This window comes from Pleurodeles waltl, chromosome 2_1 (assembly GCF_031143425.1).
Source record: "Pleurodeles waltl isolate 20211129_DDA chromosome 2_1, aPleWal1.hap1.20221129, whole genome shotgun sequence".
NCBI classification, from domain to species: Eukaryota; Metazoa; Chordata; class Amphibia; order Caudata; family Salamandridae; genus Pleurodeles; species Pleurodeles waltl.
Genome location: NC_090438.1, coordinates 765,772,464 through 765,916,642, shown reverse-complemented (window position 1 = coordinate 765,916,642; position 144,179 = coordinate 765,772,464).

The window sequence follows — 144,179 nt, the reverse complement described above, 5'->3', positions numbered from 1 at the left end:
CCGTGAAATATAGAGCCTGACTTAGAGTTTGGCAGATGGGGTTACTCAGTCACAAATGTGATGGATATCCAGTATGCTGTATTACAAGACCATTATATCCTATGGACATGGACACGTAATACTGCGGATGGGATATCCTTCACATTTGTGATGGAGTAACCTGTCCGCCAAACTCTAAATCAGGCCCAAAGTTTTTTTGCCACTGTATCGTCTGCAATAAAAGCACCCAAATATGTCTTTGTGAACCAGGTCCAAGGGTCTTTTGTGAAGGTATCAATTAACTACTCTTCCACTACATTCCTATGCTCTGAGGCTCCTTCTTTTACCTTAAATCATTGCATGACTCCTGAAAGCTGAATGTCAAGAGGGTTAACAGCAGTGTTTAATTTGAACCAGTGGTGGCAGGTGAGACCCACCAGCACTCATTTTTCTTCATCAGACTTTGACTCTGAGCAGCAGCGGCTGTCGCAAATATCAAGGGGAGGGGTGGGCGTGGGGTTACGAGTGAAATAAAATAATAATTTTATTTTTTTTAAACGTATCTGTTACTGCTGCCGCCACCAGCCGCCTCAATACTCTTCCCTAAATGGTGTTGGTGTCCTAGCAGTCCCTGGGACACCAGCACAAGCTCTCCATGCAATCCTGGTGCTGCTCTTATGCTATGCATAGCATGACAGCAGCATCAGGATTGGTTGGAGCAGCTTGGTCTGTGCAGTTTCTCCAACCCAGCTGGGTTGGACAACCCTAAGTGCACACGTCAATTTGTCCGGCCTAAGATGGCTGGACAAACTGACATGCGCACTTAGTGCACTGACTCCACTCCTCCTCCTAGCCCCGCCCCTCAATGCACATTCTGGCTAAGCCAGCAGCTGAAAAATAAAACAATATTAAGATATTGTTTTATTTTTCAGGTGCTGGCGATGCTTCTTCACCACTGCAAAGAAGCCATCCCTGACCCTGAGCAAGAGAGAAGAAAACACAAATGGGGAAAGTAGAAGGAAGCTGTAGACGGAAAAACAGTGCTAAAGAGATAAAGCAGGAATTGGAATGAACCAGAAACTGTTAAAGAAAGAGGCCTGGGTGGAATCAAGACTACCCAGCATTGGTTTTTAACTCCATGGCCCAGTCAAGGGATTCTGAGCAAAACACTGGACCCCTGTGATTATTCTCTTACAAGTTAATCATTGCTTATTAGTCTACATATATTTCAAACAATACTTTATTTAGGGTGTCTAGGTTTGCTTAGTCTTTGCAAAATAACTCAATATTTTTCCATCTCCTAAAGAGGAACTGATGAGCTGGCCCTGTGGGATTTGTACTGACCTGCAAATTCCATGGAAAACTCTGCAGCAGCTGCAATAACCCTCAGAGCTAACTTACTGCAACTCAATCAAGTGCATGTGTGTCTTGTAAAACTAAGGGCCTGAGTTAGATGTTGGCGGTAACGGTCCTGCTATCGACTTTTCTACTGAAAACCCGCCTGCTGCTGTGATGGTCCAAAGGCCATATTAAGATGTTGGCAATCCAATAGTCAAAACACTGTATTAAACCGCTGACTCTGCCAAGAAAGACTGCCGGTGTTGGCGATGGGAGAGGGAAAAGTGGATGGCGGAGGGACCCCTTGCCTCCCTTCCCGCAGTGCAGATTTGGATGTGCCTTACCACCAATAAAAAAGTGGTGGCCCAACCTCTACTTCTGAGTTGGTGGATTGTGGGGTTAAGAGGGAAGAAAACTCACCTATTTTCCCATTCCACCTCTGTCTATGACTGGACAACACCTCTCGTCACTGCTGCCACTGTCCCACGTAGAAAAGACAACCCCCCCCCTTGTTGCCGGACTTGCAGGTAGGGACACCACATTGCCAGGGTACGTTGGCTGGGCACTACATGGGAAGTCAGAACCACTGCAGGCATATATTTGTCACAGTAATTTTTTTAAATCTCTTTTGACATCCATATGCTGGGGACACAAGTGGATCAGACATGGATGGTGACACAATGGTACAGAACACTTACTGCACAAATACACAACTGTAATTTTGGTATCGTTATTCATTGTCAAATGAATGCAAGCACCACAGTGACAGTACACTCACACTTGACGACGGTGTCCATGTGTGCACATTGCAAGGGGACCTGCACTGGAAGGTTTGTGCTGTCAGTTGTGTATGTGAGTCAGTACGTGTATGTGTGTGTGTGTGTGTGGATTGGCTGGTTGAGGTGGAGGGAGCTGGAGTGGGTGATGTGGTTGTGTCTGTATGTGGTTCAATTGCATGTGTGATCAATGTTGTTGTGTATGTTGTGTTGCCCTGTGAGACATTTACGTAAGCGTTGTTGCGTGGCGAACATTGCTGTGATGTGTGTAGTTGTGCTTGTGTATGAGTTTCTTTGTGTAACTGAGTTTGTACTTGTATTGGTTGTGGTTGTCATGTGGGGGTGCAGTGTCAATGGTGTGTGTGTGTTGTGTCATGCATGGATGTCAAAGTGCGTTTTCAGCATGTACGGGTTGTGTTGTGTTGGAATTGTAATGGATAATGGTGTATATGTGGTGTGTTGTGCAGTGTGTAGTGCAGGGAGACACCTATGGCTAAGGTGCAGTGAGTCATTGGGTCCCGCAGCCGTCTCCCTGTGTCAGCAATCCGTCGCCAGTCCTCGGCTTGCAGAGCTGTAACATCTAAATACGGCGGGCGGATCATCGTCAATGTGATGTCTTCTCAGTGCCGCCACCGATGCGGCTTGGCAGTAACACCGTCAAGATCTAAATCAGGCCCTAAATGTTTACATGTTATTAAATAATTTCAGGCTCATGCAATTCAGTCATAGGCCTTACAAGATTATTTTTTTCTAATTGACCTACGTTAGTTTTAAGAACCAGCTTGTTAATGAATAGTTGGTGTGCCCTTCCCCTTGGGTTTGTAAATTAATACCAGTTTGGTCTATGCATAAAACCTATACAGTTGCAAGCCTGTGTATGTATAGGTGTTACACCTCACGAGGAACAATGCGACCGTAGATGTCTGCCAAATTTTCATTTAGTATTGTGGAACCTTTCCCTCAAGTCTCGTGTTTTACGGTAGAGTATATGGAAAACTCCTTTTTTTATTAGAAAGTCCAGCCAACACTTCTGTACTCACTATTTGGGTGTCCTGTGGAGAAAGTTAACTTAAATGTATATAATATGTACAATTTAGGAGTTATTTTTGTTCACCCCTTTTCTGACATCATGTTTGACAACACAATGCACGTCAACAAAAACGTATTAAGTGTGGCTGTGACAATTTCGCTAACATTTCCATCCGCGTTTCCTGTGCCCTGGATCTGGATGCAATTTAGGTAATGTTCTGTGTTTTTGGTCTGCGTTCATCAGACTGGCACCAAAGGGAGTGCCATGAAAGTTATATAGAGAGAGACGAAAGTTATATAGAGAGAGGTAGTTTTTCTGCCAGGAGAGGAAAGTATTTGGCTTAGCACTTATAACCCTGCTCAACACTTTGCTAAAACTGGATCACCGTCAAACTTTTACTGTAAGAAAGTGAAATACAGATTTAGATAAAACATTAATGCAGTTTGGTGGTGCTAAGTCAAGGAGGCATGGTCTTTTAGGTTCAGATTTGGTTTAACGACCAAGTCTTTGTTTTTTTAAAGGAAAGGGGTTAGTTTAGGTATGAGGTGGACATCACAGACAGAGGCCTTGATTATGAGAGGGCTCGGAAAGGCGCCTGGAAAACATGGAATTATGAGGAAAACATGGAATTATGAGCAAAATTTAACAAACGCTTTTCAACTGGTAAATTTCGGTTTGACCCGGCAAAATTGGCAGGGAAAATATCGCAGGAGTGGGACAATCATAGCTGTTCTCAGATCCCTGAACAAACATGGGTTTGCACAAAGAATCAGAATTTACCGATCTCCCCGTAATTGAGCCATAGGGACAGATTATGAGCTTGGCGGATGGTATATTCCATCACGAAAATGATGGATGTCCTGTCAGCCGTGTTACAAGTTCTATTATATCCTATGGAACTTGTAAAACGGTGGATGGGATCTCCATCACAAAAGTAACGGAGTATCCCATCCACCAAGATCGTAATCAGGCCCATAGTGTTAGGCCTAATATGTGAAAGTATCTACCACTAGAGACAGATACAGGAAAGCTGGTTTCAAAGTGATGTCCTGGACAAGCAGAGTATAAAGGTTGGTTGATTGGTTGACAGGTCTTTGATGATCTGTAGGGGGAATGGGTTTCAATGGTTTAGAGTAACAGTTTTAAATTAGGTAGTTTGATGTATAAGCAGCTACTGGATGTATTTTTTTAAAAACAGGTTGTTTCCTTCCTCCTTCAACTAATATGATAGGGATCCATGGGTACAGTTTGAAATCAGAAGATACCTTGCACCCGCTATGATTTATCCTAGTTTGCTTGGAAATTCTGGCCCATGGGTTAGGAAGTTCGTCCAATAGTGTGGAAATCAGACAGCACTTTACGCAGTATCACTGAGAACATAGGAGTGAAAAATGTAGAGGATATTGATCTGTACTCTATGAGGCCTGCTAAATGCTGGTGCTACAGAGGCAGTGAGAGAAGCCAATAAATGGGTCAGATTATGTATTTCTCAATAAGACCTCTAATGCTCCTGCACTAAGACCAGGTCAGCTCATGATTCTCTGTGACTGAGTTGTCGGTACTTGGAAGGGCAGAGCCCGGATTATCCATAAAGTTGAGTGCCATCCATATGCAGGCAAAAGTGAAGATTTAGGTTACTATCAACAGCAACATGGATAGGGGACACAGCAGAAGAAGAAAAGGATAGGAAAACCTTAAGCGATCCTAAAAACGTACCTTTTTGCGTCTGGTGATGAAGGATTATCAGTTGTGTGGGAAGGAATGCAACCATTCTCATTCTATCCCTAAATTAAATCGTACAATTGCTAGCCTTTCTTCGTGGACTGCAGGATCAAAAGCAATGGATAGCTCAAGGAGAACACGTAGTGTACAAGAACTATTGTTGCAGAAGTTTGAGATAATGTGAGGATTAGCATCTTGTATCTAAAACAGTTTCATAATGGGGAATGGAACGGGGCGAAAAACTGTATAAGTCTAGATGGATTTGTTTTTAAAAGCAAATCTCTTCTCCAATATAGTCGAGCAAGAGGGTCATTGATGTTCCATCAGGATAGGAGTTGTTGCTCGTTGTGAAATGAGGAAGTGCAGGTGTGCTGGGTAACTGGTGTCCTTGATATACTGAAATGTAATTAAACCACTGAAAACTCCCTTCTAGGCTGTTCTTTACAGGTGTATTAATGACGAACCCGTTAAATAACGCACGTGGTGCTATTAACTCCACATTTTTAGTTCCCCACTTCAGAATGGGCATGACAAAGAAAACATAGAACACTTCCCTTATTCCAGACTATAAAACTAATACTGTGGTTTTCCTGCACACAAATTCTGTCAGGTATTATCTACCGAAATTTGTGCAGTCAAAAAAGTGTGGCAATTTGCTGATTGGTGATCCCAATTCAGGCACAAACTCCTACTTGCCCCTGAATTGGCTTCAACATTGTCCTTGGAATGAGGTGTTGAGTCCCTAGGTTGCTTTAGGCCAAGAATAAGTGAAAATCATTATTTCAGTAAAAGCTGGTTGGCATTTACAATGCAGTTGTGGGTCTTCCATGTTTTTATAAAGCTGGCAATTTTTAATTAATTTTGTTATATCGGCTGCAGTGGTTAAGATATAGGGCCAGATGTACGAACGTTTTGCGACTCGCAAATGGGTCGCAGCACTATTAGCGACAGTGCAACAAGCAAAATGGTATGTACAGCAGCCATTTGCAAATCCCAAATAGCGTTGCAACCCATTACCGAATCGCTAATGTCTGCAACTTGATTTTGCGAGTCGCAAATATGAAATCGCAATTTGCAACTCGCAAACCATATGTTCAAGGCAGTCGCAAATTGTGACTAGTCGCAAATAGGCCATTTTGCACAGCTAGATTAGCACTGATTCAGAACAGGTGGTAAGCAGATCCAAAGTATAAAAACAGAACCAGAAGGCATCAGGGTTTTCTACACTCTAGGTGATTGAATGGAGGAGGTGATTCCAGGCTGCCCAGCAGAGGAGGAGGAGGAGTAAGAGACAGGAGAGGATATACAGGACCAGGCAGACCATATTTGAACAAACAGAGGAGGAAATTTATGACAAATATAGACTGAACAGCAAAGTCATTTTAGAGCTCATAGAACTGCTCAATCCCCAGCTAGAAAGCCGTACCCTACGCAGCTGCTCTATCCCCACATATGTGCAAGTGCTGTGCTCACTACACCTCTTGGCCTCGGGTAGCTACCAGGGGGTGATAGCTGTTGCTGGTGGGGTGTCCCAAAGTGCCCTGTCACAGTTCTTCAGAAGGTTCATAGATCCCATACTTGCACACATGTCCAAATACATTTATCTTCCTAGGAATGCGGGGGAGATACACAACACCAAACTGAACTTCTATAGAATTGGCAACTTCCCACATGTATTACGGTGTGTGGATGGGACACATGTACCCATATGCCCACCCTCACATGTGGAGTATTTGATCCGCAAAGGGGAATGTACCCACTCTCTAAATATCCAGGTGGTATGTGATGCCCACAATATCATAACCGATATAGTGGCAAAATACCTATGGAGCAGACATGAAGCATATATCTTCAGGCACAGTGGAATACAGCAGCGCCTAGAACGTGGGGAGTTTGATGAAGGATATTTATTAGGTACTGTGTAGTAGCACACCAATGCCATGAATACGTGTCAGTGGATACTCATGTGAAACCATGCTCACAATTGTTTCTTCATTACGAAGGTGACAGTGCATATGCATTGAGGCCATGGATCCTTACCCCATACCTAACACCTGCAAATCAAAATAAGAGGCGCTACAACATTGCACATCGGTGCACCAGAGCCGTGATTGAAAGGACCTCCTGCCTGCTGAAATCCCATTTTCGATGCCTGCATAAAAGTGGAGGTGCACTCCAGTATGCCCCGGAGATTGCATGCAAGATTGTGGCTACATGTGCCATACTCCACAACATTGCAACCAGGCGTGGGCTACATCTCACCATTGATGAGGCGGGATCCGAGGATGAGGAGCAGGAGATACCCGCTACGACAGCCTGGGGAAGGTAGCATTGCGATGAAGGGCAGACGGCGACATGATCACATTGCAACCCATTACTTTGGCAGGTAAGTGACAACTGATACCGACCTCAAAAATGTCAAACACACATAGCCATGTTCTTGTTAACAACTATCCTTTAATGTCAGGATTGCATTATGTAAATAGGAATACAGTGGCATGCATCTTGCTATAGCCATCAAACAAAATGTGGTTACATCACCTAACAAATTCAAGCCATGTGCATGGAAATAAAGCAAAACTCTGTACATCACAGCCTTCTACGGCTACGACCACCATGGCCTGTGCCTGTCTGGCTCACAGATGTCTGGCAGGCACTGCTGCTCCGCAGGATGCGGACATCTGGAGCAGAAATGCTGCTCACGCTGGACGTCTCCTCACTGTCCTGAGGGGTGGCACCTGTGCCCCTTGCTGCCTGGGAAGTCTGTAGTAGGTCCACACCTGCAGTAATGCGGCCTAGTCCTCTGGCTGCATCTCCAGCAAGATGTCCCAATTCCACCAAAAGGGTGACTGTGCATCGTGACAGGCATGTGGTAGTCGTGGCTAGACGGCCAATGGACTGACTTAGACGGTCCATTCGTGCAGCAGTGCTGCGCTCCTGACGCCTTACATGGGCACGATCTGCCACCATTTTCCTGCATAGATCACTGATGGCAATGGTGAGGCTGACAATGTTGCCATTCATGGTGACCAGTTGTGTTTGCACATTCCCGAATCTCAGTGTTAGAGTGTGTTTTATCTGTTGTAGATTTCTGTTCATTAATCGTATATGCTTGTTTTGTAGGCATTGACTGGTGAGTAGGGATGTCTCCAGCCCCATGAAAAGCTGAGTACTGTTGTCCTTATCACCTGCATCACTTGCCACATGGCGCTTTCTTTGCCCACACACTGCAACTCTCAGTGGGTGGCTTTCAGCCATCTGTGAACTGGGAGGCATCTGTGCAATCTGATTGTCTGAATCTTGGTCCTCAATGGTTACAGGGTCAATACCAGCTGTGGTTTGGGGGTTGCACACCTCTGTGGCAATGCTGACTGCCTCCTCTGCCGCCATGTTGGCATCATCACCTCTCTCCACATGGGGGTCATCGGTGGATACCTGAGTGAGACCTATGGGACACAATGGATACCCTGTCAGTACCTATCATATGTTTGGTACAAGAAAGTTCTTTATCCATCACTATTTTGAGTACTGGACTATATTACCCATTATGCACTATACTTGTACTGGAAATATAAACATGGACTACTCAGAATGATGCATGCTTTTGTGAACTGAGGATGTCAGCACAGTAGCCTCACAAGTGTGAACATGTGATATGTGCTACTCACTTTTTGAGGTTCCTGGTGTTGAACTGTCCAGGTCCCCTATTCCCACGACAGCCTCCAGCTCCAGTGTGGTCTCCACTATACTTTCCATTGCTGTTGGTGGTGGTGCTGTGGATGGTCCCCCACCTGTTCCATGCACCTCCTTTAGCTGCTCTGCAACCTTTTCTTTTGTTCTGGACCTGAGGTCATACCACCTTTTGCGGATTTCATCAATGAGTGATGGCTGACTCCAAAGGCATTGATTTTGGCCTGTAGGTCCAGCCATATTTTCTTTTTTTCTGACTCAGATACAGTCATTGAAGCAGGCCCAAACAGGACCTCATGATGTGAGAAGCACTCCTCAGTGAGTTCCAACTCTTTTTCAGAGAACTGTAGCTTTCTCTTCCTCCCTGCTGTGTTTGCCTCCTTGGTTTGGTTAGCCATGGCTCCAATTGCCCCTCTCTGCTTGGTGAGCCTCTGCTGTGTATGCTCCTAGGCTCCTCCCACAGTCATGGAGGCCACTTCCTGGTTCAAAGGCCATTACCCAGCACCAGGAAATGAAATTGTTCTCTTTTTGCATCCCGGTTGCTAATTGTGACTCAATTGCAATTTGCGATTCTTAATCGCAAAATGCAAGACGGTTTTAATCGCAGGCGCAATTTTCTGAGTCTCTATTTGCGATTTCGCAAACTGCGATGCGAGCCGCCACCAAATCACTAAATTGGTGTTCCCTTCCTACGTACATACCGATTTGCGACTCGGTAATTGTGATTCGCATTGATTCGCAATTACGAATCGCAAATCTTGGTTTTCGTGCATCTGCCCCCTAGTGTTTAAGCATGTCTTTCTTTTATGGTAAAGAGATGTTATAAAATTAAGACATGAAACAACCATTCAGTATTGTTTCCATTGCTCTACAATCTAACCCTACATATTAAAAAACATTGGCAAAGCCAATATGTCTGCTATTTTGCTAATGGAAGTACTCTTTTATTGATTAGCAAGTTCCTATGTGTGGTTCTGTGAATGAGTTGGTGAATGAATGAGAGTATAGATGGATGATGGTGCATGATTGAATGAAAAGGAGTTGCTGAATCACCGAACATTAATGGATGAGTCAGTGCATTGACGGCTGTCTGGATGAATATATGAGTCAGATCATGAGGATTTTTCTGTTGTGCAAAAATAGTCTTGAATCTGCTGGAAAAATATTTTCACAGTACATTGCACATCAAAAAAAGTGTGGCCATGTTGTACATATGCAAAGTGGCAGCATATCAGTGTTCAAAGCTCAATAGCTCAAAATATTTACAGTTTTGGGAGAGAGGCTCAAATTACTTACTGGTAATTTTCATTACCTCGCTTAGGGGTCCTCATCATCCCAATCCTAACAAACTAAAGGTATGCTCCTCCTACAACAGCGATAGAATGCAAGTCCTTTTGTATTTTTATTACACTCCTCCTTTTTTAATAAAAACTCTTCACCCGCACCTCCTCCTGTTATGTTACCAAGCTATAGATACAAGTGCCACCAGGGAGGGAGGAAAGTAAGGGGATTGGGATCAGGAGGACCCTTAGTCGGGGTAATGAAGATCACTGTTAAGTAACAAGTTTATTACCCCCTCATGGGGTCCTCCTCGTCTCAGTCCTAACAAACTGAGGACATAAGAAGCTCACAAAAGACAAGATGGACCTGCAAGTCAAATGCAGAAAAAGGCTTTATTCGAAAACAGAAAACATACATCATTTTGTAGCAGTAGCCCTCTAAATCATTACAAACTGAAAGACAATAATGATGAAAAAAAACATTAGGAGGAACAAGCAGCTGCCTGGCAGATCTCCAAGAGGGACACAACCCCAGCCACCACACATGGAGTAGAAACTGCTCTAGTGGACGTATCCTGGAGATCAGATGGAAGAGACCCTCCCACTACCTCATAAGCATGGACAATGCCCTAATGGACCCAGTGAACAAGGGTTTGAGTTGAGACTTTCCTATCCTTTGCCACCGACCAACAAGCAATGAACAAAGAGTATGACAACCGAAAATGTTTTGTGCACTCAAGGTGAATCAGAAGGGCCCTCATGACATCTAAAGTAGAAGGGAACGCAAAGCAAGAAGAATTTTAAAAAATGGCAAAATGACCTCTGAGCCAAAGTGAAAAGAAGAAGACACTTTAGGAATGGACTTAGAATTTTGTCAAAGAATCAACGGGTTAGGAAAAAAATTAGATAGGGAAAAACAGCCAAGAGCACCCCTATCTCACCAAGATGCCCAGGAGAGGTAATAGCCACCAAAAAAGACTACTTTAGCTGACAACCATACCAACTCCTCCAATGGCTCAGAAGGGCACCTTACAATCCCCGGAGGACAACGGCTTGGCCCTAAGAAGGAACCTCATTTCTGACAGAGGGCCACTGCAGCCTGAAACTCTTAAGCAGCATGAAGAAAAATTGAGAAATAGTAGAAAACTAATCGGAAAAGGACATGAATGTCTTTATCACATCCCACTGAGCAGGAAGAGTACTAGGAGTCAGGCCCTTGAGGAACCCATCATGCAAAAAGTCAAAACTTTTAAAGAATCGATGACTGCAGGAATCTCAGATCAAGCCAAACACCACTTAGAAAAAGAAGCCCAGTGTTTCCTGCATGACCTAAGGGTAGACTACCTATGAGATGATTGAATCTCCAAAGCCACCTGGGAGGAACAATCCAGAGTCTCCAATCTTATGCGCTCAACAGTTAAGCTGTCAGATTCAACCTGAGAACCATCGGAAGAGACAGCCTTGGAAACTAAAGAGGAGAAGGTGTGCAAGGGAGATGAAAAACCCAACCCTTTGGCATAGCCAGAAGGAAAGGAAACCAATAATGTCTGGGCCAGTAAGGAGTAATGAGGATTACTGAACCTTTTCCCTCCTGACCTTCTGGACGACCTTCAGCAGGAGGGGAATTGGAGGAAAGGCATACAGCAACCCTGAGACCATGGGACTGTAAGGGCATCCACCACCCACACCATGGGAGATGGAATCTCATAACAAAACTCCGGGCACTGAGCATTCCCTGGGAGGCAAAAAGGTCCAGCCAAAGTTCCCTAAATATCTGGCATACAAGGCGGAAGAGAAGAAGGGACAGATGGTATGTCACGGAGGATGGAATGTTTCTGCTGAGACTGTCCGACCAAAAATTCAACTCCCCCTGAATGTAAACCGCAGTCAGACCCAGGACATTCTCCTCTGCCCAGAGACAAATCAGGACTCAATCTGATTGAGGGACCTGCTTTTCGTACCCCCTGCCTGCCCTAGTATGCCCTTGCAACCTGTTTATCAATCCTGACCACCTCATTTTTGGCTTTTAAGAAGCCCTGAAAGGCAATCAAGGCCCTCAAGACAGCCATCAGTTCCTTCCAATTCCATGACTGCTGACTTTCCCATAGAGACCAGGGAACACTCATATCCTTGTGATCCAACAACACTACCCAGCCACACATGTAGGCATCTGTCCTCAATAGAACAGAGGTTGGCTACTGGAAAGGAACCCCTTTCAAAAGATTGGCCCTACCGAACCACTAAGACATGGTTTGTACAATTGTATCTCAAATGGGAATCAACAGTTCATAGTTCTGTGAGCTGGGATCCCAATGGTGGAAGATGTGGTTCACAATTGGCTTTTGATGAAAATGTGCCCGTGGGACCACTGCTGTTGATGCTGCCAAGAAACCTTGCACCCATAACCAGCATCTTGCACAACTGTGTGAACATGTCAACAAATCCCTCACACCTGGCAGGAGAGAAATTGTCCTGTTCTCTGGGAGAAACGTTGCACCCACCTGAGTGTCCAGACAAGCACAGATGAAAGACTTTTCCTGAGAAGGAGTGAGATGTGACTTGGACAGTTTCACCAGAGGACCGAAATCCTGCAGGGTGACAGGACCAGGTCCACATCCTGGCGATCCTTGGAAAAAGAAGGAGCAGACAACAACCAATTGTCAAAATAAGGATACAAAACAACACCTTGCACATGCAGGAAAGCAACAAGTAGCACCAATACCTCTGTGAACACACATATAAATGTGGCCAACACCAAACAACAGGGCTTGAAATTGAAAATGAAGTCCATCAACTGCAAACCTCAGGAATTGATGGCTCTCCACATGAACAGGGACATGAAAATACACGTTCTGTAGATCCATTCTCACCACAAAATCCCCTTCCATGAGCAGGGGAATTATGGCCTGTAGAGACACCATCCATAGGTGTTCCAATAGGACAAGGTCATTCAAGTCCTTGAGATTCAAAATGGGGCAAAATGACCCATATGGTTTTGGCATCAAAAACAAAGTAGAGTAAAACTGCAAATCCTCCTGGCCTACTAGAACAATCTCCTACTTCTGAAGCAGCAACTGGACCCCTGACCTGAGCAACTAAAGCCTGCAAGGTCTTTTGGAGAAGGAGAAAGTCCGAGATGAGGACTGGGAATACGCCCTTAGCAAGGAATCTGATAACCATATCCCTTTATCAAAAGCACCCAGGAATCTGTAACCTTCTTTTTCCACTGAGGCAGAAACTGTTTGAGAGGAGGAAGGCTAGGATTTCCTATAAAAGGCAAACTCGACCACAGGCCTGCCCTTGAAAGGACCGACTCTCAGCTGACTAAAAAACTGTCCTCTTCTATCAAAAAAGCTTCTGATCCTTAACTTGTTTAAAGGGCTTCAGGATCTTCTTCTCCTCTGCTGCCTTCGTCACCACATCATTTAGTTCAGGACTAAATAACTTTAGACCAAAAAAGGAAGCTCATGAATCATGGACCTCTGAGTAGCCTCCAATTTCCATGATTTCAACAACAAGGATCTACACCAGGAAATGGAAGCTTCCACAGCTGTACTGGAGGCCCAAACACTGCCAAAAACAGAATCAGCTAAATGCTGTGACAAAATCTCTACACTGGCCAGAATAGCAGTAGGATCCTCCTGTGCCTGAAGACAGTCGAAGAGAGTGTGAAAATCTTTAAGGAGTGCTTGCGTAGTATAAGCAGCAATGTATTTGCCCAAATACCATAATTAGAGACAGCATACGCCCTTTTCAAGGCGGACTCACCCCCTCTTATCAACAGGATCAGAGAGAACAGCATCCTCCAAAGCCAAGGATGAGGAAGAAGACATGGTTGCCAGAATAGTATTCATCTTAGGCATCCAAAGAAACTGATCTTCAAACCCTTCCAATAAATCGTTTTTTTGTTAGAAAATGGGTAACAGCAGGCTTATCAATGTCTTTCCATTCCTTTTGGAGCAAGGTCTGAATGGCAACATGAAGGGGCAAAATATCTTTCAATGCTGTATTATATTGTGCCAGAAATTTCTCTTCCTCAACATCCAAGGGAGTGACCCTAAGAGGTCTCTAAAATGTGCCAAAACCTCTTTAAGCTGGTTCCCTGAATAGATCTGCCTTTGGAGACATCAGGCTCCTCTGCATCCTCATCCAAATACAGATGCGTAGCAGTGATTTTCTTCTCCTCAATGGCTATGTCAACAGTCTCTTTAATGAGGGCCTGTAAATTCCCTATGGAAATCTGTAAGAGCTCCTCAGAATCCCACTATGCCTGGGGCTGAGGATTGTTGCTTTTCTTCAGATGTTTTGAGATGTCACATACACTAGGAAGCCACAACACGCTAGTGTGCCATCCTGCTTCCTGTTTTATACAGTTACTAAGCAACCAGATCTCATCTTGCAAGATCTGGTAACTCGGTAACCTTGCAGGCCACTCCCACACACCTGCACAGAGAATGGGAGGGTCTCGGGAAGCCTTGTAACACAGCTTCCAAATGGCCCGGCAGAGAACACGGAAAACTGCTCCTTTCCTCACCTCAACACATGGGCAATGAGTGAAAACAATGGCAGGTGCATAACGCACTTTCACCCGCTAAGCAAATTGAAAGGCAGCAATGCATCCACAAGAGGCACAGCCACCTCCTACAGCAATGTGACGCATAAGTAAAAACTGACATTTCCACATACAACAAAATGTAACCAGGCACAAGAAAAACGCATTTGAATCCGTTTGCAGGAACGTGCATGCCGCTCGTGACACGAATAAAACAGGAGGAGGTGGGGGGTCGTTTTTATAAAATAAAAAAAAGGAGGGAAGTGTAGTAGAAATAAAGAAAGGATTTGAGGAAGGACTGAGGGGGTAATAACTAATTTCCAAAACTATTAGCAGGTCCAAGCTCTCCCTGCACCATCTTGTAGAATCACCTAACCTAAAGAGTGTGCTGTGTTTTTTCCTTTATGGAGATGCTCCTTTAGCCCATCATAGAGGAAATATTCAGTACTAGTACTTTGCTGATGACATTTATCCTTGCATAAGAATGAAAACAAATACATTATTTGACTAATCAGAATCTTGATCTATGTCGCAATTCCAGCGCTAAACAACATCACCATTAGTCCAATACTGTCTTCCGACAAAAACAGAGAACAGATGAAAGGCAAGCGGAACAAGGCCTATTGGCACTTGAAATGCATATTTGTGTATATTACAACAAGGCCATGAATGAAGTGCATAACTATTGATAAATTTACTGCGCCTGCTGCATAATCCACCAATTGCTGTATAATTTGCATATCTCAACAATATCATTGTGTTTCAGGCTCAATGGATAAAAAGTTGCTAAAAAATATATATATGGTGCTGCAGTGTGGCAGATCACTTGCAAAGGCTAACTGGTCTCCTTCCTGTTGGCGATTGCTCCTCTCAGGTATTAGATTGTTAATAACAAGGTGAAAAGTTTGCCCGTACTTTATGAACTTGTGGAACTCAATACGTTGTGAAATAATATCGTCAAAGAATGTACCACGCTAAGTTGCACAATTTGCTTTTTCTTAGGGTGTAAATTAGTCAATCCTGCTGCACTATTTGGTGCTCTTTGGTGCGTATTTACAGAGGCCTGGATTGTAAACTACATTAAGTCATGAAGAGCCCTTTATCCATCACTGGCTGAGAGACCTAGGAGAGGGCTCTGTTTCATTAGAGGAGTGTTCATTTTGCCCTGAAGAAAACCGAAAGAGAGAGAGAGAATAGTGTTGAGAAATACATAAATGCAAAGGATAAGGCAGTCTAAATATCAGTTTGGCAATTACACTCTATGGGAGGACAGAAACCAAGTCTGTTCGTTATGCTTTTCTCCAAGCAGTGTGGTCAACAGCATCTAACTATGCAGGGGTGTAACACAGGCCCTTGCTGCCCCTGTGACGCAGGGGGGGGGGGGGGGGGGCAACCCTTCAGGGGGCCCCTCAACCCTTCAAGAGGACCCCCTTCACCCTAGGCCAATGAATATCTCTGAGACATGGGAGACTTGGGTCCTTCATCACGTTCTACTGGGGCGCCGCCATTTTGTGTTAAGCCACTGAACTGATGTAGTGTGGGTAGTATTCTAGCAGCTAAAGGAGAGGTCCTGGCTAGGCATGCTTTCTGAGGGTGTTACATGGGCAAGGGGCCAGACATTATGTAGGTGAAGTATGGGTGGGACCCTCTGTGTGAGACAGGTGAGAGAGGTGTCAGCAGCTACTGCGTATAGCGCATCTGCTCCTATATGCCGAGCTCAGATTTTAGAGCTTCTTCTGGCTAGCAGCAGAAAGCTCCACAGGCATGCCATGCAGTTTGCTGCTCGCCTACCCCCTCTCTTATTCTTTCAATCAGCCTGAGTTCTCCGGCAGCTTCCTTTTGGGATGTCTTGGAGTTAGTGCGGAGGCATATCTCATAAATATATTTTAAATTGTAACCATTTTCAAGATGGAATCACCTCAGGTCTCTCAGTGGAAGAGCTGGAAAATGATTGTACGGCAAAGTATCGAAACCACCTCTGCTCCAGAGAATAAGCCATTCACGCATTACAAGGACTATTAAAAGAAAATGCGAATCTCAAACAATTTTATACATTCATCTTTCCAAATTTCAATTTACATAACTTATATCACCAAATCTTTATGAATTAGGCCCAAGAAGTCCATTCGGAATAAAATGCTAGATGCAAAAAAACTTGGATTAAACTTTCCAGCACGAATGAACGATTTCACTGAAGGCAGAGTGTCTGTTCCGCCACTGCCAATGTTGCTTGTGAATTTCTGAGGAGCTCTAAAGCGAGAAACACATCAACAGAAGAGGGGTGCAAACCGAAGTATGTTTATATCTTTCTTGCTGTCTCCTTCTTCAAATCTATGTGTGGCCGCATTATGAGGGCTGAGCAGTTCCCAGGAGTTTCATGGTAACATTGAATCTTGGCAGCAGGATGAAGAGTATTTTTTCTTTGTTTACAGAATGTCCTGCCGTTGATCTCCTTCAATGGAGCTTAATATTAAGAGTTTATGGGATATGGCTGAGCTGCAGTTATATAACCAATCATTAGCAAAGGAAATATGCCAGGCATTAGCAAGCTGGTGGAATGGTTACATTACTTTTTATTTTTATATGGCAAGCATATGCCACAAAAAGAACATGAAAAAAATGCCTCCACCTAAACGAGAAGGCCATATGGTTGCAATAAAACATTTTATTAAAAAAAAAAATTAATCATTGCATATAATTTTAATTTAAACGGTAGGGGTGGTTCCCAGCAGGGACATATACTTAAAATAGGTTTTGAAATCCTTTCCAGTTTTAATGCACATCACAGGAACATGTAGATGTTACAGCCATATACTTAAAATATGTTTCGAATACCTTTTCAGTTTTAATGCACATCAGAGGAACATGTAGCGCTTACAGCCACAAAGTGTGTGAATGGATAAGAGGGCAGATCCACTGCCCCACTCTGGATACTGTGGTAGGTGAAAGTAAAACGTGAATGACAGATGAAGAGAGCACTGGACGACAAGAGAGCCAAAACCCCTTATGAATGTATGTACATATGTGTGTATTTTTATTGATGATTTTTTTCATATTATATGAGGATGGGGAGACAGACAGCTTAATGTCTCTGAGCCACACCTAAAAATGTGGAAACGTATAATTAAAGTTATAGATTAACATTTTTGAATATCTGTGAAAGTGAATAAAATATTAAAGAAATGCAGAGAAAAATCAATCACCACGTCTTCAGTTATCTGCTTTCCTAAGAATAGTTTGTTAGAAACAGACCTGAACTATAAAGTTTGACCCAGAGGTGTAGGCCAAGGACAGTTGTTATAAGAGTTTATTTAACTATCATGTGACAGAAGGCTGCTTTGACTGGGGTGAGGAAGTTTAGAAGGCACGGTTATTCCACAATCTCATGCAAGTGTTTAGAATGTTTGTGGATTTACTAGAGTTTTATGACACAAGAGTTGAAGGACTTCTGTACTGGACAGGGTTAATGAATACGTTATGGTTCAGGTTTGTTTTGTAGCTATTAGAAGTGCACATGTAGGGTAGCAGAAATGTTAGCACTGTCCCTGACATCACAGTAATCATCTATAAGTGACCGTCAATGCATTTTCTTAATCAAAGCACTAATAGTTTTGTCCCAAAGTGGTGCACAGAAAAGCCATATTAATGTGCATTCACTGTAGGCCATTAGACAAAAGTGTTGTGGTATAGCCTTTAAACTTCATGTTTTATCAATTTATTTGTGTCTGTGTTATAGTTTGTGATGTTAATTAACTTGCAAAGTAGAAAAAGTTGTTCTGCGCCATAGTTACATGAATGGGTTAACACAGCTATTTCATTTTGAATTTACTGTAACGTGAACATTGACAAAGCTTATCAATGTTGAATTTATAATTTTGAAAGTTACATGTGTATTAATTGCATAAATTAATGTGTCATTTTAATTCACTTTGCTTAGCTTAAGTGAGGCCTGCAGGGCTCTGCTTCCTGAATGTGCAGAAAACATTTAGTCATGCTTGCTAAAGCAACTTTTCTTTCAGACATGTTCTCATGAGAATACTCACTTGGAAATAGATATTCTATTGTTTCACACATAGAGTCTGAGAAACCAAACATCAGCCCAGTACATTCAGGAACTGTGGAATGGACAATGTAAACAATTGTTTCAACCCAAACAGATGACCTAAGATGCATGCTTTTCACATGTCGATAGTGAGTATTGTCACTGATGTTGCACTCCATGTCACATGACCGACTTCCATTGGACAATTACACCTTTTACGTCATAGGGAGTGATGGATGGACGAATCATCTTGCACTATGAACTCCCCACTTGGACTTTGGTCAGAGAGAAATTATTCCACTCTTAACTGCTTACTGAACCCCGTGGACTCTGAGAGGTACAGTTCTCTCTACCCTTGCCCCTTTGAAATGCTTTGTTGCGACTTAGAGATTTTTCCCCGACCCAAGAAGGCTCTTGATCAAGCTTCTGAAATGCTCACACCTTCCCTTTTTACTTATTTTATGTCAGTCTTAGTCACGTTTCCCCAGATTTCCCTTTTCCAAGTTCTTGTTGTCCTTTTTGTGCTTTATGCTATTTTGCCCACATGTGCTTGACCTAGCGCATGTTAACATGGACTTGCCAATTCACAGGGTTACCCCTTGCCCAGGTTACTTATTTTTAGAATTTAAATTGCTAAATGGTTAACAGAATTAGGCAGTGTTTGCTTCCTCCCTTTCAAATTTTCTCATTGCTGTTATGCATAGCATTGATTAAGTGTTTAGTCTTTTGATGTTAGTTTGTTTGAACTCCTTTAGGAGATTTGGACAGCTTAAAATGATTCTGTACCTTTACAGTCTTGTCTTGAGAATTATCTATGTTGTCCTGAACCGTAATCCATAATAAACACTCTTGGACTTTATTTCAGCTTGGAGTTTTCTTTGTGTGGCTAAATGAGTCATATTGCAATTCTAAATTGATTGTTGTGAAGTTTTTGATGTCCTTGTCTCCACATCCTTATGCCGGGTGAAAAGATCTCTCAACCTTGTCCAAAGCATAATCCTGAGAAGGAATATGCTTCATCGTGTGCAGCAGTGGAAATTACAGGCTAAACTAAGATAAGGGATCAATCAATTGGACTATGAACTCAGCACACAGAAAAACAAACCAGGAGTTCTTTAGTCTACCTGAATAACACAACTGTATGAATGATCGATGGTTATCAATTCCTTAACACAGAGTGGAATTTAACTCAGCCCCACAGGTGTTTTATCCTCTCACCTCATGTTATTAGCTGTTTGATGTATGATTGTCTCTCTTATGGAGTGTTTGCAATGCAATGGATGAGTGTTTTACATCTCAAATGTACACTGAATCAGGGAGTGGATGAGGAGCCACGGCCAGAGCTACAGGCTTTGGTGCTGGGGAACTTGGTTCGAGTCTCAGCATCGGCTTAATGTCTTGTGATTCTGGGCGAATCACTAATCTTCTTGTCCCTAAAAATAAAAAAATGAATGTGATCTTGTGTACTATAACTGGTGCTCTTGTAAAGCGCTGCAATACCTTCAGGTTGAGTTCACGATATATAAAAATGAAAGCAAATCAATCACTCAATCAGTTCCTTATTTCATAAGTGAATTGTATAAAGAAACAACAGGTTTTTGCTTTGTTATGTTATTTCTGACTACTTTTTTTACATATTGTAGTAAGGATGCAAAATGCAAACCAGGCCAGTTGGCATTGCTTCTGCTTATTTCTTTTCATGGTAAATGTAAGAGATTGGGATTTTGTTGCAGAATACTTTATTAGTTGTCAGTATCATGACTGGAGGCAGACAGGTACATACAAAGACATATACTCAAGTAACTGACACAAAGTAAGGTAATAAGGATAGGTATTTAGTCGTAGGGAATCAGTTCCCCACCAGGAAATATATGTTATTCCAGGAATATTGGATGTCTTACCTTACTGGAAGAGCACACAATAAATAAGATAAAGTGTGATGAAGTTTGATCTGGTAAAAGCACTGCATAGGAATCCTAGTTGTTAAACATTTTGCATAGATACAAAAACCTTTCCTCAGTTGTATTAGAAAAAGAACATGCAATTAAATTATTTGTTCTGCCTTCATATTTAATAATTTCGAATGTACTCAATCACTTGACAGCATCTTGGCACTAAAAATACTAAAAAGTCAACTAACAGGATGAGGTAACATTTCTGTGGGACTGTCCAAGATTCAAAGTATGGCACAGACAAAGAAGTAGAGAATTCCAGGGCTGGGGACCAAGACACAAACAAGGAACTGTAAGCAGCCATAGAGTCTCTGATCCTAAGGTTCTTCCAGGAACATAAAGGGTGACAGGATTTCCCAGAAAATCAGGACCTGATATTTATAAGACCCCATGCACCATGTAGATTGTTTTGAAATGCACCCATTTCACTGCACGCTGCGAAAATGTGGGCATAGTGGTGCAGAGATTGCTGGATAGATGGAACTGAAGTCATTGAATTGTGATAACACATAGTCCCTTTAAACCGTAAAATGCATTGTAAAAGGAATGAATGGAAGCATTTTATGCCGCAGCTTCAGCTGTAGGATCCAGTAGCTCCCAGACCTTGTGTGCTCCAACATTAAAAACAAGATCTTCATCAAACAGAATGCTCGGGTTTTTAACAGAGAAGGCTGGCACATGCAGTGATCTTAGACGGTCAGACAAGCAGCTCCAGACCAACAAGAAATATAGTTGTTAGTTACAAGTACTTATGTTTTAATGGCATTCCTTTTTGGGAAGTTATCTGCCATCCAGTTCTTAATGGCACAGAAGCAATCACCCAGTTCTTTGATGGAGTTAGCTGCCTACATAGGTGTCTGCAGGGGGGAAGAGGGGTGCTTGCCACCTACTGGATTTAGGTACAGCTTGGTGTGCAGGGTCACAGTGCAGCGTAACACGGCCACCGTAGTGTTACACTGCCTGCATTAGTATGGCTGCGGCCCCTGCCAAAAAATTTCGGAACTCCGCAGACTGTGGAGGACGGGTCAAAGCAGGTGCCGCCCTGAAAAGATTTCTGCGGATGCCCATGGCTGCTTAGTGATCAAATCTGAATAGTATCATCTACAAGAGCAAATCCAAAGGACCATACTAATGTCCCCAGAGGCTGATCATGCTGCGTGAACAATATGAAAGAGCTGGGGCGATCTTGGTGTATCCCAAAATTCATGACTACTTCTGGCAACTTAAAATGGGTCGGGGACACCAGCTGAATTGATGTGAACAGGAAGGAATAGAACATTCCTAAGTGCGATCCCAGCAACCCTGCTTCATCTAGACAGCCTTCAATATATTACTGTACGTGGAGAAACGTAACAAAAAGTCTGCATCACCCACTTCATCCTTAATAGTTAGCAGTGCATCCAAGATGGCTACTACTACTGCCTCGGTACTCTGTCAAAGTCAACATACTGTCAGTGCTCAATCCAGGGGCCACTGGGAATCAGGTTTGTTGGTAATTTATTTTGGCAGATGTTTATCCATCACCTTAGAGGTAGCTTGAATGGTGCTAGGGGTCTTCTCAATCCAGGAGCCATTGAGCATCAGGTTTGTTGGTAATTCATTTTGGAAGATGTTTATCCAACACCTCAGAGGTAGCTCGAATGGGGCTGGTGGTCTTAGTACTTCAGTAGAGCTATGTCAGTCCAGGTTTCTTAGTCCGAGTGTAAAATTTAGGATGTAATAAAAGGTGAAATTGAACCTGCCTTTGCCTTATAAATTATGCTATTGAAATGTGTTCAGGGCATACTATTTTCCACAAATTTTATTTCTGTAATTTTTTATGACTAACGCTAAATAATGATGAAAGAAATTGAAACCACATTTGGAGGCTTAGTGGTGGGATCAGTCAGTGATGTGCAAGAGGGCAACATTTTGTAAATGGATGGTGAACAAAAAGAAATTTGAGAAAATAAAATCTTGGTTTTGAAATATTTTGCTTCTCTAATTTTTGATGTTTTTTCTAAACTAATGTGAGCTCTGTTTTTGCCGTATCAAAAAAATATTCGAAAACGGGCTAAAGATGAATTGATTAAAAAAATACAAGCATCCAGTTTTAAAGCACTTTCCACCGTACAGGAGTTTTTAATAAAAGTAGGAGTGCTAATTATTTTTTGCAATGTGTTGATTAGCAATTCAACGTTTTCAATAACATTTCTACATTTTATTTAGCAATTACAACTGTTAAAAAAAATCCAGAGTAACTTCTATTTTTCAGTTAAAAATGTTTATTTTTTTAAAAGCAGGATTTTTATCTTGGTTACCTTAGACCCCACGAATCAATACGTCTGAGTGAGTTTTCTCTCAACCAGACAACCATTTCCTTTAAGAGGTCCTGCCACAGCACCTGGGCCCATTTTATACTTTTTTATCCCGCATGTGCGTCATTTTTTGACGTAAAAGTGGCGCAAACGTGCAAAATACAATTGTATTTTGTAAGATTGCACCATTTTCAAGTCAAAAAGCGGGGCAAATGCGGTGCTAAAAAATGTATAAATATGGGCCATGGTTTGTAATAATAGACAGAGGCAGGAGCACCTTCTATTTCTTCCCCACAGTTTATTTGTGATGGTGCCAGTAAGATGAAGTAAAGGAAGGCATTAGGGTAGTGGTGTCAAGGGACAATGTGGTGTGAACTCATGTGTCAAAGGAGAAAGTCATGCGAACATCCATCAGTAGATAGAGGAGACATTCCAATTGCAAGAAGGAAAAATCAGGGACAAAAATAGAATGCAACGAAAAATACGGCAAAATGCATTACAAAGCATCCATTGCTTGTGAGTGCCTCCTTATCTAAGATTCAAACACGAATTGACATCACACATTAAAATGTTGCACCATATTAGATAGGGAATCTTAAAAAAGAGGTCTCTGGCAAGATCAAGTATTGGCAAAGGCAATCGATCTGGCCTTTCACATTGCTAGAGTACATCAAGTAATTACTAGATGTCCTTATTGAGTCAGAAGAAACAGTGAGAAGTCTTTAACAAGCCTGTAACCCTCTAAAACTTTACTAGATGACCCTCTTAACTCAGCAGGAACTCCTTAAAAAAGCTGAAATAGCGCATTTTGTTACTAAATGTCCCTCACAAGGAAGATGTAACTGCTTCAAATGTCTTTCACAAAGATGATAGGGTGTTTCTTCAATATAAAAATCTAGTCTTGTTTCATACACTAATAAATTGTGCCTGATGTCAATAGGATAAATAAATATGCCAATGGTGGTATTTGGTTATGAAACAATATTGCAACTTAAAATAAATGTCTTGATTACTTTAAATTAAAGATATTTGGTTAAGGGTCCTTGTGTGAGTATATATATATATATATATATATATATATATATATATATATATATATATATATATATGTGTGTATATGTATATAAAAAAAAATTTCATTAGAAAAACAAAGGTTTTTACATGCACAAAACCATATAAATTCAGCTATTATAGTCGGAGTTATTTCAAGTAACTATAACTCATGCCCTAAGGTAACTATAACTCACACCTTCATCATGCATAGTTTTTGCATCGATATTTTTACTGCAAATGTTACAGTGATATTTTCAATGATGTCATAGAAAATGTCATGAGTGATGTAATATCTGGGGTAATTAGCAGTGCAAGTTGAGGGCCCTTCAGTAGGAAAGGAAAGTGAAAAAACAAAGGAAATTCCACTGTGACTTAGTTGACTAGGAGAGTGGCCGTATACTAATGTTTGGGAGAAAATTTGACTTTCTGGATAAAAAAACAACAGGAACCTTCCGTATCTGGTACTGGAGTAGAAATATCAGAAGACTCTGGACAAGGGAAATCTATTAAACAAGTAATGGCCAGTGTGGCAAGTCAGGAGAAACAAGGGGATGGTGATACCAGTGAAAGCGATGTCTCTGTCCATTCAGACACAGTTGGAGTAAAAACCAACATTTTAATGGAATTCCAAGTCATGACCCTTGGAAGACTGGAAGCACAACCAGTCAGGGGATCACCAGCCCGAAGAGGTTGAGGAGAAAGGAGGAAACAGAAGAGATACAAGAGGAACAGACAATGCAGGAGGCTAGATGGGAATGCAGACAAGGGTTCAAACATCTACAAAATAATGGATCAGAAAACTGTGGTAAATCTTTTGAGCTTTGTTTTAAGTGACTCACAGTTTGAGGTACTTTTGTTAAGTCTCTCTTTCTGTCCAACATAATTTTTTGACTCTACACGGAGCCGCATATACCTGTTTCATTTCACTAGAAAATTGAAGTTCAAGAGATGGTTTGCTGCAAAGTCAATTTGTGACAAGCCCAGTGTAGAGGGGAATCCCTCTAACCTATGCATAAGTAAATCAGAGGTTTTGCAATTACTGAGTGTGTCAGAGGATAATGAAAGTAGCACTTCTGATCCTATCCTCAACTTAGTCATTGTGGATGTTAACTTTAACATGAGTTATCCCAGTGGTTTCAAGCCAAGTCTGTGTTCTTTCCCTCATGACCAATTATGTCATCCTGTGTTTGAAAGGGTCGTTATTAAAGAATTCAAAAAGTTGAGATACAAGGGGAGGTGGATGTGGTGTAACTTCTAACATAGACATCCGGAGACACTCAGGAAATTACAAGGGAATGAACAAATAGTCATCAAACAATTGGACAAAGGTGGCAATGAAGTGATCTTTCTGCTAGACTTGCACTTGCAGGAGGGTTACAGGCAAGTTAAGGATGCATTTAATTATGAAAATGTCTAACAGGGATTTGATGACAAGTCATTGATTCGTGTGACCAGAATCTGTTAGAATAGGAAGAGTATCAATTATTGAGCTGTGACATTTCCAAGATTCCCACTCTCTATTTCTTGGCCAAATTACACAAAACCTCTACCAAACCACCAGGTAAGCCAATCACATCTTCAAGGGGTAATCTGTTGGAAAACACATCTAGCTGTGTGGATTTCCTTTTAAGACTCTTTGTTGAATCCCTTCCATCTTATATCAGGGACACAGGAGACTTCTTACGCCTGATTGATGGTATTACGTGGGATGAACATTTTTACTTACGAGTCTAGATGTAAACAATCTATACACCTGTATACCCCATGATATGGGCATTCAAGCTAGCAGACCTTGTTCACTTTCCTATCTACTACATATGGAGATGATGTTAGACATGATGTGGGAAATCTTTACCAACAACTTTTTATCTTCGAGAAATGCATTTACCTTCAAACCCAGGGGGACTGCGATGGACACCTGTTTTGCCAAGAGCTATTCAGGTCTTTACCTTGGCTGGTGGGAGGAACAGGTGGTCAGTAACATCCATCACTTTGAGGATCATGTGGTCCTCTGGGTCAGGTATATTGACAACATCTTTTGTATCTGGAATGGCACAACAGAATCAGCTCAGGAGTTAGCAGTAATCCTCAATGATAATTCATTAAATTTGAGATTCACCAGTCACATGGATAAGGGCAGAATAACGTTTTTGGATTTAGAACTTATTGTACAATAGAATAAATTAGAGGGTAGTTTATTCAGAAAGAAGACAGCAAGAAACTGCCTTTTGCACGCAAACAGTAATCATCTGCATAATTTGATGCATAGTATTCTGATTAGGGAGTTAATACGAGCCAAAAGGAAGTGTAGTTATAAGGTGTCTTTCCAAAGGCAAGCAGAAATCATGATCAACTGGTTTCTTGAACAAGGATATTACAAATCATTTGTGAATAAAGTTCTTGCATAGGTCAGTAGGATTGGAAGGGAAGACTTATTAGTTACAAATAAGAGACATAAAACCGATTTACAACCCATTCGATTTTTCACCATATTCAACAATAGTGCATCTGAGCTGAGACAGATATTTCCCTAGTTCTGACATGTCCTTCAAAGAGATCTCATCCTAATGAGACATTAGGAGGACTAATTCATGTATAGGAGAGGCATTACATTCCAAGATTCACTAAGCCACAATATAGTAACACAACCATTAGCCGAACCCAAAATCCAAGGTTTTTATACTTGCGGCAATTGCATAGCCTGTAAGCATTGTGACATCAAGAAAATCAGGAGCTTTCCATCTGTTCCCCAGTCTTCCAAACGAGGAAGCACCTTACATAGAACTCTGATTATTGCATTTATGGACTGGGTTGTCTTTTTAATAAGTTTTGCATAGGCAGCACTATATATAGCAAAGAGTTCTCAAACACATGCAGGCTACTGTAAATGAAGATAAGCAGTATCCAGTCACCCGTCATCTTAAATGATAAGAATGTGAACTTTCTCAAGTTCACTGTCCTCAATAGAATACCACCGAGCAACAGAATTCTGGAACTTACATTAGAATCCAGATTCATTATTGGCTATTGCACTTTACATCTCTGTGGCCTCAACCTTGATGACGAACTGTCAGTACATTTGGATTGAAGTAACAAAGGAAGAATTCTTCCTTCCATTGACTTTACTCTCTTTTTGATTAAGCATAATTATGACTCAAGTTGCATGGAATGATTCTTTGCTTTTGAACAGTGAAGTGAACAGATGCTGACCGCTATATATTGTGTGCATTCATTTAATTTTACCCTCTACTGGAATCTTTACATACAATGAAGAAAATTACACTCATATTTAACAGTTTGAGAACTTTATGTTTTATGTTTTATTTTCACAGGTGAATAATGGACAGGGGTATGAGTAGCTGGCATGAAATGCAAAATAAGCTGATATATTTACAGGTCTTTCGTTGGCTGAATTACGGGGACATAAAATATATTTTTCAATTCATTTTCGGTGTATGTAAATGATAAGGTTGGGTTAGGGTTATGCCCACTAGGGCCGGATTCACATTGCCTCGTTGTAAGCTCCCTGTAGCTTTGAGGGATACCTGATTTATGGATATATACCAGATGACTTGAATTATTGCCAAGCCCCCTCACCCTCCTTTTTTTAGGTCATGCCCACTTGGGCTGTATTGACAGTGCTGACCCATGCTTTGGTAAGCCCACTGAGGTTTGGAAGGATAGTTGATATGAATGTGTTACAGCTGATGCATGTTTCAGATGTGTTTTCTGTGATGACGCAGCAAGGAATTTTATTGTATATCCATAGGACTTTATGAGGAAACACCTCATACTATATTGATATAAAAATGTACAAAACCATAGAAATTCACCTGTTATAGTTGGAGTTATCTGAAGTAACAATAACTCGTGCCTAAGGTAATTGTAACTCACGCCCATGCCAAGCATAGTTTTCTCATTAGTAACTTTATTGCAAATGTGGCAGTGATAATATCAATGATGCCATAGAAGATGTCATGAATGATGTAAGATGTGGGGTAATTAGCTGTGCACGGCAAGGGCGCGTGTTAAAGTTACCTCAGGGCACAAGTTGTAGTTACTTTAAATAACTCTGACTATAACAGCTGAATTTCTATGGTTTTGTGCAAGTAAATTCAATACCTAACTATAACACCCCTGTAATCTTAGTTTTTTCCAGTGAATTTCTATGCTTTTTTTTTATGCAGTGGGCGGGTTGGTCATAGGCATCTAACCCCAGGCCACGTACGGCTTTCAGCCATGCATGGCAGGGGTTGCCCACAGGTTCTGGCCTGCGACCAGGCCCTACAGCCAATCCTGCGTAGGCATCCAACCCCACGCCACGCAGGGCCTTTGGCCAAACAGATGAAGCTTCTAGGTCATGTTGCACATTTGCATACTCGTAGTAGTTAAAAGGGAGTTCGAAGTTCTCTGTTCTAAACAGGAGATAACAAGAAAAAACCCCACTCATCACAGTCACTACGCTGATGCATTCACCTCCATCAAGGATTTTAGATATTTTTTCAAGGTGGAACTTCAGAGAAAACACACTTGCTTTGCCCTGGCCAATATCTAGAAGTTAGGATGATTTGTACTTTGCGGAAGAGGAGGTTCAATTGGGGCACCTGCTTTATTTATATCTGCAAGTGCTTCCTGTTCAGGTTTAACTTCTGTGAAAATAAGAATTGGTACCAGAATGCATCCTCACCTGCTTATTTATCCAAGAAGAGACCACAGTTTTGTGTGAATTGCCTACCCAACTGGAGTACTTTCTACTAGCTCATTAGTAAGTGCTACCTCGTTGGGTAAATGTATAGTGTATATTCCACAGTACAGCTGTGTAAAAAGGATCCTGAGGTAATGTCTCCTGTGACTTTGAGTGTTTGTAATTTTGGCAATGTGATTGTTCCTCGAGCGTCTTCATACAGAAATCTGCAAAAACTTGAATTTTCGAGTAGACAAGACTACAAAGAGTTGAATCTCCACCAAACAAGGGTATTTCGTCTTAAGTATATTTAGTAAGTGCTTCATTATTTGGTGGAGACATGATCATATTCCTCTGCATCATGAACACATCTCCAGAATCAGTGGAAAAAGCACTGAGGGGACCTTTTAGTAAGCTGTCCATCATCCTGGAAAAAGGCAGGAAGAAGTTGCATACCACTAACTTATATAAGCGGGGCCAAACAGGCAGGGCTACTAGGTCCCTTTGCATACTCATAGTGGTTGAAAAGGGAGAACGTCGAGCTCTGATCTCAACAGGAGATGACCCACTTGTCAAGTCACTACATAACGTATTGCACTCAAAAGAGAACCAATGCAAACACATACATCAAGGATTCCAGATAACATTTCAAGGCAGAACTGCAGAGAAAAGACACTAGCTTTGACTTCGTCAATTGCAAAAAGTCTCCTGGGTGCGGTAGTGGGAGTCTGAATGCCCCCATGGTTGCTGGCGGCTTCCTGCCTCCAGTGGGAACTGGCATTGCTCATGCACACAGGGAGCAGCTAAAAATGCTGCTCCCTGCGTGGGGGAGTAACCCGTTCTTCTGTTTTACATTAAAAGTCCACTCCCAGTGAGCAGGAGCAGTTTTCCAGCTTCTGCCCGCTACGATCCGACTTACAGTTTGCTCTCGCTTGGCTGCCAAACTGCTATCTCCTGAGGGTAGACACTTCAAGAGATAGGGAAATGACCCTGGGGGTTGGCAGTCCCCAGCACCATTATTAGCTCCACAAGGTGGGGCTGTGCAGCCCCCTATTGATTGTGCACAAGCCCAGCCCTGGGGAGGTGGTGATCCTAGGGAGCTGAAAAACAGCCCGGGAGGGGCATGGCATGGCACCCTCCTACATTTCAGTTGGCCATTCCCTCAGGAGACGGAGGTCCGTGGGGCCAAATATGCACCCTCTCCCCTTTTCAGAAGTTGTGTGTCCCAAGGGGGTGGAGGTCCCTGGGGCACTTTTAGACACTGGAGGGGGTCTGTGCACCCCCTCTTTTTTGGGTGACAAGCCCCGGGGAGGTGGTGGTCCCAGGGGCCTTTAAGGCCTAAGAAGGGAAGGACACTCAGCCCGCCTAATAATTCTACATATAAACCCTGGGGAGGTGGTGGTCCCTGGGGCTCAAACTGACCACTAACTGTTACCAGGTGTCTCTCAAAAGTCAAATATAAAAGCAATGAAATTCTTACATGAAGCTCTAGTTCCATTAGTAATTACTAGGTGTCCCTCACAAGTCATATACACACACCCTGAAATTCAGGACGCTGAAGTTCCACAAGTCATTATTAGGTGTCCCTATTGAGTCAAATGCAAAAGCACTGAAATTCTTTCATGAACCAGTAGTTCCACTAGTTGTTACTAAGTGGCCCTCCCAGGTCAAATGCAAAAGCATTGAAATTGTTATATGAAGCTTCATTTCCACTAGTCATTTCTAGGTGTTCCTCACAAGATAAATCAAAAGCATTGATGTTCTTTCATAAAAATGAATTTCCACTAGTCGTTATTAGGTCCCTCTCACAAATCAAATACAAAAACATTGAGAGTCTTACATGAAGGTGCAGTTGCACAAGTCGTTACTAGGTGTTCCTCTCGAGTCAGATACAAAAGCATTGAAAACCTTAGATGAAGCTGCAGTTCCACTAGCCATTACTAGGTGTCCCTCACAAGTCAAATGGAAAAGCATTGAAATCCTTTCATGAAGCTTCAGTTCACTAGTCATTTTCATGTGTCCTTCACAAGTCAAATGCAAAAGCATTGAATCCAACTTGCAAGTCATATGTAATAACATTGAGATTTTTAACTGAAACTGCAGTTCCACTAGTTGTTACTAGGTATCCCTCACAAATCAAATGCAAAGGCATTGAAATTCTTTCAGGAAACTGCAGTTCCACAAGTCATAGTGTCTCACTCAAGTCAAATGCAAAAGCATTGAAATTCCTACATCATGCTGCAGTTCCACAAGTCATTACTAGGGGCCCGTTTTAGATGTTAGCAATAAAGGTCCCGCTGTTGTGTTTTTTACTAAAAACCCTTCGCTGCTGTGACAGTCCACCCGCCATATTTGGATGTTTTCGGTCCCATAGGCAAAGTCCACATTTGAACTGCCATCTCCGCTAAGAAACATTGCCCGCGCTGACAGCAGGATAGAGAAAAATGGCTGCCGATGGGACCCCAGGCACCCTTCCCACTGTGCAGATTTGTATGTGCCTTTCCACCAAGTAAAAAGTGGGGGTCTGACCTCCACTTCTGAGTTGGTGGATTGGGGATAAAGGGGTGAAAGCTCACCTTTTCCCAATTCCACCTCTGTTTTTTGACTGGACACGACTGGACAACACCTACCATCGATGCTGCCACCGACCCACAGAGGAAACACAAAGCCCTCCTCACCAGACTCCATGTTTGGGTATGTTGGGTGGGCCCTGCATGGGATGTCGGGACCACTGCAGGCATATACATGACACCGTAATTTTTTTAAATCACTGTGACATGTATATGTCAGGGAGACAATTGTGTCACAGATGGCTGGGGACACACTGGCACAACATGCATATTATACACACATGCACATGTTATTGTGGTATCATCATTCATTGACAAATGAATTCTGGCACCACAATGATGGTAAAATCACACTTGTCAACAGTGTCCATGTGTGCACATTGGAAGGGAACCTGTACTGGTAGGTTTGTGCTATCTGTTGTGTATGTGAGTCAGTACATGTATGTGTGTGTGTGTGTGATTGGATTGGCTGATTGAGGTGGAGGGAGCTGAAGTGGGTGATGTGGTTGTCTCTATATGTGTGTCACTTGCATGTGAGATCAAAGTTGTTGTGTATGCTGTGTTCCGGTGTGACACATTCAGGTGAATGTTGTTATGTGGTAGATGCTGTCATGATGTGTGTAGTTGTGCTTGTGTGTGAGTTTGTGAAGCTGAGTGTGCAGATGTGTTGGTTGATGTGGTTGTGTCATGTGTGGGTGCAGTGTCAAAGGTTTGTGTGAGTTGTGTCATGGATGTATATTAATGTGCATATTTGGCAAATATGGGTTGTGTTGTGTTGGAATTGTAACGGATGATGGTGGGTATGTGATGTGTTGTGTAGTGTGTAGTGCAGGGGGACACAGATGGCTAGGGTACAGTGTGTGTGTGTGTCACTTACCTCTATTCCATAGCTCCTGCCATTGTACTAAGTCCATTGGGTCCCTCCGCTGTCTCTCTCCGTCAGCAATCCGACACCGGCCTACCGCTTGCAGGGCTGTAACATCTAAGTACGGCGGGTGGAACCCCATCGACTTGATGGACTTTTCGGGCCTGCCGCCAATGTGGCTTGGAAGAACACCGTCAAGATCTAAATCAGGCTTAGAGTGCCCCTGATTTGATTTGATTTAGGTTTTAGGAAGCACACAATTACTCAATGTGTCTGGGCGCTAGCACAACCCTCTGACTCACACCTCAAAGCAACCATATGTGCACAGTAACTTACAGAGATACTGAAAACAGCCAAGTTTTTAAAAGTTTGCAAAAATAAAGGAAATTTGTCTGCATAGGCATTTTGTTGCAAAATTGATTGGTTGTGTTCACAAAGCTGTGACCGCCCCATGATACCTTCATAATTCCGGGGATGATCACAGATCTTAATGTAACGGAACATAAAGTTATTTCGGTATGTACCTCTCAAATTTGTTTTTTAAATACTTTGGGTCGGAACCATGCAATGCTTTGTGCTAAACACAAAGCCTTGAAAACAATTCTCTTTGTTATCGGAAGCCAGTGTAGTTCAACCAATGTGCCCGAGACCGGCTTGCGTTTGGGGTTTTTCCTTAATAAACGACACACCACGTTTTACAGCATCTGAAGCTTGTTCATAAGTCTCTGTTTGCTGCTCATATGAAGAGCATTGTACTAGTCAAACCTAGAGATAATTAAGGAAACAACAACCGAATTCTGCAAGCTTGTAGGAATAAAAGGTAGCACCTTCTTCAACAATTTTATCATATAGAAACAAGACAAAGAAAGTGTATTAACTTGGTCCATGAAAGACAAGTCGGTATTAAAGATAATCTCCAGATTTCTTACTATGGGGACCAGAACTGGAAGCGGACCAAAACACCGGGGCCACAAAGATTGATTATAGAAAGTTTCATCCTTGCCAAACATGAGAACCTCATTTTTTTTAAAGTTGAGCTTTAAACAAATTCTACTCATCCAACCTACAATGGCTTTCATGCATGAGTTAAAACGGTCTTTGACCTCATCCAAGTTATTAGTAATTGCTACCACAATCTGGGTGTCATCAGCATACGCAATTGTGGCAAAGCCAAAAGAGTGAATAGGTTTAGCTAATGGGGTCACAAATATAAATAGTGTAGGACTCATGAATGATCCCTGCTGGACCCCAGATGGCAGGATGTAGGGTCTAGACCTGGACACCCGAATGGACAGCACCTGTTCTTGACTACTTAAAAAAGAGGAGAGGAGGTCCAAAGCAGCCCCAGAAAGCCCAATTTCTGATAAACTGTCAAAGAGAACATTATGGCTAACTGTATCTAAGGCTGCGGACAGATCTAACAATACCACCACATCTTTCCCACCCCTGTTCATAGTCATCCTGATCTCCCCTGAAACTGCTAACAAAGTAGTCTTGGTACTATGACCTGACTGAAAGCCAAATTGTGTTTCATTCAGAAAATCTTTACTATTCGGGTATTCAGACATTGGGGGTCATTCTGACCCCGGCGGTCTAAGACCGCCGGGGCCAGGGTCGGCGGGAGCACCGCCGACAGGCCGGCGGTGCCCCGCAGGGCATTCTGACCGCGGCGCTTCGGCCGCGGTCAGAAGAGGCAAACCGGCGGTCTCCCGCCGGTTTACCGCTGCCCTTTGAATCCCCCATGGCGGCGCAGCTTGCTGCGCCGCCATGGGGGATTCTGACACCCCCTACCGCCATCCTGTTCCTGGCGGTTCGCCCGCCAGGAACAGGATGGCGGTAGGGGGTGCCGCGGGGCCCCTGGGGGCCCCTGCCGTGCCCATGCCAATGGCATGGGCACGGCAGGGGCCTCCGTAAGAGGGACCCACAAAGTATTTCAGTGTCTGCTAAGCAGACACTGAAATACGCGACGGGTGCAAACTGCACCCGTCGCACCCCTGCAACTCCGCCGGCTCAATTCTGAGCCGGTGTCCTCGTTGCAGGGGCATTTCCTCTGGGCCGGCGGGCGCTCTTTTGGAGAGCGCCCGCCGGCCCAGAGGAAATGTCTAAATGGCCGCCGCGGTCTTTTGACCGCGGTGCGGTCATTCAGCGGCGGTAGCTTGGCGGGCGGCTCCCGCCGCCCGCCAACATTAGAATCAGGCCCATAGTTTTATTAAGATGTTTTTGAATAACTTTGACTGGCAATGGTAATTGATAAATAGGCCAGTAGCTATTTTCTCACAAAGGGTCAAGCAAGGGTTTCTTTAATAGCAGGAGGACCTATTAATTAAAATGCAAATGGATTGAGAACCTCACATAAAGACACACTTCCACTAGTCATTGCTAGGTGTCCCTCTCAAGTCAGATACAATAGTAGGTGTCTTCTCAATTCAAATGCAAAAGCATTAAAATTCTTACATGGAGCTTCATTTCCACAAGTCTTTACTAGGTGTCTCTTTCGAGTCAAATGTGAAAGTATTGACACTCTTACAAGAAGTTGCAATTTCACTAAGTTACTAGCTGTCCCTCAAAAGTTAAATACAAAATAATTGTAATTTTTTAGAAAGTTGCATTTCCACAAGTCGTTACTAAGGGCCAGATGTAGCAAAGGTTTGCGAGTCGCAAACGGGCCGAATCGCTATTTGCGACAGTGCAAAATCGGAAATGGGATGCAAAAAGCCCATTTCCGACTCGCAAAAAGCGATGGGACCCGTTTGCGAGTCGCATCCGTTGCGACCCCATTTTGCGACCCGCAAATACCAAGTCGCAATTTGCGAGTCGCAAACCTTATGCAATTGCAACTCACAAATTGCGACTAGTCGCAAAAAGCCCAGTTTGCATGTCCCATTTACCACTAACTCAGAGCAGGTGGTAACCATTTCCAAAGAATAAAAGGAGACCCAGGAGGCATCTGGGTTACACAAGATGGCGGAGATATACCTGATAGCAGTGAGAAGGAGAGTCCACGCAGCCCAGCAGAGGAGGAGGAGGGGCCACAGACAGGAGAAGATATATAGAACAAGGCAGACTCTTTTTCAGCAAACTGAGGAAGAGATCTATGACAAATACCGCCTTAGCAGCGCAGCCATACTAGAATTAATTGATTTACTCAAACCACAGCTAGAACACCAGACTCTGCGTGGCTGCGCCATCCCTACGCATGTGCAAGTGCTATGCACACTGCACCTCTTGGCCTCAGGGAGCTATCAGGGGGTCATTGCTGTGGCAGGTGGGGTATCCCAAAGTGCAGTGTCAAGGTTCCTCAGGGCATTCCTAGATGCCTTAGTCACGCACATGTCCCACTTCATATACTTACCAAGGAATGAGGCAGAAATGAACAGCACCAAGCTGGACTTTTACCGCATTGCCCACTTTCCCCATGTCATAGGGTGTGTAGATGGGACACACATTCAAATATGCCCCCCTGCTAATCTAGAACACCTTTTCCGCAACAGAAAGTGTACCCACTCACTCAATATTCAGGTTGTTTGTGATGCCCATTATGTCATCACGGACATTGTAGCTAAGTTTCCAGGCAGTACCCATGACTCATACATTTTTAGGCATAGTGGGATACATCAACGCCTGGAACGTGGGGAATTCGGAGACGGTTACCTCCTAGGTAGAGCCACAGACACTTGCAGACATACACACAGGTCACTGTGCACGACAATCTGGACTTCCTAACAGTGTACTTTTGTGCCCAACAGGTGACAGTGCATATGCTCTCAGGCCTTGGATCATGACTCCGTTTTTAACACCCAGCAATGATTCAGAGAGGCAATACAACAGTGCACATAAGAGGACCAGGAACCTTATCGAGCGCACCTTCGGACTCCTGAAGGCAAGATTCAGATGCCTCCACCGCAGTGGAGGTGCCCTCCAATATACCCCCATTACCGCATTCAAAATTGTGGTCGCATGCGCCATCCTCCACAACATAGCCACCCGACGTGGGCTACCTCTCACCCCTGCAGACCCAGATCCTGATGATGAAGAGCAAGAACAACCACATCGCCATCATGGGGATAGGAGTATAGCAAATCAAGGCAGACTGAGACGGGAACACATTGCAAGACAATATTTTGGACGGTACGTGTCAACTCCCACCATACTCACCTATTAACCAAAAACTCCATTTGTTAAGTGGAACAAAAATAACTGTTTTATTAATGAAACTATTCACAAGTAAAGATAGCCCATGGGCATGGAAATGCTAACCAGGCATGTGGCACATTAACGTCATGTGCCACATTTTATGGTCCAGGGTGATCTTTAAGACCTTCTGCCCCTCCTGCCAGCCTGGCTGGTCCCTGGTTCTTCCGTGGTGCTCTGCCTGCCACTCCTGAGCACCCTGCTCACTGTTGAGGCCCTCCTCACTGTCCTGGGGTGTTTCCCCTGTGGCCCTCGACATTTCCCGTGTCTCCATCATTTCTATAATGTGGGTCAGACGTCCCAGGCCCCTAGCCACATCCCCAGCGAAATGGCCCATCTCCACTTGCAGCCCAACTGTCCTCCTCGACAGGCCTGTGGTGTTCATGGCGAGCCTGCCGATAGATGTGGCCATCCTTTCCAGTCTGTGCAGGAGCTGCCGATCCCTGCGCCGCCCACCCTCGGCCTGGGCCAGTAGTCCTCCCGCCAGTTCCCTCATGGCAAGAGCAAGGTCCCCAGTGTTACTGCAGATCATGTCCATCCGTGTGTTGAGGTGCTGCATGCTGGCATGGTTGTTGCGCACAAAGCGGTGCAGCACACCACTAATTCTCCCCAAAATTCTATTCTGTATGCGCTGACCACGCAGCAGATGTGCCTCACTGGTGGTGGGAGGAAGTAGCCCGGATGCAGACTGCAGCCCTGATGGTATGGACCTGCGACGCCTGCGCAGCGGTGGCTGCCCTGTGCTTCCACCTGTCTCAGCCCTGCCTGTTGCTGGGGCAGCCTCTTGTGGAATTGTTGCAGCAGGTGTGGCTACTGCAGGGATGCTGCTGACCGTGCAGGTGGGGGTGCTGGCGGGTCCTGGGGTATCCTCATGGGCCTGGCTGCTTGGAGTGTTGGTGGTGTCTTGCTGGAGACCTGTGGGACATGGGGAACAGACTGTCAGTGTCTACTATCTATTGCTCACTTCATAATAAACATTTGCCTATGAACTGCCTACTTGACTACATTTCCCATAATGCATCATTCTGGCATTTGCTACCCAGAAATGGAGCTATCTTGGTTGTGCATGCCCCTGTGTACATGGTGGGTGGGGGTATGGCATTGATAGGGGTACAGGCATATCACATGGTACTCACCGGTTGATGTGCTGGGCTCTGAGGTGTCCAGGTCCCCAAATCCAGACACTGCCTCCTGCTCCAAGGTTTCTTCCACCCTTTCTTCCAGGGGTGTGGGTGGTGGCACAGACGATGGTCCCCCTCCTGTACCTCTCATCTCCCGGAGCCTTTCAGCCACCCTCTCCTTGGTCCGGGAGCGGAGGTCATACCACCTTTTCTTGATGTCGTTGATCGTCCTATGGCTCACCCCCAGGGAATTAATCTTGTCCTGTATGTCCTGCCACAGCTGTTTCTTGGTGGCTTCAGGAACATTGAGGGCTGATCTCCCAAACAAGTCATCATAGTGCTGACAGCATTCCTCTGTCAGCACCTCCAGCTCCCTCTCAGAGAATTTCAGCTTCCTCTTTCTTGGTGTTCCCTCCATGGCAGCTGCTGTTTGTCCTGTGTGAAATTCGGCAGTTATAAAAGGGTGTGGTCCTGCCTCCTCCCAGGTGTATTTGTAAACTTCCTGGCTGTGATGTCATCATCATGTGCCAGGAAGTGTTTTCAGAGTGTTCTGGAGTGGTTTCTGGAGTGTTCTGCTGCACCTGTAATCAATTTTCAAGGTAATCGCAATTTGCGACATATACTCGCTAATAGCGAGTTCGTTTTTTGCACACTCGCAAAAAGCGACCTCGCAATCTGCGTACTCGCACACTGCGTTGCGAGTCCGGGTGCGAGTCGCTATTTCGGCACGGTTTTTTTCCTTGCATTCCAAATTGCGACTCGCATTTTGCGAGTCGCATCAACTCGCAAAATGCGAGTCGCAATTTTTTGTTTTGCTACATCTGGCCCTAGGTGTCCCACCAGAGTCAAATGCAAAAGCATTGAAAACTTTGCATAAATCCTCAGTTCCAATTGCCATTACTACATCCCCCTCACAAGTTAAATGCCGAAGCATTGACATTCTTACATGAAACTGCAGTTCCATTTGTTGTTAATAGACATCCCGCTCAAGTCAGAAGCAACTGCTTCCAAAGACCTGCACCAAGTGGAGGGGTTGTGGCTTTAACATATACATTTGCTTACATACTTTTACTACCTTAATCATTTGTGCTTGTTTTCAATAAACACAATCATTTGCCAAAGCTGGGTCAAAATAATGACCCAAAATTACAAACTGTAATACATTTCTTGATTTCTGTTACTGTAAGTGATTATACCATACTAAATATAGGAGCTTTTATTCACTGTGTGTAAAAATGCATTTAGCTAACTCATTTTGGCTATTTAATTTTAAGTTGATATTATGGTATGCATCAACTAGCAAATCTTTATTTGGAAGGACACTTGAATAATCTTTGCAGTGGTGTGTGATGCTCTGTGCTCTGAATCGGTGTATTTTATTTTTAATTCTACCAATAAAAAAGTATTTTGAAAAGCTGCAGTTCCACAGGTAGTTACTAAAGGTCTCCTTCAAGTCACATACAAGTGATTGCAATCATAAACCTGAAGGGGTGTGGCTTCAATCTAGAAATCTGCATATATACTCTAGCTACTCTAATGACTTGTGCTCATTTTCCGTAGAATAAACATACCACAGCTGGATTATAGTGAGGATTCAACATTGTAATTTAGAATAAGTTTGAGAGTGATGGAAATAGTTGATGAAACCCTATTATAAAAAGGGATAATTGGTCATTGGGAAGGGCAAGTGCCTATCAATTTATGTTGTGGTGGAACTATTTTTAGGTGTATGTGCACATTTGCAAGGGGCAATGCAGTCACTCAGAATGAAAGCATCCATTGCTTGGAATATGCTGGTCTGTTGATCTATACCTTCTGCTGCGGTGAAAGGGAGTATAATTTGAGCGATCAATGGTGAGTGTTGGTTGGAAAAGTTTATATATGTATATATTTTTGTTTGGAAAACATGAGGCTGGCAAGAATTTACACCAGACCTAAAAAGGGCAATTTATAAGGCTTGTCCACACCCCTTTCTTGAAAATCATGGCACCAAATTGGCACATGAAGAAGAAGTCTTTGCCACATAGAAGCCTTATCCCAGTGCTGAACTCTACAATCCTGCCGCAGACCTTCACATTTCTGGGTGACCATGACCGGAGAAACACCAGTGCAGTCCAGTCAATGAGGACTCCTAACCACATGCAGTATGGCATCCAGCAACATGCTGCTGACTATGTGGGGAGTGCACTCTCTCTTCATGAGCGCTTGCAACTGCTAGTAAGTACTTGGTACAGATGAACACTTAATGATTTTCAGTACCTTTACTTGAAATGCCAACACGGCTGGTTTATAGTCTGTAAACTGCAGGTTACTCAAAGGTTTCTATAGGAGCAAATTAATTAATTGAGCCAGCTTAATGATAAATTTGTTAAGCTGTTTCTTCTTGATGGCATTCATATACATAATTCACTCAACCCTTTTCTGCTAATGCTCCTGTTCACTCCTCACTTTAGCACATGCCCAATCCCTCCTTTTTCCAACCATTTTCACTCCCTCCAAAAAAGTGTCCTCCCTTTGAAATTGTTTTTGAGCTATTTGTAATGCATAAAGCTGCATAGACTATGAAGCTCCCACTAGGGATTAAGGGCTTCTGTTTTTCTTTGTAATCGCTTCCTATTTCAACTAAATCTACCATGCAGCTTCATAAAATCAGATTGTTTTGGAAATACACTTCATATAAAACACACCATAGAGATTGGATTTAAGAGATTGTTGCACCAACATCACATTTTCCAGACATTGCATAGTGACATTGCACTCACTTATTTCAAAATGTCAGTTTTGACTTGGACAATCAGATCATGATGAGTGTCATAACCTCCTTTGATCATTTGAGAATTCTCAGGATAACCTTCTATTTCCTCATTTTACCACGCTACAGTCAGGTGATTACTACTCTTTTTCTTTCAAATATCTTATTAAACCTTGTTGCACCTATCTTGTAAGCAGACTTCAACAGATCCAGAACATTGTGACAGACCTCCTTCTGCATCCTCAGCATTGGACCACATCATTCCAGCAGCATGTGGCATGTGCTGGCTTCCCGTAGCACTAGAATCTCCTACAAACCCTGCTACACACACCACATAAAATGGGCCTTTCTTTCTCCAAAGGCAGATGAAAATCAATCAGCCTGGAGGCAGCCTTCATTCTAAGGAAAATGGTGGGTTTTCCAGGTAATGTACCACAGGTTTTGATGACAATCCGAAACGTTCCAGGCAGAACTAAATAGGAGGATGGAATGTTGAGAGCGATTTTCTGTGGTACCACTCTCTCTTGTCTCATGTCAGGTATCACAGCAATGCTAAAGCTCAACCGTCTTGGTAAAGGTCTGTTTCTAGAAGCAAGGAGGCAAAGAAACTCAAATGGGCAAGAGAATAGGGTAAAGGGTATACAGGAATGCAAACAAACCAAATCATAGTCCAGGAGCCAAAGTCAGGTAACCAGCAAAAGATTCAGAACCAAACTGAAGAAAAATATCAAAGATAAGGGACAAGACAGTGAAAACTCTATGGCAAATGGAAAGACAATTCTGGTATTAGTGCAGCTGCTAGTTTTGAGATGGAAGTCCCACCCCTTGAATTGAGTGTCTGTGAATACACCAATGATCTTCTGAATATAGGTCTTAAACTCCTAATCCACTGTTGATGACAGGTAATCTCTGAATTGAAATTCTAACATTCAGCATGTAGGGAATCTAGCTCAACACTTTCTGTACAAACAAAAGGACTAAGGAACTCTTTTTCTGTCAGTATTAAAAATATTCATGGTCATTAGGCTTTGACAAAAGCTTTTTCCAAACACCTGAACTGATCATCATAACAAAAACTTTGATGAACTATCGATGTGAAATACCACAAGATTACCACAACCTACTCAATATGTCTGAAGGTATGATTTTCCCTTTCTCCTACCTGTAGTTGCACTTCTTTGAACCTCACATACATAACCTCCATATCTGTGCACACAACACAGTCTGCACCACCCTCCTACCTCTGTCTAAGGTTCCACTATCTTTTACCTACATTCGCCTCTAACTGTACTATAGCACAAGTGCATGTACATAACTTACCCCCTGCACTCCTGGAAACCTGTGCAACAAGCCTGCATGCACATTCCTAAATGTCTTACGGTCCTTGTCGTAACTCTCAATGTTACGTCATTCTAGTTTTTGTTATGGAAGGCTAGTCTGACATAGATACTGATTATAGTTCTACCATTTGTACATGCATAAGATTGCACACTTCTGTTTCAAAGACCAATTCTACCATTTGTACATGCAGCAGATTGCACACTTCTGTTTCAAAGACCAGTTCTACCATTTGTACATGTATACACCGCCACGCATATGCTTCCAACAAAGACCAGTTCTACCATTTGTACATGCATACACCTGCACGCTTCTGCTTCAGACAAAGACCAGTTCTACCATTAGCACATGCATACACCTGCACGCATCTGCTTCAGACAAAGACAAGTTCTACCATTTGTACATGTAGGAACCTGTCCGCTTCTGCTTGAAAGACCAATTCTACCATTTGTACATTCATGAACCTGCATGCTTCTGCTTCAAAGACCAGTTCAACCATTTATACATGCATGCACATGCATGTTTCTGCTTCAGACAAAGACCAGTTCTACAATTGGTTTCTGCATGAACCTGCAAAATCCTGCTTCAAAGACCAGTTCTTCCATTTGTACATGCTTGACTCTGCATGCTTCTGCTTCAGATGAACACAAGTTCTGTCATTTGTACGAGCATGAACCTGCACGCTTCTGCTTCAAAGACCAATTAATCCATTTGTACATGCATCAGATTGCATACTTCTGCTTCAAAGACCAGTTCTACCATTTGTACATGCATACACCTGCACACTTCTGCTTCAAAGACCAGTTCTACCATTTGTACATGCATACACCTGCACGCATCTGCTTCAGACAAACACCAGTTCTACCATTTGTACATGTGTGAACCTGCACACTTCTGCTTCAAACACCAGTTCTACCATTTGTACATGTATGAACGTGCACACTTCTGCTTCAAAGACCTGTTGTACAATTTGTACATGCATGAACCTGCACGCTTCTGCTTCAGACAAATACCAGTTCTACCATTTGTGCATGCATAAACCTGCACGCTCCTGCTTCAAAGGCTACTTCTACCATTTGAACATACATGAACCTGCACGCTTCTGCTTCAGACGAAGATCAGTTCTTGTATTTGTACATGTATGAACCTGCATGCTTCTGCTTCAGGCAAAGACCAGTTCTACCATTTGTACATACATGAACCTGCACACTTCTGTTTCAGGCAAAGACTAGTTCTACCATTTGTACATGCATAAACCTGCACGTTTCTGCTTCAGACAAAGACCAGTTCTTCTCTTTGTACATGTATGAACTTGCACGCTTCTGCTTCAGACAAAGACCAGTTGTACCATTTGTACATGCATAAACCTGCACGCTTCTGCTTCAGACAAAGACCTATTCTTTTATTTGTACATGTATGAACTTGCACGCTTCTGCTACGAAGACCAGTTGTACCATTTGTACATGCATGAACCTGTACACTTCTGCTTCAGGCAAAGACCAGTTCTACCATTTGTACACGCATAAACCTGCACGCTTCTGCTTCAGACTAAGACCAGTTCTTCCATTTGTACATGTATGAACCCTCATGCTTCTGCTTCAGACAAAGAGAAGTTGTACCATTTTTGCATGCATGAACCTGCACGTTTCCGCTTCAGACGAACATTAGTACATGGATGATTGTATAAATATCAATGGATGCACAGATGAAAGACAGGCTACAAGGATTCTACATAGCCTGCAGTTGTTAATTTGCTGATGAAGGGTTTTGGATGGAAGAGTGGGTGGATGGCTTACATCATTCTCGAATTTAAGAGCTCTCTCCACCTTGGCAACTTGTCGTTCCTTTTAAAAGGTCCACATGGAGTCAAAATGTGCATCTGCAATGCGTGTACTTTTTCGTGCCAAATAATGCCCCTTAGTGGGGCCCACTCGACAGCTAAGGAGTTTAGTTACTTTTTGCTGGTAAACTGCGTTTAAACACTGGCCCATATTCATAAGCACGAAGAGCGGCAGTGCAAGTGCTCGCTACCAAGGAGTGCTATTTTAGATTGTGAAAAAGGTCGCGCTTTACTTCTCGGTAACATGGGTGGGTGGAAATGTGTTTCCAATTACGTCCATCTATGTGGTCGGCAGGTCCTGCATGCCAGGGCTGAGGAATCTGGCTGTTTGCTGAAAATGCTTGAGTAACCAGCTGCCACATAGCTGCATTTAGCCAAACCACACCAAATGGAAATGTACTGCGGAGAGACGGGTCGGGTGAAGCATTTTTTTTTTCCTCAAAAACAGAAAATGACTCAGGCTCGTAAAAACATAATTACTGTTGTAATTCTTTTTAAATGCACTGACCAATCGAGGAAAATCTCAATCAACTTTTGATTACAGGCATTTTCTGCAGTAATTGCTCCTGCCTGAGACACCCAAGGCTGCAGGGTTAAAAAGTGATGTTTTTAACATTCGTGATAAATACACAATGAGCTTCAGGGCAGATTTCAGAGACTGTCTCTACTTCTCTGTCTCCTGCGGGCCATTTTACTATCTTCCCCTTCCCTCTGCAAGATCCTCGAGCCTGGTTCTTATAAGAAACGGTATTACTTTTTTGTGGTTATTCTATTTCGCAAACGTTGCCAAAAGAAATGTCCAACTCCAAGCTAAGCAGACATTCAATCATGTGTGTGACAAGAAAATAAACTTCTACCTCTTTAATTTGCATGCCTTTCAACACTATTTTGAAAGTAATTACCCAAGGGTGCTGGCAAGAAGTTAAGACTGGGTTTTTGAAGAGCTGAGAGTTTCCTTTAATATCTCCTTGAGCACCCCATTAGCATTATCAGTTTCACTAATAGCCATCAATTGGAGAGTATTCTATCTGGCTTCAGATAGATAGGAAGGAAGCTAAATGAGTCATTGTTCACCTTATCCAAACAAACCATATGTAGGATCCACGTCTGACCCTGATTTGATCAGATAGAATGCTGAGAAAAAATGATGATGACTTGCTGACACAATGCTGTGCCTTACAAGATCAGGAGAAAACACTGTAGCCCTCATGATTAGTAGCCCGGTAAATGGGCAAGATTTTGTACACCCCTTGAGTCAGTGATACCGGGGTTACCGATAACTCTGGGGGGGGGAGAAAATGTGGACCATTACAAGTTGGAACCAGAGGGTCGATAAAGAAATGAGGAGATACTGTGAATTGGGAATTCAAGGTTCAGTTCCCCTGGTAATTCCTCATTTTCCCACTGCCCCACAAAGATTTTGGCTGTTTGTAGCAGTCAAAATCTCCAGGTGAAAGTAAAGATATCTGCGGTGTTTTTACAGGTCCTTGGATCGCAGATTCCCAAAAGGGCCTGTAACTGCTGTTACCAGCCCCATCAGAGTTAAGATTGTACTCATAATGCGGCTTTACAGGCAGGTATTTCAGTATTTTCAGCCAAGCTTATATGGATTGCTCTCACTGGCCTCTCCTTGGCCTTCTCTAAGGAGGATAACCTTTGCTGACACCAGTGTTTAATTTGAGCTTGTGGTTTCCGGTGCGGGCGCCGGCACTTATTTTTGAGGGCTGGCACTTATTTTTCTGCCTCAAGCATTCACTGCGAGCAAAAGATACATATGGGAAAGATGGGGAAAGGAAAAAATGAAAAAGCGTCACAAAGGGAGAAAGCAGAAAGCTGCAAGAGTGAGGTAAAGGGGCAGGGAGTGGCTGTAAATGGATTATAGGATTACGCTGCCTCAGTATTCCATGTTTGCACATTTAATTTCAGCAGCTGCGTGTTTCAGAGGAGAGCTTTGGGCACTGGCACATTTCTATTTACAAATTAAGCACTGGCTGACACACATGGAGTCCAACTCATTTCAGGTTGAGCCTGCATGCCTGTTGGAACTTCTCTCTTGAAGCTCGAGTGCAGAAGCTCAAGAGTGCAGAAGCTCAAGAGTGCAGAGGAAACTGGCAGATGAGAATTAGTACAACAGGGTAAACTGTACATTTTTCTGGCAAGGCCATGTAAATTTTCACTGCTGTGTTTTGGTGGTAAAGATAGTCCTGTACACATAGGAAGTTGGTGCTGTTTCAGAAGGAATCCTGGTGCCAGAAGCAACTGTGCATTTTTCTAATACTACTTTTTCCCCTGACATAGATATCACTAGTGAAGGTACACTCAGGCATAGCCAGGCCCTAGCCAAAATAACTAACATAATACAACAGTTCGATTGTGGGCCTTTTTTGTACTGCCCATTCCACATCTAGGGAATATTCCTATCACTGTATACTCCTCCTCCACTAGGTTGGACTACCAGTTGAGGGCAAAAGATGCTGTGAGCTGGGTAGATTCCATTTCAAACCTTTCATGAACACTGTCAGACCATTTGTCTGCCAGTCTTAAACTGAGCCTACCCGCTAATCGACTCTCACATAGAACATGGAGACTTCACCCAGTGGAATTGCTTGACCCTGTATTTTGTGCTGAGTAACAGCAGGCCATTAAATCTTATTTTGTAAAAAAATTGTGACTGAGTGCTGCGTATACCATTCTTTGGGAGGCATTTAATGTTGTTATTAGAAGGGAATGTACGTCAAAAGGCCAGATTATTCGTAAGACATTCCTGAGGAACATTGACTTACTGAATCTAAGATTGAGGAATACATTCCTGAGGAAGTCTGACTTACTGAATCCAAGATTGAGGGACTGGAGCAGGAATATACTAGGAGCACCAATGCAACTACACTGGCTACGCTCAAACTCAAAAGACTTGAATTCCATGAGACAGCGGATTGGTAAATTAAATTCCATGGTAAATACACTGCAGCAAGGAGATATGGAAAAGGTGAAAGGCCAAGACTGGCCCTTGCAGGTGTGATATGACTCCCATGGGCATCTGCAGATGAAGTACAAATTGCAACTCAAAATGGGGAAATGGTGCACAAGCATGAAGATATCCTCAATGTATTTACAGAACTCTATTTTCACCTCTATTTAACTAAAAATGCAGCTGGTATAACAAGCATCCACGGACACCTCAATAGAGCTACTTTATCTGGTTGAAAACATCTCCAACGTGAACTCCTATGCTCCCTTATTACATTACAAGAGATCAAGAGTGTTATTAAATTCATGAGGAATGTTCCTGTTCCTGGTGGGGACAGGCTAACTGCAGAGTTTCGTAAAGAGTATGCTGTAGAGCTCCCCGCTTTCTCTTGAGGTTTTATAATGAATCGTTTGCAACAGGTATACTCCTAACCAACACTGCAGAAGGTGACTGTGATCACCCTGTGCAAACCTAAAAAAAATGTGAACCATATTGACCCTCCTGATTAATTACTATGGACAACAAGATTTGGGCCAAAATCATACCTAGACTAGACTACCATAATAGACTATTACCACTGCTTCCCTCACTGCTCTGACTTGATCAGTGGGCTTTATCCCTGGCAAATCCACTTCGGACAATTTCTGCTCCGCATTCACCATTACCAATCAAGTAGCCCCCAATTTTGAGATGACTGCTGCATTCTTGAATGCAGCAAAGGCATTTTTGTTCTATTTAATGGTCCTTCCTGCTGACAGTGCAAGTGAGGAAGTACATGGGTAAAGCCTTATTAAAGTTTGTGGCCCTTTTGTAAATGGAATCTAGCTCATACTCCAATACTCATACAAAAGAGGCACCAGGCAGGGCTACCCATTGTTGCATTTTTTTGCCGTGGTTTTACAGCCTCTGATTTGCATATTATGGGAATTCCATCATCATTTCGGGATCCAGTTGGGATCCTGCAGCATTATTTTATCAATATATGTGAATGATATCTTCCTCATACTAAAAAAACTTGCTATTAATTTGAGTCTCGATGAGATAATACAACTTGGTAAATGGGCTGGCCTCAACATAAATTGGTCTAATCAGTACTAGTTCCCCTCGCCGGAACCACGCCGGCCCCAATTATTCAATACCCCTTGAAATGACTAACCTACTCCATTTGTAATGTAGGTATTCAATATCACTGGAAACCTAATAAGCTGATGAAAGAAAACAATGGTAAATTCAAGACAAGTCTTGCCGGACTGGTGGGGAGGTGTATCATGCAGCCCCTCTTAGTGGTTTGATGGATATCATTAATAAACATGGTCGCTCTTCCCTAACTACTCTACTTATTGCAGAACATATCGAGTCCCCACAATAAAGCATTTTTTGGCCAGCTGACGTGGGCGGGAAGATAACCTATGATACCCTGGCGCAATCTACAGCTGCCATATAACATAGGTATATTTGACACTCCAAATTGTATACTAAATTATATGGTTTCATGGGCATAATAGGCACACCAATGCCATCATCCATCTCGTCACCCCCTTCTCTTGAACCTGGTGTCTGGGATGGTCTTCCCCACACTTTTGAAGACCCACACCTGGCCGTGTCCCGACACCCTACCAAACAGATTCACTCAGTAGTCTGTATCAATTGGGCTTGGTTCAGAATGACTACATTGACAAACACTCAAACAGCCTACTCACCGCCCACACCACTGCATTGTCGCCCTGGGTTGCCTCTAACATCCTAACCTGGGATTATTAAATATCTAAAAAGAAGTAAGCTGGAGACACTGAGAGATTTGTTCCCTGAAGGGTGCTTATTATCACATGCTGAATTCATTTGGGATAGCCCTAGCATGCTAATGGACAAGCTGGTTTGCCAAGGTTTGAGAGGCTATATGAGAGAGTTATTTCCTATGATGCCTGAGTGAGTGTTGCTCACTAGCGTGAATATTGACCTGATTAAGGCCCATCTGATTACCTCTGCACTAGGTGTTTTAAATAATATTACATTAACCATGAAAGAAAATTGTAAACAAGACCTAGGAATCACAGTTACAAAGGTACAATGGTCATTCTGCTGCCAACAGATCAAGGGGGTTTCCTTTAATGGGCAGTCAGGACTACAACTAAAGTTTATCTGCAAACAAAGTTGAAATGTGGAGTGCCTGTCACAATGTGGTGTGTCAGACAGCCCTGGGGACTTACTCGAAAAGCCAGGGGTTCAGCTTCTTGTGAAAGTCAAGACGAAAGGAAGAGGTTTTGAAGTGTGGTGGAAGGTTGTTCCAGGCTTCAAGTGCTATGTACAAGCAGGTCTAGCGCCCTGCTCTGCTTCTGTGTATACATGAGGTGTATGCTAGTGAGAGACCGGCAGAGCAGAGGTGTCTTGACGGTTGGTGGAAGCAAATGCAGCTGTTCAGGTAGGCAGTGCCAGTGTTGTACAGAGCTTTGTAAGTGTGGGTGAGGAGTTTGAAGTGGCGTGCATCTGTATCGGGATCCAATTAAGTTCCACAAGTTTGGTGTGATGTGCATTCAGCGTGGGAGGTTGAGGACTAGTCTTGCTTCTGAGTTTTGTAGAGCTTACTACACAGGTCCACTATGCTACAATATGACTTGGTGGGTGATGGTGTTGTAATTATCCAAATGCTGACTTTCTGCACACAGTCTGGTCCTGTCCTTCGATCTTAGCATATTGGTTGAAAATATGGGAGACTGTGCAGGAGATTACTGGTGTGTGAATCCAATTCTGCCCCCTAGTTCCAGTCTTAAGATATGTAGAGGACGTCCCTAAACCGCACCTAAAGTTGGCTGCTACTGTATTACTTTTAGGTAAGTCTAGGACTACTATGAGATGGCAAAGGAGGTCTGCCCCTAGTCATGTGGCTTGGCTGAGAGATATGACCACCTGCAGTGAGAGTGCTGATAACTATAGTATGTTACTGAACATGCCTCCCACTGCTAAACAGGGGTTCTAATAAAAATATAAATGAATTGTCACGTATTCTGAGTAATGGATTTGCGTAGAAAATGGATATGGAGAATATGTAAATTGTGTAAAAGAATACATTTGAAAAGGTCAAAGAATAATCAGCGGCGGGAAGAAAAGAAAAGGGAAAAATTGTTTAGGCAAAATTAGAAAAGATTTGGAGGGATTGAAATAACAGAATTTTAGCTGATGCAAACATTTGTGATAGTTTAGTGTGATTACACATTTAGGGGGTCATTCCAACCTTGACGGGCGGCGGAGGCCGCCCGCCAAAGTTCCCCCAACAGAATACCGCTACGCGGTCAGAAGACCGCCGCGGTTATTCTGTGTTTCCCGCTGGGCTGGCGGGCGACCGCCAGAAGGCCGCCCGCCAGCCCAGCGGGAAACCCCTTCCCACGAGGAAGCCGGCTCCGAATGGAGCCGGCGGAGTGGGAAGGGTGCGACGGGTGCAGTAGCACCCGTTGCGATTTTCAGTGTCTGCATGGCAGACACTGAAAATCTTTTTGGGGCCCTCTTACGGGGGCCCCTGCAGTGACCATGCCATTGGCATGGGCACTGCAGGGGCCCCCAGGGGCCCCACGACACCCCTCACCGCCATCCTGTTCCTGGCGGTCAAAACCGCCAGGAACAGGATGGCGGTGAGGGGGTCGGAATCCCCATGGCGGCGCAGCAAGCTGCGCCGCCATGGAGGATTCCTCAGGGCAGCGGAAAACCGGCGGGACACCGCCGGTTTTCCCTTTCTGACCGCGGCCATACCGCCGCGGTCAGAATGCCCTTGGGAGCACCGCCAGCCTGTTGGCGGTGCTCCCGCGGTCGTTGACCCTGGCGGTCAATGACCGCCAGGGTCAGAATGACCCCCTTAGTCATCAGAGGAGGGATTGCTAAAGCAGGTGTTCTAATAAAAAATATTAATGAATATTCATGTATTCTGAGTAATGGATTTGCGCAGAAAATGTATTAATGCAGAGAAAAATAATGCATGCATTTGAAAATGTGTCCACGTGAGTGTCCGCCAATGTTCACGAAGTGTTCTCATTAATGACTTATTAATATGAAACATGGAGCTTATGTTTAACTAATGTAGTAAAATGTCATATTAAGGGTTATGCATTATGTAATAGCTTTATTAATTGTAGGCCTCAACTTAGCGGAGGTCTTGGCCTAGTTGCGCAGCCTCATGTCAAGCTGTATTTCTGAACCAATTAATAAAATGTCTGCTTAGAGAATTAAAATTGTAACTTTCCACCGTGCTGACCAAATGTGCTCGCAGCTAAACGTCTTTCTCATGAGAACCACTTGCTAGAAGATGCTGTTCTTGTAAAATGCAACATTATAAGTGTAATGTGTGTAAAACTGACTTTCTCAGGAGGAGAACAATAAAGATACTGGCCCTCATTACAACCCTGGCGGTCGGTGTTAAAGCGGCGGTAATATCGCCACCAGGCCGGCAGAAAAAAAAATTGAATCACGACCGTGGCGGCAACCGCCAACATAGACAGCCACTTTAACACTCCGACCGCCACGGCGGTACAAACAAACAGCGCAGTGGACACCACCAACAGACAGGCGGAAGACAATGTCCCGCCCACACTATTATGAGAGGCCAATCCGCCACCTTTTCTGGAGCGGAACCAATGCGAACAAAAACACAGCGGAAACAGGACTTGGAAAGGAAAACACTCACCTCTCCATACCCCACGAGGAACCAGGACGCCATGGAGCCAGACCTCCAAATACTCCCTGCAATGGTATTCCTGCTCCTCTATCAGGAGCTCCAAAGACGGCGGCGACGACCACGGTGAGTACTGCACCTACAACACAAGGGGGGGGAGGAAAAGAGAGTGACACACACACGCAACATGCAAAACCCCCTCCCTCACCCACAACAACATACACACAAATACATGCTGCAACATTACATTTACACCCCACCACCCCCCCGGAAGAACGCGAGGACAAAAGGAAATGAGTTGAACGATTGTAATCAATAAAAATCCATTAGTCAAAACTTGAAATACAGTATATACAATTATGTACACCAACTACACAAGTCCAGATACTGCACCAATTATAGTCCGTGGACCACTGGGCCCAAAATGCATGGGCAAGGCCCACACTCGATACCAGACTCCAAACGGAGAGAACACTGCAGGGGCATCAGATCGAAATGAAACAGGCACCTCAAGGGGAAGGGAAGCGGGGGCACCTCAGCCGGATGAGTGCACGACGCCACTGCTCCACGAGGGGGCTCAATGCCCACTGCAAAGCCACAGTCTCTCAAGTCTTTACAGTGGGTGGTTTGCCCACTGCTGTATCCTGGGGAGTGCAAAGCCACAGTCTCTCAAGTCTTTACAGTGGGTGGTTTGCCCACTGACTTATCCTGGGGAGTGCAAAGCCACAGTCTCTCAAGTCTTTACAGTGGGTGGTTTGCCCACTGACTTATCCTGGGGAGTGCAAAGCCACAGTCTCTCAGGTGGATGCCTTTCTCCACTGGTTCTAGAGGGGGCTTTGTGCCCAGAGTGCTTCAGCTTGCCTAGACAGAGGTAGTGGATGTGATACTCCACTCGCTCTGGAGGGGGCTTTGTGCCCAGAGTGCTTCATCCTGCCAAGGACAGAGGTAGTGGATGTGATACTCCACTGGTTCTGGAGGGGGCTTTGTGCCCAGAGTGCTTCATCCTGCCAAGGACTGAGGTAGTGGATGCCTTTCTCCACAGAAAGTCGTGCATCGTGGAAGCTGCCCAGGCTCCTGGAACTGACCACCAGCCTCGGACGACTGACCACTGGGCATGGCAGCCATGTCTGCGGTGGTGCCTCAGACTCAGGATGTTGCGGGACGCTGGCGGTGCTTGAGACGGGGTCATTTGCGGCGGTGCTGGCGGCGGCCTCTGTGGCGTTGGTGCTGGCGGCGGCCTCTGTGGCATCGGTGCTGGCAGCGGGCTTTGTGGCATTGGTGCTGGCGGCGGCCTCTGTGGCGGCGGTGCTTGCGGAGGCCTCTGTGGCATTGGTGCTGGCGGTTGCCTCTGTGGCGGTGGTGCTTGCGGCGGCCTCTGTGGCATCAGTGCTGGCGGCGGGCTCTATGGCGGCGGTGCTTGTGGTGGGCTCAGTGACTGCGGTGCTGGTGGCGGGCTTGGTGACTGCGGTGCTGGCTCCAATGACAGCGGTGTAGGTGGCGGTGCAGGTGGCGGTCTTCTCCGCCATACAGGCTGGCATTGGCGTGGACTTACCCAGATCTGTGACTGGGGGTGAATGTTTGATTGGTTCCGCATTCCGTCCATCCAGTTACGCTATCCCACAGCGTTTGTGTTTTGCTTTCCTTTTGCCGCCCTAAGTGCGCCGGGTATGCCCAGACGTGGGTCCCGGGCTCACTGTGCCACTGGATTCAAGCTAGCCTGGCTGATGAGGGGTGAAACCCCGAAACCGGTCCCAGGATGCTTGTTTCCGGTCCAGGGAGAACCTGGCCTGGCAGTTCGGGCTGGACTGTTCCCAGGAGGAACAGGGTCAAGACTGATTTGCATATGGCTGGGTTCAAACTGGGGTGGCATGGTGAGCAAAATAATGGATGGATTAAACCCAGATCTGTGACCTGGGGTGAATGTTTGATTGGTTCCGCATTCCGTCCATCCAGTTACGCTATCCCACAGCGTTTGTGTTTTGCTTTCCTTTTGCCGCCCTAAGTGCGCCGGGTATGCCCAGACGTGGGTCCCGGGCTCACTGTGCCACTGGATTCAAGCTAGCCTGGCTGATGAGGGGTGAAACCCCGAAACCGGTCCCAGGATGCTTGTTTCCGGTCCAGGGAGAACCTGGCCTGGCAGTTCGGGCTGGACTGTTCCCATGAGGAACAGGGTCAAGACTGATTTGCATATGGCTGGGTTCAAACTGGGGTGGCATGGTGAGCAAAATAATGGATGGATTAAACCCAGATCTGTGACTGGGGGTGAATGTTTGATTGGTTCCGCATTCCGTCCATCCAGTTACGCTATCCCACAGCGTTTGTGTTTTGCTTTCCTTTTGCCGCCCTAAGTGCGCCAGGTATGCCCAGACGTGGGTCCCGGGCTCACTGTGCCACTGGATTCAAGCAAGCCTGGCTGATGAGGGGTGAAACCCCGAAACCGGTCCCAGGATGCTTGTTTCCGGTCCAGGGAGAACCTGGCCTGGCAGTTCGGGCTGGACTGTTCCCATGAGGAACAGGGTCAAGACTGATTTGCATATGGCTGGGTTCAAACTGGGGTGGCATGGTGAGCAAAATAATGGATGGATTAAACCCAGATCTGTGACTGGGGGTGAATGTTTGATTGGTTCCGCATTCCGTCCATCCAGTTACGCTATCCCACAGCGTTTGTGTTTTGCTTTCCTTTTGCCGCCCTAAGTGCGCCGGGTATGCCCAGACGTGGGTCCCGGGCTCACTGTGCCACTGGATTCAAGCTAGCCTGGCTGATGAGGGGTGAAACCCCGAAACCGGTCCAAGGATGCTTATTTCCGGTCCAGGGAGAACCTGGCCTGGCAGTTCGGGCTGGACTGTTCCCATGAGGAACAGGGTCAAGACTGATTTGCATATGGCTGGGTTCAAACTGGGGTGGCATGGTGAGCAAAATAATGGATGGATTAAACCCAGATCTGTGACTGGGGGTGAATGTTTGATTGGTTCCGCATTCCGTCCATCCAGTTACGCTATCCCACAGCGTTTGTGTTTTGCTTTCCCGTGGACTGAAGGTGTGACACTGGTCCAATTGTCGGTGCCACCATGCCCTCTCCTGACCTGCCCTTTATTTTCTGGCCCTTCCCCACCTTGGATGGTGGCGCAGCTGTCTTGCCACCATCCCCTTTCGTTTTCCCTGAGCCCTTGGTGGCAGCTGTTTTCTGCTTCTCCCTCCGGGATGTGGGCAACCTTTTGACTTTGGAAGGTGGTGGAATGTCCTTGCCCTCGCTCCGTGGCACACTGACAGCCCTGTTGGTTGGCGCACTCCAATAGCCCGCAGTTGCTGGCACCACTGTGCCTGGTGATGTGGTGGCTGAGGTGCTGGGTTGGGACCTGGAAAGCCTGGCCCTAGGGGAAGGCGGGGGGGGTGTAGGGAAGAGGTCAATAGTAGCCAGGAAAAGTTTTTTATGCACACTGGGAATGGTAGATGGAGGGGGTTTGGGAGTGGAGGAAGAGGTAGTGGTTGTAGGAGGTGTACGTTTGCTGAATTTGGGTGAAGGTGCATGGGCTGGAGGCTGTTGTGAGGTGGATGGCTGTTGGGTGGGTGTGTGCCTGCGTTTGTTTACTTTGGGAGGAGGGCTCACAGACACACTGGGAGAGGACACTGGCGATGTGTGAATGGTAGTGGGGGTAGTGAGTGCACATGAGCGGTGTGTGGTGATGGGCGTTCTGGTGATGGAGGTAGTGGCTGAAGATGTAGTGCATGCAGGTGTGAGTGGAGACGAGACAGAGAGGGAGGGGGATGACGTGGAGATTGGGGACACAGTGGAGGCAGTGGATGTTGGAATGTGTGCACGGTTATGATGCTTGTGTGAGTGCCTGTGTGATGTGTGGTGCTTATGTTTGCCAGAGCCACCCTTGTGTGTCGAGGTGCGTGCATGCTGGTCTGATTGTGTGCATGGGATAGGCTGAGGTACAGGGGATTGTGTCTGGGTGGAGGAAGTTGGAGTGGAGGGGGGAGGCTGGACACAGGGACAATGGCTGCCATCAGTGCTGAGGCCAGAGCCTGAAATGCTCTCTGCCTGCCCAGAATGAATGCCCTCCAGGTATGCATTTTTTGTTGCAAATGCCTCTCGACACCCTGGATGGCATTCACAATGGTAGATTGCCCAACAGTGAGGGATCTCAGGAGGTCAATAGCCCCCTCACTGAGGGCAGCAGGGCTGACTGGGGCAGGGCCTGAGGTGCCTGGGGCGAAGGAGATGCCCACCCTCCTGGTTGAGCGGCCACGGGACACATGCTGAGGGGCTGCTGGGAGGGCGGTGCTGGTAGGGGGGGTGGTGGCTGTACCTGTTGATGCGGGGGGCACAGAGGGGCCCACCAACGCAAGGGAGCTCCCATCAGAAGAGGCGTCGCTGTCGATGCTGTCACCTCCTGTTCCCGCCGTGGAGCTCCCCTTGCCCTCCGTCCCACTGGTGGCTTCAGTCACCGCTGTCTCGCCCTCCAGGGCCAAGTGGGATGCAGCTCGATCCTGCTCCGGTGCCACTGCTCCTCCACCTGATGATGCTATTGCACACAAGAACAGAGAGACCACAAAAAGGGGGGGGGAGACAGAAGAAAGACATGTTCGGTGCATGCAACACCACTACCGTTGGTGAAAACTACAGACACAGCAGCCCTCTGCACTACGCCATGCACTTAGAGTTCCTATATTAATCACAGGGCCATGGGGTACAAGGCCTATGCCCGATTGCTGCACACATGGAAGTCACAGGAGCCTGACTAGGTGTAGATGGCTCTTGCCACTGGTGGAGTTGGAGTGCCACATAGTCTGCCTCATAAAGGGACCTTGCCTACAAAACTTGCCCTGGCCTAGGGGAACCCACTGCCCACCTCTCCCACCCAGACACCTCGTAATGCACGCAGAGTCAGATGGATGTTACTGTACTCACCCCCTTGTGGCTGCTGTGATGCCCTCAAGCGCCCATCCAACACCGGATACGCCACTGCCAGGATCCGGAACATCATGGGGGTCATGGTGCGGCGGCACCCCTCCCACCTTGGGAGGCCATCCCCAGCTGGGCCTCCGCCGTCTTCTTGCTCCAGCGGCGAATGTCCTCCCATCTTTTACCGCAGTGGGTGCTCCGTCTGTGGTGGACCCCCAGGGTCCGGACGTCCTTGGCGATGGCACGCCAAATACCCTTCTTCTGGTGGGCGCTGACCTAGAGGAATAGTACAGGGGAAAAGGAAAATCTTTAACTGTTCGGACTGTCACAGTCATTGACCCACGTTCCCACCCTTGCCCTGACACACATACACTCACCGTCCGCTCATGCAGTGCTCAGCCCCCCTCTATCTTCCATCCACACCACTCCAAACAGGCATTGCCCATACAGCATGCTCACAGTGTACTCACCTGTTTGTCTGGAGGACGATAGAGTAGCGTGTACTGGGTGAGGACCCCATCCACTAACTTCTTCAACTCCTCTGAAGTGAAGGCAGGGGCCCTTTCCTCAGACACATGAGCCATCGTTGCTTCCATACTGAGGTCACAGCAGCACTTGCAGTGTAGGTCCTCTCCTGTCGAAGGTCAGGTATCAAGTGAGTGAACAGACAGAAAATGGCGGTCACATCTGCGGCGGTGCAGACCGTCACCACCGGCGTACATCATCACTGCCTCCTGGGACCCATAGGGTCCAATGATAACCAATGCAGGATTGCGCCGCGGTCCTTGACCGCCTACCGCGACGGTGTAGAACGCCAGCGCAGTTATCTCATATCCCCTTGTCCCACCTTACAGGTCAGGCAGCTGACATTTCAGCGGGCCACATGTCATTAATTTTAAATGCGTCACACCGATGTAGGCCTTGCATACACACAGTGACAGGCACATTACGGACTGACAAATCTGATTTGTGCAATAAATATTTTTTAATACCTCAGTGTTGGCTGACTCTCTGCTCGCTGTTCTCGTCCATAGGGCACGTCCGCTGGGGCAGGTGAGGAGATGGTGGCATCCTCCGGTGTACAGACTGCTGGTGGACCTGTCGACAATGGAAGAGAGACACGTGATAGTCACCTACAGACTTGATCGTGCAACAATCCATGAACTGTGTGCCTAGTTGGAGCCAGACCTGATGTCAGCAATCCGCCATCCCACAGTGTTCCCCCCCCTAGTGCAGGTCCTGTCAGTACTCCATTTCCTGGCAAGTGGGTCTTTTCAAACTACAGTGGCCATTGCATCAGGGATGTCCCAGCCTATATTCTCAAATGTGTTGTCCAGAGTGTTGTCTGCCCTGCTGAAACACGTGCGGAGCTACATCGTTTTCCCTCAGGTGGAGGATTTGCCTACAGTGAATGGTGACTTCTGTGCCCTGGGACATATCCCGTAGGTGCCATTGATGGAACACATGTGGCCTTGGTACCCCCCGCAGGAGTGAACAGGTGTACAGAAACCGGAAGAGCTACCATTCAATGAATGTGCAGATGGTGTGTTTGGCGGACCAGTACATCTCCCATGTGAATGCCAAGTTTCCTGGCTCAGTGCATGACGCTTACATTCTAAGGAATAGCAGCATCCCTTATGTGATGGGGCAACTCCAGAGGCACCGTGTGTGGCTAATAAGTGAGGACAAGGACCCTTTACCCTGTGAATAGTTGTCTGGGGTTGTCCCTAAGGGTTAGTGTGTGTCTAACAGTTGTCCCTCGACATTTGCAGGTGACCCAAACCTGTCATGGCTACTGACCCCAGTGAGAAGTCCCAGGACAAGGGCAGAGGAATGCTAAAATGAGGCACACAGGCACCTAGGAAAGTGATTGAAAGGACCTTCGGCCTCCTGAAGGCCAGGTTCCGGTGCCTCCATATGACAGGTGGTTCTCTCTACTACTCACCAAAGAAAGTGTGGCAGATCATCGTGGCCGGCTGTATGCTGCACAACCTGGCTTTGCGACGACAGGTGCCTTTTCTGCAGGAGGATGGTCCAGAAGGAGGTCTTGTGGCAGCTGTGGAGCCTGTGGACAGTGAAGAAGAGGAGGCAGAAGAAGAGGATATCGACAACAGAAACAATGTTATCCAGCAATACTTCCAGTGAGACACAGGTAAGAAGATGTCACTGCCTCACACATCTCATACAATTGTTCGACCTATCATATGTCTGTCACTTTCACCCAGTGTATGGACCCTGACTTGTCACTTTGCCTTTCCATTTCACAGATGTGGGTCCCACTGTGTGACCTCTGCTATATTACCTCATGGACTAGAACTGTGTTACATCGGTATGTTGACAATACAATCGACATTGTTATTTTCCATAGTTATTGCAAATACACATTTGTGAAAGCACAGACTGACTCCAGATTGTTTTGTGATTCAAGGGTGTTTATTTCAGTGCAAATTAGTGGAGGGGGTTGTAAAATGGACAGGGGTGATGGCGGAGGATTGTCCATGGCAGAGTCCAGTCCATTTGTTTCACAGGTGCATTGTGCAAAGGGGCATAGGAAGTGGAGCTAGGGCAGTTGATGGATGGACAGGGTGACGAAGTGGGACAGAAGGATAACATTCAGTGGGGTCTCATTTCCTGGCGGGGGTCTTGGCATTGTTCTCTGTCTTTGTCCTGGATCTCAGGGACCATTTGCGGGGTGGTTCTCCATCTGCAGGGGGTGGGGTGCTGGTGTTGTGGTCCTGTGGCGGTTCCTCCTGTCCACTAGCGCCGGCAGAGGTGGTGGGCTGTTCATCATCCAGGCTAGTGTCAGGGGCCCCTTGTTGTGCCACAGTGTCCCTCCTGGTGTTCACAAGGTCCTTTAGCACCCCTATAATGGTGACTAGGGTGGTGTTGATGGACTTGAGTTCCTCCCTGATCCCCAGATACTGTTCCTCCTGCAGCCGCTGGGTCTCCTGAAAGTTGCCCAGTACCATTGCCATTGTCTCCTGGGAAAGATGGCACGCTCCCAAGAGGTTGGAGAGTGCCTCGTGGAGAGTGGGTTCCCTGGGCCTGTCCTCCCCCTGTCGCACAGCACTCCTCCCAGTTCCACTGTTTTCCTGTGCCTCTGTCCCCTGAACCGTGTGCCCACTGCCCCCAGGTCCCTGATTTTCTTGGGGTGGTGGGTTTGCCTGAGTTCCCTGTAGTGGTGGACACACTGCTGCTTGACGTGTCCTGGGGACAGAGGGATGGGCCCGCTGGGTGGGTGCTGTGCTGGTGTTTCCTGAGGGGGGAGGCTCCGTGGTAGCATGTGCCAGTGTCAGGGGAACCGACTGTCCCGATGGTCCCTGATGGGCCGGGCTGGTCATCTTGATCCAGTTGGACAGAGCTGCTGTCATCACTGTGGACCTCTTCTGTGGGGGGAGTGGACATGTCTGCAACCTCCTGTCCTGTGACGTTGGGTAGGGGTTCTGCGGTAGTGTAGAGGCATGATTATTGCATCTGTGTGCGCCACTGTGTGCAATGGGTGGGTGACCCTGTACTCCAGTGCTTGCATTCTTGTCTAGGACCTTGTGTGATACTTGGTTTGGGGTCTGTGTGGGTATCTGTAGTGGACATGCTTTGGTGATGGGTGTCCATGCTTAGGTGTTGCATGCAGGGCTTGGTGTTGGGATGGGTGGGTTGTGATAGTGGGACATTTGTGAGGTGTTGGAGTGATGGGGTGAGGGTGGGGTATGTGATAGCATGCAGGTAGGGTGGGGGATGTAATAGTAAAGCTTTGACTTACCAGAGTCCATTCCTCCTGCTACTCCTGCGAGGCCCTCAGGATGCAGTATAGCCAAGACTTGCTCCTCCCATGTTGTTCGTTGTGGGGGAGGAGGTGGGGGTCCACCGCCAGTCCTCTCTACTGCAATCTGGTGTCTTGAGACCACGGAACGCACCTTCCCCCGTAGGTCGTTCCACCTCTTCCTGATGCCATCCTGTGTTCTTGGATGCTGTCCCACTGCGTTGACCCTGTCTACGTTTCTGCGCCATATTTCCATCTTCCTGCTATGGAGGTGTGCTGCACCTGTGAACCAAATAGCGGTGGCTCTACCCGGACGATTTCCTCCACCATGACCCTGAGCTCCTCCTCAGAGAACCTGGGATGTCTTTGAGCTGCCATGATGTGGTGTGGGTGATGTGTGAGGTGGTGTCGGTTGTGATATGTGAGGGGATGTGTTTGTGTGTGTTGTCTTAGGTGCGTGAATGATGGTGTTGTGTGCCTGTGGATGCTAGTGTTGTCTCTCGTGGTGTCTCTCTCTGGCCTTCTTTCGGAATTTTTGGTAGTAGGGGTTTGTGGGTGATGTGGGTGTGTGTTTTATATTGGATTGGGTGTGTGGGAGTGGTGTGGGTATGTGTATCAGGTGTGTGTATTTTGAATTGTCCAATGTGGTTGTGTTTTGTAAATGTGTGTGTATTTTGAGCGCAGCGGTGTGTACCGCCAATGGATTACCGCGATTGAAAGACCGCCATGTTGATTCGTGGGTCATGATAGTGTGGGTGTATTCCTGTTGGCGTGATGGTGTCGGTTTTGTTATCACCAGTTTATCACTGACCTTTGGTGTGGCAGACTTGTGTGGGTGTCTGGATTTTGGCGGATTCCCGGCTGTGGGTCTTAATAGCTGTAGCGGTATTCCGCTGCCGCCGAGGTGTGTTGGCGGTCTTCTGCACGGCGATAGGTGGGATTTACCGCCAGGGTTGTAATGAGTGCCTAAGTCTTTATTGCCTTGTCGCAATTCTAGCAGTTCTCGGTCTGCGGATAAAGTGACTGTTCTTCGATCAAACACTCTTTCAAATTCTCGGACAAAGTTCCTCCAATTATAAAGCAGTGGACTGTCTTTACGCACAAGAGGGATTGCCCAAGTGGCCGCGTCTCCAGGCAATTGGATAGCAGGAAGTCCACCCTGGATTGGGAATCAGGGAAGGTGTTTGGTCGACAGGTGAAATGCAATTTTACTTGAGTCAAAATGGATTGTGCTTTCTGAGGGTCACATGAAAACCTTTCTGGAGGAGCCAAAGGAATGGCTGAGGGAACTGTGAGGGAAATGTAAGTTGGAGGATTTCCTCCTGAACCTTGAGAAGGAGGACCAAACCAACCCACACCCAGAGGACCTTGCTCCTTCTTTTCTACTCTGTCTTGCAACTGACTCACTCTCTCTGCTAGACTGGTTGCTATATCTTTAGATGCTACTACATCCGATTGGAGCTGCGTAATTACTTTAAATAACGCATCCAATGTGGCCATATTGACAACCTAGCACAAACTAGGAGGATTAAGAATTTGTGGGCTCACTATTCTGTCAGGGAGTCCGGATCCTCAGGGGTTGCGTCTGTTCCCAATATGTCCACCTCTTGGCAGCTCCAAACCTTACTAGCTATTATAGTACAGAGTATGGCCAAGTGGGGGATGGGGTTTTAGTTTGGGAACAGCTGGAAAGGAGACCTGTGGAAGCAAAAGTTAAGAACACAATAGCAAGAGTATTCACATTGACTTTCATAAGCTTTGTTCCTAATATTTATATACTGATAACATGAATGATCAAGAGCTTTCCTATATCATGACCTTATTAGCTCTGGGTATCTGGAAAATAAAGAAGGATTATGCAAACTTTCACATGAGCGTTTTGCAGAATAAAATCTTATGCTCTGAACCTTGAACTGACTCTAGTTATTTCTTGGAATAGCAACTACATAATAACAGTAATCAATGAACACATTAGTTTTCAGGAAAAAACTGCGATAGACTCATGAATGATACTGCAAGGACACACTCTGTCTTGACTTTCAAGATTCAATTGCTGAGAAATTATTATACACTTTAATATCAAACTGTGCATCAAGATTTCAATGCCTAGAAATGATCGCGCACTCTGCCGATCTGAAACACAAGGGTTAAATACCAAGAATGAATCACGCACTCTGCTACTGATTCAACCATCAGGATTTAAATGTCAAGATACAATTCCGCACTCTGCCGATCTGAGCTGCAAGGTTTAAGTGTCAGAATGAATCACGCACACTGCTGCCGATTCCACCATCAAGGTTTAAATGCCAAGATACGATTGCGCACTATGCCGATCTGAGCTGCAAGGGTTAATTGCCAAGAATGAATCGCGCACACTGCTGCCGATTCAACCATCAATGTTTAAATGGCAAGATACGATCGCGCACTCTGCCGATCTGAGCTGCAAGAGTTAATTGCCAAGAATGAATTGCGCACACTGCTGCCGATTGAACCATCAAGGTTTAAATGCCAAGATACGATTGCGCACTCTGCCAATCTGAGCTGCAAGGGTTAATTGCCAAGAATGAATCACGCACACTGCTGCCAATTCAACCATCAAGGTTTAAATGCCATGATACGACCGTGCACACTGCCGATCAGAACTGCAAGAGTTAAATGCCAAAAACGAATCATGCCCACTGCTGCCGATTCAACCATCAAGGTTTAAATGCCAAGATACGATTGCGCATTCTGCCGATCTGAACTGCAAGAGTTAAATGCCAAGAAAACCGTTGCACACGCAATTTAACCAAAAGGCCCAAAACTCGAGTATTTCTGAAAATGGAGTCGGGGGCCTAACCCGACCTCTGCCTTACCGCCCTGCTTGAAGAACACCAAGGAAATGAGGACAGGGCCTAGAAATCCTAGGTAGGCCTCCAGAACAGGAGCTCAGTGAAAATGCTGCTGCTCTGCACCTGGACCTCGTAATAGTGAGCACGTGGAGCTGGGCTGGGTCCCTTATATAGACCCCGGCCCTGCCCACATGCCACACCCAGCAAGACTGCAGGAAAGGATTCTAGAAAGGCTCAGAATGGGGACCACACCCTGTAATCCTGCAGCAAAGTCTTGAAAATGAGCAATACATTGCAAACAGCATTAATGACGTTTCAAGAGGAATCGCTGCAATGCAAAAGGTTAACATACTGCATTAACACATAATGCATGAATTATTACATTACATAAGGATTGGCTTTTTGCATTACGTTGCCAGTAGAGTGAGCACTGTCCTGATGTTGACAGAATCCTGATGCCTTGCTGACCAAACTGATGTCCTGTTGACAAAGACTGTCTTAGCTTTCAGATCCAACTGAGGAGTGGTATACTGTTACACATGTGTTTTGTTATGCCTATTTGCTTTCTTTCTTTCTAGGTACCAACCACACTTTTTTGATACAGCCATAGTTAGAAATTTTCTAAATTTGTGTTGACTGAAGTGTTTTGCATGAAGCCCAACATGCTAATGCTAATCTGGTGTTAGAGAAGGACCCTCACTAATGAAAATTCGCTATAGGGAGTAACAGTAGATGTCTTCCCTCTGCTGAATATAAATGTATGTGATATCGTTTGCGCAATTGTTCTTGTTATTACTTTGCACCATAACCTTAGAATGTGTAATTGTTCAAGCTATGATTAGATTACGTTTCTTTCGCAGATCTGGACAGCCAGTGACGTTTCAGAATGTTTATCATTTGATTTTGAGATTATTTTACGTGACATTAGCATACAGAAATAAATGTTCTAACTTTTACTGAAAGGTGTGGTTATTCATGACTGAAAGGTCATGGTGTGTGATAATTACTGATGCCAATTGGTTACTAATGTCATTGATTATCATTGATTATTGATGTTAGTGATTGGTTATTGATTATTGATCTGCCTGTACTGGATCTATGGTAGGAACATCTTAAATGCGAGTCAAAAGGTTCATCGACCTATTCACATCCCCTTGTAAGTTTACTTATTAACATCTGATGCGCTAACAGACGTGGTAGCAGACTGATAGTTTGTCTCCTTAAGAGCCCATTATAGATACCCGGTATAGGTTATGGATTTTTTTTTTTTTCAATGATACAAACTGGAGAAAAAATGTTCCTTTAAGTCCTGAAATGACTTTCCCAGAATATTGGTGCCCGCCAATGGTTCTTTGACGATGTTCTCAGTGTTCTAGTGATAGTGTGACTGGAGTAGGTTTTGCCCTTGCACAGCTTATGCAAATCACAGGTGAATTGTGATGTTTGTGAGGGTTTAGGGAGTTTGTGTACTCCAAATGAAGTTGTAGAAGGAGTATGCGTGCTCCACAGTGTGAGAGTAGGGAAGTCGTCATACTTCACATGTGTGTGGCGCTTTGTGCTAAAAAAATGTCCACGTGGTTGTTGATGTATGGACCCTGCGTGGTCTAAGACTCTGGAGTATATTGAAAAGTGTGAGACACCTGGTTTTATGTTGTAATCTGTCTGGCTTAATAGGTCTATTGAGCGTGGTTGACAAGTCAGAGTGTGAGTCAAAGTGAGTGAAAGAAAATTTAGACTGAGATCTGGCGAGTCCTATGTGCACCAGGACAGACCCATTGATCAGTTGAGAGTCAAATTTGCGGGTTGTATTTTGCTTGCGAATCAGGAAAGCTGAGAAAGAAGGAGTCGCTGTAAGAGCGGGAAGAGCTGTCAGTGAAAAATCCGTAAAGTTTCTGAAGCGATTGTGCTACTTTTCCTGTAGTAAACCAGCAGATTTGGTTTTTGATTTTGGGTTAGTGCTCGTAATTTTTACATTAGTTGTCTGTGAATCTACGTTTGGGAGGACAAGTCACAAGACTTTGTCAGCCGCAGTACATGTAAATGTGACATAATTGGAGCTGCGCTGGGATAGGTCTGTTAGTAAGAAGGGTCGGGCACGGATTGGCAGGCGTCTGTGAGGCGCAATTGATTGAGAAGGTGGGTGAAGAGTACCCTGGGATTAAAAGTCCGATTTGATTTTGAATAACAAAGGTCGAAAAGATGACATTTTTCAAAGCTTTAAAGAGTGCTTTAAGGGGAGATACGTACAACGAGTATAGGCGAAGCTACACCACCAGAAGGTACACCAGGTTACATCGTAATGGAAGAAAAGGGTGTCGCGCCATGTCTTTGGCTAAAGCAATGGTGCAAAGTGACAAAGTGACAAAGTGAAAGAGAAAAATGGAAACTTAGCATTTCCTACAAATGAATCGTTCAATTTGAGGGTTTTACACAATTTAAGGATGGTGCTATATGAATCAAAGCCCCTTCCGAGAGTAGCACAGTTTGAGGCATTAGCAATCTGGGAACTAGTAGCCACACAAAAACAGCAACAGAAATTCGAGAGGAGAATGAGAAAGGCAAAAAAGACATAAACAGAGGCTAGGTGGGACAGCGCTTAGAGAATTTGGAGAAACAAGACTTTGCATGGAATTAAGCTGTTTCCAGCAATTACACAAGAGGCTGAGAAAGAAGGAAGGAAAGCTACTAGAAAGACTAACATAAGCCCTTCTGAGAATAGGGAGGCTAGAAAGTCTTCAACAGTGGAGGAAGAATCAGATGATGACGAATATTTTTTACAATTAGTGAGAAATCGTCTACCACCATATGCAGCACATGAGAGTGGTCCGAGCACCAGTACTGATCCTTTACGTCCGACACAAGTTAATGGGACAGTGAGTCCGGTGCAGGTTAATACTAGCCTGACACAGGGTCCCATGCAGAGTAGTCTTAACGGGCCTACTACTCCAGTAGTACAAAACCAGGTGCAACTGCCAAATGTCCAGAGAATTTACCCTGATGTGCCCATTATGGAAATGACTACAAACTTAGTGGTACCCAAGGAACAGGTTTTCCCGAGACCGACGTTGGTTCAGACAGACCCAACTCCACTTTTACTGCCCAAAGTGCAACCATAAGTCATGCCGAAATTCACTCCAGTAACAGGGATACAGTCAGATACGTCTTTAATGATGAATCAGAATGTGGGAATTACTCTCCCACAGAACTTGAGTACCAGACCAACCCCAGATGCTATATCTCTACCTATTACTGTTGGTCCAGCCATACCCTTATTTGCACAACAGAAACCTAGTATAGGTGAACAGGGCATCATGACACAGAATGCAATGAGGGGAGGACATAACAAGAACACTCAAGTAGCTTCTCCTGTGGGACAGACTTTTGGCAGATCGAGATCGCTGTTAGACCTTAGTCCATTCGGAGTACTTCCAGATGCTATGATAGGGTCAAACATTAGCCAGAGCTTGAAATTACTGACACCGCAGACCCCAATTGCAGTTGCTTAGCAGGTGCCACCCATATAGGCTAGCAACGTCTTGTTGCAAGGTTTAACTGCTCAGAAGTTGACTGAATGGTTAGACAAGCTGAATACCCTGCAGAGTGCTCCTAAGGGAGAGAAACACACTTTGAATTACACTAGTCTAAGCATGGAAGCAGTTGAGCTCATTGAGGGAACTATGGGTGTGAACAGGTTAGAATCCGACACAGAAGCAGAGTTGAGATATCTGTGCCCGAAGATTACAAGGGAAATGAGCAATGTGCATCAGAAGCTAGCAGATCTGGCAGAGAAGCACAGCATAGAAATAGAGAAAATGAAGCATTTGAAAAGGAGTTACAGATTAGATTTTGAGACTAAAGAATTTGAACACATGAGATCTGCCGGAATGAAGGCACACCTTAGGAAGTTACTTCAAAGTGCCCAGACTTGGGTAGCATTAGACAAATGGGAAGGCAGATGGGTAAAGAAAAGAGACAAAAGGAAAAGGGATTTTTTAGAGCTGACTGCAAATGTGCAGCAAGGCCAGGATCCAGTGAAGATTTTACCAATGAGAGAGATTTCAGGGGGAAATTATGTTCATGTCCCTTAGAGCAGAAGTGATAGTCTATCATTTACAAATGATTATCCAAAATTGAGAGCGAAGCCAGTAGAATGGTACCTGCAAACAGATAGGTTTGTAAAACTTGCGAAGTGCCTGTGGAAGGATTTGAACACCTTATTAGAGATAGTAGTCCCAGCTGATCTGTGGAGAGAGTGTAAGAGGATTATAGATTGGCCAACAAGAGAACCAGAAAGAGATAAAATTACAGGTGCACCGTCTCCAGAGGTAATGAAATAAAGTGATTGCATTTTTGAAAATGATAATTTCGCCCAAGAACATTCATTGGCAGAGAATTGACAGGACAGCTCAGGAAGCAAAGGAGTCTATACATGTGTATTATGAGAGATTGTTACAGGCGTTCAAGCATTACAGTGGTATAGAGAGAATTGAGGCGAAGGACATGATTTATTTTGCATTCAGATTTGTGGGAGGATTGAAACCTGAAATTAGCCAGATGATTAAGAGTCATTTGATTTATTGGCAAGCAAAGCCGATTGATAAGGTGTTGCAGTATGCAAAGTACTGTAGTGATGAAACTGAGTTGAAGCAGAGAAAGCTGAAAGAGAAGGCGATGGAGATGCAGATTAAAGCTGCTCAGACAGACATGCAAAGAAGTTTTCCACAGCATCTACCACAGCAGCAGCAGGGAAACATGGTATTTCAGCCCCAGATGAGAGGTAGCGGTCATGGAGATAATATGAATCGTGGTCCAGACTTGGGTACTCTAGCAGCCCAGAATGATGTGCAGGGGATGAAGAACTTGTTTCTTTATCACTCTTGGGGACCCGTCAGACATTGAAAACGGGAGTGTCTGATGTTGGTGCAGGAAGGTGTTGTTCAGCAAACTAATGATGTCAATTAATTCCAGAACACGAGAGGACTGAGAATGAGAGGTCCTAATCCAAATTTTCAAAATAATGTGAATCAAATGCAGAATTTTCATCCAATGCAGAAGGTGCAAATACCACGTGTAGAAATGACACAGTTGCAGCCAATGCAGAAGCAGGTTCTCATGATACCTAGACAGCAAATTCAAATACCTCAAGCCCCAATGGAACAGCAGCAAATTATGCTTTCTCAACAGGTCACAAGTCAGAAGCTTAACCAAAGTAATAACACAGTACACCAATTCCCATTACACAGTGAGAATGGAATAAACGATAATTGGGTGAGCGAGAGTTCAGACGAGGAGCCATGTGTGCTTGCCACTTCCTTAGAAGTAGATCGGAGAGGTCCCTATGTTCCTGGTTGACACAGGAGCTACATATTCGACAGTGAGATTAGTTGAGGTTCCAGACGTACCCCTTTCACATAAAACAGTTCAGATTGTAGGGGTAGCAAATCAGTATTTGACCAACCCGATAAAAGAACCAGTTCAGGTTAAAATTGGCAACTTCCAGGGATTGCACAAATTTGTAGTCTGTGATTCAAGTCCAGTACTACTGGGAAGAGACTTACTGTGTAAAACAAGATGCTCGATTACTTGTTCAAATGATAGACTTGAGATTCAGACGAATAGCGATGATAAAGATGACCAAGCCCCAGAGGCAGAATGTGAGACAATAAATGAGGAATACCCTCTGATTACATTTTTTCCAGTACACACATTGAAGAAGCTTCATCCTGATTTACATGGAACGGTTAAGGAGAAGGTGTGAGATCTGACAGGAAAAGAGATAGGTCTGATAAAGGGAGTTGAGCCAGTTAAAGTTACCAAAAAGCCGAATGCTATTTTTCCTCAAATTCCCCAGTACCACATGCCACAAGATGTCCTTAGGAAGGTCACCCAAATAATTGCAGACTTCATAAAACAAGGGGTTCTGAAGGAAGTATTGAGCAACCCATGTAATTCACTGATAATGGGTTTGAAAAAGCCCTGTGGGACATTTGTCCAGGATCTGAGAAAAATAAATGACATTGTCTTCAAATGTTGTCCCATGGTGCCAGATCCAGCTGTGATAAAGTTTCAGATTCCATGTGATGCTGAGTGGTTCACTGTCATTGATTCGTTGCAAGCTTTCTTTTCTGTGCCTCTTCTTGAGGACAGACAATTTCTCTTTTGTTTCAAATTTTTGGACCGAGTTTACTGTTGGTGTCAAATTCCTCAAGGGTTTTCAAAGTCACCTTCCATATTTAATCACATCTTGAAAAATAATCTGGAGTCATTGGAATTGCCTTTCCAATCGACCATGGTTCAGAACATTGATGACTTGCTGATTGTGTCCAAAACCAGGGACGAGTGCAAGTGTGATACGATTGCTTTGCTGAACCATTTGGAAAAGAATGGTCATAAAGTATCTGCAATTAAATTGCAATATTGTCAGAAAGAAGTGAAATACCTGAGTCATCAGATTGCGAAGGGGTCAAGAAAGATATCCAGAGAAAGGGTTGCAACCATATTGCAAATGAATCCCCCAACTACACAGAAAGATGTCAGAATGTTTTTAGGGATGGTAGGCTACTGCTGGCAATGGATTCCCAATTTTTCAGTCATTTCAAGACCACTGCAGAAGCTGACTCATAAGGAAGTCACCAATCCCATAGTGTTAGACCAGGCTGGAATGAAAGCGTTCACTGAATTGAAAGGGAGTCTGTGCAAAGCTCCAGCTTTAGGTATGCCTGACTACACAAAACCTTTCACATTGTTTTGTCATGATTGTGATGCGTGTTCTTTGTTTTTCTTGACGCAGGTGCAGGTGCAGGGAGATGTAAACCACCCAGTGGAATATTTTTCAGCTACTTTGGACCCAGTTGCAGCAGCCTTACCAGGTTGATTGTGCGCAGTTGCAGAGGTTGGACAAAGCCTTACACAGTGTGAGGGCATTGTGATGGGATATCCTTTGACTATAATGGTCCCTCACCATATTGAGATCCTTCTCACAAAGACGAAAACCCAATATTTGACTGGTATATGAAACGAGCATTCTAGGGTCACCAAATGTGTCATTGAAAAGATGTACAGTGTTGAACCCGGCAACCTTACTTCCAAATGAAAATGTTGAAATTGAAAAATTGGAAGACATTGAGCATGATTGTCTTGAAGTACCTGACTTGTGCACAAAACCAGGACCTGACAATAGAGATCCTCGATTGAAAGAGAATGACAAAATTATCTTTGTTGATGGTCCTTGTCTAAGAGACAATACATGGACACTGAGAGCACGATATGCCGTATGCACAATTACTTCTGCCCAAGTGGCGGAACTGGTAGCCCTTACTAGAGCGTGCCATGTTTCTGCCCAGCTGAAAGTTACAACTATACGGACAGCCAGTATGGATTTGGAATAGTCCATGATTTTGGCCTGTTATGGTCACAGAGAGGTTTCATTACCTCTTCTCGTTTCCCAGTGAGAAATGTTGAGAGAATTAAAGAGTTGTTGCATGCTATCCAAATGCCTGAAAAGATTGCCGTGGTGAAATGCAGTGCACATCTGAAATCTCAGGACTTCGTGTCAATGGGAAGTGGATATGCGGATCAAGTCGCAAGGTTTTGCGCATTGAACAGTATATCGTTCAAAGATAAGTGGGAACTGTTACCTGAAAAAGATGAAACGTCCAAGTTTTGCACTGAAAGTAATTGACACACTGGAGGAATTGAAAATGTTGCAGAATAATGTTGACCGGGAGGAGAAACGTTCATGGAGCAAACTGAAATGTGTACAGCGACAAGATGAATTGTGGGTTTCAGACGAAGGTCAATTAGTTTTGCCTAAAAGTCTGTTGTCTCAAATGGGTAGGTATTATCATGGTCAAGCACATGTTGGGAGGGATGCCATGATTTGTTTGTTCAAGCACAATTGGTTCAACCCAAGGTTTAGACAGGTCGCTGAAGCAGTTTGCCATTGTTGCGTCATTTGCCAGCAAATGAATGCGGGGAAAGGGACAGTGGTTAATCTGAGCCACAGTGGAAGAGTAGGAGGTCCATTCAGCAGAATGCAGATGAATTTTATTGAGATGCCTGTGTGTGGAGGTTTGAGGTATGTGTTGGTGATTGTCTGCATCTTCAGTCACTGGACTGAAGCTTACCCTACACCAAGAAATGACAGCGTCACAGTACCGAAACTACTGCTTAGGGAACTGATACCACCTTTTGGGTGTCCGATCTCTTTAGAATCAGATAGAGGGAATCACTTCAACAATGAAGTAATTCAATTACTATGTGCAGCATTGAACATTAAGCAGAAGTTGCATTGTAGTTACCGCCCTGAAGTATCAGGACTAGTGGAACAAATTAATGGTACCTTGAAGTCAAGAGTTGCAAAAAAGTGTGGGTCCATGAATCTGAAACGGGCGACGCACTGCCTTTAGTTCTGATGACCATGAGAAACACACCCGACAGGACAGGATTGTCGCCACATGAGATCCTTTTGGGCCGAGCCATGAGGTGGCCAGCTGTACGTGCGAATGCACTTGTCAACATTACAGATGATATGGTGTTGGACTACTACAAAGGTCTGGCTGATGTGGTTCGCTCTTCCTCTCTGCAGGTGGAAGCCACTACACTGCCACCGATACATGACCCAGGACACAATCTGAATGCCGGTGACTGGGGAAACTTGTGAGAAAGGAAGTAAGTGTTGAAATAACAATCGAAGAAATAGATACAACAAGGAGAGAGGTTCTAAGTGAAGGATAATTGAACAGTGATCGAAAGTTAAAAAGAAGTAGAATAGCAAGTCGGAGATCCTCAGATCCTGAATGGGCGTATGCAACTACAAGTGAATAGCAGAAAGGATTTTTGTTGTTTTGTTTTGATAGAGACATTCCAGGTCAATATTGTGGCACTTGAAGGAAGCTGATAAACTGAACTGTTGAAACAATCTGTAAAAATCTTTGAGAAAAGACTGTTGAAAGTAAACGGGAAAGACTTTGATAAACTGATTTGACATTTTGAAACCTGATTTTGACAAGCTGCTTACCGACTTTTGACAAGGGATCCTGGAAGAAAGACTGAGAGCTGTAAATAACTGCTGAAGGAAGATTATTGTTTTTGATTTTTTCTGAAGTTTTTCCAAATTTCTCTTCTACTTTCTGATTCTTTACAGATCATGAGTAACATTAGCCAGCAGGGTGGGAAACATAGGTGCTGTAAATATATGTGTACTGGTTTAGTAACTGTATGTGTGATATTGTTTGTGGTATTGATTGTGGGAATGACTGTTCTTGATAAGAGCAAAGCCAACCATACGTCTGCTTTTAAAACAACTACTGCACTAACACCAATAGAGAAGTTTAGGATAGATGAGAAGTATTTGCATGAGGTTACTAATGGGGGAACTTTCTTTTAATGTCTTCTATCGCTTGCTGAGTGAGTATTTTGAGACAATGGATGCAAGGAATTGCTATGTGTGTACGCAGATTCCTTCATCAGTTGAAGAAGGAGTTGCTTATCACAGTTTGCATATCACTTATGGGATAAGTTGTAGTCTGCTCCTAACAAGATTCTATAACCAGGAGTACATCCAGTACTTTTACTCTAACCATGATGTGGTGTTTTCGTTTGTCCCTATAATTAAATATTTGAGTAGAGCAGCTAAGGAAAATGACATAGTATTAGATGTTTCTTTGAACCTACAAAAACATTTGGCATGACTTATGCACACCGCAACAACCTGACATGCTTGCTTACACCTGTAGAGAAGAGCTTCTTAGATCACACAGATGGCAGGAGAAAGGCACTGAAGGAGAAGTTAGAAAAAGGCTTAGAGAAAAGGATCTACAAGAATGATTATGCTTATAGTGCAATTAAAACACAAGGGAAATTAGCTCTAGATGCACAACATGTAGAGAAACATTGTTTATATAGGCCTAAATCACGCACTGACACTTTATTTAAGGAACGAGTGAATGTAGACATGTGTTTTAGTTTCAGAGTGAATGGACAGTTATGTTGAATGGACATAATCCAGCAATTCCTGGAATATATTACATCTGTGGCCCTAATGCGTATTACCGTCTTCCAAGAGGATGGTATGGCACATGTTATTTGGGGATAGTTTTCCCAAAGATTTTTCAAATGGCTGACTTAAAGAAATTTCCAAAAGTGACTGAATTACATCATATGAGACAGAGGAGAGAGTCTCCTTCTGGTATAGTGGGAGATATATTTGGAGCAATAATTCCTTCAGTGGGAGTTGTTCTGAAATCGATAAAGATTTGAAAGTTGTCTACTATTATGGATAACATGCTGACAAATTTTTCAGGAGCCATACTCCTGCTAGACACTGAATTAACTGTTGAAAGAGCTATGACTCTTCGAAATCGCCTTGCTTTAGACATTCTTTTAGCAAAGGATGGTGGGATTTGTAGAATGCTCAATTCTAGGCATTGTTGTTCGTTCATTCCTGATAATAGTGAAGAAATTAGAAGCTTACGCACTAACCTGACTAATGAAAGTACTGATTTGAAAGAATTGAAGGAACCAGGTGTTTGGGAGAAAGTTGATAAAGGTTTTGCTTCAGTGGGACATTGGCTCAGCAACATTGGGAAGGGATCTTATTGAAAATCTTAAAGGAGATGTTAATTATAATGGTTTGCCTAACTGTAATATGGGGAATATGTAAAATGTGTAAAAGAATACATTTGAAAAGTTCAAAGAATAATCAGAGGAGGGAAGAAAAGAAAAGGGAAAATTTTTTATGCAAAATTAGAAAAGATTTGGAGGGATTGAAATGACAGACTTTTAGCTGATGCAAACATTTGTGAGTGATAGTTTAGTGTGATGACACATTTAGTCATCAGAGGAGGGATTGCTAAAGCAGGTGTTCTAATAAAAAATATTAATGAATATTCATGTATTCTGAGTAATGGATTTGAGTAGAAAATGTATTAATGTAGAGAAAAATGGTGCATGCATTTGAAAATGTATCCCCGTGAGTTGCCGCAAATGTTTACGAAGTGTACTTATTAATGGCTTATTAATATGAAACATGGGGCTTATGTTTGATTAATGTAGTAATATGTCATATTAAGGGTTATGCATTATGTATTAGGTTTATTAATTGTAGGCCTTAACTTAGCGGAGGTCGTAACTTAGTTGCACGGCTTCATGTCAAGCTGTATTTCTGAACCGATTTATAAAATGTCTACTTAGAGAATTAAAATTCTAATTTTCCACTGTGCTGACCAAATGTGCTGGCAGCTAAAAATCTTTTTCATGAGAACCGCTTGCTAGAAGATGATGTTCTTGTAAAATGTTACATTATAAGTGTAATGTGTGTAAGACTGACTTTCTCAGGAGGAGAACAATAGAGACACTGACTGGAGTATAAGCTGCAACAATATTGTTACCTGACAAGCCGGATAATGAGGACGTTAAAAGAGAAGCCAATCTGCAACATGTGAATTATGTACTAGTAGAAATTATAGATTTGATATTTTAGTTTTATTGGACAAACTGTGAACATGCGAGCCCTTGACCAATGGGGACTTGGGAAGTAGTTTTAGGAAATTTAACTTAGCCAGACTGCACTGAGAAGAAGTTGCCATTGCGCTTTTGCCTTTTGCCACCATCATAATTTCTTGAGTGTCTTGACAACAGACGTGATTTATTTTAGTGCTAAAAGACTTTGCATTTCCTGAACTTTGATGCTGAATCCTGATGCCTTGCTGACCAAACTGATGTCTTGATGACAAAGACTATATTAGCTTGCCAATCCAATTGAGGAGAGGTATGCTGTTACGCATGTGTTTTGTTATGCCTATTTGCTTTTTTTCTTTCTAGGTACCAACCACACTATTTTGATAGAGCCATAGTTAGATGTTTTCTAAATTTGTGTTGACTAAAATGTTTTGCATGAAGCCCAGCATGCTAATGATAATCTGGTTTTAAATAAAGATCCTCACTAATGAAAATTTGCTATAGGGAGTAACAGTAGATGTCGTTCCTTTGCTGAGTCTAAATGTATGTTATATCATTTGCGCAATTGTTCTTGTTGTTACTTTGCACCATAACCTTAGAATGTGTAATTGTTCAAGCTTTGATTTGGACAGCTGGTGATGTTTCTGTATGTTTATCATTTGATTTTGAGATTATCTTACGTGACATTAGCATTGTTTATATAGGGAAATAAATATTCTAACTTTTACTAAAAGGTGTGGTTATTCATGCCTGAAAGGTCATGGTGTGTGATAATTACTGACTCCAATTGATTACTAATGTTATTGATTATCATTGATTATTGATGTTACTGATTGGTTATTGATTATTGATCTGCCTGTACTGGATCTATGGTGGGAACATCTTAAATGCGAGTCACCTATTTGCGACCCCTTGTAAGTTTACTTATTAAGGTCTGACGCGCTAAGACCACTCTCTGGACATATGGTCCCCCAAGGGTGCCTACCTTGAAGGACTGAACTAACAACCCGTTATCTTTGTGGAATGATTATTTTGTGTAGTTCCCTATTAAAACATTACAGTGCAAGCATGTACAGGAGGAAATGTTAAGACCTCTGCAGTACTGTTTTGTGTAGTGCTAGCTGTTGCCTGATAGTTTCATGTAACCAAATCAAATAATGCATGATATTTGATTATGACTTATAACTGGACATGTTGCTAATGTTGAAAATCAGAAATACAATTATTAAAAAATAATGTGACTTTTCCATGGACCTGTCTGGGAGAAAAGGGAGTCTTCTCACAATTTGAAACTATTGTCTGGTGTCCAAAATGTTTTTTCGGAAAGTCTAGCGATATTTGGAGAAAGAAGGAAGAGGTTGCAGAACTTTTTCTAAAAGTTTCTATCTTTTAAAACAAGGTTGCATTCCTTTCTGAAAAGACATAACCTCACCTGCTCTGTGCAAAATCCAAAACAGAAAGGAAAATAAATCTGCAGTCAACACCAGACGAACAACTGCAGAAAAAGTGAAAGCTCAAGGCAAATACACAAAAAACAAGGAAGCAAAGAGAAGCTTATGAGCAGACAAGTGAAGATTAATTGATGGTCTTGTCACAGAAGCCCAGGAAGCAGCAAGCCATGGAAACTTGAAAGAACTCAATGACATAACAAGGAAACTCTCCAGCAGATACAGCAAGCCAGAAAGATCTGTTAAAGACTAAGCAGGGAAGACAATCATGGGTAACAAAGGCCAACAACAAAGATAGGTGGAGCACTTTGAAGAACGACTGAACGAGCCCATGCCACAGTCTCCACCAGACATACAGCCAGCTGACAAAGACGTGCCTATCGACTGCAGCAGACCAACCAAGTAAGAAATACGGCAAGCTATCAAACATGTGAGAGATGGGAAGACAGCAGGACCTGATAACATTCCTGCAGAGAAACTGAAGGCAGTCATTGAAACATTAGTAGATATGTTGTATCCCGTGTTTGGGAGGCTTCACATGCCTGGGCAGTGACATGTAACTTCATCAGTTTGAACGATACTTGAAGAAGTAAAACTTACCTTTGTACAACATCAAGACTTGGATGACTTCTTTAATGACTTGTTTGAATCAATGGTAAACAAGGAGTAATCTTGGTTGTATATGAGGCTTGTTGGACTTTGGCTAGGGGGCATTATATACTGCATCCATATTTATGAGTGCTCCGCTGTACAACAGTTTTTGGATCGATTCATGCCATGATCAACAATTGTCAAGCTAACAAACACTGCGGCAACAGGTGTGGCATTAGCATTCTAAGCACCATAGGATTTTCAAATTATATCACTCAAAGTATAAGGGATATGCAGCTTTCTTGCCACTGTTGTCTTTTTTCCTTTGTTTCATTAATTAAGTGGTATTCTGAATTCCACGAGTGAAATTGTACATTGTTACTGAGTACTGTAGTTTAGGTCACAAGAGACACGTGGATCCTTTTGGTGAGTACAGGGACACATTACTTCAGAAGTCGTGTTTACTCAAGGGTAATAAGGGACCAAATATAGAAAAACCAACCATGCAACCAGAGGGTATGAAACAAAAGTATATTTGGTTGGAATTTGTCTTGTTGGTGGGGCACTACTGCACTTAAGATATACATTGCAGATAAGAAGTTACCAAGAGGGTTAAGTGCCATAACTCTTCCTTCCCTTGTTGACATTTCACCAAAACAATTGTCTGACTGGGAACAGATTATTTTTGAAGCCTATAAGGGCATGATGTTAATCTTAATAGAGCATGCTGAGAAAAAAGGGAGAACCTCTTGAAAGAAAGCAGAGGTTAAAGAAAAAAAACTATCAGTGCCTAGAGTGGCTCTAAAGCCCTTGGCCTAGATGGATTTACCTATCTCTTTTATAAAGCTTATAAATACATCCTGTCTTCCTAACTCCTAGAGATCTATGCTGAGTCTCTCTATACGGGTATTCTACCTCCCACCTTTCAGGAGGCCGTCATCATCCTTCAGTTCAAACCTGGTAATCCGGCACATCTCTGTACCTCGTGTAGACCATTATCCCTCTTGAATTATGACAATAAAATATTAGCTAAAGTAATTGCCACACGCCTTTCCCTTCTCGTGGAGCAGATCCTCTTGCCCCTGCAAACTGGTTTCATTCTACACGACTCCACTACTATCAACTTATGCAATATTTTTGCCTTTCTGAACCGGATTTCATTGACTACCCCCTCGGCGGTTGCCCTCTGGGATGCCAAGAAGGTTTATGATTAGCTGTAATGCGGGGTCTTGTGGGCAACACTGCGACCTTATCATGCTGCTCTGTTCTGGGCCTATGGCATGTCTGTGGATTAATGACACACTCACAGAGCCCTTTCCAGTAATGTGGGGAAACATGTCAGGGCTATCCCCTCTCCCCCTGCTCTCCATTACTGCCCTGGGCCCACAGATTAGGCATTTGCAAGAACCACACATGCACAGGGGGTCTCCGGTTTAAACATGGACCACTCTTAGTGTCCCTGAATGTGGATAATATACTATGGTTTATCCGTGACCCTCCCACACATTTTCCTCCTCTCATACATGAAATAACACTCTTTGTAAGTCTCTCTGGCTTGTACATAAACTGGAATAAGTTGGAATGCTTTCCACTCACAGAGGCCACTATCCCATGTTACCTGGAGTACCCATTACGTTGGTGCATAGACTCCCTCAAATACTTAGGTACCATCCTGCACAGGCAAAAAACTATGGTTCTGCCACTGAAACACTCACTTTGTTGGTAGAACGGTATTCGGACGCTCTTCAGGCCGATGAATCTTTTGACTAAGTGGAACTCTCCGTACTCTATATCGATCAATTGCATCAAATCAATAATCAATAACGAACATAAGCAATACCCTGATCAACATAACACTTGACAATTAATCCAGAATACATTTCGGCGAACCCTGACCTTTCAGTCAGGAATAACCACACCAGTTTATTCAAAGTTAGTGAATTTATTTCCCTATATTAACAAAGCTAGCACGATATAGATGTGTCTCAACACCAAATGATAAACATAAATGAACATTAATAGCTGTCCATAACGGCGAAACAGGTGCAATCTATGTAGCATTTGAATAACAAGGCATTCGATAATAGCGATGCAAATCACTAATATGATAATCTGTAACGAACTAATTGCATACATTTAGTCAGCATAACAAGGTCTCAAATTGCATCGTGCAACAGAAGGAATCCTCATCTGTCCTCAAATTAGCATCGGCATGTGGGACTTCATGCAAAAACAATTTAGCAACATAAATTTGGAAAACTCCTAACTAGGGCTCTTATCAAAATCAGCAGTTGGTTACCTAAAAGAAACACAATGCAATTTTACAATTTCCTTTCATATTTACCAATTACGATCAGCATACAAGGAAGTCTTCGTCTCACAGGTACCGTTTCTCGATCAGCATTGGTACCTTTTCGACCGGCATGGGACGGGGAAAAGGGGCAAGGTGGACGGGGCAATTGCCTCCCGGCAGCAAGGTAAAACTACTACTTCATGCAAGGGATTAAATCAAAGTTAAAGTCTCTAGGGCAAGAATCATTTAGAATCTCTTTCTCTCGATTAGAGAAAGCATCAAAGTCTCTTTCAAAATGGCATCGCAGCAAAGTGGGCCATAATAGCTGCAAAGTCTACAAAATGGCGGGATGTCCAATAATGGCTGCAATGGCTGGTAATGTCGGCAAATGGCGGATAATAGCTACTTTCCTCTCGTGCACCTGGGTTTTATAGACAACAGTTCAAATCCAGTAGGGTCTTCCATTGGAGGGTTCATAGGTTAGCTTCAAATTGTCCAATCAAAAACGACAGTTCTCAAGCTTTTACTTAAGCATACATTATCCTTGGAGATGGGTACGCAAGTTGCAACATTTTATACCATTTAACTCACTCTCAGAGCTTCCATTGTCCGCACCTGCAGATTGACCTTGGAGTAAAGAGAAAATATGCCAGGCTGGCACGAAACCTTGAGATAAGCATGTGAACGATCTCAGTGGAAAAGTACAGCTTCAAGCAAAAATACACGTTTAATAGCACATTGGAAAAATACGAGCATCTAAACCGTGAGACCAGGCAACTAGGCCAAAGCCTCCGCTAAAGTTATGCTAAGCTAAAACATTTCAAACAAGTAAATCGTAGCACACGTTTATGATTATGTCGGATTAGTGCAATTCTAATACATCACGTTATATAAAGCACGCTTATAAATGTTGGCAAACTACTCTGAGGGCACATTTTGTCCCCGTACAATCTTTATTAGTTCGGTTAAAGTCACACATGATTATTGCAGCACTACGTTTATGCGTTAATAAATGTAAAACCTTCATTTCTGCTTCATCAATCCCTCCTCTGATGACTACTTGTCATCACACCAAATCATGCCCACAAATTTTATTCCATTAAAATTCTGTCAGTTCTCTTTTCCTTTTAATTCCCCTAGTTTTTGCTTTGTATTCTTCTGCCATTCTTTTCATTATTTTCTCTTCCTTCCGTCTTTTAATTCTTTCCATAATCATTATTATTCCCCTTTTTATTCCCCAAATTCCAAATACGCAAATTATAACTATTAAAATTCCCTCTATTATTTTTAGCAATATCCCATTCCAAATCCCCCCAAGCCAACTTCCCACTGAAGCAAGTCCTTTTCCAACCTTCTCCCACACTCCTGGTTCTTTCAGTTCCTTCAAATCTGCACTCTCTTTTGTTAGATTAGCAAGCATAGTTTTAATCTTCACACTATTGTCGGGAATATACGTACAACAGTGTCGTGCACCAAGCATTTTGCAAACGCCAGCATCCTTTGCTAAAAGAATGTCTAAAGCAAGCCTGTTTTGAAGAGTCATAGCTCTTTCCGCTGCAAGTTCAGCATCTATCAGGATTATAGCACCTGAAAACTTTGTCAACATGTTATCCACTATAGTAGACAACTTTCTTATTTTGATGGAATTCAGCACAACTCCCAATGAAGGAATCATGGCTCCAAATATATCTCCTACCACAGCAGCTGCGGTCTCTCTTTTCTGGATACGATGGGATCCAGATGTCTTTTGAATCATCGATAGGTCATCCAGTTGATAAACCTTTGGGAACACTATACCCAAATAACATCTCCCCCACCATCCCTTTGGAAGACGATAATAGGCATTATACCCACAAATGTAATATACACCTGGAATGACAGGGTCAAGTCCGTTCATCATGAATGTCCATTTGGCCTTAAAGATAAACGTATGTTTACACTCACTCGCTCCTACAAAAATGTTATCATAATAAGATTCACCTCGATATATACAAAATTTCCCTACATGCCAAGCATCTAAAGCTATTCTCCCTTGTGTCTTTATTGCGGCAAAATCATAATTATCTACTGAAGTCCTCTTATGTAGCTCCTTTTCTAATTTCGCATTCATTTGTGCCCTTCTATCATCTGTGCGATCTAAGAAGCTTATTTCTACTGCAGAGAGCGAGCAGGTAAGGTTTTCCCTATGAGCGTGAGCCGTTTCAAAAGGTAGCATTGGCTCGAAAAATTCCCTCATTATTTTAGCATCCCAATCTTTAGCAATCTGGCTTAACTGCGCTATTATAGGAACATATGCAAAGGTAACATCATAATTTGAGTAAAAATACTGTATGTTAGTTTGACCATAAAATCTAGACATTACTATACTACATGTAATCCCGTATGTAAGAGGCATGTGGTGATAAGTCACCCCTTCCTTTACTGATGTCGGTATCTGTGTACACACATAACAATCTTTCGCATCCATAGTCTCAACATATTCTGTTAGTAAGCGATAGAAAACATTATACGAAAGTTCTTTCTTATCATGCAAGAGCCTCTCATCTAATTCTAGTCTTTTCAATGCGGTTAGTTCAGTGACAGTAATAGGAGCAAAAGTAGAAGCATCAACTCTCTCATTCTCACCCCTACCATGCATTCCAAGTACAATTGCCATTATTATTAGTACACATGCAATTATCACGCCTATACACACGTATTTACAATATTTCTTTCTACTGTTTTGCGTCATGATCTGTATAGAATCAGAGAGCTAGAAGCACCTATAAAATTAGTTAGCAATTCAGTTACAAAGCTGAACGAGCGCAATGTTCACACAGTCTTCTTCAGGAGGCCAGTCACTTATCGGTTAGCAGCATTTGTCTCAATTCGGCAATAACTCAGTCTTTTATCAGTTCAGCAAAAATCTCATCCGGTTTAGCAATGTCTCAGCTGGTAGTTTGTATCACGTTAAATTGTATCAAGCAATCTCATTTATCACCCTTTCAATCGACAGAGTCCATAAAACTTTTCTTTTCTATTGGTATCTCTTCTTCTTCGTTCTCGAGGCTTAGAGATACAAATTCGTCAGTCCAATCGTCATTGGCTACATATGCCCATTCTGGACCGGAATATCTTCTGTTCGGTATCCTTTTCCTTTTCAATTTTGCTTCTCTTTTCGATTCTGCTTCGCTGGTACTTTCCACCTTTGTCAAGTCTTTTTCTTCACTCGGGGATGGTACCGCGACAATTACTTCTTTTCTTTTCTCTTTCACTTTTGGCCTTTCTCCGTCGTTCAAACCTTCTTCAGTCCTTTGTTTTATTGGTGATATACTTAGTCTCCTCTTTGCACCATGTCCATTTGTTGGACCTGCGACCTTTTCTGTGGAAGCTTGAACCCTTTCGTTCTGTTCTGCCTTGTCCCCTCCTTCTGGGGAATTGATCACGTTCTCTTTTTCTTTTTCTGTATCGTCTGCTTCTGGGAAAGCCCTCCTCTGATCAGGCTCTCCTGCTTTTTCACCTTTTTCAAGCCCTTCGTCACCATTACTTTCGTCAGGCTCTGTATCACTTTCAGCTGCTTCAGGTTCCTTGTCACCCTCAGCTGCTTCAGGCTCTTTGCTACCCTCAGCTGCTTCAGGTTCTTTGTCACCTTCAGCTGCTTCGTCGCTGTCTGAACTTTCTCCTTGGTCTTCCCCAAGTGAGTTAGTCTCTTCGTCCTCAGAGAATATCTCTCTCTCTTCCGTTCCTGCCTGTTCGCTTTCAGTTCGGTTTTGCTCTGCCTCAGCACTCAGCACTGTTTTATCAGGCACTGGCAGTTTCAGCGCTTCAACTTCCTCATCTGTGGGACACAACACTTTCTTTGTGTGACTGGCGTGAATCCAGTTGGGAACCCCCGCACACTTCACAGCGGTAGTTGTCGTCAGGATCACTTGGAAAGGGCCTTTCCAACGGGGTTCCAGACACGACTTTCTCACATGCTTCTTTACCACGACCCAGTCACCTGCTTTCAGTGCGTGTCCTGGACCTTGGATCGGTGGTAAGGTGGTTGCTTCCACCTGGTGAGAGAAAGAGCGAACCACGTCAGCCAGACCTTTGCAGTAGTCTAACACCATATCATCTGTAATATTCAAAAGCGCGTTTGCGGGAACTGCAGGAAGTCTCATAGCCCTGCCCATGAGAATTTCGTGCGGAGACAATCCAGTCTTTCTATCAGGGGTGTTTCTCATTGACATTAGCGCCAAGGGCAATGCGTCAGGCCATTTCAAATTTGTCGATGCACATATTTTCGCCATTCTTGATTTCAGTGTACCATTCATCTGCTCCACCAGTCCTGAGGCCTCAGGGCGATAGCTACAATGCAGTTTTTGCTCAATGTTCAGTGCTTCGCAAAGTAACTTTATCACCTCGTTATTGAAGTGACTTCCCCTATCTGATTCTAAAGAGATCGGGAATCCGAAACGTGGTATCAACTCTCTCAGCAATAGCTTTGCAACTGTAAGGCTGTCATTTCTACGTGTGGGGTATGCCTCAATCCAGTGACTAACAATGCACACAATCACCAACACATACTTCAGACCTCCATACACAGGCATCTCAATGAAGTCTATCTGCATCCTACTAAATGGGCCACTGGCCCTGCCAATGTGGCTGGCGTTCACAACTGTTCCCTTTCCTGGGTTCATCTGCTGGCAAGTGACACATCGATGGCAAACTGCTTCTGCAGCTTGACGAAATCTGGGGTTAAACCAATCAGTTTTGAACAATCTTATCATGGCATCTCTCCCTAGGTGAGCTTGCCCATGATAGAACCGCGCAAGCTGTGATAAGAGACTGTTTGGCAAAACAAATTTTCCCTCATTCGAAACCCATAACTCGTCTGGTCTCTTTATACACTGCGATTTAATCCAGGAATCTCTCTCATCCTCCCTGACGTTATTCTGCAATGCTTTTAGTTCATCTATTGTATCTACGACCTTTAAGGCAAATGCTTCAGCTGGTTCGAGTTCTGGCTCACTTATCGAATTCCATTCATCCCTGAGTAATATACAGTTCAAGGCACAAAATCTTGCGACTTGATCCGCATATGCATTTCCCAGAGAAACATAGTCCTGTCCTTTTGTATGAGCACTGCACTTTACCACTGCAACTTCAGCTGGCATTTGAATGGCGTGTAACAATTCCCTTATTCTCTCCCCGTTTTTCACTGGGGATCCTGAAGAAGTCAGGAAACCTCTCTGTGACCATAGTTGTCCAAAGTCGTGCACAATTCCAAACCCGTACTGACTATCAGTGTAAATGGTGACTTTCATCAATGTAGACAGTTGACATGCTCTTGTAAGGGCTACAAGTTCTGCTACTTGTGCAGAATAGACTCCTTGAAGCCACCCCGCTTCCAAGACACCTGTTACAGTACATACAGCATATCCTGCTTTCAAAATCCCCATCCCATCTCTTAGACATGAACCATCAACGAAAACAATTTGGTCATTTTCATCAAGCTTAGTATCTTTAATGTCAGGTCGAGGTTTGGTGCAAAATTCAGTCACCTGAAGGCAGTCATGCTCGACGTCTTCAGCGTTCTCAACTTCAGCATTTTCACCAGGGAGCAAGGTTGCTGGATTCAACGTAGTGCACCTTTTCAGCTGCACATTCAGTGAGCCCAGAATTATCGTTTCATACCTTGTGAGTCTTGCTCCGGTCATGTGTTGCGTTCAGGAGCGGGTCAAAATTATCTCAACTGAGTGAGGGACCATGACTGTTACTGGGTGTCCCATCACTATTCCTTCACTCTGAGTGAGGCTGATACCAACTGCTGCTACGGCGCGCAAACACCCTGGGAGTGCTGCTGCGACCGGATCCAAAGTAGCTGAAAAATACGCTACTGGTCTGTTTACGCCACCATGGGCTTGAGTCAAGACAGACAAAGAACATGCATCACGTTCATGACAAAACAATGTGAAAGGCTTTGTGTAATCAGGCATACCTAAAGCTGGAGCCCTGCACATGCACTCTTTCAATTCAACAAAAGCATCCATCTCATCTCCTTTCAGTTCAATTTGATCCAAGGCATCCTTCTGGGTCAGTTTCAGTAAAGGCTTTGCTAGAGTTGAGAAGTTGGGAATCCACTGACGACAGTAGCCCACCATTCCCAAAAACTTCCTCACCTCCCTCCTTGTCTTTGGTGGACTCATCTGAAGTACCCTCGTTATTCTTTCCTTCATAATTCTCCTTGACCCTTTCTCTATCTGGTGACCCAAGTATTTCACTTTCTTCTGACAGAACTGCAATTTGGAAGGAGACACCTTGTGTCCATTCCTTCCCAAATGGTTCAACAGAGCAATGGTATCTGCTGTGCAACCACTTTCTGTCTTTGATGCAACCAGTAATTCATCAATGTACTGTACTAGGGTTGACTCGAATGGCAATTCTAATGCTTCCAAATCTTTCTTTAGAATCTGATTGAAGATTGACGGTGACTCAGAAAACCCTTGAGGAATTCGACACCAACTGTACACTCTGTCTAGGAATTTGAAACAAAAGAGGAATTGGCTGTCCTCATGAAGAGGCACAGAAAAGAATGCTTGTGACAAGTCGATGACTGAGAACCACTCGGCATCGCAAGGAACTTGAAACATTATCACAGCTGGATTTGGTACGACAGGGCAACATTTGACTATGATGTCATTTATTTTCCTCAAGTCCTGCACAAGTCGGACCTATCCACTTGGCTTTATTAGTCCCATTATTGGTGAATTACATGGACTGCTTAACACTTCTTTCAGTACTCCCTGTTTTACAAATTCGTCAATGAGTTGGGCAACTTTCATGAGGGTGTCTTGTGCCATGTGGTATTGTGGGGTCTGGGGAAAGATTGCATTGGGCTTTACAGTCACTTTCACTGGCTCCACTCCTCTCATCAATCCCACCTCTTTCCCTGTCATATCCCACACTTCCTTTCCGACTGTTTCCCGTAATTCGGCTGGAATATCTTCTTCAGTTATCATCGGGAAAAGACAAATCAGAGGATAGTCTTCATCGACAGTTTCCATCTCATCCCCCTCTACACTGTCCTCTTCTTCCCCATCACTGCTCGTCTGAATTTTTATTCCATCGTTCGAACACATAATCGAACATCCCAATTTGCACAATAGGTCTCTCCCTAACAGTGCTATCGGGCTTGAGTCACATACCACAAACTGATGTAACCCTTGATAATTACCAATGCTGACTGGTACCGGATCTGTAATTGGGTTTGTCAGGTGCCTGTTTGCTACTCCCACCACTTGAACTGTCCTCCCTGAGAGTGGCAAATTTGGTACTTCACTGCTCTTAACAGTTGAACGTGTGGCTCCTGTGTCAACCAAGAATGAAATACGATGACCCATTACTCTTCCCTCTACGTACGGACCCTTTTGATCAACTTCCAAGGATGCTGCAAGCACACAATCTCCTTCCTCCCCTGAACTTTCACTCTCCCATACATTGTTTATTCCACTCTCACTGTGTAGTTGGAACTGTTGTACGGTGCCATTTGTACTCATTACCTGACCCGAGACCTGTGGAGGAACCATCACTTGCTGCTGACTCATTGGTGCCAAAGGTATTTGCATTTGCTGATTAGGTACCATGGGAAACTGCTGTTGCATTGGCTGCATTTGCGTCATCTGCATACGAGGCATCTGCATCTGCTGCGGCTGCATAGGTTGTAATCCCTGCAACTGATTTACGGTCTGAAAATTTGGGTTTGGACCTCTCATTTTCGGTCCCCTCATTGTCTGAAATGCATTGACATCATTGTTTTGCTGACCAACACCTGCACCTGCACCTGCACCTTCCTGCACCACCATCGGGCACTCGCGTTTCCAATGACCGACAATTCCGCACACGTGACACGGCATCACCTTCTTCATTGCCTGCACACCAGTCACAACAGTGTTCAAATCCAGACCATTATTCGCAAAACCTCCTCTGCCTCTGCCTCTGGCCTGTGGCTGAAACGCCATATTTCCCTGCAACTGCGGCTGCGGTTGCGGTACCTGCTGTTGGAACCCTTGCATCCCTTGCAAACCTTGCAGACCTGTTTGAGCTGCTTTAAGCTGCATCATCCTCACTTTCTCTTTCAACCTTTTCTGTTTCACCTCAATTTCGTCGCTACAGTATTTCGCATAATTCAACACCTCATCAATAGGTTCCGACTGCCAACAAATCAAATGCGACTTTATCATCTGACTTATTTCTGGTCTCAGCCCTTCCACAAATCTAAATACAAAATGAAGCATGTCCTTCGCCTCTATTGTCTTCGTGCCACTGTAGTTCTTGAACACCTTCAACAACCTCTCATAGTAACTATGAATCGACTCTTTAGCCTCTTGGGCCGTTCGATCGATCTTCTGCCAATCCACATTTTTCGCGGCAACTTTCGTCTTCAAATGCTCAATCACCTTGTAGTACAAGCTCATCACCATAGGTGATGGTGCACCCGTATCCCTGTCTCTCTCTGGTTCACTTGTCGGCCAACCTACAGCTCTTTTGCAATCCTCCCACAAATCTGCCGGAACCACAATCTCAAAGAGAGTGTTTAGATCTTCCCAAAGACATTTTGCAAGCTTCACAAACCTATCAGTCTGTTGATACCATTCAATCGGTTTCTCTCTCAATTTGGGAAAATCATCCGTAAAAGACTGAATGTCACTTCTGTGCCAGGGTACATGTATTAATTTTCCCCCTGCTGTCTCCCTCATTGGTAACATGGTTACTGCTTCGCTACTCTGTGGTCTTTTCTCATTGTGCTCTGTAGCACTGTCCCTCCTCTTTTCCTTTCTCTTTACCCACCTGCTTTCCCACTTGTCTAAGCACCTCCACACTTGTGCACTCTGCAGCAATTCTCTAAGGTGTGCCTTCATGCCTGCTGACCTCATGTGTTCAAAATCTGTGGTCCCAAAATCCAATCTATAGCTCCTGCTCAAGTGTTTTGTATTGTCTATGTCAACCCCGCTTTTGTCAGCTATTTCCTGCATACGTTTATGTACCTTATTCACTTCTTTCGTGATCCTTGGGCATAGGTATCTCAGCACTTCTTCCGAGTAGGACTCTAACCTATTCACACCCATAGTCCCTTCCACCAATTCTTGTGCTTCCATGTTCAACCTCATCCTATTCATATAATCTTCTCCCTTCCCACTGTCTGAGCTTTGTGTGGAATTCAAACTGTTGAACCACTGTGTCAGCTGTTGCGCATTCAACCCCATCAGTGTAGCGTTCACATCGACTGCCATTGATGGTTGCGGCAGCTTTTCAGTGTTCGATGACAGAGGTATTATCAGTGGGGGACTCGACCTCACCAGTGTCGACTGAGCACATATGGGGCTAACCTCCATCAAGGATCCGGGTCCATTTGGCTGAGCCGCTATAGGAGTTATCCCTGGAGTGTTTTCTATGCACCTCCTTTCGGTCCCATCTGCAGCATTGATCCCTGACCGCTCATACCTAAGTTAGGCTGACTGTACAGAGGTACCGGTGGACCTACAGTAATGGGTAGTGATATCGCATCTGGGTTTTGTCCATTCCCCATGTTCTGAGGCATGTTCATTCCCACACCATGGGTCATCATTGCCGGCATGCCCATCTGACTCCCCGTCACCTGAGCATGTGCTGTTCCCCCCTGCTTCTGCTTTTGAGGCATCAAAAACTGAGTTGATTCCGCTTGTGTCAATGTCTATTTGTGACCATTCTGTACTCCTCTTACGGTTGGATCTAAAATCATTCCTGTACTGTTGTCACTGCTGTAATATCTTGGGACCTGCGGCTGATAATTTTCTGCTGGTTTTAACATAGGCACATCTAGATATATTCTCCTAACCTGCGGTATCTGCGGGGTGAACAGTAAACTCGGGTCCTTAGACCCCGATGATGCCCCTGAACTCTGAGTTTCACTGTTCTGTACCGGTGCCGGAGGGGCAGAACTGGTACTTGGACCTTGTCCACTCTCTGCATAAGGTGGTGGACGGTCGTTCAGCAATTGCATTATTAGCTCCTCATCCTCTAACTCCTCTTCTCTTCTCAACTTTTCCTCGTCCTCTCTATCCTTGGAACACCTCCTGTTTGTCTTATAGGTAGCCTTCTTACCTGTCTCCTCTTCTTCCTTAGTAATTGCGGGGAACAATTTTATCCCCTGCAATACATCTGACCTCCACACCTTCTGTGCATTATCCCACCTAGCGTCCGCTAGTGTCTTTTCTACCTTCCTTATCCTTGTTTCTAACTTATTTTTCTGTTGCTGTCTAGCCATTAATTCCCAAATCGCTAGAGCCTCAAACTGGGCTGGCCTTGGAGGCACCTTCATGTCATACATCGTGAATCTCAAATTCTCCAGAATCCTTATATTGAATGTCCCGTGGATCGGGAATGCTACGCTCCCATGTTTCTCTGTCAACTTGTGCCATTGCTTTAGCCAAAGGCACGGAGCTACCCCCCTTTCCTCCATTACAATGTAAGCCGGTGTGCCTTCGGGCGGCCTCTCCTCTCCTACACTCGCTTTAATGTAAGACTCCCCCTTCATCGCACTCTTGAATGCTTTAAAAAATTTCATTTTCTCGTCTTTTATTTCACAAAGTTTGTAATCAATAGGTGACTTTAATTCCCGGAATACTCTTCGCCTGCCTTTCCCCTTCCAATCGAGCCCCACGGACTGCGTCCAATCCGTGCGCGACCCTTCTCTGCAACCAACCTATCCCAGCGCGGCTCCTAGTGACGTCACACTCACACACACTGCGGCTGACAAAGCCTCGCGGCTAGTCCTCCTTCACTCAGCTCCTCTCGTAACAACTTCTTGCATGTATCGCGAGCTACCAAAAATAAAACAGATCTGTCGGTTTACTACAGGAAGGGTAACACAATCGCTTCAGGACCTTAGGGATTTTTCACTAGCCTCGGCAGTTATTCCATCTTTCTCGGTCCCCACGTTCGCAAGAAAATCTGACCCGCAGACCTACTCTCAACTTGTCAATGATCTATTCTAGTGCACTTAGAATTTTGTCAAAGCCCGAAGTCGAAGTTTCTTTCACTCCCTAACACACGTACCGACTCGTTGACCACGCCCGATCAACCTACTAAACCGCCCAGACCACAACATAAAACAACATACTCCGGAGTCTCTTGACCTCGCAGGGCCCGTCTCAACAACAACAACCACGTGGACCTTTTTATGCACGAAGCGCCACACGCACATGAAGTTCGACGACTTCCCTACTCTCACACTCGGAGTCGCACCTCCGCTATTTCTATGAAGTTCGACGACTTCTCTACCTCTACACTCGGAGTCGCACCTCCGCTATCCTCTAAAAAGAAAAAAAAAGAAAAATTCCTCGCAACCTTTTCACACAATCTGCGGCAATAAGCTGTGCAAGCGCAAAACCCTAACTTCTCTCATACCATCACTAGTACCGCCAACGCCGATTCCACACCTCCGTTCTCTCCATTCGCAAGCTCCGAGATCCCGGGAAAGTCGCGGTGGACCTAGCCCATCATCATTCTGTCAATCTATTTTACCCAAGAAAAATCCAATTCAACTTCTCGAATAGGGTCTGAAAGGGCGTAAGCGTTAATTCAACACCATGTACTTTAAGAGTACAGGGTCCCAAAAGACGAAACCGTCCTCTGCTACCATCTACTGATAGAGCGGTCCGTAGTAATAATTTACCTGTATTCGGACGCTCTTCAGGCCGATGAATCTTTTGACTAAGTGGAACTCTCCGTACTCTATATCGATCAATTGCATCAAATCAATAATCAATAACGAACATAAGCAATACCCTGATCAACATAACACTTGACAATTAATCCAGAATACATTTCGGCGAACCCTGACCTTTCAGTCAGGAATAACCACACCAGTTTATTCAAAGTTAGTGAATTTATTTCCCTATATTAACAAAGCTAGCACGATATAGATGTGTCTCAACACCAAATGATAAACATAAATGAACATTAATAGCTGTCCATAACGGCGAAACAGGTGCAATCTATGTAGCATTTGAATAACAAGGCATTCGATAATAGCGATGCAAATCACTAATATGATAATCTGTAACAAACTAATTGCATACATTTAGTCAGCATAACAAGGTCTCAAATTGCATCGTGCAACAGAAGGAATCCTCATCTGTCCTCAAATTAGCATCGGCATGTGGGACTTCATGCAAAAACAATTTAGCAACATAAATTTGGAAAACTCCTAACTAGGGCTCTTATCAAAATCAGCAGTTGGTTACCTAAAAGAAACACAATGCAATTTTACAATTTCCTTTCATATTTACCAATTACGATCAGCATACAAGGAAGTCTTCGTCTCACAGGTACCGTTTCTCGATCAGCATTGGTACCTTTTCGACCGGCATGGGACGGGGCAAAGGGGCAAGGTGGACCGGGCAATTGCCTCCCGGCGGCAAGGTAAAACTACTACTTCATGCAAGGGATTAAATCAAAGTTACAGTCTCTAGGGCAAGAATCATTTAGAATCTCTTTCTCTCGATTAGAGAAAGCATCAAAGTCTCTTTCAAAATGGCGTCGCAGCAAAGTGGGCCATAATAGCTGCAAAGTCTACAAAATGGCGGGATGTCCAATAATGGCTGCAATGGCTGGTAATGTCGGCAAATGGCGGATAATAGCTACTTTCCTCTCGTGCACCTGGGTTTTATAGACAACAGTTCAAATCCAGTAGGGTCTTCCATTGGAGGGTTCATAGGTTAGCTTCAAATTGTCCAATCAAAAACGACAGTTCTCAAGCTTTTACTTAAGCATACATTATCCTTGGAGATGGGTACGCAAGTTGCAACATTTTATACCAATTAACTCACTCTCAGAGCTTCCATTGTCCGCACCTGCAGATTGACCTTGGAGTAAAGAGAAAATATGCCAGGCTGGCACGAAACCTTAAGATAAGCAGTTGAACGATCTCAGTGGAAAAGTACAGCTTCAAGCAAAAATACACGTTTAATAGCACATTGGAAAAATACGAGCATCTAAACCGTGAGACCAGGCAACTAGGCCAAAGCCTCCGCTAAAGTTATGCTAAGCTAAAACATTTCAAACAAGTAAATCGTAGCACACGTTTATGATTATGTCGGATTAGTGCAATTCTAATACATCACGTTATATAAAGCACGCTTATAAATGTTGGCAAACTACTCTGAGGGCACATTTTGTCCCCGTACAATCTTTATTAGTTCGGTTAAAGTCACACATGATTATTGCAGCACTACGTTTATGCGTTAATAAATGTAAAACCTTCATTTCTGCTTCATCAAGTGTGAATTGCTATAATAAAAATGGTTGCTCTCCTGCGCTTTATCTTTTTTCAAACATACCCATCCTCTCTGAACAACAGTTTTTTTGTTTCCTTCCATGGCCTCATGATGTGTCTTGTTTGGGAAGGCCATTGCCACTGAATTCGCAGAGCGACACTTACTGTTCTGTACGAGCGTGATGGCTTTGGTGTCCAGGACGTTTATCCGTGTTATATAGTACAGCAAGCCAATTTTGCCTATCATTGGTACTATTCAGACTCCAGACACTCTTATTTGAGACCAGAGCAAGACCAGGCACATGACCTTCCTTTATCCTCTCTTTTGCCCCAGGGTCTCCAGCACAACCCAACTGACATTCAGACCTTTTTCACAACGTGCTTGGCTTAGTCCAGTCTCAGGCGCTACTTGTGTGGCAGACTGTTGTACTCCCCTCAGGTGTCTCTCCCCAACAACCCCTGACTACCCCTTACTCAGAAGAAACTGGTATTATGCCCCCTCGCTACTCATCAAATATGTATCTTTGGTGACCTCTTTGTAAATGGCAGAGTGAATGCCCGTTCCGCCTTGACCCCCCGTGCTGACTCGGCACCAATGGATGGCTTTATATTCCACCAATTGCATAGTACCCTGTGCGACACACTGCCCACACACCCTGGAGAACCTACTGATTTCCCCCCTCTGACTTCAGTGATATCCACCCAAGATAGTAGCAGATTAGTATCCTGACTTTACCACACCTGCATGTCCCTGCGAGAAACAGGCACAGAAAAATCCAGGATCACCCAGGAACATGACTTGGGTGACTCTATTTCAGACAACACCTGGAGCTACTGCTGCATGCAGTCCAAATTAGTCCCTAACAATCATAGGCATAAGTTGTTTCATTACAAATATTTACACCATGCCTACACTATCCCCAAGACACTAGCCTGGTTGGATCCCACGAGCTCTCATCAATGTCCCAAATGTGCAGCAGATCACACCAATTTCGTACATCTGGCCTGGAACTGCAATGTTATTACTGCGTTCTGTGGACAATCTTTGCTTTAATATCCACTATGATAGGCCACACAGTTGACCCGGACCCACTGATGTAATTACTAGGATATGTTAAACCCATAAGTTCGGGTCTACGATGCTTTGTAGCCATGGGGCTTTCTGGTCAAACGTCGAATAGCACTGCAGTGGGGCAGGTGACCTACTACCGACTCATGGCTGCAGGACATGACATTCTGCAACACTACCAGCGAACTTTATGCCTACTTACAACTACTAACTTCCAGGCCTAAAGACATTTCGCAACCGCTTTGAGACTACCTATTAACACTGAAACCAAAAGTCACCAATGACACTAAGGAGTGAACTGGCTGACCGCTGCATGACTCATAGAATTGCACACAGTCTATGGGCCTGATTACAACTTTGGCGGAGGGTGTTAATTCGTCCCAAATGTGACGGATATTCCACCCACCGTCTTACGAGTTCCATAGGATATAATGGACTCGTAATACGGCGGGTGGTATATCAGTCACATTTGGGACGGATTAACACCCTACGCCAAAGTTGTAATCAGGCCCTATGTTTTTTACTCCATATAAATAGATATAGATTTATACCTCGAAGCACTACTGTTTAATGCGTTGCTTCCCTTCTCGCCTACGCTTGATTGTTATAAATATTCCTGCATTCATGATGATTTGTTTATTTTATGATGATGTGAACATCTGTGTACCTCACTGAACTGTGCAGTGTTGTTTGTTATTGTAGGAAATGATAAATAAAAGGGAAAAAATGACACTATAGCTGCAATCCTCATCACCCATAATACTGAGGATCCATTTCCAAAGTCTCAGATCCACTGCAGGCTTCAAGAACATCAGTGGAGGAAATCCAAAGACTAGCTGGACAAATTTCAATATAAAATCTGTATGAGTGAATATAACTGGTCAGCTTACAGGTCTAAATAGCAAACTGAACTACACACATCTTCAAAGCACCAAACCAGCAAGCTGTTCAGAAAAAGCTCTCCACTTGTCTCTGGCAACCATTGTGAAAGGCTCTTCAACATTTTCCAGCCCAAGATAGTTAAAATCCATTTGATGTTGTCAGTACGTTCAAGAAAGAGACCCTTCTATGTTGTTAACCCACTATCGCAATTTGTGTTGGATTGTAACCAAAAGTTGCACATAGCTGTGCAATGCGCTGACTTGAATTACTTTAGTTGTGCATGGGTATGCCAGTGCAACCGCCCATGGGTTTGCTGCAAATCCTTGTCTACAAAGAACTGTAGACAAGGATATCTGCCAAAATCCTGTACCACCCTGACGCAGGAGTAACTATGAGAAACATTTTCATTGCTCCTTGTGTTCCCTCTTTGCCCGTGTGCTGCATTCTACAGCACACATACAAGCAGGGAAATACCTTAAAGCATAGTTTTTGTCCAGGAAGGGAAACAATCCTGCATAAAAACTTTGCTTGCCACATGCAGACACCAATACACCATGGCACAAGGGTGTGAATTAGTGTGTGCAGATTAATGTGCCACAATGCAGGAAGAGAGCAGAACAGCACCACATCTTAGTAAATATTGTATCGTTCCGCTTCCTCTCATTCATTCAACACAGTGCAGCAACTTTACTGGCTTCTCTGTGTTGTATGAATCCTTTGTAAATCTAGGCCTTTATATTTATTCAGCATCATCCTTTCTGTATGCTTACCAATAGAAAGTGATGCATATAAAAAAATTTAAGCCATGCATTAAGACAGACAACCTTGTGTTATGTTTAGGAGAGTGCATTAAATATACTTGTTTCAATGTGTTGAGCTTCTGCTGGATGTGTGAAATTCTCAGTCAGAGAATAACAGATAGAGCAGGTCCCCACTAACTCCCCCTTGCTCTGGATAGTGCCCTCTTCCTCCGTGGACCTCCTCACACCACTCCTCTGATAGGGCTGCTACTGCCCTGTGATGTTAGCCTTGGCAGCCAGTTCTGACAGTCAGCTTCAGGCTTTCTTATTTGTAGTTGCCCCTTTAGACCCTTGCCACCACTTCTCTTTCCCTCTCACTGTTCCAGCTGCCTGGCAAAGTGCTTCCCACTCCTATGGTCCCCGACCCACTCTTTCTCCCAGGACCTACTTAATGGAGTCTGCAGCATGGCCGCACAGCTGCTGCGTTCAGTGGGAGTGCCACAGGCGCACCAATGGCGCACCAAAAACAAGCCCATCTGCACCTGGACCACGCCAAGTGCCAGGGACCCTGGCCCACCGAGCTTTCACAGGTACTTCACCACAGATCTTTGAGCCCTGAACCCCAGACAATGCAACAACTGCTGCCTTGCATCTCTCTGCTCCAGAGCAGGACCATTCTCCTACCACTGCTGTCTCTTCACATGCAACCTTGGAGCCATCCACCATCACAGACACCCGCGCTACTCCCACACCACCGACCAGCACCACCCCAGATTCATTCTGATGCCTCCTCGTCAATGCCAGATCGCTCTGCAAGCACGGCAGCAAAGTCTGGGACATCATCTCCATCCTCACCCCCAACATAACCTTCATCAAAACAACCTGGCTCAACCCCTCCTCAGCCCTGACATCACCCAGTGACACCCAACGGCTACAAGATGACACACTGGGACCGCACCAACAAACACCAAGGTTGAATCGCCATCAATCAGTACTTGTATGGCATTGTACTGTCACCCTGGGGGTATCTGGAGGCTGGGGTGCGATGTCTCTGTGGAAGAGCCAGGTCTTGAGTTTACTCCTGAAACCCGCAAGGAAGGGTGATGTTTGAAGGTGGAGGGACAGTTTGTTCCAGGTTTTGGCTACGACGTAAGAGAAGGAGTGGCCACCACTGTGACGTATACATGGGGAGTGTGCGAAAGCCAGTGAGGATAAGCGCAGGAGTCTGGTGGGTTGATGCAAGGCTTACCTGAAATGAAATATATTCTTGAACTGTCTGTGTTCTGTGTGATCAGTGCCACTGGTGTGAAGTGTAGTTGCTTTACAACTACCACTACCTAGTCACCTTACGGCCAACTTGAAGTGAAATGTATTCTTGAACTGCCCATGCTTTGTGTGAACATTACCTCTGGCATGGTGTGCATTGTACTGTAGAACTTGTAATACATTATTAACCACATTCCAAGTGAGTCAGTTGCCTCTGAGCCCCTGCTGTGACATGATTGTTTTTGTTCTGTCTGAAATAAAGAACCTCATGAACTCTGTTCTCCAACACCACACGCATCTCCAGATTTGCCTTTGTTACTCAGGCTATGGTGACAATATTCCTTTCTAATTCCTTTTTAATTCATGGGCGGCTGTGAAAATTAAACCAGAGCTCTAGTCCTGAAACAAGCATTGGCAAAGTCATTGCATCTAGCTTGCACTGTGTGGTGCCCTTTGTGGAGAGTTAACCAGGAATGGCCTTCTTCAGTACAAGTGGGGCTGTAGGCTATTGGTGTGAAGTACCTGCTAAGAACGGTGAAAATGTGTTTGCTACTGACATATGTGCGCTGGCAGTGTGTCCAGCTGCACACTGTAGCTGTCTGAGAAAAGCGGTTGCAATGTATTTATCTCATGAGCACTTGCAATAAACAATTAAAGTTGTCAGTAGCCAGACAGTAAAAACAACAGTTAATCTTGACAGAGAAGTATTACAAGATGATAAACCATTTAACCATAAGCAGTCAACTGCTGTACATCTTACAAATGTCATTACCTTTAGGCCATTTATCTCTTGTCAATGTTACCAAGAGGAATAAAAGTGGGTTCATAATGACATCTCACAGATGTTAGGAATTGTAGTGTATTGCATGATTTAGAACAGAACATTTCTGACTCACTGAGGACTCCGTATTTGTATGACATAATCACTAGAATAGAATGTAACGAAAGCTTGCTTTGGAATGTTGGAGTTCAGAGGTACACATAGAGGAATAAAGACGTGTTTTACAGCTCTGTGCGTGGCCTAGTGATTCAGCAGGTACCAGACTGGGGAAGACACTGCAACTGGCGACAAAATAAGGCATCAGTCACCAAAGTAGAAAGTGCTCTCCTGCAGAGTTTGCCTTGGTCCAAGCAAACTGCTTGTGCATGTTATGTGCGCCTTCGTCAAAGTGCTGAGTCGATGATTGGCATATGTGGAGCCAAAGCACAACTCCAACCGGTGTGAAGCATGTGAATGGAAAGAGAGCTTCATGGAAAAATCTACACATTGTTGGTCAAGAAACTACAACCAAGATACTACAAAAATCATACTGCGCTGCCACTCATAATAACGTTATACAATATAAGAAGCTTTAACGCAGAAGGCAGATTCAACCAGGCTTACAAAGTGCAGTTAAAGACAATCATAATTTACTATAAGTCATTACAAATAATAGCACTGGCTGACAGAACAAGTAAAAAGGAAGCATACTGCTATTACTATACCTGAGTCTTGATAAGTGGAGCATTACAACCTCAGCACCGGGAGGGGAGACCCAAGAAGAAGCACTGGAGTTGTGTTTACTGAGCTGTCCAATACCTGAAGCAGGACTCCATCAAAGCTGCCAGGTGTCCATGAGTGGCGTGGCTCCGCTGCAGACCAAGAAGAATGTCAGAACCTCTAAGACTGTCCTGGATGACCCAGAGGCTGAAACATCGTTGTGCCTCAGTGATGATGCAGAATTCCAGTGACAGTCAATAGCATCTGCTAGAGCTCCAACCTCAGCGTCAGCCACTCCCATGAACAGTTACAATGCTGCCTCCTTCCTAAACCCACACCACCATTCGACACTGCCAAAAAGCAAAATATTGCAATAGAGGGACAGCCCAGATAGAGAAATTAGAAGATTTCATCGATGCACTTGAAGAGACTGATAACAGGAAGATAATCAAATATCTAAAAAAATCTTGCTGGTGATGGTGTGAAAGAAGTCGTAAAGAAAATGCCAAGAACTGACAAAGCAGTCACATACCATCAGGTTAAGAATGCGTTGAATCTCAAATTTAATCCAGTACTAAATGTCGAATATCAACAATAAGATTTCAATCAAGACATCAAAGAGTTGGAGAAACAATTAATGAATTAGAGGAAAGACTCAACACACTCATCAAACACTGTAAGGTCAATGAATTTAATGATGAAGAAGACATGAGGCTAAGAGTGATTGATGGATGCTTGTCTGATTCATTCAGACGAAGAATGCTGAGAGGAACTCTTAGTCTGGAGCAAGTGTTAATAACTGCCAGAGCTGAGGAACATGCTGAGAGACAAGTTGCCGACATAGAGGCCAGAGGAGCCCAGAGCAAGTCATTCATGAGTGTGAAAAGTAATTCAAAACAAAAGAATGAAGGACACAAAGTAATGTCTACATGCAATAAGAGATTATTCTTCAAATGTGAATTTGCATTTCCACACAATGGAAAGTGTCCCACCATTGGTCAGATATGCAAAGGCTGTGATGAAAAGAACCATTTTGTGATGATGTGCAGAGATGGAAATAGTAAGTGTGTCACAGCACGAAGACAAAATGGCTGCCAGAATGTTCCAGGAGAAAAGTGTTACAGGCAAGCAGCCGCGGGGTCAAGAAGGGTGGCCTTTACCCTAAGAACAAAGTTCACAGACGGAGAAGTTATTGAGAATGCAGAGTGCCCCCCAAGAATGACTGAGAAGTACCAAGCGGTTGCAGCAGCCAAGCAGGACAAACACTTCCGGGTTGCACGCGCCACCAAAATTGAAGCAGAGCAGCTAAAAAAGGTCCTTGTCGGAACCAGGCAGGAAGGAGGGACAAAGACAAGCGTGTACCTATCAGGAGCTGCAAGAGAAACTCCATGAGCCACAGTGAGAGATGATGCGGAGAAGCGAGGAGAACTGCAGGATGCAAATACCCGCCATGTTCCAGGAGGAACTTGGCTATCACAAGTACGGTCCTGTGTACGTGGACGGGGTGAAGTCACGAGACTAGTGGTGCATGCAGTCAGTGTTATTTCTTGTACAATGCCTCAAGTGTGAAAGGCTCTGGCACATTCTGGGGAAAACGGGGAGCACTTTCCATCGTTCATAAAAGCAGAACGCTGTCCAGGACTTGGTTAAGGAACAGCCTGCTGATTCAAAACCTGTGACAGTCACATGGGATGCCTTATTGGTGATGATCCCTGAGTCCCCTCATGAGTACTCCTTCCCCCCACCAGTCCAGTGTCTGGGTCCCTACCTGAATACCTGTTTTTGTCTTTTCCTTATTCCCTGAGGTTCAGGGAGGTCCAGGGCACCAAAGGACCAGAAGCCTAAGGGAGAAAAAAGAGAAAAGACTGATAAGACTGTGGATCACAGGTGTGATGTAACACCCTAACAGAGCATAGCAAGAATCAAACAAGCAGACACTATAAAGGGAGATATAAAGAAAATAAAGCACTTTGGCAGTTTTGTGTCAATCACTACCTAAGCTATCTTTACTCACCAAGGTGGCGACTTCTGACCTGGTGACAAAACATTTCAGACACATCCACAAGGCCAAGCGGCAACAGCAGTTGACGCAAATAGATATTAAACTAAGTCGATCCTCATCTAAATCATCTTCAAACAGTTCTTCAGCCTCAAAAATAAGTGAAAGTGAAGAAAGTGATTGTGCCATGGCATTGCTTACTTCATAAAATGTGCACATGTCGGACTGGTTGCTTGGGAGGAGAAAAGTCAGTCAAAGAAAAGTTAGCATGCCAAAGCATCGAAATCACAGAAACACTGTCCAAAACATAACATTGAAAATAAATGGATGTTCAATACTTTTCATTATCGGTATCAGTGCAATGATATATATAATGCCTAAGGAAAAAAATAAATGAACTGTCTCCATTACTGCAGCTTACGCTGTCAAAGTATACCCATGGGCTGTAAGGACGCCCATGAAGAGTAAAGGTTCATTGGTAGCGATAGTAAAACATTAGTAAAGGAAAGTACAAGCACCAATCCCTGCACTTTAGGGAACAGCAGAAAGTGTCTGTTTGCTCAGTTTCAACACAGCTGCTGACATGGGACTGATTTCAGTGAATTACAACAAGAATGCTCATCACAAAATAGTATGTCAATTCCCTTCATTGTTTCATGGTTTAGGAAAGTTAAAGACTATGAAAGTAAAACTACATATTAATGAGGATTTCCTTTCTGTTGCTCAGAGGCACAGAAAAATAGTTTTGCTTTACAAGAAGCTGTTGAAAAAGAACTTGAGTCATTACTTAGGCATGACTTTATTGAACGTTCCACTGGTCTAACACCCTAGGTTTCCCCCATAGTAGTAGTAATGAAGGACCTGTGCGTATAAACGTTGACATGCGCCAGGTAAATAAAGCGATTGAACAAGAGCTTCATCCAGGGCCGCACATTGCTGACATGATAACACAATTGAATTCTACTAAAATCTTCCCTCAACTTGATTTGAATAAAAGTTATCATCAGTTAGAACTAGAAGAAAACTGAAAATATATTACAACCTTTGCTACACATGTTGGTTTATTTAGACACAAGAGAGTTAGGGGCTCATTAAGAACACAGCGGGATTTCCCGCCGCGTTCATGCTGGCAGTCTCAACATAGACCGCCAGCCCCTAGAAGACCCGCCGGCCCTATAATAGACATCCCACTGGGTCGGTGGATGGAAACAGTGTTTCAAAGCGGCTGAGGCCTACATCAGTTTCATTATCAAGTCAAGCACACCAGCTGCTGTATCATTAGTCCAGATTGTCACCATAACGAGTCCTGATAGTGACCTGCTCAAGTTAAAAGACATAGGGCCTGATTCTGACCCCGGCGGCCAGGGTCGGCGGGTGCACCGCCAAAAGGCTGGCGGTGCTCCTCAGGACATTCTGACTGCGGCGGTTCAGCCGCGGTCAGAACAGTAAAACCTGCGGTCTCCCGCCGGTTTTCCGCTGTCCTGCAGAATCCTCAAGCTGCGCCGCCATGGGTCGCCCGCCAGGAACAGGATGGCGGTATGGGGTGTCGTGGGGCCCCTGGGGGCCCCTGCAGTGCCCATGCCAATGGCATGGGCACTGCAGGGTCCCCCGTAAGAGGGCCCCACAAAGAATTTCAGTGTCTGCTGAGCAGACACCGAAATTCGCGACGGGTGCAACTGCACCCGTCGCACATCCTCCACTACGCCGGCTCCATTCGGAGCCGGCATCCTCATGGAGGGGTGTTTCCCACTGGGCTGGCGGGCGGCCTTTTGGCGGTCGCCCGCCAGCCCAGTGGGAAACCCAGAATCACTGCAGCGGTCTTATGACCGCGGAGCGGTGTTCTGGAGGGGGGAACTCTGGCGGGCAGCCTCCGCCGCCCGTCAGAGTTAGAATGACCCCCATAATTACACATCAGTCATGGAACAAATATGTTCAACCTCTCAGTGGTGAATATCAGTAGTATAAGAATGTCAAAGATGAATTGTCCATAATTCAGGAAGGAGTTATTCTGCAAGGGTCAAGGATCCCAATTCCAAAGAGTCTAAGACAAAAGGTGATAGAAGTGGCTCACGAAGGATATCATGGTATTGTTCCTACAAAAAAGAGCTCTCTGAGACTGGGTTTGTTTTCCATACCTAGTTGGAAGAGTTAAAAATGAATTCAAGGCCTGTCACATATGCACTTGCCTGTCAACCAAAGTCACTCAACATATGATAACATGTCAGAACTCCCTAAACATGCCTGGGAGAAAATCAACATCGATTTCTGCGGCCCACTTGACAATGGATATCACTTAATTGTGATGATAGATGAATATTCAAGTTTTCCTTTGTTCGAAGATCTCTCAACCACGACACGGTGAGTAATCGAAAATCTTGTGGCATGTTTGCAACGTGGAGTTTGCCAGCCATTCTGAAGTCTGACAATGGTCCACCCTTCAACAGCAAAGAATTTAAAGAATTTCCAGAGCTTGTGAATACAAAGCATGAAAGGATCATACCCTTGTGGCCACAGGCTTATGCACTTGTTGAGTGTTTTATGTGTGCACTACTGCAACCCTTTAGAAGCTCAGTCTGAAAAACAGCACTGAATTCTACTTTACAAGCTTATCGTTCAACACCCCACTCAACGACAGCTGAAATTTAAAAAAATTATGTAAATACGGCACAAAAAAGGTATAAATATGGGCTTAAGGGTCTGATTTAGATCTTGACGGACGAGGTTACTCTTTCACAAACATGACGGATATCCCATCTACCGTATTATGATTCAGTTATATTCTATGGAAATTGTAATATAGCAGATAGAATAACTGTCACGTTTGTGAAAGAGTAACCCATCCGCCAAGATCTAAATCAGGCCCTACATTTTCAAAAATAACACCAGCTTGGGTAACGTATTCTCTACAACGAGCAACAAGCTTTCCAAGGCAAAGTATGAGCCTATGGATTGCGCTTATTTTTGGAAATTACAGTTTCTGGATAGGCTTCTAGCAAGGCATAGTGATTTACTGATCACCACACAACATGTGATTATGCCATTATGAGGCTGGCAGTACCTCTAGGCAACATCCACTACAATTTATTACCTTGCGTGCCTTTTACTGACGTTCCTGTGTTCATCCGTGATTTGTGGTGTCTTTCAAACTTGATTGCCAAATGCTACACACTGTGTGACATTGAGCTCCGTTTTCAAAAGCGCAGCTCTGTCTGCTTTGAAGGACCTTCTCTACATCTGAATGAGGGGAGTGCGTCTTGCTACGCACAACTGGGAAGGTCACGTTGCGTAACACTGCATGCCACCATACTGGTGAAGTCTGCCTGATTCTCCACTACCTGATTCATCATCTTTCAGTGTATTTTCACTGCCACAGATGATGTATCTTACTGCATTATCCTCGCTACGAGGAAAAAAATTATTGAATTTTTAAAATGTTATAGTATACATTAGAAATGTTTTTTCTTTGACTTTTGTCTCCACATTGTTAATTATCAATTGGTCTTCAAGAATGGATCAACGTAGTCCTTCTGGAGTAAGGTGGGACACTGAATTCTTTTTGTGTAATAGTTTGACAAGACATATAAAAAATGAGTAGCACAATTTTTCACTACCTTCATAACAAACATTTTGTCTAGCTGATGGAGATCCATGTCTGAAAAGTTTGGAATAGAAGCTTTTTTTCTTATATTTTCTTGTAACATAAATGAAGCAGGCAATATGTCACTAGAACAGAAAAAGAGGATTTTTCTGTACTCAGTTAGTTCAGAAAGATTAGATGTTTATGAACACTTGGACAAAGGTATGGGGTCTAGTGATGATATGAATGTTTATGATATGGTAATTGCAGATTTTGATAGTTAGTTTGCTCCAAACGTGTGTATTTGAATTATATGGTATATGTTTTTCCAAATTAAAAAGGAAGGAGATGAGCCAATAGATAAATATGTTGCTGGACTTAAGAACTTATCTCTTGAGTGTAAGTTTGGACCTTTGCAGTAGGACCTAATCAGAAACCAAGTGGTCATGCATGTTAAATACCCTTTTATTCACAGGAAATTATGGGTGAATGAAGATTCCAGCATTGATGATATTTTAGCTATACTGAGAAAAGCGGAGTTATCCAGCAGGAGTGCCAAGACAGTTAACAATAAAACTGTTAAAAAAGTGAAGGGGCAAGTATTCTGCAAATCATCTTTTAAAATTCAGAATGTGGAGTCAAAATTTAATGACCAAAACACAGATGCCTTAAGGTGCTATCGTTGTGACAGTAAATCACATTTAGCATTTAGTAAACTTTGTCCAGTTTTGAAGCAGAAGTGCTCTGCATGTGGTGTAACTGGCCATTTCTCAAAGGTTTTTAGGAAAAAGAAAAACAACAAAGTTGTTAAAAATGTATAAATCTGTTAGTAAACAGGAAGATTAATCGGGAGAAAGGACAGAAATGTTAGGGTTTAGAACCTTGGTTTTTAGGTTTAAAAATGGGAAATCTATTGGAACATTATGGGGGTTATTACAACTTTGGAGGAGGTGTTAATCCGTCCCAAAAGTGACAGTAAAGTGACGGATATACCACCAGTCGTATTACGAGTTCCATAGGATATAATGGACTCGTAATACGGCTGGTGGTATATCCGTCACTTTACCGTCACTTTTGGGAGGGATTAACACCTCCTCCTAAATTGTAATAACCCCCTATATATTGCTAAAAAGGGACCATCTGTGTTAGGTTGGCATACCCACGGCAATTTACACATAATTTTGAATCTTAATAATCCAGATCGTGTTCTGATTTTTAAGGAAGGGGATGCACTTATAAAAAAAAATTAAAAGAATTTCTGAACGTTTTTCGTGGAAGAAATAAAAATATATCTTGCTTTCAACACCAAATAATTTTGAAAGAAAGTGCTTGCCCAACAGCTCATAAAGTAAGGCCTTTTCACATTCTTCTTACAAATAAAGTAGAAAAAGAATCAATAATTGAAAAAGTTAGTAGAAGCTTGAATTTCTGAAACTGTGAAAGCTTCTGAATGTATTTCCCCAGGTGTGGTGGCAGGCTGTAAGAATTAAAAAATTGGATTATTCATTGATTTACAATCTTTTAGGTTGAGTGTAGGTTGAGTTCTTTTATTGTGGATTAGAAGGCATATGCCATCCTTCCATTACATTGTTTTATTTGCCTTCTGCGCCAATGTGATGTCGTAGATATTTCACAGTGGTATAAGTAATTTTGGCTGGCACATGTAGTCTGCCTACCCATGCATCCTCGAAGTAGTCCATTAAGGGAACTAGTTTATCTTCATTATTTTGGTAGTAGGGACTTTAAATCAAGATGTGGTAATGATTGGCTACTTCTGTCACAGGGATATAGGCTAGTGCAGTTCATGTTTTGATGTCAAAGGCAAATTGACTGTTGGTGATGTATTCAACACTTAGGGGGTCATTCTGACCCCGGCGGGCGGCGGGCCCCTAGACACCCGTTACCGCCAGCCTCTTCCTGGCGGTGACAACCGCCAGAAACAGGCAGGCGGTAAGGGGGTCAGAATCCCCATGGCGGCGCTGCTTGCAGCGCCGCCATGGCGGATTCGCCCAGCTGGGGGTAAACCGGCGGGAAACCGCCGGCCCCGGTTTTCTGACCGCGGCTTTACCGCCGCGGTCAGAATGGGCAAGGAAGCACTGCCAGCCTGTTGGCGGTGCTTCCGTCATTCGCGGCCCTGGGGGTCTATGACCGCCAGGGTCGGAATGACCCCCTTAGGGCCTAATTATGACTTTAGGGGGCGGCGGAGGCCGCCTGCCAAAGTCCTGTGTCGGGATGACCGCATCTGCGGCCGTCCCTCCGCAGTACCTATTAGGAGTTTCCTTGTGGGCCAGCGGGCAGAAACAGCGTTTCCGCTTGCCGGTTCAGAGGGAAACACACCACAACATCGATGCCAGCTCGTAATCGAGCCGGCAGCAATGTTGCGGTGCATCCGGTGCAACAGCACCCGTCGCACTTTTCACTGCCAGTAAATCAGGCAGTGAAAAGCATGATAGGCTGTCCATGGGGGGGCCTGCTCTGCCCTTGCACATTGCATGGACAGTGCTGGGGCCCCAAGGGGCCCCCGGCAGCCCCTTTCTGCCAGCCTTTGCATGAGGGTGGTACCGCCATGCAGAGGCTGGCAGAAAGGGGACTCGTAATCTGGAGGGCAGCGCTGTTTGCAGTGCTGCCCTGGTGAATTGAGACCGCCGGCACCGCCAGGCTGGCAGCAACCTGGCGATGCCACGCTCGGCCCGTGGCAGCTCTGCCATGGTCATGATAGAGCAGTCGGACCGCCCCTTTCGATGGTCCGAGTGCCAACATGAGTCTGGCAGTCCATGGACCGCCAGACTCGTAATGAGGCCCTGAGTGCAGATTTCTGTAGGTGACGCCTTATACTTTGATTAAAATGTAACATCAGTGTATGGCTGTGTGGGGGTATAATTTAGGTATGGATTGTTTCATGGCTTTCTCAAAATCAATGATGATTTTTTTGGGGATAGTAGTTATTTGTCTGTCATTTAATGTGGTGTTGCGGTTCCATGTAGTTACTGCCTTGTTTGGAAATAATGCATAAACAAAAGGTGTATTCGTGTTTTGAAAATCATCATGTATGGTGTATAGTTGATGGAATTGTCTGGGGGACATTTTAAATGTGCCATCCATCAGCCATGTTTGACATTAGGCTAGTTTTAGTAGTTTGCAGGGGTAGCAAATATAAGTATATGTTTGTCATGACTTTTATTATCCTATAATAGCAGTTCTTTATCTCTGTGGGTTGTTGTAAGCTCTGGTGGGATGTCTATTTCTATGAATGTTTTAGAAGCAGGTGGGGTTTTGTTAGTGGATCTTTTAGTTTGTCTTATAAATCATTTTAAGGTGGGTGTTGATGATTACTGGCCGGTTATGTTCTGGTACGTGGGGTAATATGTCTTTAAGTATTTGTTCTGTGGTTTCTTTGAAACTAGTGCTTGCTTCCCTTATATTTTCTAACACTTCTCTCACTTCTATTTCTGTTACATTGGGAGGGTGGTTATGCTATTTAATACTGATTACTACAGTTCCTGTGGTAGTTGCCCTCCTATAACATGCATTAGAATAATATTTTGTATGTTTCCAATTAATATGTTGAGAAAAAGCATTTTCTTCACTGTATGTGTATCCCATGTAACACATTAAAGGTTTCCCCTTCTGTGATGTCATAAAAAATATTTTTAAATTATTTTTATTGAACAATGCATGACATACAATGAATGAGACAAAGATATCACAAATATCTTCATGATTCACTGTGAAGCTTATCCAAGGACCCTCACCGAGTTCACAAGAATCTGAACATTCATCACAACTCTCTGGCCCTACTTTTATCATATTGGTGTAGCCTCTTCCCTTCTCCCACCCAGCCATCGCCCATTCAGGTAATTAGGCTCTAACCCTATCCCTCAGGTACTGTGGGTGGTAATCCATGGGCCCCATACCTTTTCCCATTTCTTGAGGCAGCCCCTACTTCGGTAAACCACCTTCTCTGCTCTTTGGCACCAGTCCACATCTGAGACCCATTCTTCCACACTCAGGCAATGCTGAGCCCCTCAAGTCCTTGCTATATTTCCTTTGAACACCCCGGCCACAGCCATATTCATTGGTATCTTGTCCACGGCGAGTCTTCTGTTATTGCCAGTAGGAGCCACCTAGCATCCCAAGAGACCCGCATGCCCCGTATTCATTTCCCTAACAATCTTTTCCCAATGTTCCTGGATTTGGGGACAATCCCACAGTATATGAAAGAAGGTACCCATGGCCCCACATCCCGCAGTATAACCCATCTTATGGAGGCACACTCGGGACAAATAGGATCTATGCAGTATTCTAAGTTGTACGATGTGAAATCGGGTTCGGATGGCTTTTTCCCAAACGCTTTTTAGGGGATCTGCCCAATCCTCATAATCCAGAGCACCCACGTCTCCCTCACAAGCTGACCTCAGCCTCCCAAAGTAATTGGGGGAATTCCTAATCCGTTTCTTGTAGATTGCAGAGATTGCCTGCTCTGTGAGTGATTCTATCCTCGAGTAGTGTTTCTTCCCCTATCTTATTCCCCTTCACTACGTATCTTTGCATCGCATGTCCCAGCTGCAAGTACTTAAAGTTTTTGGTTTTGTTCAAGGTGTATTCCTGCTGCAGTCCGTCCAAGGGCATAGGGGCATTATCCTTCCAGATGTCCCCCAAATGCTCCATGCCTACTAGTGCCCATTTGGAGAAATCCTTTAACCCTCCCACCTCTGGCAGTAGGTCACTGGTCCAGAATGGGGTGCAGGTAGATAGTGACTCCCCCTCATACAAGTATTTATTAACGTCTCTCCCTGCCTGTACCACTGTCTGCATGTGTGTCACAGTGCCCGGGCTCCTCATCGCTTGAACAGCACCCCTTCATGTCCCTAGGTACCCATAGCTGCCATATCAACCCTATAGGCGCCCTCCGACTGCTCGGCAAAGGCCCATTCATTTACCACTACCAATTGCGACACCCAGTAATACAAGCGAGAGCATGAAATCGGCAATCCCCTATCATAGACCCTTTCTGTAGTTTACCCAGTGCAATATGAGGGAGTCCGCCCGCCCACCGCAATGTTTGGAGGGATTGGTCAATCTTTTGGAAAACCTCGATTGGGATCAGCACTGGTGTATTTTGAAAGACATACAGGAGACAGGGCAGAGTCATTTTACATAACGCCACTCTGCTCATAAGCGTGAGGGGCAGACTCCTCCGGTGATCTGTCTCTGTTAAGTCGTCCAACTGTGGGGTCAGGTTACGGTGAAGGAGGACTTGTGGGTTGCACGTGATGTATATCCCGATGTATAGGAAGCCTGCCCCGTCCATTAGTATTTCAATACAGGGTGGAAGTCTCAGAATTTCCCCCAATAGCATTTGTCCCAGTTAATTCTATATCAGGAATGCTCCCTGAATATCTGAAATATCTGCAGGAGTAGATCAATGGACCGGGCCAGATCTGTGACAAATAGTAGCACGTCATCTGCATAGGAAGATAAGCATTCCTCCCACCCCTCCATACTCTGTATGCCACGGACCAAGGGAACTTGGCAAACCCAGGCCGCAAATGGCTCCAGGGCACAATGAGCTTTGGAGATAGGGGGCACCCCCTGCTGTGTGCCCGTCTAAAGGGCAAAAACCCGGGACACAACCCCATTAACTATCACTCTAGTTCCTGGTATAATAATTGCACCCAGGTGCAGAAATGGGAGCCAAATCATAGTCACTGCAATATTGCGAACATGTATCCCCATTCTACACTATCAAATACCATTTTGGTATCGAAGCCCAACAGAGCAGCCGGTTCATCACTTGTAGCCTGCGTCACATGGAGTATTCCTTGCAGCTTATGGAGGTTAAGATGGGTACTTCTCAGGGGCATGAAGCCCGATTGGTCAGGATGTACTATAGAAAAAAAAACTTCTGCAATCAATTCACTAGTGTCTTAGCAAGTACCTTTGCCTCAACATTTAGGAGACAGGTGGGTCTATACGACCCACAATCTACTTCTGATTTCCCCCGCTTGTGTATGACTACCATTGTAGCTGTGCACTGATCTACAGGGAGTTTATGCTCTGCCAATGCTTCCTTAAACATTTCAGCCATCAGCATCACCACCTTGCCTGCAAGTCCTTTATATAACTCCACTCGGAGCCCACTTGGTCCCACAGCCATGCCTGACTGAAAGTCTCTGAGCACCTGCCCTATTTCTCCTACTGACAGGTCGTCTTCAAAAGATGACCTGTCGTCATCAGAAAGATTCTCAAGGACGATGTCTTTCAAGAAGTCATTGCAATCTTCGTCTGTCATAAGCGATTTGGAGGCATATAGGCACTCATAATATGATGCAAAGGTTTCCGCCAAATCAACACTGGTTCTCCTCGCCTCCCCCCTTTCATCTCTTATCTCCAGTACACCCCTTCTGCCCTGGTCTCTCTTATCCAATCAACAACTTGTTTGCCTTGTCACCTATATAGCAAAGGTGCCACAGCGGGGCCAGGGCGTGTTTGCGGGCACTGTCCTCCGCCAGGTCGCAAAGTTCTGCTTGTTTAGTTTGCAGGCTGCGACGCCGCTCCACTGTATTTTCTCCTTAAAGGGGAGTTTCCAGGGTCCCCCCTCCCCTTCCAGGGATTCCATTTGCAACTTACTTTTTTTCCTTTTTCTTACACCTGATCAGAGCCTGGGCTTGCTCACGAATCACTGTTTTGAACACCTCCCATAGTACACATTTGGAAGCAACTGTCAAGTATTTTACAGGAAGTAATGGTTTACCACTTCCCTGAGCTTCTTTCTAATATCCTCGTCCCTCAGATACCATGTGTATAGTCTAGGTGGAATAGGTCCTTTAGAGACACACTCACTGGTGAATGGTCAGAGATACCTCTTGCCCCGTGGGCCGCCTCGCCAAAGCAGCTGGCATGAATCTAATGTGTGTACACGTGGTCAATAAGGGAGAAACTCCCATGAGGAGCTGAGTACTATGTATTGCTCCAGGAGTGCGGATGTTGAGCACGCCATATGTCAGTCAGTCCCATGGTGTGAGTAAAGGACCACAGCCGCCCCTCCTCCCCCTGGTCTGATGCTCACTCAGTCTGTCCATCCCCAAGTCACACACTGCATTCATATCGCCTCCGATAACCAGTATCCCGGGTGACAAATCTAAAAGGAGGGTGCCAACATCTGAGAGTATCATTTCATGTAGGCGTGGGGGAAACATAAAATGAGCAGAAGTTAACTGGGAGTCCCTCCCACTGTCCCGTAATAGCTACATGGCAGCCCCAGAGGTCCGTTCTCGTGAGGGTAGGTGTGAAGGGCATGGTCTTCCGGAGGAGAATGCCTACGCCCTTAGCATCTGTCAAACATCCTGAATGGGCTACCAGCATGTATCCAAACATATCTAGGGCCTTGTAGTGGTTTCCATGAAGGTGGGTCACCTGAAGTAGGACGATGTCTGTGGCTAGTCTATTGATATATTGTAGGACAATTGTTCACTTAATCTTACTCCCCAGACCGTTCACATTCCAGTACATAATGCTCACCACCCGCTGCACTCAAGTTTCCATTATCAAAATCTGAGGTGGAGTCTCTGCCCACCTCCCCATGGGCGCCCAACCCTGGGGAATCATCTAGGATGGGTCCATATGTTCCGTCAGCCCCTGGCCCATGCACTGCTTGCACGCAACTAATAGTTAAACATTGTAAACTGCACAACTGTGATTGCCCCCCTATCCTCCCCCTGACCCACCACCCTACAACCCTGTTTTGTGGGCCCCCAGTTACCCACCATTCAAACTGGCAGATCGATTGTCTCCCCATAATGAACAAACACAATTGTGGGTGTGCTAGTCACGCCAATTAATGTGGCTACATCCATATTTACACATGTGTTTACCCCTTTCATGTAAAAGAGGACTTAGCCAGTGTCGGTCATCTCCCTCAGATCTCTCGGATTGTGTTCTGTGGCAGTCAAATACCCCCTCAGTCTTTACCATTCACCTTGCTGTCTTCAATACATGTCGGCCCTGGGTTCCCGGGGCTCTGCAATGTCTCCTCACATGGTGGGGAACTGTCTCTCCTTCCTCTCGCCTGGCCGCTGTAGATTCATGGAATTGTTTCCCTTTCAGGCAGTCCTCTTGGAGGCGAGGCCACTGTTCCCCTTAGGCCTTGCTGCCTTTTGCTGCTCCAGGGCTGTGAGCCGCCATTTCCCTTTTTTCGCCACCCTTCAAGCTAATCCCACGCCTCCTCTATGGACTGGAAAAGCCAAGATTTGCCATCTGCCACCACTTTTAGCTTTGCCGGGAAGAGCATAATGTATTTGACATCCCTGCCCAGAGCTCCTTCTTCACCTCCTCAAAATGGCTTTGTTGTTTTGGGAGTAGAGTGAAGTCAGGAAAGAATCAAATAGTTGCATTTTCATATTGCAGATCCCCTTTTGTACAGGTCGCTTGAAGGACTGCATCCCCATCTCTAAAATTGAAGATTCTGGCATTAACCATGCTGGTGGCGTACTCTGTGGGCCCGCTCAACCGTGAAAAAGTTGGATAGTCTCTGGGGCGTTGTTTTGGATCATGTCCTCCATGAAGAGTTCCATGCTGGGCCCTTCCGTCCCCTCCGCGATGTCTGTGACTCGTATGTTGTTGCAGAAGGCCCGGCCCTCCTTGTCCTCCGGCTTGCCCATTTCTGTGGAATGCTGCTTTGTTAATTCATGGACTTGGTTTTCAAGTCTTTTGGTTCCTGCTTGAAGTCCATGTATTGTGATGTTATAAATATGTGCACCATCTGTCATTATGTCTTTATTTACAAAATTAACATGAATATGGAAAAATAACTATTAATAAATGTTTTAATTAATATACAGTTAAATAGACATTGTTTTTTTTAAACTTACTTGAATCTTATTAACAAAGTTTTGTCTTCTTTTTCTTCTGTAAGGTTCTCTTGAAATAAGTGTTTTTTTCTGTTGGAACAGAAAAGGTAGTTATACTTTTTTGCACATATTATATTTTTGGTGTGTAAGGACATTTAGCTTATTCCGACTTTTAAATGTTGTTTTAGTATGTTTAACATTTTTTTTAGATATACTTACTTTTTTTCTGGCCTTTGAGGTGTACTTATCGATGGAATGTAGTTGAAGGTTGAGTAATCTCAGAAAAGGATAAATGTTAAAAACAGTAATTGTTTATTAAGAATTGTTTATTAAAGGTAAACTTATTTAAGTTACTATTTTAAGTGTAATTGCTACTTACTTGGACAAGCGAATATATGATTATATATGTTGCAGGCTTCTCTTTTGCAAGGAAAATCAGGCACAGTTTCCTCCTCTTCAAAGGTTTGGCGTTTTTTGAGCTATTTTGGGGTAAATCACTGTGACTTTTATAATGTGTGTTTAATTGGTTGAACTATATTATTGGTTATTTTTTTATGCTTTTATATTTTTGGTTGTTTTAGCTTCATTCTAATTATTTTTTCAGTTCTGTCCTTATTTGGAAAACGCAGATTAATTTTTGTATGCTTGTATTCGAGAGAGCTTATTTTATTTAATAATACATGTATTTGTTTTAACTGCATACAAATATTGTTTATAAAAATAAATGTGTTGCATGTAAGTAGGATGTAAATATGTGCAATTTATAGTTTAGAGGAGTTTTCTGTAAATATATTTGAAATTTATTAATTTGGTTAAGTAAAACCTTTTATTTATAAATAAAAGTTATTATAGTGATATATATTTTGGTTGTTTGTTTTAATATTGGCTATTTTTGTATTTTAAACTGCTACATATTATTTGTTTTAACTATATTGTTGTTGTCGATATTGTTGATTTTGATATTTTTGACATACTCTATGGTTGGTTTTAACTCATTAATATTTTTGTTAACAATATTAAAGTTTCAATAATTCTGTATGTCGATATTTGTTGTATCGATATTATGCAAGCGAACCGGAGTTGTTCATAACCCTAAGTTAGTAGAAACAATCAAAACGGTGTGGCCCCATCTAATAAGGATGAACTTAGAACTTTTTTGGGATTTTCTGAATATTCTGAAAAATATATAAAAATATGCTTCCAAAACTTGCAATATTCATCAATTGTTGAAGTACAAGAGCAAATGTGAGTGGAGTGAGGAATGCCAAAATGATTTTGAAAATGTCAAGCAAGCTGGCATTGATGCTTCTGTCCTAAATGGTTTTGACCCTGATCGTTTGAGTGTGATTACTACAGATCCGAGCTGCAAGGGATTAGGTGGAGTATTTTCTAAGTTAGATGAGAATGACAAAGAAGTGTCATTCCTTTAGCTTCACATGCCCTATCCCCTTTTGAAGTAAAGTTGTCTGTAATCAAGAAGGAATCTCTTGCTTGAGTGTGAGCACCGGAGCATTTTAGATCTTTTCCTTGGGGAAAACCATGTTTTGTTTGTAGTAACTGTAGTAATTGTTTGACAGTTCTCCCTTCATTGGAGCAGAGTGTTTGCCATGGCTTGGCAGCAGCTTCAAAGCTGCTGCCAATCCACAGCAAACAGCTATGTTCCGGGGTGGGCACCCCGGGACATAGCGGGAGCCGGCCCTAGAGGGTGGCGGTCCCCAGGGCCATTAGTAGCTCCTCGAGGGAGGCTACATGCCCCTCTCCAATGAATATAGGCCGGGAGGTGGTGGTCCCCGGGGCTGCACGGGGTCTGAAGCAGACCCCCTTTCTATTTTTTGGTGTTTCCCCTGTGGGGGGGGGCGGGAATTGTTCCCCCAGGCTGCGGGGAGGCCATGCAGCCCCCCACACACAATTTCTTAATGGTCCTGGGGAGGTGGCGGTCCCCAGGACAGCAGGGGGGATGCACAGCCCTCCCTCATAATAAAGTAGAGTCCCGGGGAGGTAGCGGTCTCCAGGGCTGCAGGGGGTGGCCAGCCCCTCACACTAGAATAAATAATGCCCCCGGGTCTTGGGCTACCTGGGGGCTTCAAGTAACAAAGCAGGAGAACGAGCACTTTGTTTCTTCTTCTATTTTTGTGGGGTCTGCGCTCCGCCATGAATCGCAGTGAAAATGTTTTTTGAAATGCCTTTTAGCCCTGGGGGTGTCTCTTTGGGACCCCACCACCAGAGATAATGAGTCAGATCTCAGCACAAGATCTACTGAACAGATTTACACCAAATAATGGTGCTTTCTAACCCAAGAGCTACCTTTCTGCCAAATTTGGTGTAATTCCGCCCAGTAGTTTGGGTTATATTGATGTTCAAAATCCCTATGGAAAAATGAATGGGGAAAATGTGTTTTGAGCCCCCCCCTTTTTCTTGGCGCCCACTTGATGAATCACCCTGAAACTTTCCAGACAGCAGCTGAAGTGGCCATCATATTTTCTTGGAAACTTTTGTGAAGATTCATCAAACGCCGTCAAAGTTATCAGCAAAACAAAAAATGCTTTTCTATAGAAACTAAGTCCCAACTATAACTACCTAGTTGCAACCGCCACTAGGTTATATATATATATATATATATATCTATATATATATATATATATATATACACTTATTTTTTGTTTTCTTCTTTTAAATGTTTGGTTAGCAGAAGGAGATATGATGTAGATATTGCATGAATTGCTTCCAGGTTTCAGATTCTGATTTGCCGCTTTTTGGCATTTTAGACTAGAGAATACATCATTAAAAATAACACCATCTTTGCTACTTTATTCTTTCTAATGACCAACTGTGGTGGCTGTAATGAAGGAGCAGCACACCAGGAAATTATTGGAACTGGGTTCATGATTGGAAGTAGTATGAGAGCAAGAAGCCCAAGACCGAGAGACACAAAGGCAGCTCCCAAGTGTCACAGCAACCGAAAGGGCAGAATGCTAATAAACTCTAGCACTGACCCAGTGTTGCAGGCCAAAACCAGCCGAACAATATAAATATAACAATCCCAACCCTCGTTTTACCTCTCAGGTGCAACCAGTAATTGGGGAGTGTAAAGTCCCTTGCAGGTTTCCTATAAGTATAGCAGATCACAGAAGAAGACATACTGTTGGATACTTCTTCAAAGTTTTTTTTTAAACAAATAAATGGATATCTCTTAAAGTCAAGGTGAAACAACTAATAACGATTCAAGCCACATACCTGCAAAGTCCACTGTGAAGGCAATCAATAGCCTTTGACTGAAAAGAGTTCTTTCTATTTGAATAGTTCTTTGCATTTCAAAAATAAAACGTGTGTCGAATAGTTTAAAGTCCCTCAATAAAGGTCCCATTCACAAATGATCCTTCCCTGAGCGTGGAATGAGAGCATAACCTCTCTGAATGGACCCTTCTTGTGAGGCTTATAATTAAACATAATTTGAGGTATATTTTTGTATTTCCCCTTCCCTCAGAACATTTCACCAAAAATATCAGCATGAAGGAAGGATCTGTGCCTCTCCTTATGGAAGATTTATGGCCTTGCTGAAAGTTAGGAGCCTCTTTCGACAACCATGTTGTTGATGTGGAAATGAGAATGATGTCACAAAGTGCCGTCTAATGGCTGTGTAGGAAAAGTGAAAAGGGCAGAGGAGGAACACAATAGGGCATTTAATTTAAAGCAAAAAAAGCAACTAACTTCATAATAAATTAAAAAAATGCTAATATTCCTTAACACGTACACTTATTAACATCCTCTCTCATTGCACTGGGGTGGGGGTCTCCTAAAACGCATTAAACAATTTGCCAATATGAAGAAAGACTCAATTTTGTGTTTTTTTACCGTGCCCTTCATTTGTGTTTTGAATCAGGTTTTAGTATCCTGGACAATGCAGCAAAATATAACAGGGTTCTCAACTGTAGGGGTTGACGAGTCACCAGAAAGCCCTAGCCAGACTTAAGCCTGATGCCAGGCGCTGCTGCAGCTCGAGGTCCTCTTGGACCCTCGAGCCTAAAGCTCGCCCACCTTTCATGTGGCTTCTGTCTGCCACCTGCGCTCTACCTTCATGCGCCAAAAAAGTGTAGTCAAAGCAGTAACCTCTGATGTGAAACATGTCAGAGAAAGAGATTAGTGGCTGAACTCTAGAATGTGGAACTTGAAAACCTGGGCTCAGTCTCGGCTTCCCTGCTTCATAAAATTGTATGATCCTTGATAAATATTTTATTTTACGAGTCTCCTTTTTAACTATCACACGTGAGAACACTTTCAAATATGCACGTTTTGGATGTGCGTTGTACCAAAAAGGCTTGTGTTTGATTTAATATTCATAATGTTACTCCTTTTAAGAATCTATGCCACATATTATAGAGCACACATAACATGTCAGTTGCCCCTTAGTTCACCAATAGCATTTTTGTCAGGGATGGGACAGAGGCCAGGAATGTGTAAAAACTATGGGGAATATTTATGGGAGTGGTGCATCATTCATGATTCGCCCATCTTCTAGCGCCCCATTGCGTCCCCCTAACAACACCATGTGTGCGCTGTATTTACAACATGTGCATCATGGCAGCTGTGTCCATATTAGCATCATAATTTATGCCACTAATGTGGCGCTATGCTGGATTAGCACCATAATTTAGGGCGCTAATGCAGCAAAGCACAGGGAGGCCCATTGTTTTCAATGGGACTATCATCTTTACGCCTGCCTTAGGCAGACGTTAATAATGACGCTAAAAATGGTGCAGTGAAATCTAGTAAATTTCACTGTGCCATGTTTCTGGGCCTCCCTATGTGGGAATGCCCCACTTGCATTCATGATGCCAGGATCAGGCATAATTTGGCACAAGGCTTTATAAAGTGGCGCAACGCTTGCATTGCACCACTTTGTAAATAGGGCGTGTGGTAAATGCCAGCTTAACGCCACTTTTGCTTAAAAAAAGACGCAAAGTGGTGCAAGGTGATGCTAGGGGCATCATAAATATGCCCCTATCACTTTGAAATGCCGCAAGATGTAGTGATATCATTATATGTCCCAAGGAGAAATGCTTTCACATGTAACAGAAATACCCTTTTTGAACTTTGAAGAAACTTTATTGTATTTTTACAGGATGTTTGTTGTATGATTTACATGCTAAGTACTTTAACTGCTCAGCTTGTGCATGGACTCGTAGACCACAGCCAGACCTTTGGCTCAGCTCTCTCTGTTAATTTGCTGTCTCGTCCACTTTTACTCACCAGAATATAGATAACTGGTAGCACACTAAAAATGTGTGAACTATTCATCTTTCAGACCTCGCACTTGACTTGGGAGACTATTACACACAACCTTATAATCCTGATTGAGGCTTAAGTGGAAGTTCCCACTGGCAGGTGGCTTTCATGTTCCCTGGGAAAACATGTAAGACCGATATTTCACCCTTTCACTTTTCACAAGAAAAAAACAAGCTAAATGTCAACAAGAATTATACATATGCTCATTCCCCTGTGTCCGAACCATCTTGCTCCCCGCTGCTGTCAGACCTGCTCACAACCATGCTCCCACCCTCTGACCCAACTCCATGACCTACTCCTTCCTTGCCTGCCAGGCTTAGAGTCCTGGTAAGCCTGTTAATGTTTTAAGGGTTTGTATAGGGTATAAATATTTTTGTGTAGTTATAGTTAGGACCTAGTTACCTGAGAAAATCGATTTTTTGGTTTGCTAATAGGTTTTAGGCCATTTGACGAATGTTAATGAAACTTTCCAAAAAAATGCTCCTCAACCTCAGGAAAGTTTTGGGATGGTCCTTCAAGCAGCGGCTGAGAAAAATGGGTAGTCCCCAAATGCAAATTTACTGTGCAATTGTCATAGGAAATTTTAGACACTGCTGTTGCCAAAATGGCTGAACAGCATTGTACCAAATTTGCCAGAAAACGAGTTCTTTACTCAGAAATGGAGGGTTTAATCCTTTCAGTTTTTGAGAAATTAAGGTTTACAGATATATGGGCGAGTGGGATTGCAGGACTCTCATTGGAGTCCCTGGGGCATGCAGTTTCAAATAATAGAGCAACCTGATCGGATTAGTGGGCTTTTTTTCCTGCCAGTCACTTTGCTTCAATGGGAATGAGAGTCTCTTTGGAGCCCCACAGGAGCTCGCGCTCTGGTTGACCGAAATGTTACGACTGCCATTAGAGGACATGAGAACTGAGTTCCCACATTCTGAAAATGGAAACATTAGATATAAGGGGGCAAAGGGGGGGTACCATAAACTTATGGAACTTGTGAGGGGTCCCAGAAGGCCCACTCCTACCTGGGGGTCCCATTAAAAAATATATTTTAAAGGGGGTTGCTGCAATCCATCAGGACACCATGTCAGCCAGTGTGTGGCCCTTGGAGGTGGGCAAGCGGGGGCATCCTGCGACAATAGCGGACCCTGAAATGGCTGGGCTGACTGGTTGAGCTGCGTAGTGGCCTGGCTCAGGTGGCTGAATTGGAGAGCAATGGTGCTGGGTTCGTGTCATGCCTTGCTGGGCTGCTGGCTGGTGCTGGAGGGTGGCCACGCACCAAGAGACTGAAGGGCCTGCAAAGAGATGTCCATTGCTATGGCACTGAAAGACTGAGGGGCCAGGGGGAGCTTTAGTGGGATTGGCACTGCTGGACTTGCGGTGGATTGTCCCCCCATTTTGCCAGATATTTGTCTCATGGACCTCCTTTAGGCTTCTGGTATTTATTGTTACTATCTGGGATACTCTTACTGTTACTGTTACTGTTAAGGGGGGAGTGTATTCCCCAGCATACACCACAAAACCCAGGAGGCAAGGAGGAGGCACTAAAATATTGGAGTGCTTTAAGCACAGAGGAGACCCACAGCTCGATATGCAGATTTGTCTTCACCCAGAAGAAACTGGGTTGGACCACCCCTCTTGGCTCTTCTTCTTTACTTCATCGATAACATAGAACCTATGGTAAATCCATTGCCACCCAAGTACACTTGAATGGACTTAAAATTTCGTTCTGTAATGTTTGTAGTTTGAAGATATTGTCAGAGACATTCTAATTTTAATGATCAATTCTTAAATACTCTGGAATTTGGATTTACTAACTGACCAATAATTTTTTGCTCCATTCTGCCACCATGGGCAAACGTAAAGCACCTGATTCATTACCTGGGAATTCTAGATTGCCAAAGGCTCCTAGGCTCGCTGAAAATTGTACCCTGAGCGAAATCAATGGCCTAATTAAGGAAGAGGAAACATTACTGGCTTGTGAATGTATTGACTCGAAAGAGCCTAGATCCCCAACAAAGACTACTCATTATTTTTAGAGGAAGACTAAGATTTGTGCTTAAAACTTTTTACCTCTGGTGACTCTTCTTCCTCTGGTGAAGCAGTTTCACCTGTCCCTTCTAATTTACCTGAAATCCAGACCATACATCCTGTTTTTAATCAATCCCCTGTGAAGGATCTGATAATGCAAATAATTCCTTGTTGAAATATGCTTGATCCTTTAGCAGATTTGCACTCATTTCCAGTAAGGTGTTGAATGCTGATCAACCGAGAGAGTCTGATGTATGTGCGCCTGAGTGCTAAATTGGATGCCCTAGCACATGACGTGATAGAATTAAAACTCCTAATCCAGCAACTATTGCAAAGAGCTCAGGATATTCTGATGACTATAAATTCACTAACTTCGCCTCATCCAGCAAACAAATTTAGCAACTCTCCCTCCGCTCACTGCACGTACTATGGCCATGACTAACTCTAAAAATGTTAAAGAGCAGAGACCTGAGCAGCCACCTCATCTGCTGGCTTGACAAAAATAACAAACCAATCATGTTGTGCTTAAGACATTGGAACCCTCAAGCCTCTGCTGGGGGGCTGGGCAAGAAGTTGTATACTTCTAATAACCTGTATCCTCATATTGCCACAAATGACTATGTACTATCTGGCCACAATGTAATAAGATACTTTCCTAATAGATGGTCTCATTCCACAAGAGAACCTGTTGTTTACATGATCAATGTCCCCAAGCTTGATGTGCGTACAAAGTAAGTCAAGGATTCCGTAAAGAATAAAGTTATTTACTGGATCAAGTCACAGAGACTGTCTTTCAATGGTTTGTTCTGATGTAACTGATTTCACATGTCACAGAGGGGTGAATTGTATTATACAAATAAGTTGATCTTAGCTGATCATTTGTTGGTAGATAGACTAATTTCTTTGGATTCAAGGGCCCTGCCTTTAATTTCTCTCATAATTCAATTTAAACTCCATTATCCTTTTACTACTCACATGCTTTCTTCTTGCTATCAAAAATCACGTTTACTCTCCACTGAGCCTGTAGTAGTCTCTTCTCATGATTTAGATAATAATCTGCTTGAGTTGACTGACAGCTTCTCTACATCAGTTACGTCAACCCTCCCTTAAGGGAACCAGCACCACAAATGATAACCCGCTTCAGTGCTTTAGTTAATGTTCTTCCAAAAGAAGTTCACAATATGTCTCCGATTATGTCTTTCTATTGTCTGAAAAAGATAGACGAGGGACAACCTTTTAAAATATTATCTTAGAATGTTGTAAGTCTTTGTACCAAATTAAATGACCTGGGGCCAGATGTAACAAAGGTTTTTACCCATTCTGTGTCTATGGGAAAAAGTGTTTGTACATATGGCCCCTGGAGTGGCTCGAATTAATGGATATTAATCATCTAGTAAGGTTGCAAGAAACTTGGGCAACTGAACCTATTCATAGAATGGTATCATTACTTATTTTACTGCTGCCCGCTCCTCGGTAGCAAATGAACTTCAGATAAGCTTATCACGTGGGTTAAGAAGTTGAATCTGAATTGTGATATGAATATGCTAAATATCAACTCACCTGATATATTGGGTTTATGTATTTCTGAACCCAGTGGCTTAATCTTTACTCAGTATATAATTTTCCTCGTCCACTTAACAAGGAGTCTCCAACTATGAAATAATTTGACTCCCATTTTACCCATCTTAGCCCGAAGCCACATCTTCTGATTGGTGGCAAGCTTCATGTCACTGCAAAACCATTGCAGAGTATGTACTTGGTAATAGAAGAGGAAGATAAAGCCACGGGTATCCCGTTGTGTGACCCTACATTTGTACCCTCTTCTGTAGGTGAGCTCCAACTTGCATAATTATTTTTCTCACATAATATGCAATCCTGCAATGGAAGATCCAAATCCAATCAAGTATTATCTCACACCTTTGTTTGTGGGACATCTAAAACCAGGTTAGTAGCACTGGCTCCTCCGCAATGGAGGAGCATCGCCTGACTGGCTCAGAGCCAGCAGCTGAAAAATAAAATGATATTTTGTTATTGTTTTGTTTTTCAGCTTCTGGCTGAGCCAGCGGCTGTGGGGGGGCAGTGTCAGGGGGTGTGAGAGGGGAGGAGTAGAGTAGTGGTGTGCACTTAAGTGTGCAAGTCAGTTTGGCCAGCCAAACAGACATGCACAGTTAAGTTTCTCTAACCCAGCTGGACTGAACAGCTGGGTTGGAGAAACAGCACAGACTCCCTGTGCCTGAGCAAGCGATAAACCAGCCCACTCAGGCCAATCCCCACACTGCTCTCATTCTTGGTAATAGCATGAGAGCACCAAGGGGATTGCACAGGGAGAATCTGATGCTGCCCCAATGGACTGATAGAACTAGGAGGCAGAGGAGGGCGAGGCGGCTGGCAGCACCAGGTAAGTTTTTTTTTAAATTATTAAACTCCCCCACGTGCTCCCCTCTGCACTCCCCCGCAGTCCTCCCGCAGCCCCTCCTTCCACCCCACCACTTTTAATTTGTGTCTGCCACAACTAGGGGTTAGATTATTTTGTTTCTAGATGTTGCACTGTGGGATAAGGTACTTGATTTCGTAATCATTCCTAAAATAGATAACGAACACCGGGCACTTAGCCTCATTCCAACTTTGCTCTTGTATTTTCCCAAGCATGGTGGTTTATGACAATTAGAGCCCTTTATAAGCAATAAATACAGAGCAGCCAAATGGCCGATGGTGTTAGCTAATCAAGAAACTCAAATGGAGAGCTATAATCTTTTTTATTTAGCACTTGCACCATATGTGGCTCTCTTGAGACATGAAATTCCTATAGCCTTGAGACACCATTGACTATTTGAGCAATTAAGGATGCTCTTTCAACACCCTATCACCGCTCAATCTTCCGTAGCAGGAAGCGTAAACGCCTGAACTAGACTGAATGTCACATTGAAAAATCTTCCTGTATCTGAGAAATCAAATATTCTGTTCCATCCACAGTCAGAAGAGCTAGACTAGATTATAGGCATACCCTTAATAAAAAAAACTAAATGTAAGTGGGATGAGGCTATCTGGAAAGAATTTTCTGTAAGCGTCTAGGGCGAAAGATGGGTCTTCTTTTTGGCATACATTGCCTATGGAAATAGACAACTACTCAGCCGATAGATTGCTCAATATAACCTAAGCATTAGATTTCCCATTTTAAGATTTGTTAGAAATGGGGTCCTTGGTTGACAGTCAGGTTACCCCCTGTTCAAGCAAAGACCCTCACTCTAGTCAGGGTAAAAGAGAATCACCCTCAGCTAACCCCTGCTTACCCCCTTGGTAGCTTGGCAGAGCAGTAGGCTTAACCTCAGAGTGCTAGGCGTAAAGTATTTGTACCAACACACACAGTAACTCAATGAAAACACTACAAAATGACACAACACAGGTTTAGAAAAATAGGAAATATTTATCTAAACAAAACAAGACCAAAACGACAAAAATCCACCATACACAAGTCAAGTTATTAATTAAAAATCAAAAAGAGTCTTTAAGTAGTTTTAAAAACACACTAGCGCTGCTAGAGTGAAAATGTACCTGGTGTGCGTCAAAAATAACCCCGCACGGGCGGGCGTGCGTCGAAAATAACTCCGCACGGCGGTACTCGAGTCAAAAATCCAGCCGCACGATGAGTTGACGATCCAGCCGCGCAGGTTGCGATCTCCCAGCCTCCGTCAGCGATGCTACGCGTCGTTTCTCCTGCTCCTTGCGTCGATTCTTCGGTCGCGTTTCCTGCGAGCGTCGTTTCTCAGCCGCGGAGCTGGCGGCGCGTCGTTTTTCAGCCGCCGATCGGATTCGCGTCGATCTTTTCCCCGCGCGGCGCTCTGTGCGTGGATTTGCTTGTCTTTAGGCTGCCAGCTTCTCCTTTCAGGGTCCCAGGACTGGATGGGCACAACAGGGCATAGTAGGAGTCTCTCCAGAGGCTCCAGGTGCTGGCAGAGAGAAGTCTTTGCTGTCCCTGAGACTTCAAACAACAGGAGGCAAGCTCTAGATCAAGCCCTTGGAGATTTCTTCTCAAGATGGAAGGCACACAAAGTCCAGTCTTTGCCCTCTTACTCTGGCAGAAGCAGCACTGCAGGAAAGCTCCACAAAGCACAGTCACAGGCAGGGCAGCACTTCCTCCTCAGCTAACAGCTCTTCTCCAGGCAGAGGTTCCTCTTGATTCCAGAAGTGTTTCTAAAGTCTGTAGATTTGGGTGCCCTTCTTATACCCATTTTAGTCTTTGAAGTCACCTTTCTTCAAAGGGGACTCACACCTACTTGTGAAATCCTGCCTTGCCCAGGCAAGGCCTCAGACACACACCAGGGGGTTGGAGCCGGCATTGTTAGAGGCAGGCACAGTCCTTTCAGATGAGAGTGACCACTCCACCCCTCCCTCCTAGCAGAGATGGCTAATCAGGAAATGCAGGTTACACCCCAGCTCCCTTTGTGTCACTGTCTGGTGTGAGGTGAAAAACAACCCAACTGTCAAACTGACCCAGACAGGGAATCCACAACCAAGGCAGAGTCACAGAATGGTTTAAGCAAGAAAATGCTCACTTTCTAAAAGTGGCATTTTCAAACGCACAATCTTAAAATCAACTTTACTAAAAGATGTATTTTTAAATTGTGAGTTCAGGGACCCCAAACTCCACATGTCCATCTACTCTCTAGGGGAATCTACGCTTTAATCATATTTAAAGGTAGCCCCCATATTATCCTATGAGAGAGACAGTCCTTGCAACAGTGAAAAACGAATTTAGCAGTATTTCACTGTCAGGACATATAAACCACATTACTATATGTCCTACCTTATCCATACACTGCACCCTGCCCTTGGGGCTACCTAGGGCCTACCTTAGGGGTGCCTTACATGTAAGAAAAGGGAAGGTTTAGGCCTGGCAAGTGGGTACACTTGCCAAGTCGAATTTACAGTGTAAAAATACACACCCAGACACTGCAGTGGCATTTCTGAGACATGATTACAGAGCTACTTATGTGGGTGGCACAACCAGTGCTGCAGGCCCACTAGTAGCATTTGATTTACAGGCCCTGGCACCTCTAGTGCACCTTACTAGGGACTTACTAGTAAATCAAATATGCCAATCATGGATAAACCAATTACATACAATTTACACGGAGAGCATATGCACTTTAGCACTGGTTAGCAGTGGGAAAGTGCTCAGAGTTCAAAAGCCAACAGCGACAGGTCAGAAAAAAATAGGAGGCAGGAGGCAAAAAGACTGGGGATGACCCTGCATAAGCAAAAGTCCAACCCGACCCCGTACCAGCCTAAAGCCAGGGGAGAACAATCAATACCTTGATGTACTTCCCTGATTGGGGCGATAGAACAAGGACCCAGGCCCACAACAGCAGGGGCATGTTCCAGTTCTACGCCTTCCTGACTCCAGTTGGATCCCTCTGTCCATACTCTCAGGGCCCACTAAGCTAACCCATGGGGAACCCTTCTCCACATCTACAGACACCATCTGTGCAGCACCTAACTTTACTTTGCTCACAGATGAATTGCAATGGGCAGATAGTACCACCAGGGCCAACACAGTGGTGTTGCCCACTCCACCCCCGGGGTGTGACTCTCGTCCCCCCCCCAGGGGCAACTCTGTCCACCAGGACAGCAAGCCACGGTGGCCCCGGACAACTGTCACGGATGAGAGCCCGACCTCAGGCCTCTCCAACCACTGTGACTGCGGAGAGTGGGGGGCGGTAGCCCCAGGTGCCTGGCACCCTTTGACCACTCTCTCTTCCACCAGGTCAGGGATGACAACCTGACCCTGGTCCTCCCCTCTGGGGCTCTGTACCCTCCCTGCCGAAGCGGCACCCCCAGAGTCAAAAACTGTCAGGGTGCTTGTAGAAGCAGTCCTGCACAATTCTTCCACCAGTGCAGGGCTGTTAACCTGCAACTGGTCCGCCAACCTGGGGTCTGTACCTTCAAGTTGGACCAGGGCCAGGGGTGAGGCTCTTTCTCCCCTGTCCCTACTCTCAGGGTTCTGCACCCCCCCCTCAGGGAGAGTACCCCTTGAAATCACACCAGGGGGGGTGATTGGGTAAACCGCCCACCCCTTCAGGTCAGGGTTTACCCCCTGCACCTGATCCTCCAGTCCAGGGTCTGTACCCACAGACTGGACCACTGCCTGGCAACCCAGGACTTCCTGGGGGGCATACCTACCCCCCACCAGGTCAGAGTTTACCCTCTGAACCTGGTCATCCAACCCAGGGTCACCACCCTGCGGTTTACCACTGCCTGGCACACCAGGACTTCCAGGGGGGCACACTTACCCCCCTCAAGGGACACACTGTCCCCAAGGGCCACACAAGAGTCTGGCTGGCGCAGGTCTCCTGACCTCTGCCCATCTGACAGAGTCTGGATTACCCCCAACCCCGAAATGGTCTTACCAAGGTCATTCCTGGGGGGCTCTGCTCTCAGAGCTGACCCCTGACCCTCCAGGTTCTCCACTGGGGTCCGCAACCCCCTCTCAACCCTCTGTCTGGACTTCTGCACCCCCTCACTAGGAATGGTACTGCCAGACACCAGAACTGGTGGGACGCTGGCTACAGCCGCCCCCCCCAAGTTCTCCTGACACTGTGGGGTCTCCCTCAACAGATGGCCCTATGGTACAGGCTAGGCTCCCCTCCTGGTGCTCCCTCATGGAACCCTCCAGGACCTGGGACCGGATCTCGGGCACCTTGGACCTCAGCCCATCCCCATTCCCTCTCCTCAGAGACTGGACATGGGGTCCCTCACCCATCCCACTACACTGGGACCTACCTGGGACACTACAATCCTTCCCTACCTCACCTGGTTGGGAAATACCTAGACCACTCCTCTCAGGAGCACCCCCAAATGCCTCTTCAGACTCTCTGGTACTCACCAAGAGGTCTGCCTCCATTGTAAGCTCCCTGGGGTCAGAGAACTCACACTCCACCTGGTGTTGGCATAGCTCTGGAAAATAAGGACTAGACATATGCTCTCCAGCAATTACATCACTCAGCCCCTCACATGAATTAACCAAAGTACCCTTCACCCAACCATCCAGTGACTCTGCTTTGAAAAAGCACCCCACATCACCATCCTGAGACTGGTGAGACAGTACCTGACTGTCCCTGACACTCAACCCACACTCTTCTGGGATGTCTTCACACTCCATAACCAGGACTTCTACCTGGGGGGAACCCCTCTCCCTGTCACTCTCACCTAGAGTCAGTAGAGTGTCCTTCCCACCAGTAGGAATATGACTCCCCATGCCAGTTCCCCAATCCACCTCAGGGACCCTGTGCATCACTGGAGCTACCTCATACCCCTGAACCTCCTGGTGTGTGTTAACTCCCTCCTTCAAGTAGGGCACCACATCTCTGGGCATGTGCATTTCTTCAGCAGCACTAGATATAAAATTGTTGCTGCCACCATTCCAGCTGGATTCAGCCCTCATGACTTCCAGCGGTTTCAATTTAAGCTTGTAAGCATAAATCATCCTTTGTATCTCGAAGTCCCTTTCCCACTTGTCATACTCCCTTTGCATCCTCAACTTTTCTGCCTCCAACCGGCGAACCCTTTCTGCCTGTCTGTCCTGCACATCTTTAGGAGTCAGACCCTTGGACGACACCCTGCTACCCCTCCTGGGGACCCTCCCCCCAGGCGTAACAGGTACCTCCACTACACCACTGTGTATCCTCTGCACTTCCCCACCCACATTCTCCTCCTCTGTGTGCCCTCCAGCCTTCTTGATTGTCACCCCGGCCCTCTGTGCCTTTTGCAGCTCCCCCTCCCTGATGGAGCTCTTAGTGGGACAGTCAAGATCTTTAAGGAACTGTTTCAATTGAGCAACTGAGTACTCCTTCAGTTTCTCCATTTCAAACACAGCTCCAGCTGTTGCATCTCCAGATTGAGACATGATGGTCACAAGTGCAAAGTTCCAAAGGCAGAAAATAAGTTCCCAATGAAGTAAAAAGAATCAGTCAAGGGATCAGCAAAATCATGGAAGTAGAACAAAAAGGAGTCCTTAAGAGAAAAAGCAAAAGATCACCAAACAAGTAGTATGTGGTCACGTAGTGGTCTGAGATCAAAACAGTAGTGTACACTTAATCACTGTATGTCAAGTACAAATACAAGTCCAAATCCCGACCGCTGATCACCAATGTTAGAAATGGGGTCCTTGGTTGACAGTCAGGTTACCCCCTGTTCAAGCAAAGACCCTCACTCTAGTCAGGGTAAAAGAGAATCACCCTCAGCTAACCCCTGCTTACCCCCTTGGTAGCTTGGCAGAGCAGTAGGCTTAACCTCAGAGTGCTAGGCGTAAAGTATTTGTACCAACACACACAGTAACTCAATGAAAACACTACAAAATGACACAACACAGGTTTAGAAAAATAGGAAATATTTATCTAAACAAAACAAGACCAAAACGACAAAAATCCACCATACACAAGTCAAGTTATTAATAAAAAATCAAAAAGAGTCTTTAAGTAGTTTTAAAAACACACTAGCGCTGCTAGAGTGAAAATGTACCTGGTGTGCGTCAAAAATAACCCCGCACGGGCGTGCGTGCGTCGAAAATAACTCCGCACGGCGGTACTCGAGTCAAAAATCCAGCCGCACGATGAGTTGACGATCCAGCCGCGCAGGTTGCGATCTCCCAGCCTCCGTCAGCGATGCTACGCGTCGTTTCTCCTGCTCCTTGCGTCGATTCTTCGGTCGCGTTTCCTGCGAGCGTCGTTTCTCAGCCGCGGAGCTGGCGGCGCGTCGTTTTTCAGCCGCCGATCGGATTTGCGTCGATCTTTTCCCCGCACGGCGCTCTGTGCGTGGATTTTCTTGTCTTTAGGCTGCCAGCTTCTCCTTTCAGGGTCCCAGGACTGGATGGGCACCACAGGGCAGAGTAGGAGTCTCTCCAGAGGCTCCAGGTGCTGGCAGACAGAAGTCTTTGCTGTCCCTGAGACTTCAAACAACAGGAGGCAAGCTCTAGATCAAGCCCTTGGAGATTTCTTCTCAAGATGGAAGGCACACAAAGTCCAGTCTTTGCCCTCTTACTCTGGCAGAAGCAGCACTGCAGGAAAGCTCCACAAAGCACAGTCACAGGCAGGGCAGCACTTCCTCCTCAGCTAACAGCTCTTCTCCAGGCAGAGGTTCCTCTTGATTCCAGAAGTGTTTCTAAAGTCTGTAGATTTGGGTGCCCTTCTTATACCCATTTTAGTCTTTGAAGTCACCTTTCTTCAAAGGGGACTCACACCTACTTGTGAAATCCTGCCTTGCCCAGGCAAGGCCTCAGACACACACCAGGGGGTTGGAGCCGGCATTGTTAGAGGCAGGCACAGTCCTTTCAGATGAAAGTGACCACTCCACCCCTCCCTCCTAGCAGAGATGGCTAATCAGGAAATGCAGGTTACACCCCAGCTCCCTTTGTGTCACTGTCTGGTGTGAGGTGAAAAACAACCCAACTGTCAACCTGACCCAGACAGGGAATTCACAACCAAGGCAGAGTCACAGAATGGTTTAAGCAAGAAAATGCTCACTTTCTAAAAGTGGCATTTTCAAACGCACAATCTTAAAATCAACTTTACTAAAAGATGTATTTTTAAATTATGAGTTCAGGGACCCCAAACTCCACATGTCCATCTACTCTCTAGGGGAATCTACGCTTTAATCATATTTAAAGGTAGCCCCCATATTATCCTATGAGAGAGACAGTCCTTGCAACAGTGAAAAACGAATTTAGCAGTATTTCACTGTCAGGACATATAAACCACATTACTATATGTCCTACCTTATCCATACACTGCACCCTGCCCTTGGGACTACCTAGGGCCTACCTTAGGGGTGCCTTACATGTAAGAAAAGGGAAGGTTTAGGCCTGGCAAGTGGGTACACTTGCCAAGTCGAATTTACAGTGTAAAAATACACACCCAGACACTGCAGTGGCAGGTCTGAGACATGATTACAGAGCTACTTATGTGGGTGGCACAACCAGTGCTGCAGGCCCACTAGTAGCATTTGATTTACAGGCCCTGGCACCTCTAGTGCACCTTACTAGGGACTTACTAGTAAATCAAATATGCCAATCATGGATAAACCAATTACATACAATTTACACAGAGAGCATATGCACTTTAGCACTGGTTAGCAGTGGGAAAGTGCTCAGAGTTCAAAAGCCAACAGCGACAGGTCAGAAAAAAATAGGAGGCAGGAGGCAAAAAGACTGGGGATGACCCTGCATAAGCAAAAGTCCAACAAGATTCTACTGTGATAGTTGTGGAGGATACTTCGACAGTTGATGGGTCTTCTTTTTGGCATACATTGCCTATGGTAATAGACAACTACTCAGCCGATAGACTGCTCAATATAACCCAAGCATTAGATTTCCCATTTTAAGATTCTACTGTGATAGTTGTGGAGGATACTTCGACAGGTGATACTGATACTCTGAGTTCACAGGACTTGTTTCTGGCTTTGAATCCTCATAGGTCTATCAGGAGAATAATCTGTCTAGGCACCCCACAATCTAAAAATGTGGAGAGCTTTGATTATCTGGAATCTAAGATGAATAGCAAATTTGACTTGGGCCCATCAAACAGAAAAGAGGTGTTCCACACTAGGACATAGGGCAGGGGCTTTAACCAAGTTTTATTATACATCCTTTACTAGACCATATAGGGTTATGTAAAAATACCCAAGTTGACGTTTGCAGAGAGGTTTTTAGTTAAATCTCTTTTTAATTTAACGCAATGACCTCCTTTAATTCCATTGTATTTTGACCTAGGGCTACACATAATTGATAATTGCCTTTTTTGAGAGCCCTCTTTTATTGGGTATGTATATGGACCACTGACGATTTGGTGCCGTATAGGATGTGTCTCTTCGAAATATTGTATTCTTGTAGGTCTATTTGCATACCTAGGTTGTGCTATGGAAATCTGTTGCCAAACAATTATATTGGGCTCATGTTTTGGGAAATTCAGAATTCTTCAGAGTCTCCCTTCCAAGTATTTGAAATACAAACCATCACCTTTCTTTGAAAAAATGTTGGATGAGATCTACCCACCTCAAGCAAAGACACTGAATATTAAATTAAACTTTGTATAAATAGTTTTACAGTAAGCTGGTACACTTTGCAGTCATTCAGCATATTTTATCCATTGTGCAATTGTCTTGCTCCTGAGAACATAGAACATCTATCATTCTGTTGTACAGCTTATTCAGCAGCAAGGAGGAAGTGGATTTGTTACATTCGCCTCTAGTTGGCTCACGATTCAACAAGCTGACGTTGAGGATTTTACACACTAACACTTCATAGCTAATTGTGTTTGCTGTAAGCAAATATTTTTATTCTGTGTGGCTCACTAGAAAACATCCAGGTCAGTAGGAATAGGATCATTAATTTTATTGCTATATCATATCTCATCAATTGTATGATGAATTGATGTTTACATTGTTTGTCAATTATTGAAGATTCTTATAAGTCTTTTCATGCTGGTAATGCTCAATGATGCGACTATGTTATTATCACATGAGATTTTGGGGTATTTTAGAATTTTAATGTTACATGTAATTCTACTGTATTTCTAATAATGATTTTATTAATTGCATGTTGAACTGTATAGTTTGACAGTTTTTTGCATTTCAATGTTTTATGCTGTATTGTCCATAAAATAAACATATGATGACACTGTGATGGCAAAAGGAGACCCAATGCCGCCACCTGGTATTTTTGGGGAGTTCAGAGGAATCATCTCTGCCCACTCAAACAGCCTATTGTTTGTTCCTGAGGGGCATTTCCCACGCTTTCCTCAACTTTTCAAGGCTAATTCATTGGCCGAGAGAAGCTAGAATGTCAATGCTAATTAGCTTCCAGAAACGTCAGGCAGGGAAAAGATAACTTTAAAAAAGTTACTCTTCCTTAATATGTATTGACAATCCAACTTCTCCAATGAATTGTATTTTAATATCTATTAAAAATGTATGTTTTATTATCTTTGTAGCTGGTACCATTACTGGGATATAGTATTAGTATTTAATATTGCTGCCCAGTGTTTCTCTATGGGCCAGCCAGGCTTCCTACAGTGAAAATAGCTTTTGGGATCTAGTCGCACTAATGACATGTTAAGACAAAATTTCTACATGTCCTGTTTTTAAATACTATGCACACCAACTTTGAGGCTGCAAGTTCTACATAAGTGTGACTTACTAATATTACGAGGAAGGTATTTTTACCTGTCAAAAAGGTTTATTTTGATAGGTTGCAGTGTATGTTGTGCACTGTTACTTTTAAATGGCACAATAGCTGCTGCAGTCCAGCAAGGTGGACTTATATGCAAGTTAAATATATCAGTTAGGAGTTTGCCAATTCAATCAAATTTAAAGGGGGAGGACAAGCACTTGTACTCTTGATTAGCAGAGGTTAATTGCACAGATTTCTCAATCCAGAAAAAATATAGGGTCAAGCAAAAGGCATCAAATCTGGGACGACCATTCAGAAAAGACTGTTTTATTACACTACAACGTGCTCTATGGGTTTCACATGGGAGGCTGTGCAACATGCTGAGGAGCATTTTGGAAGCTGAGGTAGGGTGTGTATTTCACGTCCGTAATCCTGATCGTAATAGGTAGAATGGATCACCTGTGGAATAGTGGTTCTATTTCCCCCTAATGTGACATTTTCGCATTTGTGAAATTCGTATATGTGATTAAATCCTTACCCAAGAACCATACCCTCCTCATTGAATATTATCTATCAGGCATGGAATGCTGCTGGTCTGCTCTTACGCTTGGCAGTAGTTGATATCTCATATGGTTTGGATGTAGAGAATGTGTAAGTGCTTCCGGCTTTAAGTTCAGATCCCCAGAGCCTGGAAAATGTGATGGTTACAAAGGCACAAGCTTGCTGCAGCATGGCCTTCAAGATTTCATGCAGAATTGAGGAGAATAATGGATGAAAAATACCAGTCAACCTAGACTGGAAGTATCAATACTCATGTTAACTCTTGGCAAATGTATACTTAAAAGTGTAAAGGGAGTATGAAAGACTTGGACCCTCTAAGTTCCTATTTGATGTTACTGTTTCGTAAATTGTACAAAGGTTACACAGGTATATGGAGGTTCTGCTTGTATTGGTATAAATATGAGCTATGTAATTGATATAGTTACTTAGGGCCTCATTACAAGTTTGGCGGTCTATCGACTGCCATGGTGGCGGTCTAACTGCGGTATTATGAGTCATACCGGACAGGTTTATAACAGCTGCGGTCCCGCTGGCACAGCCAGGCAGCACACACCACCATAGTCACAAGGCAGCACAAACAGGCTGGCGGACCTGTTGTTTTCACCGGGCACGTTACGAGGTTGCACACCGTCAATGTAACCGTGGCAGTCCAACCACCACATCTCAGCAGGTGGAAACAGGGACTATAAAGTGGAGGCACTCACCTGCAGGCAGCCTTACATGTCAGTTGCTGCCCTGGAGCCTATCATGCACGTCCTGCCACTGCTGATGATCCTCGAAGGAGACCAAAATTCACGCCGCTGTGGGCACAACTGACCATGAGTACACACACACCTACCTGTCTTATCAACGGTTACAACTGATAGTTGCACCATCATCCACATGGTATGAGGCTCACGCTACACTTACCAAGGGAAAGTAGTGATCTATAGCTTTGTCCAAAGAACACTGGTAAGCCCTGTCACCAGTATGTTGGACATCTTCACATTACAGACTGCAGTGAGGCACCAGCAGCCATTGTTCGTTGAAGACAACCAGCTTCTGGGCGGCAGATGCCTATGTACACATTTATAGAGACACATGGCAGAGGACAGTGATCCATCACCTAGTTTCCTTTGGCCTGGAAGATGTAGGAGTGGTAGCCCGTTGCATAGAAATTACACCCACTACAGCAACAAAAAGTACTTGATTGACCCACGTACACAGCCACATGCCGTCCCTGCAGAGCAACTGGTTTCTGAGTTCCACCCAATTGTGTCCTAGGTCCCTGGGGCCAATAGGCAAGGCACATCAGTATAGAATACATGACATGTATACACAAACAATCACTCATCTACTGTGTGACACATGACTCATCCTTTATTGTCAGGGGGAGCTGTCAGAACCTAACTCAATCACTTGGCAATGGGACATCTAGGATTATGCCCTGTACTCACCCCCCTTATGGCTGTTGTGCTGCCTCAAAACACCCATCAAGCTCCGGAAAGGCCACCACCAGAATGCAGGCCATTAGGGGGGTCATGGTCCGACGGGCACCCGGCCCACATTGGAGGACAGCCCCAACTAGGCCTCAGCGATCTTCCAGGCCCAGTGTCTCAGGTCCTCCCACCTTTTTCTGCAGTGGGCACTCTGCCTGCTGTGGACCCCGAAGGTCTTCACCTTCTTGGCGATGGCTCTCCATATTCCCTTCTTTTGATGGGCGTTGACCTGCATGGGTGCATAAGACAAATCAAGAGACCCTGTTCACAAGTCTCATCACAAATGGTTGAGTCACACACATGTCAGTAATATCAAGCTAGAACTTTCCTATTTGTCAGTGCTCCCCAAGTGTAACACATACAAGTCAATAAGTATAGGGACAATGCTACAGACATACATTTCTCCATCTGCAGACTAACCCACCACCCTGTTCAGGCCTACAATGACTAAGCAAGCTTGCTGACATCATGTGCGCCATGTTCTAGCAACCTGACTGAGATGTGAGGCACTATGAGACACATCACACCTCTGTGGCTTCTAAAGGGTAAACTCCTTAGGCATGAATGGACCAACACATTCACACTATGTGAGAATTTCTCTCTGCATACAGTCCCTACAGGCAACTGCCAGAGTACAATCTCCTACATTAGACATGGGTAACAATGAAGGGACTGGCATGGTGGGTACAGAAAGTGTCTACCTTTTCCATGTGTGGACCAACAAATGCAGACTCATGCCACTACAGGGGGTAGAGTTCTGTGTATGTAGCTGTACCACGAAACACTCCTTTGGACATATGTGTCCATCCTAGAGGATGGCGTGCAACCAACAATGGCATGTTTCTACAGGTTCTGCTATGTGACCAAGCTACTGAGTCACATAGCATGCCTCCCAGGAATCAGCACACTGTCTGCACTGTGGGATTGTCATTTATGCAACAAGCCTGCACAGGACAAATATGATCTGTGGAAAGGTGACAACAGGGCATTGTGAGTAAGGTACCTGTCATGAGTCAAAGACACACATTAACAATGATGCTAAGTGCACATGTGGACTAGATTAGTAACTTTCCTCTGTACTCATTCCTGATCTATTCAAAGGAATGAGGTAATCTGGGCAGGACTTTACACCATAGCCTCTTACTGACCACATGACAGGATCTGCTGGGGTACAGGGAGTAGGCACAGTGCCACAGCTGTATAGCCACAGTGACTCCACCCCAGCCTAGACTAGTATACATACTGGGAGATACATGTGACAGGCCTTGGTCTCTGCAGGCTGAGCAGACAGAACCTATATGACAGTACGTTCCCATCACTTCCATGCATGACAGTACATCATGTAGCCAACAGCAAATTGACACGTGATGTGTGTGGCAACCTGAAGGGCAGATGGAGTCATGATATGCCTTCCAAAAAACAGTTTAGCAAGGGCTGAAGTGTAAAGAAATCTCTGTGGTACCATACACATTGCTCACATTACTCACAACTGACTTATACAACATGCATACTCAGCTCATGCTGTCATGCACATACACGTTGTCTGACATTTACAACAATCACAAGGAAAGGCATGTCAGTGGATGGCAGTAATGACTCCTCACCTAGCTATGTACATCCAACACAAGGAGGATCTAGGAACCCAAGAAACCCTCGCAACACAGTGTGATAACCTTTACATATGGCACCAGCCACCAATATCTGCACATTGTCCTTCCTATTGATGCCACACAGACTACACCTACAGGCCCATGAGTAGTCAACCTAGCACACAAGGCCACATTCTAGCCCGAGAGGAGGGAAAGGGTGGTGAAGTACAGAGAGAACTGGGCACATGAGGTACTTATCTGTTCCTCTTGTACACCAAAGTGCTATTCATACAGGGGTAGGACCTTGTCTACTTGCCTTTCCAGCTCCTCTGGAGAGATGGCAGGGGCCCTATCACCTGCTGAACGTGGCATGAGTGCTTCCAGAGGCAGTACACCACTGGGAGCCCAAAGTCCAGCGTACTTTTCCCATTTGAACAAGTAGGTGGTTGAGGATCAGTCAACAGAGTGAATGTGTGGCACACAAAGGAGGTCCGTTTGGAAGAGGTCACTTTCTCACAGTGGTGGGTGTCTAGCCATCTGCAACTCTTGGATTCTTTACTGGACATCACTGCTTGCTGTGGGGGACGGGTGGAACAATGGGGAGGCGAATCTGCTGCTAAAGAGGCCGGGATGTCTGGGTCTGGTGGTACCCCTGGCAGGACCCCCGTTCCAGTGGCTGGCACCGATGTCAATGGGCCTGGTTTTGCTGCACCAAAGGAGGGGGTGGAGTGATGTTGACTAGCCAGTGATGTCCCTCAACACCCCTGTTAGGGAGGCCAGGTTATGCCCTTGCAACAGGTTGCCCACTCCTACTTGTTCCTGCACCCTCATTGTCCGAAGTGCTGCGCCTCAGGATCCAGAACTGGTGGGCATGAGATTTCGACAAACACTGTGCTTGGTACACTAGCTGGGGGCAAATGGCTGCCCGAGATGTTGTGGCAACTGGACTGGGAGGTGTTGATGTGGGCACAGTGAGACTCACTGTAGCCATCTGACTAGGTTGCCCAAATGGGCCAGGGGCGTCGTCCACATCCACCAGTCAGGCTGTTCTCACTGAGGGCTTCACCGGGGGGGGGGAGGCAGTCTCCTCTGTGGCCTCTCTGTGCCCAGTAGCAGGTCGACCTGTTGATGTGAAACGTACAATTCTACTTGTTGAATAGTAGCATCTACCTGCAACATTTAGTTTTACAGTAAGCAGAGACCTTGTTCAAAGTTAAGTTGCAGTTGATCCAATTGTGCCAAGTAGCCATAGTATTGGGTGTTTTGACTTACCATGTGTGAAGTTTGCCATTTCGTTTTGAACCAAGCAGCTGATGTGATGTGCAGATCATTTGCACTTTGGAGTATGGCCGGGAAATACCATCTTGCCACCAGTGCAGGCAAAACAGTGTCTGTGCAGGATATGGCTATGGCCATATTGTGGCCTAGTTGATTGAGATGCAGGCAGAGGCAGGAGTTTGTTGTATATGTGACTGGAGTGGTGATGTGGTGAGTTTAGTGAGAATGTGTCTGCTGCCAATACCATTCTGGTGATGCATCTTGAGGCCTTGGGGCTCATTTCTTTGCACATTGGGTCAGGTGCCTTCCTGTCCTCACTAGTTTCATTTTGGGTTAGCATGTCATGATGGCGGTAGGTAGGCAGACACATCTCTGAGTTGAGCACGATCTGTATCTTAGTCCCGCTCAGGTGAGTAAACCTCAATTGAGAGTTAGCAAGCAAGTGTATTTTGGCCAGTGACCATTGGTCTGGTGGTTGGAGTAGCAGTTACAGGGCCTGCTGGGAGTTGCAATCAGGTCACTCCCTATACTCCCAGAGACTTTACATATGTTATCCTCCCAGGTGAGTGAACTTCGAATGGGATTTAGCAAACAGCGGTATCTTGGCAAGTAACCACTGGGCTTGTGTTTGTAGTTTCTGAAACAGTACCTCCTGGCCTTCTCACTCATGCCACTCCCTCTACCTCCCACACGTGACAAATGTTGTTCTCCCAGATGGGTACGCTTCATTTGTCGGTTACCTAATGAGGGTATTTGGAGGCTTGAACACTGTTTTGGTATTTGTAGTGACAGAACAGGGCCTATTTTGAGCTGTAGTCCCTGTACTTCACACACTAAATAGTTGATATCACTCCAGGTGAGTAAACTGCATTTTGGAGTCTACAAACAGGTGTATTTGGGCAGGGGTACACTGGTCTGGTGGTTGCAGTGACAGAAACAGGGCCTAGTGTGAGCTGTAGTCAACCCAGTCCCTGTACTTCACAGAATAAACAGTTGGTATACCCCAGATGAGTAAACTGCATTTGGGATTTGACAGACAGGTGTATTTGGCCTGAGGTAAACTGGATTGGTGTTAGGAGTTCGAGGAATGCTGTCTTCCAGGAGTTGCAGTCTGGTCACTCCCTCTACTGCACACGGTGTACAAATGGTATCCCCCAGGTGAGTAAACTTTATTTGAGAGTACGCACACAGGTGTATTTGGGCAAGTATACACTGGTTGGGTGGTTTTAGCGACAGAAACGGGGCCTATTGTGAGCTGTAGTCAGCCCAGTCCATGTACTTCACACACTAAACAGTTGGTATCCCCCCAGGTGTCTTTTGGAGTCTACAAACAGGTGTATTTGAGCATGAGTACACTGCTCTGGTAGTTGGAATGACAGAAATAGGGCCTATTGTGAGCTGTAGTCAGCCCAGTTCCTGTGCCTCACACACTAAACAGTTGGTATCCCCCAGGTAAGTAAACTGCATTTTGAATTTGACAGCCAGGTGTATTTGGCCTGAGGCAAACGGGGCTGGTGTTAGACGTTCGAGGAACAGTGTCTCCTGGAAGATGACGTCTGGCCTCTCCCTCTACTTCACACAGTATACCAATGGTATCCCCCCCAGGTGAGTAAACTTCGTTTGAGAATTGGCACACAGGTGTTTGGCAAGTATAAAGTGGTCAGGTGGTTGTAGTGACAGAAAAAGGGCCTATTGTGAGCTGTAGTCAGCCTAGTCTCTGTACTTCACATACTAAACAGTTGGTATCCCCCAAGGTGAGTAAACCACATTCTGAAGTCTACAGATGGGTGTATTTGGACAGGAGTTGGTCTGGTGGTTGGTCTGGTGGTTGTAGTGATAGAAAAAGGGCCTATTGCGAGCTGTAGTCAAGTCGGTGCCTCTACTACACACCCACTACCTATGGAATCCTCCCAGGTAAGTAGTCTTCAATTGGGAGTTAACAAACAGGGGTAGTTTGGCAAGTGGCTATAGGGCTTGTGTATGTAGTCACAGAAACAGTGCCTCCTGGCCTTGGCAGTTATGTCAGTCCCTCCACTTCCCGACACTTGACAAATGTTATCACCCCAGGTGACTGTAGAGCATTGGAGTGATTACAGACAGGTGCATTTGGGCCTGTGAAGCCTGTGCTGTTGTTATGAAGTCACAGACCCAAGGCCTGCTGGTAGTTGCAGACATGTCACTCTCAGTGCTACACACACTGTACAAATGTCATCTTCCCAGGTGAGTCAACTTTAATTGATCTTTGTTAAAACAGATGTCTAGTATCATAATACCAGTGGGGTAGTGCTTATAGGTACAGGAACAGTAGCTCTTGGGAGTTGCAGTCATGTCAGTCCCTGTGCTACACACACTGTACAGATGTCATCTCCCCAGGGGACTACACTTCAATTGTGAATTGCCAAAATGTAGTATTTAGACAGGTGGTCACTGGGCTGGTGAGTGGAGTAACAATAAATAAGGCAAAAGTTGACTTATGTTCCTGTATGACATGGCAATTTGGTGACCTTTTTAGTGTTGTGACTTACCAGTCTCCACACCCCCAGGTATTCCCGTCAAGCCCTTAGGATGCAGGATGGTCAAGACCTTCTCCTCCCAGGGTAGTAGCTGTAATGGGGGACTGGGAGGGCAACCGCCAGTCTTCATGACCTGCAGTTGGTGCCTCGAGATCAGGGAACAGACTTGGCCCCTGAGGTCATTCCACCTTTCCTGATGTCTTCCCTTATGCGCAGGGTGGTGCATACAGCATTGACTCGGCTGACTATCCTGTCCCACATTTCGTTTTTCCTACTGAGAGGAGTATGCTGGACTTATGCTTCAAACAACTGTGGCTCTACTCTTATGATTTCATCCACCATGACTCTTAACTCTTCATCTGTGAAATGGGGATTTTTTTTAATTGTGACACAGTGGTAAATTAAAACAAAATTGGGGTGACAGGGACTTGCTTAACAGGGGATGTGTAATAGGGGTTGAAAGGCCAAGGGTGTATGCAGGTTGTTCTATAGAATGGAGAAATAAATGTGGGTGTCTAATCTATGTGCACTCAAGACATAGATGCTCTGGTTTCAGTGTGTTGTAATGTAGATGAAAAGGATTATGGTCTGAGGAGGGGTGTGTTTTATAGTGTCCTTTGCATGTGTGTCCAGTGTGGCAATGTGTGTCATCTGTGTTCTTTTCAAATGCATCCAATGTGCAGTTGCGTTTTGCTTTGCAGACCGCGGACCATTGTGGTTCGGACCACCATTGGCATTCCTCCATGGACGAAGCACCACCATGTCTGTGTGCTTGTAATATGCTTGGTCGCAGGGCTGGCGAGGAGGGAGGACCGACTGCCTTTTTTCCGACCGTTGCTGGCGGTCGGCCATTTTTGGTTGGCGGTTGGAGGTCCTACCTGTGTAACTTGTAACAGGGCGGTCTAATAGACCGCCATCGAATGGCAGTCTTTTCAGGTCGCCAACATAGCAGTCAGGCAGTCAGACTGCCAAACTCGTACTGGGGCCACTAGAGTGGTAATCTTGTTGGAGCCGGAAGAGGGCGCTCTCTGCTACTCACTCCAGTCCACTGGAACCCATTTACTTCCGGGTTCCCCGACGCAGATGCAATAGGCAATTAGTAAGTAGGGAATTTTTGTCCTGTATTTTGTCTAAGGTTTATCATTGTTGATTTCTCAATTCCAATGGGACTGCATTATATGCAGAGCACATGTAACGAGTCAGGTTGCCTACCAAGAGACGTTTGCTACTTCTGTGGAAAATGGCAAGCGCGATTCACATCTGCCTTATATTTGCGGTACTCATCTACACTCCATTTGCCTACTGGGTTCATTGTCCCTAGCTGGGAATTACTGTTTAACAACATATGACATGGTACTACACATCAATGTTCTCGATAAGGTGCTTCAGGGACACTTGCTTCTCCATTATTTGACAGACTCTGTGACTGATTTTACGTTAGCGGGGCAGTTGTATGTTAGCAACATAGGGGGAAAATGGGTCCAGCTTACGAAGACTGTCTTAACACCTTGGAGGGGGATGTAAATATGAAATGCCAGTTAATGTTCCAAAGATTCTGTGCCCTGAAGTTCTTATTCTAGTTATGCTTCCCTTGATGAAGGGGTACAGCTTTTCTGTAACCTAGGGCCAGATGTAGGAAACAGTTTGCGACTCGCAAACGGCAAAAATTGCCGTTTGCGAGACGCAAACCGGAGTTTCCTATGCAGAAATGCATTTTGCGAGTCGGAACCGACTCGAAAAATGCATTTCCGACTCGCAAATAGGAAGGGGTGTTCCCTTCCTATTTGCGACTCGCAGTGGGATGCAATTCCATTTGCGACTGTGTACTCGGTCGCAAATGGAGTCGCAGTTACCATCCACTTGAAGTGGATGGTAACCCACTCGCAAATTGAAAGGGGTCCCCATGGGACCCCTTCCCCTTTGTGAATGGACCCCAAAATATTTTTTCAGGGCAGGTAGTGGTCCAAGGGAACACTACCTGCCCTGAAAAAATTCCGAAACAAAAGGTTTCGGATTTTTTTTTAAGTGCAGCTCGTTTTCCTTTAAGGAAAACGGGCTACACTTAAAAAAAAAAAAATGCTTTATTGACAAGCAGTCACGGACATGGAGGTCTGCTGACTACAGCAGGCCTCCATGTTAGTGAGTGCCCATAGTCGCTATGGGGCTGCAATTTGCGACCCACCTCATTAATATTAATGAGGTGGGTCTTTGCGACCCCATAGCGACTCGCAGACGGTGTCTGAGACACCGTTCTGCATATGGTTTTGTGACTCGGAAATTGCGAGTCGCTCGGAGTCGCAATTTCCGAGTCTCAAAACCAAGTTTTGCTACATCTGGCCCCTAGTGTGATGTTGGAGGCTACAAGTGTCAATACCTGTATGGACACACGAGTGGACTCGAGTGAGTGGACTCGAGTGAGTAGCAGAGGACGCCCTTTTTCCAGTGCCAACAAGATTACCACTCTAAGTAACTATATTAATTCGATTAATTTTTATACTGATACCTGTGTAACCGTTATACAATTTATGAAGCAGTAAAAATAATGAGAAACTTCGAGAGTCCAAGTCTTTCTGACTCTCTTTACACTTTTAAGTACACATTTGCCAGGGGTTAACATGAGTATTGAGACTTCCAATCCAGGCTGACTCTATGAACACAACACAAGACATAGGTTTGATCTATTTCAAATCCCGCTCTTGTTTTGCCTTGGTCACAACTAACCATTCTATACATATTGAATTTTTGCAGCAGTCCAACGGCTGGTGATACTCCAAGTGGCCTTTTCCGTACTTTGGGAGGGTAAGATTTTGTGTGCATAAGCATGTTACATTGCATGTTTTAAGATTAACACAGCATGAGTCTTGATGGCGAGATCACTATGTTCACCCACGATGAGTGTGCATGTGAACACTGATTTCTATGGGCATAATTGTGTCTTAGTGGAACTTTTATACTCTTATTTATTCTTTCCATTTTTCTTTTTCATTTTCCAGTTCATTGCAAATAGGGAGCCAACACACAAGTGTAAGTAGCACCTAGATACACCTACCAACACACACATTGAGAGCATGCTTTTCTGCCTATTAATGGGGACTTGGTAGAGCTTTTTCCTTTTTTGGTCCTGAAGAAACACTGCTTGATCTGTGTGTACACCAAGTGTGTGAAACATGTGGGCAGCACACTGAAGTAGAGAAAAGTTTCCCTACACAGTGCCCATGGTGAAATTCTCCAAGTCACTCTCCCCTGTGTCTTTAACCTTGACACAGGTTCTTTAGATAGCAATAAATCATTCTCTCCTAGTGTCTGTAGCCAATTTTAACCTTTCACATACCAATCCTGCACTTCATAGAACTTTGGGTTCTGCAATATCCCTGGAGTCTGCATTGGAACTCTCAGTCTAAAGGATCTCCTGCAAAGACCCCCCTTGTGGGGCACATCGGGCATTGCAGCACCAGCGCAATGAGGAGAAGGCCTGATGATGAAGCATGCCATCTATTGGTGGGTGAGGGCTTTCTGCTTCTGACACATGAGTGCCTATCTGACTTGGTTTCTCTCCCCTAGTTGGGTTTGAGTAGGACTTCCCTTCCTGAAACAGAGTACCCCACAACACTAGGCTTTAGATTTGGGAGACTTTGCGCTGGACCAATTCATTCTCCCAGTTCCCCTGACTGCATAACTATTTAGAAATGTTACCTAACTACAAGGCCATTCTTTAGGCTGCCTTCAAAATAAAAGATGTGTAATTCAACTTTCCATCACTAAAATGCTTTCCACTCATCATTAAAGTGTAAGACAACTTTTATAAACTTTATAGTTTGTTAAAGGACCAGCAATACAATTGGAGCAAATTAATTATGCTCTACTACACTGGAATCTACAAAAGCTCCTCTCAATTCCAGACTACTTTCAATCACAATACTTGGGTGGGGAATCAGAAATTTCAGTATGTCCAAATATTTTATTCTCACAAAATACTACGGAAAATACAAATATGGACTTAAACATTATGATTTGGATATTTTGCAATTCAGCGAAACTGTTTCTGAAATTTCAAATAATGTATGCATTTTCTGTAGACGGACACATTATGGCAAACAAAATAAATATGGTGATTTTTGCTACAAAAAAAAACAGAAAAAGAAACAGAGTAGTTTGGCAAAAATGTGCATTTTATCTTATTATCGAAAACAGGTATGATGTTTGTGCTGATCAAATCATTTGTCATTATTACATTGGAAAATTGGACCATAAATTTGTGCCTGCACGTGCAATTCACAATAATTTAGAGATTTTCCCCCACTTTTAACATTATACAATCGAAATAGATATCACTGTATATTAATTCAAACTTAACATCCATTTCAAACTATTATTAGGATGCAATCTAAATCTGGCAAATTTCGACCACAAGAATTACTCCATGTGCTAAAAGGGAAGGTTTTTTTCTGCCATTGGATATATTAAAAAACACTGAAATGTGGGAGTACACCGCAAATTAGAACAACCTTTAGTTGTAATAGTTAATGGAGTCCCAACAAAAGACAAAACATTTGGCAAGAATAAATAAGCATTTCTAAAATACAGGATGCTATTTTGTACCTTTTACAGAACAACATACACTACAAAAATATGGAACTCAATGACTTTAGAAATACGACAGACAGGCTATTTACAGAAGAAAACCAAGTCATCCAGTTTCACAAAGTTCCTAAAGAACACTCCGAGCAAATATATGAGCACTACAGTATACACCCACCACTTTCTAAAGACATGATATGTGTAGACTTAGAACTGTATCAAATGAGCGTGTCAATTCCTGAACGCTTCTTACCGTAGTATTCTGCCAGTCTCTGGGCACCACCAGGTTTCTTGCTTGTTCTGGATTGACCAAGGTAGGGGCAACCCTTTCCAGTAGCCACGGAGTCCCAGAGGAAAAAACCCAAACTTGGAAAAAAAACTCAGATCAAGGAACTCCTGAAAAAGAGATAAAGAAAAAAAAAAGTGAGGCACAAAGTCTGCAATGAAAACTGCAGTCAGGGAAAAGCAGGTGAAATCCAAAAATCACAGGATACAGGAGCGAGGAGCACACCTGGAACGGAAGTGTTTGCAACACAAGGAACAGAAGACCAACTGTGCTTATATACTGACAAACAGGAAGTGACATAGAGGAAGTAATGAAGACACCAAATTGGCTTGGGAAAAGCCACATTAAGGTAAATGGAAAAATAGCCGTAGTATAAAAGGTAGGGTGCAAAGCATGCAGGGAAGGAAACACAGACTCCTGGGAAAGAGAAAATGTGGCCAAGAAGAAACAAAAAAGAAAAAGAGAAAGAGAAAGAGAAAAAAGAAGAAAAGAAGAAAATCAGTAAGAAACAGGTAAGTAAAATTAGGGGGGTAAATGGTGGGTGCAGTGTGAAACAAAGCCCAAAGGGAACGTTTCAGGTTGCACTGTGCCCCAAAAAACAGGTTGCGACCCAAAAAGCAGCCCACGGCAGGAACGGCTGTCCGAGACGAGGACTGGCGATCTGACCATGGCCCGGAAGTGGGACGCCACCGGTCTTCGCAGTGTCACAGTAGGTCCCCTCCCCGAAGCCCCAGGCTTGTCCGGAAAATGCTGAAAAAATGTGCGGAACAAGTGAGGAGCATGGACTGAGGAAGCATCCTCCCAAGAACAATCACTAATAGGGTATCACTTCCAGTGAATCAAGAAGTGGAGACAATTACAAAAAAGGCGAGAATCGCATATCTCTTGTACTTCAGACTCAGGATGACCATCAACCAAAAGAGGAGGAGGACAATGGGCATTTCTTTTGTAGGGGTCAGGAATAAAAGTTTTGAGTTGAGATACATGAAAAATAGGATGAACCTTCCAAGACAATGGTACACGAAGTCGAACTGAGACTGGGTTTAATACCTGCAGGATTTAAAATGGCCATAGTAACGTGGTTTGAACTTATTCTGGGACACGCGAAAAGGCAAAAACTTATAAGAAAGCCAGACCTTGTTCCCAGGCTGGTAAGATGGTGCAGAACTATGCCGAGTATCAGCTACCTTCTTCATGTAACGTTTTGTAGCTAAGAAACTGGTTTGTAGCAGGTCCTGAAACTGACAGAGATTTCGAACAACTAAGGTAACTGTGGGAACAGATGAATCCTTATTAGTGA